The sequence below is a fragment of the Coturnix japonica genome, chromosome 2 (genome assembly GCF_001577835.2).
Source record: "Coturnix japonica isolate 7356 chromosome 2, Coturnix japonica 2.1, whole genome shotgun sequence".
NCBI lineage: Eukaryota > Metazoa > Chordata > Aves > Galliformes > Phasianidae > Coturnix > Coturnix japonica.
The window spans coordinates 25937404-26081582 of record NC_029517.1 but is presented as its reverse complement, the minus strand read 5'-3'; the positions used below and the strand labels follow the sequence as shown (position 1 = coordinate 26081582).

Below are 144179 nucleotides of genomic sequence, written 5' to 3'. Positions count from 1 at the left end.
CAGGACGAACTCCTGAACATACAACATTGAAGAAACACCTCTCAAATGAAAGGGAAAGTGAAACATTTCAAAACTAGTGTTCAGTAAGATTTGTTAGGGCAGGAGAGGTACAGAGTATCAGAACAGTCAGATTCACAGTCTTGGAGGAAAACTTTAAAGACATTCCAGAAGAGCCTAACATAATTGAAAGTGCTTTAGAAACATAAATAATTTAAAGGAATAACCAAATAGCACGTAAGAGGAAAGCATGTTACTGAATCACAGCAAAATATATTAACTTGATACAGCAGAAATAAGGTACTCCATCAAATCCTGGGCTCCATCAGGAGAGGGGTGGTCAGCAGGGATAGGGAGGTGATCGTCCCTCTCTACTCTGCTCTTGTGAGGCCCCATCTGGAGTACTGTGTCTAGGTGTGGAGCCCTCAGTACAAAAAAGATATGGAGATTTTGGAAAGGGTCCAGAGGAGGGCCACGAAGATGATCAGGGGGCTGGAGCACCTCCCCTATGAGGACAGGCTGAGGGAGTTGGGTTTGTTCAGCCTGGAGAAGAGAAGGCTGCGGGGTGACCTCATTGCAGCCTTTCAGTACCTGAAGGGATCTTAATCCCAGGAGGGGAGTAAACTCTTCGAAAGAACTGATAATAGCAGGACTAGGGGAAATGGTTTTAAGTTGAAGGAGGGAAGATTTAGGTTGGATGTTAGGGGAAAGTTCTTTACTAGAAGGGTGGTTAGGTCCTGGAACAGGCTGCCCAGGGAGGTTGTGGATGCCCCGTCCTTGGAGGTGTTCAAGACCAGGTTGGACGGGGCCCTGGGCAACCTGATCTAGTAAAGGTGTATGTTTGGTGGCCCTGCTAGGCAGGGGGGTTGGAACTACATGATCCTTGAGGTCCCTTCCAACCCGGGTCATTCTGTGATTCTGTGATTCTGTGATACTCCTCAAAATTTTAAATTTGGAGTTAATTAATAGCATTGAATATAAAATAATAGCTTGAAAATAGTAAAGAGAAAATCAAACTACATTGCTCAGTATAAACTTGAGTCAACCCTTATGGATAAGCAGTAGAGAAAAGTAACTTTTCTTACTGTAAAGCAAATATCACATTGATAATATGGAAATCATCACTATTCTATTCAGCAATATAACAATTGGATTCCAAAATATTCTGAAAAGTTCTCAAAAATATTAAAAATGCATTGGCACTCTGCATGGCAACGTACAGCTCTAGGGGCCACTGAAATGAATGTGGAATTGAGCTGCTATCTTCTGAGGAAGACTAAAAAATCTCGGACTCAGCAGGGAAAGAAGAAGGCTGGAGAGAAAAGAGATGGAAACACAAGATAAGGTGAAAGCAGAACTTTTGTTTACTGCATCCTGTAATACAAAACTTCGATGAAAGCAATGGAAGGGAGTTTAAAAGATAAAATTTAATTTTTTTAAACATCAGTTAGTGGGCTTCTGGAACTTGCTATCATATGAGACTGAAGAGTCAAACTGTAACAGCAGATTTTAAGTAGAAATAAATGGACATTGCCATAGGGTGGGAATGTACATCTTGCATCCCTAACACAGTAATGGAAAGTGATGAACAGACGACTGAAAAGCATGGGGCTTGTTATTCTCTGTGAATAAACTCCTGTATTTAGTACTGAAGACTGAAAACTGAGCTGACTAGACCATTGGACTGACCCAGTCAGGTCTTTCTTACACTCTTAATATAAAATTAAGAGCTAAATTGAAATGCAAGCACCAGTGTGATAGGCATTACTAATCCTAAAAGTGAATAAAGCTTGCATATTTCAATTCGTTCTTGAAGTAACTTTCTTAATAATTCCGTGTTATCTTGGCCTCATAAATGTCACAAATGGGTATGTCTAGTAAAACTATCCCAGTAAATGATGCTCCCTTTTACAGGAATACTGCTGATTTCTTAACTTTAAGAATTTGTGCTTACTTCATTTAAAATATATGGCCTGTAGATTTTAAGGTTCAATATTACATCACACAAGGTGAAATACTACATGATTACACACACAAATTTACAGCCAGCTTTAACCTAGTAACTTGCATACATTTATTACAGCACATCAGAAATATAGTTGGTGCAAATAATATTTACCATCAATAATACATCATTTTATTTTTATATTTATGCTCTAGAAAAGTCCAGGCTATAAAATATGTGGGTTTTTGGCATAAAAATGTTGTGATTGTGTGAGGTTTTGCTGAGATGAACTTAAAAATGATCAGTACACTTTTAGCACATCAGCCATCATAATTCACAGATGTGATTCTTTCTCTTTCTTCCTCTACCATTTTTACTCTTAGAAAAGACACCCTATCTTTTAGTTCGGTTGTTTCATGAGAAACGTTAAAAAATATACAAAAATATAAAGTTATAAAAAGAGTTTTTTTCAAGTGAATATGTAACATCTGTCAGTGATGTTGTCTTCCAAGTAATTAGAAATTCAGTAAAACAGCCCCAGATTCAAAGAAAATCTCTCAACAAATCCATCCTATTGCATCAGAAAACGAAAAAAGAAAAAAAAAAATCATGTTCTAAAATGTATTCTTTGACTAAGGAGAAAAGGTTTGATAGTGACTTTTAGCTCAGCTACTAAATTATGTGCCTTATAGCCATGGTATGAATCTTCAAGCACACAGAAGCTTGCCCCATCTCCATTCTGAAGTTCATTTTGCGATGGACTGAATTTTCTAGTCAGAACCACAATGCCCATCTATCTGGGCTCTGTTCTGTAAGTAGGTCCCAGTGAGTCATGTGAACAACATCTACATTAGCAAGTAGTGTGAGCTAATAAGGAAGGATCTGTGGCATGAAGGAGTTTGCGCTGAGAGCTCAGCATCCACATCACAAAAAGGCCTGGCCCTGTGGCTGGAAAGCATTAAGTGTACTTTTGGAGCATATCTTCTAGTTTAATCTCATACGAAAGGAATCTAGTTTCTCTGCTTTGGGAATGCTCCTTGATGTGAATAAAAGCACAGTAAATAACTCCAGAAGTATATGCTGCAATGCTGATGCCAAAATGTACCCATGGGTATCTCAACATTCAAAATGTGTCATAATAAAGTACTTGAAGCACAAAGATCCTTCATGGTCTGTGTTGCTTTTCGAAGATGCCATGCTGGTAAAGGATTTGCATCTGAATAGTTCTTTAACCTCCCTCTATTATGAGATTGGATAAGGCTAATGAAATTGCAGGGGATCTGAGAAAATATGAACTTCATAGTAGAAAAAAATCAACTTGTTTGCAATTACAAGTATTTGCTTTGGCTATATTTATCCACCAGATGGTGTCCCACAACATAACGTTCGGGAGCTGCATGAAATAATGAGGAATGGTTCTACAGTTACCACCAGTAGATTAGAGGTACTCATGAATATGTTTCAATACTTGAATGTTCAAGGCAAATATTAAATTCTACCCGAATGCCATATCTGTAAAAAATTACTCTTAAATGTTACAGTGCATTTTGATCATTTTTATCTTTCAATGAGCCACAGAGGCAGAAAGCTGTTAAGTACCCATATTTTATGGAAAGCATAGGAAAACTACGTGATTAAAAACCACTGACACTAAACTAATCCATGTTGGGCTGGTTTGGGAGAAGGTTGGGCACACATAAATAGAAAATATTCAACCGTCTACTATGTATCAAAATTTTGTAAGATGGAGACTATTAGAAAGTAGAAAAAATTGTTTTGATTAATGACTCTGTTGTTGAAAAAAATTGCCTGTGCCCATCTGTGTCCCAGACAAACTGAAAGAGATGCTTTATATCCTGCCAGGACAAAAGTCAGCAGAAAAGAAAGATCTTACAATGGAGAATTTTAGTGAATTTTCACTTATGGTATCCCATGGAGTCTGTAGTAACAATAGGGAAAGGAAACGCAACAGACTAAAAGAAATGGAAAGCCACAGAATTAGAAATATATGTACCCTTAGGTAGCTTAAAATGTCAACATTTTGCTACTTTTATTCTGTGGTATGCACCTGGGCTGTGGCACTCCACTGCAGTGTGGAGTATCCACATAATTTCTAATGCCTTCAGCAGATTCAAGGGTTTGCCCTGATGGAATATATAAGGAACATACCTCTAGGGAATGGAAATTTTGGTTTGTAATGCTGTACTCACCCAAACATTTAACCTCAGTTCATATCAAATGTCATTAGCCTTCAACCCAGAAGTTCAAGGAACACATTAGTTACACGTCCATGAAAGAACCAGCCTCCTGATTTATGTCTAGCTTTAGACTCATTTTTTTTCAAAGTCTTCTAAGAATCAAAGACAACATCAGTATTATTTATTCATAAACCACTACATTTCAACAAAACCAATGTAAAGACTCTTGGATTTCTGCTTTAAGATGTTTCTAGAGAGAATGCATAATTGGACTGAGCATACAAAAATGGCCAGTATCCAGTGCAAAATCATCAACCAGCCTGAAAAGGGCACATTTCTTGTTATATAAACTTTATTATAGATAACTTTCAAAAACAGGGGCAAGGGAGGTTGGGTTCCCCTTAATCGAGTAAGTAATTTTCCATCAGAATCTATCTGCATGATAAAGCAATGCTTGTAAAAGCTGGGGACACATATAACTGTTATTACTGAGCAGTGAATCACTTTGATATTGCTGATAAGTTGACAGCATTGTTCTTAAATTAGATTTTTGTCATGAATACCTTGATGTTTTATACTCCGTATACAGTAGGCCTTCTACCATATTCTGAGAGACAAAAATAACTCCTTTGTGTTCAGCTGAGTAGTTTGGGAACTCTTCGAGAGATTGAATGGTGATGAAGAAGAGAGAAGTAAAAGAAGACTTAGAGACTACTGAAATCTAGAACGCCTCTACATTTACAAGGGAAAATACTGAATAGGCCAAAAGATGAAAGCTTCAACCTTCCAAATATAGGTGATATATACATGTTCAGTGGCGGGAATAAATGTCCAAATGAACAGAAGAGAAGGATTTTGGATTTGTTGAAGTTTTCTTTTGAATTTCAGTGCCACAGTGAAGCAAATACTCGTCAATTACACCTTTAGGAAGTTCTGCAGAAAAGTACTTGGATGTGTTGCACATAATTACCTTAACATATTGCCCATAACAGTCTAACAGTCTCCTCTGGCCTTTCAATTTTTAAAAAATCTTTGGGAAATGCAAGAAAATCAGATCTATGCTCTGGTAATTATTCCTTTAAAATGAGTAATGAATTATGTTTTAAATACTTTTATCATGTACATAATTTTGCCTCATCTGAGCTTCCAGATGCCTGCACATTTTTGTGTGGCTTCCTTAGGCTCAGATTATTGGGATCTAACTAAAAATCGTACCTTGATTTAGTGGCTGTAATTTTTAGACAAGTGTAGGGCTGATAGAAACGAAACCATCCTGGTGAACCAGCTGGAGAAGAAACTAATTTTGTCTCTATTAAAGACTGTAGCAAAAATCAGTTTTTCTTTTCCTTTATGCTTCTTCTCCAACACAGTTCAAGGAACAAGAAAAGTTTGCATTCCTTCCACAGAAAAAGAAATGGAGTGCTTTCCTTCTGTTTTTCTAAACAGATATCTTTGAAACAAAGAAATTCTATATAAAAAACTTTATAGCCTGTGGCAGGGAACACACAGCTTGGCCAGTAGTCTTTGTGTGGGAGGAAAACAAAAAGATTTGTATGAACAACAGATCCCAAGAAACAGCATCAATTGTTATAATGCCATTTTAAAAATTAAAATAGTTTTATTTTAAGAGACTTCTAAAACCTCGTATACAAGAAATGGACAGACTGTAGATTATATTCAACTATTAGGAAGAAAAAAAGGAAACTGTATATTTGAAATATTTTATATTGCTTATATATGTAACTTATCAGTACCATATGAGTTATACTCTGTACATAAATGTTCCATTGATAATTTAGTTAAAATATTTGGACAAGGATTGACCATTTGGCAAGAATGAAGAAGCACGGATAACTTAAAAGAAGAATCTATAATCTATTTCTTCTGGTGAAACAAATTTTCATTTGTTGAGACTTCTTTCTCAGGGCAGTAAGCACAGTTTCAATTTGACTTAATATTTTTAATGCCATATACTGAATCCATTCTTTTTCCAGTCTCTAATAACTGCATTTTAGTGAATGGTGCATCTACTCTTCAACAGGCTTGATCCTGCCTCACATAGGCAAGTTCCAGTTGAACTCCATGAGCACTCTTTCTTTTAAAAAAGTAGGTATTTGAGTTCAAACTTGCATTGAGCATTTTTGGATCTTTCAACATGCCAGATGCCAAAATATAACACTATATGACAGTTTTGTAAGCTAACAAAATGATCATTTACTATACCCTCCATTTTCTTTCCACTGTAATGAAAAAGCCCATGTTCTTAATGTAAACATTCACCTAATACATTACTTGCCTTAGTTGCTTTCACACAGTTCTTTTCTTTCTAAATTACTTCTATGTGTAGTGTTCTCTATTTTTAAAGAAGCCTGCCAATCTGGGAAATGCTTGCTGGCAACTTTCAGTCTGTTGCCCTTTTGCAGGGAAGTGCTTTTGTTTGTCTTCAGCCTCATTACAGTTTTGTACCTGAAAACTAACTCATTTGCATGCAGCAATGTAAAGAGCTGGAACAAATATCCAGAGATATCCAACAAGGAAAGCCAAATGCAGTAGGTTTAAGACACCCTGTCTATAACTATTCCAGTCCCAACCAAAACACTTAAATGCTTTTACCTTCCCAACTACTTAGTGGACTGGTGAAGTTTACGGTCAGCTGAGTGATTTGAAGAATTCAGAGTCCTGCCCATTTCATGCAGATAAAGAAATGTAAGCTTTTCAACAGTGATGGGATTTTAGTACAGCATTTTCAGCCAAAACTTCCATAGCCCATGGTGTGCAGTGTACCTCCATGTCTGGCTGTTGTTCCCCATGCAATTCAGTCACATTTAGGTGATGGTGAATGAAAACAGACTGCAAAGCCTGTTGGGATTTTTCAGGATGAAAAGCACTTTATAAATATAAAATATTGTATTATTACAGCTGCCTCCAAGAGAGAAGTTGTGTTAAGCAGAATATTCAGGAAGAACATTTACAGAAATTTATTGCAAGTTTAATTTTGTTTCCAAACCACAGTCACTAGAGATTCAAACTATTTATCTTGAATTGTACCTGCCAAATTTTGATGAGATGAAACTCCCCCCTCCCCATTCAAAAGCGCAGGACTGACCACAGTCATACTTCAGACTTTAAAGTAACCTGCATTATTAGGCTTTCTCCACATTCCAGCTCATCTGCCTTAGGGTATCAAACCCTACTTTCATCTCTGTGAGGTTCAGTGTTTCCAAATCCAAGCCATAAGGCCATGTCTAGACTACCACCTGAAAAGTGGGTTTGACTGCAGACATGCGCACACACAGCCACAGGTCCCACAAAGTTTCCATCTGTACGTTTGTACGTAGCCCACTCACAGCTTGGTTTTAAATAATCTACACTCCTATAAGGAAAAACAACCTCCTAATACTAACTGATGAACCATTATTGTGATTGATTTTGCCTGGGTGAAGTCCAGGCAGCTTGCCTGAACAAAAGTCTGGCCCACACAAAACCACTGGGTGTAATCAGTGTTTCTGAGTATCGTAAGTGTTTTTCCACCTCCTGGCATTTAATGCTAAAATAAAGCCTTGCTATTAGTTTAAGAGTTTGTGGTGTGAATTATGAGAGAGTTAGGTCTTGAGAATATTCTGAGATCCACACATGCTTGACAGTACAAATGCAAATCCTAGACATAAAAAGCCACCGTAATGGTCCCAAAGTCACAAGATTAGATTAATGAGATGTTTTCAAGCACACCACCAACTTTTGATGCTGGGGCCCAAACCAATTAAGGTTTGGGATATGGCCTGAACTTTTACCATGCAAAGATTATGTGCACCACAAAGCTGAAAGCTGAATTTGAGGGACAAACTCCATGCTCCTTCTTCTCAGATGTTTTGCTAAGGGTAATAAAGCAAACTGTGAGTGACTTCAATCCTTTGCAAAATCCCTAGACAAAAAAAGACCTTAATAACCAAGAGTAAGCCTGAAGTATGGTTTCATTAAGCAGTGTCTGTATTTCTGGGACTGTCTTCCTTCCTTTAATCTTTGTGTGTGGGATAATTAAGATATTTTGAAGTTCTTTCAGGTATGGTAGTTTCACAAAGTAGTGTTAAGTCTTATGTGGTGCTGTGGTATCAAGTCACTGTTACATTACCTATTGTATCAAAATAAAGAATGGTTAGTGATAAAAAAAAAAAGGAATCAAATGGGGCTGGAGGATTCCCAAGTCTCCTTTTCAAGAAAGCCCTTGGATTTCTTACTTTGGTATTACTGTATGTCATGAGATTAAAAACAGTCTTGGTGCTGAATATCCATAGGAAGCAATGTACCTTGGAGAGGAAAGGTGCTTCTAGGAAAAAAGGGACTGCATTCACCAATAACATCTAAGCAGACTAACCTTTGTCAAGAGGAATGAGAAAAAGTCAGGATAGGATAGAATATGATAGGATAGGATAGGATAGGATAGGATAGGATAGGATAGGATAGGATAGGATAGGATATCACAAGAATCATGGAATCCAACTCTTGGCTCCACACAGGACCACTCAAAATTCAACCCTTATGTCTGAGAACACTGTCCAAACACTGCTTGAACTCTGGCAGGCTTTGAGCTACAACCACTGCTCTGGGGAGCCTGCTCCAGTCCTCCATTATAAGTCTGGAACAAAGATTTGGGAAGGGCTGCCACCATATTATTATAATTTAATAATAATAATGATAATTATTATTATTATGAGTGTTGACATTAGTAATAAACATTAAGTAATGGAGAAACTGAAAAATGTGAACTATTTCTAGCTAGATGGGTAAATCAAATATTTTATAACTGCAATTCATAAATGTGACAAGTTCTTTTTAACATGGAAATGTGAATCTAATAATGCAAATTAAATAAAAGCTAATAAAAAGACCACACTGGTTTCTGCACGAAGACTCTTAGAGTCTGTATTGGTCTTTTGGATGTAACTGATGAAATATCATTTCCCCGGGTTGGTGGTGACATACCATTCCTTTATTGCACTCCTGACTATGAGATCTCATATGCCACCTACTGGACAGATGTTTTAAGTTAAATTAATGTGCTCACTGTGAACAGAGATTACAGGCACACTGCCAGCAAGTCTCTGTGATTTTTTTACTGCATGAAGACTCAAAATCCAACTCCCTTTTAGACAACTGAAAGATTTTCACTGACTTCAGTGAGGTTTGAATTTGACCCTAAGTCAGTGCTGTAGGGAAAGAATGCATGTATGTATATATATAAAAGCTCTATCTTAATATATAATATTATATAGAGATGATATTGTATATATGATACATAGAAAATATATACATATAAAAGACCTATCTTAACAGTTTATTGTCAAACACTTCTTGACAGCAAGTCAACTAGAACACATAATGAAAAGAAGTATCTCATAGCCATATATGCCACTGCCCATCGTATCTACCATATTCATTTTTTTTAATGCTTGTTGAATAAATGACTAGTAATAAAGTAACCACTTTCCTCACTTCATTTAAGAACAGAAAACCTTATTAAATTAGTACCAGTAGTTTCATTCCTTTGCCTTTTTAACAGACCTCATAATAATGCTGACTGATGACAAAAATTATGTATTGGGTTGTCCAGGACAAATATCACATTCTGAGTATGATGCTTTTCTTTATCCATGCTATTTTTTAGAAGGAACACAAAATACCTATTCCATGCAACATTTATAATGTGATACATATGTAAATGCTGTACAGATCATGGAAGAAACATTGGGATGGGCACAACATAAATATTAATGTAGGTCTGAGATATAAGAGCATTCACCAACATTCTCTATGATAAAAATATATATATGTATACATATATATTAGAACTTCTGATTCATAGAAATAGAAATAGTTTCATTATTCTTTAAAGGAGAAAAAACCTCACAGGTCTCGTTCTTCAGTATTTTAAGGATCTCCACAGCAACGCTTAATTTGCATGTCATAAAGACAACTAAATTCTTTTCCACACATTTAACATAAATGGATGCAAAATGCATTGCTATCAACTAGCTAACAGAATCTCCTCAGAAACCAGTCTGAGAAAATCTGTCCCCAGATTGCCTCCTGAACCTGTTGGACCCAATAGTTCCTCATGATAATGCCCAAGTTCACATCCTTGGTGAGTATTTCAGATACTTCTCTCTTGAAATAATTTCCTGTCTCAAGTGTCAGCTGTACAAAAAAGGAATTAAATAATTTTTAAAAAGAATCTCAGAAGAGATATCCTCACAACACTGTTCATTTCTAAAGGTGTTTCCTGTGCAGAGCAGCCCAGCTGACAGACATAGAAATGCCCAGCGGTCACCACACCTCTTACATTCCAATAGCCTACAATGCACAGAGGACGGAGTCAGTACATGACATCCACAAAATGTGGATGGAGATGAGTATCTGTGATGCAAAACTCTGAGGGGAACCTGGATTTTATGGTGCTGTCCACCCAGCCATATACAAGAGCTGGCAGGGCAAGAGAAAAAACACAGATTATTCAAGTCAGAAGCAGATACCAAACGATCATCTAATACTGGATGTTTGATACAAAGCTGGATGTTACATCCAGCCTGAAAAAGGAAACATGCCTCCCCTGGACTTGCAGGATGCAACTCATGTACCCACCAGGGAAATGCCTGGGGATTTTCACCTGCAGGATCTGCCATCTACAGCAAAAGTTACTGTGTTGTTCTTATCAGGCAGGCATGAGTGTGTGAGATCAGGGCCACGTTTTAAATGAAAACTACCAGAAGGGAGGACATTACTCTGCTTCTCAGAGTGAAAATTTATTGGAAATAGTCCCCCTGGAAAACAAATTCAGATGTTGACAGTTATGAAGGCTTTATTTGTACACTGTTTCCATGAGAGGATACATTTTAGAATAGCGACCCTGCAAAACGCTTTGAGGAGTTGCAGAGAGGTCAAGTGAGCAAACAGAATGTTCTGACATTTCCTTTTTTGAACAATGTTAATATATTATTTAAACCAGCTTGTAATTCCAAATAGACTGAAGACTGAAATCCCCAAACAAATCTGCCTCACAACAACCATGTATTGCTTTGGAAAATTAATGTCTTAATTGCCTTAAGATTACAGGCGTAAACAGTGGCAAAGCTTTAAATGGGGGTAACACATGTTATGGAGCCTATTTGTCTTCTTGTTGTTGATGTCGTGCAATAATAGTGACAAGAGCTGCTGTTATGGTCAGCATGGACAAAGCTTAATCTTGGGAGAAGCAGCCATTTTAAATTTGTCACTGTTGATTATCTCTGCTGACAGGGACCTGTTGTTTTGTAACTTGATTGCTTTAACTGCACTTTAATTCTAAATGCTAATCTATTGTGACCATATAGATATATAAGGAGCATTGGCTGAAGACTGAACAACGCACTGCACTTCAGGCTAGAGGATGGTTTTGCTTAAAACTCTGTGATTAGGCAAGTACAGCTAATATCTGTTTATTACCAAAAAGATATACTGAGCGACTTCCAGGCTTAGATAAGATAAGATAAATAATCCTTTAAAACCTAATGTCATGCTTAAGGCAGGGATTATCTGGCTGCTGTTAAACTGCCATTATATTAAATTCAAAAGTCAAGATTAATCAAAGGAAAAAAGTCACCACTGAGCAGTAACATCTGGTAAGGTTTTCTTCTTGTCTTTGGAATTTCTTCTGTAAGGAGGCTCAGAAAGACAGGATGTTTTGGGTTTTTTTCTGACTTGGGTTAAAAAAAAACAAACCCAAACAATTCTGAAATCTTGTCACCCACTGCTGCAAAGAAATTCCACGCTTTCTCCTTCCCTAAAGAGTTCTGATATCAGATTTTATATACAACATAGAGGATGGGTGGAACGTATTGAAAATGCATTCCCATCTCTCAACTTTATGGCACTAGCATTTTCAATACTCCTAACCAAATGGAGTGCATGTGTCTTTCAGTACATTCTGTTTGTGTATGTGAGTCAAGGGCAACAACAATATGTTCTCACCATAACAAACAAACAAAAAAGCTTATAAAACTGTTAAGTTTTAAGTTTTAGCCCAAGATTTTGCAGTCTTCACTCTTGGTGTGGATTCTGCCATTAGCAAGGGCTGTGCAGCAGTCACACATCAGTAAAAATCTAATTTCAGATTCTAGAGCATTTCAGAGTACAGATCTTCTACTGGCAGGATTCTATTAGCTTTTTCCCTGCTAGATTTTCTTTTACTTGTGAACTGGGGCCCTTAAAATTGCTGGAAAGGAAATCTGGAATGGGTTGTAGTGTCTGTGTAGAAGAGGGATACTTAGTTCTGCGTCTTCATTTCATTCAGCCTGACCCATTCATTCATTGGATGGAACAGTTTGGGATTTAATGAGGTGACTGAAACCAACTTCAGGTAGGAAGGACACATCAGTAAAGGAGAATAAAAAACTAATGTGCTGTAATGACACTCTTATAGGTTCTTTGAGAGAGAGATACAAAGTGAAACCCTCGGTTAAAGCCAGTTTAACCTCAGGTTCCCAGTGTTTAATGTGTTTGGGGTGAAAACCAGGAAACATTCTCCAGATTGTGGAAGTTCTTACAAGTGCAACCAATAGACATTTTCAGTACTATACGAATGCACTGGGATAATGGATGGGCTCATTTTAATAAAATAAGCTGCATATACTCTATTCAATTATTTTCTGGTTTGTGTGTTATGAGTGAAACCCTGTTACCACATACGTGGTAAGTCTGTGAATGCACTGTGCAGGATGGGCCATTTCTGTCTCTTGGCAGAGAACGGATTACAGAGTATTACAATTATTAAAATTCTAATTTGGGGCCAGGTTTTGCCCTCAGGTACTTCCTTAATTTCAGGAGGAGTTGTGCATATTTATCTGATTGAAGAATTTGGACATTAACATTCTTTTATTCTTTCACAAGAATATGCACCAGCCAAATCTAAAATCTGAATACAACAGGGATAGGATTCCTACCAGGAGACAAATGTCAGTAACTGTTCTGTCTTGATAAGGTAAAGTGATCTCCTTGTAAGGGAGTGGGAGATGGAGCAGAAGGAAGGAAAGAGGGATCTTCTTCCAGATCCCTTGTAGGCTTGCTTTTAAATTACGGCTTCGGATCTAACAACAGGTTTGGCAAGTGTTTGCTTAGCGAATGCTGAAACTATGCCAGGTTTTCTTTGCTGGTTTGTTGTAGAGTGTGCATTTTTAAAATACACTGTAATCATTTCAGACCACGTAATTAGAAACACAAAGCAGTTTACTGAAACATAGTGATATATTAAGAGTTCAGTTAATTACATGTAAAGAAACAGGATAGACTTCAAAACCTTTATGCAGTTGCTATTTTATTTGCAACTGGGGCATGTCGATGGGACTTTGCCTGCTTAGCACTGAGTAGGAGTTTAGAATTTTAACCTGAGGGTAAAATTTTCAAAAGCATTTAAGTGAGTGGCTCAGTGAAAATCTATAGCACTTTTACTCCTTAGGGCGATGTTTTAGAAAGTATGTAGACACCAAAGTCCAGTTTACTTCAAGGTCTATGTGTACCAAAAATATCACCTTTCTGCCTCAAATATCTCTAAAGAAAAAAATAATAAATAAATAAAAGGAAGAAAAATAAAGCAGGACGTTTCAATGCCATCCGTATTACAACAATGTTACCCCAAATAAACAAGTTGTTGCTCTCATAGCTTTACACTTGTAAAACCCTCTTTTGTTTTTATTTCCTTCTCAGTGCAGGCAGAAAATTAAACAGCATGTTTTGGGGAACAGTAAGAACAGTAAGCCACACAGCCCTCAGTCTGGTATTAAGATCAACGTTACATTTTCTGATAATTTCCAAATAAACTCAAATATTTCCCCCTTTTCAGTCTATATTTAACCCCACCCACCCCCTACCCCCTACCCCCACTTTTTTTTTTGATGGAAGTGATGAATTGCTTCCTTTGAAGCCAAAGCCTGACCTAAATTATTCTGTCTACATTATGTGGAAATAAATAAAATTGAAATACAAAATCTTAGGGAGAGGAAAAAGACATAAATCAGAACTAATTAACCACTCTCATTAACAAAAATATACGTCGCGCCTTCTGTCGAATCTCTCAAATGTGATTTACTGAGAGAATTAAGAAAAGCAATTTAATTCTGAAAACAAAACAAAACAACAAAAAAGGTCAGTATTCAAAAAATCTCTGGTTTGGGAATTTGCGGGGGTTCTCCTCCTCCTCTAACATGTTTTCTGCGTGAGCTTTAGAAGCATGCTGACTTGTTGCACAACAGCTTACAAGCTCTCAACAGTTACATTTATTACAATTTTACCTCACTTTCAGACATGCTCTCTTATCATGCTCCAAATCACATTTTGCTTTGAAGTATGTTACTAATATGCTTATTGCTTAACAGAAAATAGCCTGACAGTTGTTTCTGTTTTAAGGTGCAAAATATAATAAATGTCAGTCTGTTTTTTAGCCCGTATTTTGGAAAAAAGTCAGAATTGCAATGTTCTAATTGTCTTCTATGTGGGTTTAAGGATAAAAATGCAAAAATGGATTTTATTCTTTATTTTTTTTCCCATGCAGCCTTCATTCTAATCCTGGCTATTTCAAGCCATTGTTATCACAAGGCAGATCCAAAAGAATGAAAAATTAGAAATTCCTTCTTTTGTGCATGTTCAGTGATCGCACGGGTTGCAAAGACAAGGCTCTCTGGTAGTCATTTGTCATGTCAGTGCATCCCCTGCTATTCCCTGTGGCTCTTCTATGCTGCCAGACAGGTGTGTGTGCTCTGCACAAAACTTTGCCCTTCGGACATCATTACAGTGCCTAGGAGACATGGAGGACAGCACCCTGTCAGGCTTACAAATGACCATGGAGTCATCTATGCAGAAGGGAGTTCTCTTCAGGTGTGTTAGTAGAACACATGTCTTGTATGTTATGTATTCTACATAAGTGGAGAGAAGTATGTGTTCTTCCATCACATAAGGTGACAAAAACAAGATTTAAGGTGCGGATAACTCTGGATATTATTCTCTGTGCAGAGTGATGAATGGTTTTACCACTATATTCAGGTCCATTAGAAGCAAGGCTGTTAAGATACAAGAGACAGTTAAGTAGGAAAAAGAAGAACAACCCACATATTTACGACGTACCTATTTATCCCTGGTATATGTACAAACATTTACATTAATCCAGTTAGCAGGTGGGAAGCCTTCCCCACAGCCACCTTACCAGGATCTGAGTAAACATCAGGCTTTACACCATGTCAAGCAGCAGAAGGGAGCTCTCATGGATCTTTAAGAGCTGTGAAATCCAGCCTTCTGTGCCCTTCACCCTGAGCATTCACCCTCCCAGATGCAGCTACAGCCACTGTGCCCTGGCTGATCTTAAGTGTCATAATGGCAGATAAAGAAGAGAGAATTTATTGCCTAGGACTCAAAGCATATAGGGTTTTATAGATCAATAAGAACATCCTGAGTTATGCCCAGAGGCAAAAAGGAAACCAGTACAGACTTCAAAGACCTTGTGTAATATATTCCTCATGGCCAATACTACAGATTAAGCACCCAGCAATGTTCTACACAAGTCACTTGAATAAGACTGAAATAGGACAGACTATGCATTGTATTAGTCTTTTCTTTTTTGGAGGTTACAAAGACACCAGTAACTCAGAGCCTTCACCTCATCAGAATTATCTAAACAAAGACAGCAAAAATTGCTTTAAGTCCAGGAAACATCAGCTGAGCGTTAAGAAGCACCTCCAAGTTCCCATACTTTTTTCCTGGAAGAAGATTATATACCTTATGTCAAAGAACACAACTATCAAGGAAACTTCTGACTTTCCCAAGTCCTGTGTAACATGGGAAAATCTTTCTAACTGAGAAGAGGTCCCCTGGCTGGTACCCACAGGTACTGCAGAAACTGGAAAATGGATTCCATGTTTTTAGTTATATTGGGTCAGTTAAGCACAGAGACTGTCCTACAGAGAAGGTGAGATATGGGAAGTGCTGTGAACATGAGAAAAAATGAAGTAGGATGTGAATATATGCGTAGCAGATCTTTGGTTAGCTGCTGCTTAAGATAAATAATGATTGAATATTAATGGTTCTGTAATGTAATTCTTTGACAATTTGTATAAGGAATCCTTCGTTTTCTACTTAATTTAGAGGGAAGGTAACATTTATGCCTTCATTTTTGTGGCTAAATAAGATGTTCCATGAGACCAGAGCGTTGCTGGGGGTTAGCACAGATCCCACTCCTCCTCACACTGCCCTGCTGAAGGATCTCTGCCTTGCAACATTCTTGTTATTCCAGAACTGGGTTGGGCTAGTCTTAATAGATGCAGGCAATCGACTCACTTCCCCACACACAGTTCCACCAGTAAAACTCACTTCACCATGCAACACTCCTCTTTTCCTTGTGCCTTCTAAGCAGAGGCTATCAATTTAGTTCTGACTAGATCTGTCCTTACTCCTGATGAAAGCCATGGTAACTTTCACAGTGACACGAGAGGAACATGGTGCTGATGCAGATGAATGTTTGCCTCTGACTAGGATGAAACAAACATGTCTCTGAATTTCTGGGATTTTGACCCTGGCAGTACAGGTAATTGATCCGTGTTTCAGTTCTGCTTTCATTACAGCTAATAAAATACAGGATGACTCCATAGATAGCAGTGAGATTAGTGGCTAATCTTTACATGATGTCAACTCCTGCACAGTTGAGTTGTGCCCTTTGCAAAGAAAAAAGTTTCTATTTATCTAGAACACTACAGCTTTCAGCGTTGATCACAGTTGTTTTATTTATAATGAAAGTCTATAGAGCATTTACCACTGATGCAAACAAGCAAACAAACACTGGTCTACTGACAGCATCTCAGCTTACACCAGTGTTTGGATTTGGGCCATGAAATTTGATGGAAAATGAAGTAAGTGTGTGACACAGTAAAATCATATGTCAAAATAAGGACTCTTCTTTCCTCTTTGTTTTCCTTTTTTTACATGAAATAATACATTTAAAATACAACAATGCTCTGGGCAATGTACAAAATGAAAAAAAGACGAGTTTGGTGAATGAGCATAGCACGAGGCTATGAATATGGATATGTTTGTACTAGAGCCTAGAGGAGAGGCTTTTTATGCGTGGTGATACAGAACTACATACTTGCAACTGTGCACACCAGGGAAAGAATATTCCCCTAAAACAAGGAGTTTCTCTAGCAGTGCTCCTTGTTGATCAAAGCTGCATAATTTAAAGCATCTTGAGGCAACTTTAAATTATTCACAGTGCATCTTTTTTTTGTGAGTGATCTCGGAATACAGCAGGCAGCTTTTGGGTTACCAGCAGTTTCCTGTAACTTCTGTAAACTTTGGCATCCTTACAGAACTGGTGAGTTTTCTGAAAGGCACTTTGGAAAAGAGGGGAAGTCGTTTTGCACGACAGTAGCCTAAGGGACCCATTCTGCCACTTCGTGTTAGTCACATCGCACAGCGATGCTGAGCATGCAGGGCGACGGGGAACGGCGGGGCAGAGACTCGGTCCCAGATCCAGAGCTGCCGTGCGGTTCGCGACAGCTTCCCGATACCCTCAAAAGCCCCAAGCAGGAATCCTGCAATTAGCGCATCTAACTCCTCCTTTACTGCAAGCCTCTCTCCCATTGGTAAAAGGTCTTCCAGGCTCATGCGGGGATCCCACCCCTTTTGTGGGTTTTCATTCTGAAGCTATCCACAACTTTACACCTGAATGAATGCCAAGCCTCTCTGAATATATAAAGGAAACCTTGAAGAGCAATTTCAGAGTTACCGAGAACAAGCAGAAGAAAAACATTTCATCCGGCTCCATCAGACAGAGACCGACAGAACCATGCTTCTCCCCGCCATTCACTTCTACGGCTTACTCCTAGCTTGCATCTTCACGAGAAGCTACTCGGCTTTCAAGAACGATGCCACTGAGATACTTTATTCCCACGTCGTTAAACCTGCCCCTGCGAGCCCGAGCAGCAACAGCACGTTGAATCAAGCCAGGAACGGAGGAAGGCACTACACCGGCACGGGCTCCGACCGTAACAGTGAGTATCCATCCCACCGGCGGCCCCACCACCGCGGCCTTTGGTCCTCAGCCCCGGAGACCCCCCAGCGCAGCGCCCCGGGGATGGGGCCGAGGGAAGATGCTGCTGCCGGTGGCTCTGCTCCTTCTCGCCCCCGAGCACACCGGCCCCTGCAAGTCCTGTAGGACCGGCTCTCTCGGGCAGGTTGCTTCCTGAGGGAAGTTCAGCCAGGTTTGGTGGGTTATCCGGCAGGGAAGAGAGATAAAGGGAGAGGAGCGGGAGGCACTTCCAAAGCGCTCGCTTTCTAAACTCGCCCTCCCGCTGCGGGCAGGGGAGGTGTCTGGGCTACTTCTCAAATGCAATAAAGGACTCTGAATTTTGTTCCCGCCGTTTAGTTTTACTTCCTGCTGTAGCACTCACTGCTTAACACCTCCAGCAAAAGTAAACAAATCAGCTCATCATTTACCTGTGAGCTCTGCTTTAACTTGCCTTTTTGTATCTGGCCTTTTCCCGGTGAGTTTTATGACTGTATGTTAGATACACGGGGATCTGGAAACATTCTGCTTTTTGTTCCCTTCCCTGCCCGCCTCCTTAAAATGAAACAAATCCAAGCACACACACACACACCCCAACCCACCCACAACGATTTGATTAAAAATAGCGTCATCCCTGGAAAGTGATGGTAAAAAGTGACACGGATACCTTTCAGCTAAGCCAGGTGTGTCAGCTTCTATGAATGCTAAGGGTTTAAGTGCACAGGAAACATCTCATCATTATGAGATTACTGGAGCAGCCCAGTAGGCATTCACTGTCAGTGAGCTGTCACTAGAGAAAAGCTGAGCCAGGAGAGACATAAAAAAAAGGAGAGACAAATTCAGATCTCTTACGGGCTGCTTCCAGGTACATTCCTGAGCGCAGCTGCAGGAAGGCAAGCGTGAATTTCTTCTGTGAGTCAGACAGGAGAGCACTGCTGCGAATGGCCCCTCAGCTCAGCCCGCAGTCTGCAGTCCCCACTGTCTGCCCATCCTGAGACACGGGCCAGGGTGAAGTAAACTCATAACCTCAGCTCTGTGTCTCAGTTCAGAACCTGCTTAAAAAATCCAAGTAGAAACAGAGGCAGCCTGTAGCAGTGATATGTAGATGTACCTTCAAAGCGTTTTGTGATTCACTCTGAAATGTTTCTAGTAATTACTCCCATTTTAAAGGCGTTAGTTAATTGCATTGTGTGTAGAATCTGTGCCGTAATTGTCCTTCAGAAAGAGGGAGAGCGTAGCCAGTAAAAATTGCTTATTACAATTAAGCACGCTGTGGGCGTTTATTTCAAAGTGTAATTACTGAAATAAACAGTTGTGTTTATTGCAGGGCACAGAGCTGCACATACAGACAGGTACAAACTTGCCTGTATTAGAAGCTCTGCATTTTGCTTCTCTGTCGATTGCCTGAGAGAATTTGCAGGATCCTCTATGTTACCTATAATAAAAAGACTACTCCAAATAGAAAGATGGTGTTGCCCTGAGGGCAAATTGCTGCTGCAATTGCAATCTGAAATTGCTGCTGCTAACCATTCAAACTGTATGCAAAACACTATTCCCTGCTTAAACTGTATGCAGTCTGGTAACTTCAGCTGTTGTCATTTTACTGTATCTGTGTTCAGAGCAGCAGTGCACATGAGAAGCTCAGTCTGCTGACTGTGGAAGAAACACTATTTAAAATTAATTTAAAAGCATATAAACAGTTTCCAAAGCACCGTTTCCCACTCGCTAATGATACAACATAATTGTTGTAAACATCACAGAGCAAGTTCCCTAGACTGAGAACAAGCAGGAAACATTTCTTCCCTTGGGGCATTTTTTCTCTTCCAAAAGGTATGTCCCTGAGAAGAAGAACAGAGAACAAAATTGCCTCTTCTACCACAACTGCTGAAGTGCATATCATTACCATTTCTTTATACTGTGGTAATAACCAGAGATACCATCAGCGCTCAAGGCCCTCGTGCTGGGGGTCACAACACTAAAAAGACATCCTAGCCTACTTTAACTACTGCAAAACATAGCTTGTTAGGGGGAAAATGACTGGTTAAGGAAATCTTTGTGTTCTGAATCTCATTATTTATTATTGTGTGCATTCTGCAGATCGTGTTCAAGTTGGCTGCCGGGAACTGCGATCCACCAAGTACATTTCAGATGGCCAGTGCACCAGCATCAACCCCCTAAAGGAGCTGGTGTGTGCTGGTGAATGTCTCCCTTTGCCACTTCTGCCCAACTGGATTGGAGGAGGTTATGGAACCAAGTACTGGAGCAGACGGAGCTCGCAAGAGTGGAGATGTGTCAATGACAAAACTCGCACCCAGAGGATCCAGCTGCAGTGCCAGGATGGAAGTATAAGAACCTACAAAATAACTGTGGTCACGGCCTGCAAGTGCAAGCGATACACCAGGCAGCACAATGAGTCCAGCCACAACTTTGAGGGGACCTCTCAAGCAAAGCCTGTCCAGCATCACAAAGAGAGAAAAAGAGCCAGTAAATCCAGCAAACATAGTACAAGTTAAAAATCAGATGTTCTCTCCTATTCTGCTCATCCTGCCAAAACTGAACTCACCTGTAACCATTTGCTTTACAGTCCTGACTGCTAAAAGACAAGTCTGCCATTGCTTTGTTCTCAGATGATACTGCACGCTATTTGTTTTGACCAAAATCAAAAGGGGCATTCTCAGCATATGGACCTTTTTGGGTGACTTTCCAAAAGCTCAAGATGGGCAGCAACACAAGTCTTCTAAACCCTCACTTCAAAGTTTTATGCTCCCTCCATCCATGGAGGCAAAGAAAAGTTGCCATGAATATTCATGGAAGTCTGTTTTGTAAAACGATGCTTTGTTGTGTGTCTTCATGAGAACGGTTTATCATCACGCCTATTGCCTTCTCTGTCATGTTTTATGAACTTCTGACAACAGCTTACAAATGCAACACCAAGTATCCGCTTTCAGATTCATTCTAAAACAGGAATGCCTTGCATGCTGATCTTTCTGCTGTCTCAGTATACCAAAAATGAAAATCTGCATGGCAGCAATCAAAAAGTAAAGCTGAACAAACTATTTATTTGTTGTTGTAATTATTTAATGAGCTTTTGTATGTGTTATTTCCCTCCAAAATGGTCTTATGTTTATAGCTTTTCTCACGTATCAAAGTATTCTGCTATGATTTGTGGCTGGATTAGAACATGCATTTTGTAGATAATGTAAAATAGACGTCCTAGCATTCTTGGTATATATATTTTCAGTTTGAACATTAATAGACTTAGGTGTTATTCTGAACTCCCAGTTTGAAAATTGCTTTTTTCATTCTCCACTTTGTATTATTTTTGTTTAAAAGTGTGCAATTGAAAGACAGATAGGACTTCCTATCAAATTCGTTTCTTATTTTTCCTTTTGTACAAAAATAAACACCGCTAAGAAACTGCATTGTCTGTCTCTATGTACAAAAACACACACATTTTAATCAGCCTCAACACTTAACCTGTATAAGTGGGAGAACAATCATTATCTGGTCTAAACTGCCTATCCATGAGATTTAACATAAAACAATATTTCTGTGGATTCTTTCAAGATGTACAAATCTTTTATGATGCCTTAACAGATGGTGCCTATTAACAGTCCAAGCTAGGTTCATATGAACCAATTCTTAAGTTGTATATTGAAGAAGTGTGTATTTGGGAAGTTTTACAGGCTAGTAAAACATCACTGTTTTCCTTACAATAAAGATGATGATCAGTTCAAACACAAATGGTAAAAATAACAGTCTGCTTAATCTTTCCAATAGAGCATATATAGCCCTGAGCATTATCTACAGATTACTGCAGGACATATTTGGAAACCGAAACAATACACCTCGCAGCACAAAGTCCACGAATCATGTGCTTATCTTTCAAACTATATTGAGATAATATGGATAAGATTTCACCAAGGGATGGAGCTGTTCATAAATTATTAACTTTTATACCCTATTTGCACCCAAAGATAAGACAAGAACAGTGGAACGGATATGTAATGTAATGTAATCTTGCCTAATAAGGTGTCACACAAGCTCTCTTAAACCTCCTCTTTTTCTCATTGCATCTTGCATTTTAATTTCAAAAGATTCATTATGAAGTTCTCAGCTGAGATCCTCCTTGGTTGTGTCAATAGAAACTGTTTGAAAACCATTGCTGCTGCTTAGCTTACTGAATCCTAACTTTTATGTACAAAATTTAATGTTTTTCCTCAAGATTTCTCTGTAGGGAAGCCAGCAGAAGCCTTATGCATGCGAGGTGATTTAGTTTCAAAGTGCCACCTGAGGTAGCCATGGTCTTTCTTTGGGCAGGACTTTGGCCTTTTGCATGGGAGATTAACAGGAAAGCAGAGTCAGAAAGAGGCTTGCCTTGATGAATTTTCTTAAGGTATTAAGAGCTGACACCTTGTTACTCATTTCCTACACAATGAGCTTTATGTTCCATCCTGTTATATGTGAATTCATATGGTCCTATACAAGGATCAAAAAAAAAGGCATTATTTAAGAATATCCAACTAGTTCTTTCTATGTTGATGGTCTCTAACACATAAAGTTGTCAGTAGTATGCAGACCATTGGTCTTGTGTGTACAGTGGAGAATCTTGCCAAGGCTTCAATGAGAAAAAACAGTACTGTTTAAACTGAAATAATAAAGCATATGATATTCTTATGTTTGTTTCAGAGTTAAAAAGGAAGACAAGCTATATTTTTCTTAGTTTTCATCTAAAATATTAAGCCATATAGATGTAATAAGCATATAAATGAAAAGTACATTGTAGAGGCAGATCTGGCAGGTAGTATTTGCACAGAGTAGACCAATAAATAATCCAGAGACACTTATTGCAGTGAGAGTATATAGAACCTGACTTTCTTGATAATATCCCATTTAAGAGCAGAACACTAAAGCTAGGGGATTCTTAAACAAGAATTCCTTAATAGAAATTGATTGTAACTTAGAACTTAATAGAAAGATTGTAACTTTATCCTGCATTGTAGGTTAAGCTCATTCATCTTACTGCCTCATCTTTAACAAGGAAACAAATATCTGTGACACCCTTCTTGGTATATGGACAGTCAGTCTCAAAACAAAGGAAGACAATCCCCACTTCCACAAAATGTGGATTTTCTCCAATTCAGCAATTGGAAAAGAGACTGATTTTTAAAAAATGTGTATTTAAAGTTAGACATCTTAAAAAGAACCAAGAAATAGTTCATTAGCCTGCAATCATTACTCCTTTCCATTTGATGAACATTGCCCCTAGCTAAGAGGTGAACTGTTTTATAATGAATAGAAACCAGTTTTCCACAGATATCACTAGATAGAAACTTGGATGATGCTGACAGTTTTGCAAGCATGGTAGCACTCAGAGGCACACTGTAAAGAGGCAATGGTAGACAGCAGGTGTCATTAAGGTATTATCAGTTGCGAAGGTCAAAACAGCTTGATGTTTGATGCTTAGACTAGAAAAGCCCTTTGAGAAGTTTATTCAATCAGTTTTTTAGCAGCAGTAAGAAACTGTTGCTCTCCTCTTTCCAGCAGCCTTAGAATCAAAACCACACAGTTGAATTCAGTCAACTGTTTGGAAATAAAGCAGACATTTGAATAACACCCCCTTCAAAATACCTAACAGATTTCTGCTAGTAAATCACTGCAGTCCTCCTAACCTTAACCTTCATATCCTTCCTTTAGAAGTGTAGCACTTACCAAGAAAGGACTGTTCAACATTCCAGTGTGGGAGTCTTGTTGCTACAATATTAACCTGGAGGTGTTCACTGGAAAATTATAAGGAATACTTAGTGTTGGAAAGTGTCCTATTCTCATGAAGCATTTCCTTTCCCTTAGGCCAGGCAAGGGGCTTTGATTCTAATTTTGTTGACATACATATAAACATAGCTCCAGGCTAAAACTGAATTTTCTCTAGAGATTTATGAGTTAAACAGACATTCTATCACTGGATTTGTTAACTTTGCCTGAGCGTTCCCCCCACAATAAAAAGCCAGGCCCTCCATCTTTCTGAATGTCCAGACTTTCAGTTCACTTGTCATAAGAGATATGTGGGCTGGCACACCAGAAAAGTGTGATTTACAAGTGATATTGCCTGAGTTAATATGCAAACAACTACCCTCCTCAGTACTTCTGTGACAAGTAAATACTTTTATTTCATAATAATGGTCAAGCTAGATGCCATGAAAATAATTAGTCTCGACTAATTGCTGGCAAATGTATCTACAAACACTGGATTGTAATTCCACTTTGGGGGTTTGTTTTTAGTTCCTTCACTTTGGTTTGACTACAGATTATAGTGAATGAAGTAATGTTACACCATGTAGCTGGAATTCAGGCCTTCCAAATGCCTCTATACAACAAAAAAGAAATACAGAAGACCTCTTAATATAAATGAAAATTAGGACCATTTGCTATGGTTGTTTGTTGAATATGGTGTTCCATGAACATAAAGGAACATTTAAAAACTCAGATCCCTGGAAGAGAGGCCTAAATCCGAATTTACTGTAAAAACAAAAAATAAAGTTCTATTCAGTCAAACTCAAAGACATGTTACTGAAAAGTGAAAGTTGTTACCACCTATTTAGTAGTAAATTAGAAAATAATAAGTCATCTAAAAATATTTTGTTGAACACTTTGTCAATTTCTTGTCCCTTGCTTTGTTTATAGTAGTCAAATTTAGAAACTAACACATCCAGGCATTCCAAAAAGAGATTGAAAATAGTTCTGCATCAAAAAGCAACTGTGCTGGTGCAAATATAGTTCAAAATAGCTAACAGTTTTAATAGTGAGACAATAGTACATCACTTTTGACTACTCAGAGGAAAATTCATGCTCTGACTTGATGTAGAACTTCCACATTTGATTTGTTTTGGTAGACTTGCTGAGAAGTTACTTAGCAGGGAAATTGCAAAACAAAAAATCCCAAACATAATAAAAGCACAGACCAGCTGGTAAAATCTGATGCTTTGGTGAAGCAAAGAAGAGCTAACCAGGCATATTCACTGAAGTTCTTTTATATAAAACAGAGGAGAGTCCAGGGAGGGGGCCTAAGAAGAAGAGGAAATACACATCATGCATGAACAGATTCTGAGAAATGGTGGGACTATGCAAAGTTTTAAAACAGATTGTGCAGCACAAAGACTATTTTAATTGCAGCTGAAGCAAGTTTAAACATCTGTTGCCTGTTAGATTATTATTTTATTTACTTACTTATTTATTCATTTATTTTTGGGATGGGTTGAAGAAAGCTCTTCTAGATTCCCTATGGCCATTAAACTGGGATGAAGAACAGAGGTCTGACTATTTCTAAAATCTAAAGCTGCAATTTATTTATTTATTTATTTATTTATTTTTGTTTTCCCCACTGGAAAAGCCTGCTGAAACCTTTGCTTTTGTACACCTTTATTGAAGTTTTTAGGATGGCAGCCAGAACAGCTTATAGCAGAGTGGAATAAATTGTTTTACTGCAGAACATCTTTTGTTTTTGGATACTGAAATCTCTGAATCTGAAGTGACTGAATCTGGGTATGTTGAAAAGAGGTGGAAGAAGAAGAAATGGCTCAAAAAAATGAAATAAAATGACATGGGCAAAATGTGCTGCTTGTCCTTCATTTTCTTCTGATCATCACAACTTTACAGGAGACCACAAATGACTTCTGCATTCAGATTGCCAGGCTCAGTGCTAGCCAATGCATATTCTACCCTTGACACTTAATAGACTGCAAGATCTAAATTCACTTGGTAGATAATTTCTGGCTGTGTGGACCGGTTTTCATTTGTTAAGTACAATCTTACAAAGATGGAATTCCTCCCACATGACCTCTTGTAAATGGAATAGTTTCACCTCATTTCTGTGTTTCACACATGGGACTAATGAAGAACACTCCTGACGTTCTAGAGGTTAGGATCATTATTAATATAATAAGAGACACAGAATCAATACTATGTATAGCAATAAATAGTAAAGCTTGCATTCCTGTTCACATCAAACCCACACATTTTCATTTGTGCTATTTGTGCTATTTGATTCTACTCGTTACTTTAAGCTCAGTGAACAGTTTCACGTCCCTTCATCAGAATTCCACCGAGATAACACAGAACATGATAAAAGCAATAAAACATAGTATTACACATCAAACGTAAAACAAAGAGAAATGAAAATCCCAACTCACTTCAGATCTTAAGTATTCTCAAATGTTTCTCTACTTCATTCTGTATTACTGGTATCTGTGGCTTAATATCATATATTTAAACCAGTTTCGCAGATTACTATGAACTGTTTTGCAAAAAAGACACTGCCATTAGTCTTACTTTAAAAGTACCCATTTCTTTGGTCATAGAATGACTTGGATTGGAAGTGACCTCAAAGATTATGTGGTTCCTACCCCCCTTTCATGAGCAGGGCTGCCAATCACAAAATCAAGCAGAAGATCAGGTTGCCCAGGACCCTATACAAGCTGCCCTTGAACATCTTGAACTCTACCTTGAAGCCTGTTGAAAAAGAACAAATAAAACTACTGTGTTTTTCTGTTTGTTTGTTTGTTTGTTTTTTAAACCAAGATGACTGGACACTGTTCTAGTGACAAGTAGCAGCCGATAAGTCACAGTGACAGTGGAAAACAGTCTCTGGATTTTCTGTCCCTCAACGTCCACATCTCCACCTTGGTTAGAGCCATCATACAATGCACTCAGATGGCCGGATGCCCCAGTACACAATTTCTATAAGTTAGTACAAGTGCAGTGCTGATGCTGAAGCTGAGAATTTAAGCCTACCCAACCTTGGCATTACTTAGTGTCTGACCAAAGCACCTAGAAGCCATGAAGATCATCCAGGAGCCAAGCGCTAAAGACTAGAGAGAATAATTTCAAATATAAAATTACATGAGGATTCCACCTCATCACCCACTTGCCACTGCACTCCCAAAGGCAGTAGAAGACTTGCTTGAAATCCTTCAATCGTTCTGAATTTCACAAAAACTTGCATTCCGGGACTCCCACCCTTGTGAATTATTGGATGAGATACTACAGAGTAATTCTCTTCTGTTTAAATTCTTTTACTTTGCATACACAATGTACTTGAGTTTAGCACTTGAATTAACTTTCCATATCCCAAAGAAAAAGCCTAAAGGATTATTCAGTAGAGAAGGGATAAACATGCCACTGGAAATACAATATCTTAGGCTGAAACTTTAGAAGTTGTGTCTAACATCATTTTTTTTTTTCTTAGCACTTGCTCAGAACATGCTTTTACGCTTTCTCTGTGCATCAAATATGCACAGGCTCTAGAAGAAATGTATTTACCAGAATCATGTAAAACAGTGCCGAAAGTGTGACATAAAACACACATAGTATAGCAGGTGAAACTCAAAATACACTTTTCAACAATTACTTACAACTAAGTGCAAGTATAGAAACACTCCACTGTCTGCAGAAACCACATTTTCTTTACATTCAAAGCAGTCATATTCACTACAAATGCTTCAATGATTAACTGTCTAAAGATCATGGAGCACTTTTACCTCATCAACTAAAACTTACAGCTCATTATACTAATCACCCTGTTTACAAGGATGGATAGTGATAGTAGAAGGCAGAATGATTTTAAACTGAGATGGGGGAGGTTTAGGTTAGATATTAGGAGGAAGTTTTTCACACACAGGGTGGTGACACACTTTGTACAGGTTGCCCAAGGAGGTTGTGGATGCCCCATCCCTGGAGACATTCAAGGCCAGATTGGATGTGGCTCTGGGCAGCCTGGTCTTGTGGTTGGCAACCCTGCACATAGCAGGGGGGGTGAAACTGGATGATCTGTAGACCTTTTCAACCCAGGCCATTCTGTGATTTGGTGACTCTATGATTTATACTGTTTTGTGAAAGATCAAGCCATATATCAAGAACACTTTGCAGACCTGTGCATGAAGGCAGCAGCACTTAAAATTTCATTTGCAGATCTGATGGCAATAGCACTTATAATTTTCTTTGCAGATCCGATCTATAGGTAATTCTATGTACAGAGTATATTAGGCATATAAGCACTCTTTGATATTTGATAGCCAACTATTTACATCATTCATGTTATGTACTTGTGTAACTCCCTTTCTGAATAGATGTTTTGATCTCAACTCTACACAGCAATAGAAGAAAAATTAATAGCATAAAGCTTATGCAAATATTCTGCATATCTATAGCATCTTTCACCAAAGAATCTGAGAGCAAAAAATAACTCTTTGCAATGGCATTTTAAAAAATACACATGTAGAAATATGCCAATACAAATAAGGTAAGAATTACAACTTAGCAATTATGATTTGGAGGGAAAATTGTTTTGCCTTTTTCAACATCTCCCTCACTGTTGCATTGCCTCAAGCAATGCTTCCTGTGACACTGTGACTTGGAAAGAACTGTCACCCCAGAAAAAACACTTTGAGATTGCTGTTAAGCAAGTAAGACTGAAACAGTGAAGTAGCAAGTCAGTTCAAAAGGATAAACTTGAGGGCTGACTAGGCCTTAGTTGCAGGCAGCAAACAGAAGGTTGTGGAGGACATAAAAGACAACTTTTACATGATTATTTTTATAGTGATCAAACAGAACTGAAGTAAAATATCTGGGAAAAAAAAAAAAAAAAAGTCTGCTCAGATGCCATATTTTCTCTCTCTCTCTCTTTTTTTTTTTTTTCCATATGCAAGTTATACAGATACTGAAAGGATGATGAAACTGTAACTCTTTGAGATGTGGTGTAAAGTGCTACAGATAGCAATAGGCAAGGTAAATTCACCCAACTTGGACTGCATTAAAAACAAAAGGCTTTAAGAGCTTAGAAATGACTTTTAAAAAGGGCGAGACAATTTCTTGGTTAATTTATACCACACCTACAGAGGATTCACTTGCAGCTTTTAATCAAGAAACTGAACTTCATTTCTTACAAGAAAAAATAAATCGTTCTATCAGTCCAATAATTTAATTCTCACTTAGCATCCCCCATAAACAGTACAATGAGTTTCAGTCACAGAAGCATTTTCACATTTTCAAGCTAATTTCTCCTCTGGCATTTCATCTCAATTTATACATATTTTCTTTCTTCAGTAGAAAAGGAAAAAAAAAAACCAAAAACCAACTTTTCAAACATATGGCAAATATACCGCATAATTGCAAACCAGCACTGTGGTTTCGGCTGTTATACCCCTGCACAGAAATGATGGATTAAATGCTCTTTATTTGCTGTAAGTCAAAAAGATTGCCTTTATTTCTCTTTATTATTAAAAAAAAACAGGTACAAAATTGTTCTCTCAGTATCCAGCAATTTACCTTTTATCCCACTTCAAATGTTTATATATGAGTCTCAATTGGACGCAGAAACCATATGATTAAATTAATAAAAACCATTATTCCAGTAAAATGGAATGGTACTGAAGCAAATTATGTAATCACAAAATACTATTGTGTTTCATTGCATGTTGCTATCAAAGTTTTACTGCTAAGGCAGTATAAATTGATTAGTATATCAAATAAACTCTTTCTTTCTTGTCTAAGAAAACAAAATTCATGGAGAAATAGCAGTAAATTCTTTGTCTAACCAAGACTATGGGAACCTGTGTACTGAAGGGTTTACTGAAGAAACTGTTCTAGGTTGCACTGTCAATCCAGAACAAGAGTACTGATTCCTGATTACAAAAACATCTGAGCTACCTCTCAGACCAGAATGTCAAAGCCAACATCCAAGGCACTAACTTATTTAGCATTTCTGTCTCCTACACTTATGACATCACATCTAAGGGACATGCCCTCTGTCACAACTGTTCCCGAGACAAGGCTGAGAAAAGGAGGGTTTTTTTTTTCCACTACTGGACTAGGTACATTGTGTGAAGTTTCGAAAGACAGAATGGGAGAAGTTTCATACTTTACAAACTACCTAGAGAAGTAAAAAAATACACGTTAGAAAATGAACATACAAACTCCTGCCCTACACAAGAGGTAAGTAATTTCTTCAGGACAAATCAAGCCTCATCCACCTAACATAATAAGGAAAATGGGCTTCGGAACAAGAACAAAACCAACTTTTCCATGCAAAATCAGAATGTCAAAATGGGGAAAATAATTCCAAAGGGATTCTGTGTTAGGGAAACTCCTACTTACTTACTCTTCAGAAGTACTGTACGGTGGGAGGAGTTGTGGGAACAAAAAAGAGCTTACTTTGCTGATGACAGCAATACAAACAAGAAAAAAAATCTGCCAGATATATACTTGTTTAGAGTGATGACTGTGCTCCTCATGAACTGATGTATGAAGACATGGGGCAGGGATTCAGAATGTCTGAAAAAAAAAAAAAAAAAAAGTGGGAATGTTGCATAAAGACTTGCCATAAGTGTGTTTGCATAGAATGGCTGCAAGAAAAGAACTCATAATAATGTGATCTATGTGATGAGCGTCAGTACTGGACGAGCCTACCTGAAGGAGAAAAGTTCATTTTGGCTACCCGGTAACAAAGAAGTGATGCTGAATGCATGGCAATCTGCATGGAGGAAAAGAGTCAAAACAAGTTCCAAAGTTCTGAAAAGAGAAAACATACAAACAGATATAAGCACTTTGAAATTAGCTGTAGGTAAGGACACTGTCAAAGATGAGAAAATATAAGACCCACCGAAAATGAAAAGCAGCAGATGATTATTGCTCCTCAGCTAAGGATTTTCTAAGAAAAATCCCCCGTGAGTAACAGCCCTGAAGATGAGAGCAGAAGCTGTCAGTTCGGCTTTCAGTTAATGTTTTCAGTGATGCAAGGGATCCATATTCCAAAGTTACTCAGCACACACATTCCTCCCCTTCTTTTATATGTCCATTTCCTTTGTTTGTCACCAGTCCCTCCCATGCTCCATTGCATGGTGCTAGTTGACGTGATTTCTGTTCATTGTCTTAACTGTCAAAACACCTCTGCATGCAAAGCACGTTATGTTTCCACTGCATCGTACAATTTCTCATGACCCTCCTACTACTGTAGGTACCAATAATGACAGCGAATTCTGCTCTTGCAAGCAGGCATAACTTCATTTCCATTGGATGACTACTGCTTACAGTGCCTCTACAATTCCTGGTGGATGAGAAACTTAACATGAACCAGCAGTGTGCTCTTGTAGCTAGGAAAGCAAATAGTATCCTGGGCTCCATCAGGAGAGGGATGGCCATTAGGGATAGGGAGGTGATTATCCCTCTCTACTCTGCTCTTGTGAGGCCCCATCTGGAATACTGTGTCCTGGTACGGAGCCCTCAGGACAAGAAAGACATAGAGCTGTTGAATAGGGTCCAGAGGAGGGCCACAAAGATGGTCAGGGGGCTGGAGCACCTGCCCTATGAAGACAGGCTGAGGGAGCTGAGCTTGTTCAGCCTGGAGAAAAGAAGGCTGCAGGGTGACCTCATTGCAGCCTTTCAGTGCCTGAAGGGAGCCTATAATCAGGAGGGGTGTAAACTCTTTGAAAGGGCCGATAATAGTAGGACAAGGGGAAACGGTTTTAAATTGAAAGAGGGAAGATTTAGGTTGGATGTTAGGGGGAAGTTCTTTACTAGGAGAGTGGTGAGGTCCTGGAACAGGCTGCCCAGGGATGTTGTGGATGCCCCATCCCTGGAGGTGTTCAAGGCCAGGTTGGATGGGGCCCTGGGCAACCTGATCTAGTAAACATGATAGTTTGGTGGCCCTGCCAGGCAGGGGGGTTGTAGCTTCATGATCCTTGAGGTCCCTTCCAACCCAGGTCATTCTGTGATTCTGTGAATCTCATACCATCATTTTATCCCAGCTCACATCCGACCCTGGCAAAGCAGCCCACCTGGCACCTAACAAGCTGCTTTTCATTCTGCTTTTTATTTATTTTATTTTATTCGTTATTTTCAGACTGTTCAGCCTGACTTTCCTCACAGAAGTCTCCACCTATGTTCCACTTAGGTCCCTCTTGACACAACTCAGAGAAACACAAAAAGCTCTAAGCAAGGAAACATCTCAAAAACATGAAGATTAGATCAAAACAGACCTACAAACTCTAAAACCTCTGGCTATTTTGGCACACTCTGGATGTAAGACTGACTTTTTCTTTTCCTATAACTCAGAGGTTAAGAGCGTGGTGCCCTGCACTCATCCCCTGCTGGAAGCGCCGTTGTGGATGTACAGGGCCGAGTCCTCCCCGCACCGCCCACTGCGCATTTAAAGGGGCAGCGTTCGCTATGTCTGCCCTGTGTTGTTTCCACCTTTTTAGCGAGCCCGGTACGAACGGGCGATTTTTCTCCTTTCCCCGCACCGAGCTCGCAGTGCGCGCTGTGGGGCAGCCTGGGCACACAGAGCCTGGCTTAGTGCGGGGTGGGCGAGGAGTACGGCCTGGTCGGCGCTGGAGGCGGGCGGGCGCACTAGATTCTTTGGATTGCGGGTGTCGCGAACAAATAAACGAGGCGGGCGGTTGCGCCGTGCCGGCCGAGATCGCGCTGCTGGGGGGCGGGCGGAGGGGCCACGAGCGGCGATGGAGCCCGGCGGCTGCGACATGGGGCCCGCGGTGAAGGCGGTGGCAGCCGTGCTGCCGGCGGGAGGGAGCGGTGAGCGCCTGGGCGGTGCCACCCCCAAGCAGTTCTGCGCCGTGCAGGGGAGGCCGCTCGTCAGCTACACGGTGCGGGCCATGGAGAGGTAATGAGGCAGGCGCTGGGCCGTCCTTTCCTGCGCCCTGCGGGCCTTCTCCTCCTTCCTTCCCCTGGCCGCTTCCCTTGAGGCCTGACTGCTGGCTTTTCTCGGCCTTCTGCAGACCGGTCTCCCTGGGATCTGCCCTTCGGAGGCTTTGCTTTTGCGTTTCGGTAGTATCTGCTTCCCTCCTTATCCTGCTAAAACGTGCAGTAAATTATAGAGTGTCTGAACGCACCCCGGCTCAGCAAAGGCCGGTGTGCATATGGCTGTTCTGAGCTGACAACGGGCAGGCTCGCCTGAGGAAAACTGTGTGCTTCCCCAGGCCCCTGAACAGAAGTACAGTATGCTGTATGGTGCCCTGCATTGTCACCTTGGAGCTGCACAGCATTCTTCAACTTCTGAAGAAGAGCATTCTTAAACTTCTGTTTAAGGCACTCAGACTTGAAGCTTGAGACCTGCAGCTGTATTGGCCGGCTTGATGGGTGATGAACCTGCCATTGCACTTGGAGATAGTCTCAGTGCTTTCCAGAGCCTCAACAAAAGGTGTCACCTGCTTCATCTATTGGAGGGTGGGATCAGTACAATCTGAAGGCTTTGAAAAAAAAAAAAGATCAGTTTTCCACATACAACCACTGCCTGTATCACCACACTTCACCATTACATTCCGAGATGCTGTGCCCTGACCAGCAGGAACTTAACTGCATCTTTGGCTTTAAGTTGCAGTTACCAGGTTAGAAGCTGGTACCCACAGGATGACACCACATGTGTGACTTTCCTCTGTTTACATTGGAGCAAAGATTTTAAGCAATAGGATATCTTAGCAGTCAGACTTTTCTTCTTTAGTAAGACTGAGTTCCAGGCATGGGGCTGACAGTTAATTTTAACATCATGTATCTTGAGTCATTTGAATCATTGCAGGTAGTGGAGTGTCAGATGTATTCTGGATGTTTTGCAGTAACTTATAGAAAAACAAACCTTCTGTTTTTAGAGAGAAGAAATAGGGAGGAGGGGAAGGTGGTGAAATGAAATGGAATTGCCGACTTCTTCCAAAGTTATGAACTTATGGAAACTTGTGGAACATCAAAACTGGGACTTTTTTCCCATTCCCACACAGGGAGGCTTCCCTCGGGTCACTTATTACTTTATGAAAGAAATATTGCTTGTTTTCTTTAATTTTCAATAGCACTCAGTCACAAAGCTAAACACATCAGAAAGCAAAACTTCCAGTCCAAAGCTTGTCACAGCTATAGCTTCTGCCAAGATGTCATGGAAATCTACAGAGAAGAAGAATACATTGTATACTGGAGACCTGGAAAAGAGAACAGAGTGTGGTGGTTTGGGAAGGAAACAATATTCATAGGAAGATAAAACATTCATTAAAAAAAAAAAAAAAATAGCAACAAAAACAAAACAAAAAAACCTTTTAGTTTTTGCTGCCAGTAAGCTCTGGGAAAATAGCAATTCTTTGAGCACCAGCGTTATATTTATGTCCTAAAGCTGCAAAAAATTAGAGTGCATTCAAGTTGTACCGTCCAAAGAAGGAGATCCAAACTTGATTATGAGTAGTAACCTGCTGCTTTCTCCTGGCTTTAGGAGTGTAGTAACTGTTGCCAGTCTTGTCTCAGGCAGAGCTTTCTTCCATCTCTGCACTGAATTACTGTTGCCTGGTATGCGTGTGTATGGGGAGCTGGGAACAGATACAATTTAAAGCTTGGAAAGACTCATTTTCTGCTCAGTTGTTTCTGACTGAAACTGCAAAGGAGGTACCTTTTCCATATTCTGTGACTGTGAGCACAAAAACATAACACTGAGGAACTGCAGTTTGTCACATAACCTGGAAGAGGCAGATTTTCTGTGTTTAGCTTGATGCTAATCTCCTGCTGTTGTTTACCTGCTGTCACTGAATAAATCATTTTCTCATGAACATATAATAACTTTTAATTGAACTTCTGGTTATCTCATCCTGTAGCTATTTTTAAGTTTTTTTGATTTGAAAAAATATACAGTGTACAGACAGAAATACATGAGCAAACCAAGAGTTTGCAGGTGATTTTTATGCCCCTTTTAAAAATGATGAGAAAAAAGAATTTTAGACAGCCAAAAGGAGAAAGCATCTTAAATATTGATGTAGAAAAACTGTCAGACAAGACAAGAGTAGACATGAATGAATAACTAAGTGTTGCTTCCTGTTGTATAGGATCGTGGAATGTAAAAGGTTGGCTTGCCAATAATAATCAAAGATAATGCCCTTAGGAAGAGGAGATGAGAAAAAAAACCAAAAAACCTATGTAAGTTGGAAGGATTGTTTTTATTAACCAATACAGTGGCATTGGTAGGAAGGTATGGTCCTACCCTGGGGATAAAAAGATTAAGTCTATTAGGGAAATGTCTGGTTTTTTTTCCCCCCATGTTGAATTTCTTTCTGCTTTTGTTGAACTATGCAAGGCTTTTGCATCAAGTCCAACAGGACTATAGTCCTCCTTTCTGCTTCTGTATAGATTCTTCCTTTGTATTAATTCTCTTGTGGATTTTTTTGGAGTAGAACATTCCCAGTTCCATTCCTATAGCAGGGAGGGATCTCAGCTCTGTGTGTGCTCTATTGAGGAATTTTACTAAAGCTACAGAGAAGAAATAGAAAGGGTGGGGTAAAGGTTGATATAAAACTGTGGGAGAAGTAAGCTGCTGTTATTCTTACCATGCTCATAATTCACCAGTGACTGGAAGTACAGTGAGAGAGAATTATGAAAGAGCAAAGCAGAGTTAACATATTTACTGGCAGAACACATTTTTTTTTTCCATAAGGGTTTCAGACAGCTTTGTTTGTTGCAGTGTAGTCTCATAAAACAGGTGGCTTGATGTCAAAAAAACATCACCCGAGGGAAGCTTCAAAATAATCACCTCTTCGGAAGTGTCTTCTATACTTTGTTTGCCAAGTATTTTTTTTTCTGCTTGCGTGGTGTGCACTCCCTGTCTCTCCAGGTCACACAACTGCATTTTTTGTTACATATATCTAGCTCAATAGAACTCTGTTCAAGTTACTCTTGAAACTGTTTATGATTAAAAAAAATAAATAAAAAAAAAAATGATAGCAAATAATCCAGTTATTCAAGCTCTATGAGCATGTCTTTATTTTCCTGGGCAATAAGGAGCACCAATTTAGTCCTCCAGGAAAAAAGTGGTTATCAACTTTATACAAGATGCTCAAAATTTTCTTATATCTGTGAAATTTCTCATGCTTTAAAGTTCTTCCTGCTTCCATTCTGGGCTGTAAAAATACATTTATTTTTCCTTTATGACTAAGGTTATAATAAAACTTAGGGAGATTTGGGGGAAAAAGGGAGAGAGCAAACAACTCCTCCCCCCAAAAAACATGCTTGCATTCTTCATGTGTGTTCTGCTCCTGAAAGTTCTTTTTCTTGTTGATGCTTAAATAGTAGAATCAGCAGCAGTAACGTAGTAATTGTCCTCTGTGTCTGAAGAGTTTTAATTGTAGTGAAAGATTGTATTCTAACTCCTAGAACCATCTGAGCAGTGGCTGCCTGGCTCCGGCCTTGTTTCTCTGACATAGCTGCCCATTTCAGGAATTTCAGTTTGAAGTGAGTAGCTACAGTTGCTACATTATTGCTAGAGTTGCAATAATGTTGAGAATTTAAGGCTCTCAGCATTGATTTGTATCTGATTAAGTTAATAAACGGTTAAACCTCAAAGTCACATTTGTACCTGAGGCTGCTGTTTATAGAATAACTTAGTGGTTATTTCTTCTGTGGACTGTTGCATTAACAAGTAATAGCTCAAACTGTTTCTGAGTTAAAGAGCTCCTTTGAGTTCCAGATCAGCCAGTATGGACACATGTCATTTGTAATTTACTGAAGCAATACATTTTCTCCCTTAGCAGTTGGTTTGCTTGATCTTTTAGACTTCAGTAGGTGATGACCAGAGGGACAGTCTCAGGAAACAAACTTAAGTCCTTCTTTGCTTCCTTTTTGTCTCATTGTGGTAATGTTGAGGTCCTGACAAGACAGTTGTAAAGTGGTTACAACCGAAGTTGTTGCTTTTGTTTCATTTGATGAGGTGCAGTTTTCCACTTAAAAAGTACAGCTTGTGCTGTATGGAAGCATTACAGTCCTGTATTTGTTGTTGGTTAATGGATACCTAATTCTGATCTCTTCCATGCCTTGTTCTGATTGTCTTTAAAGATTGTTTTATCAGGCTGCAGGTTTTCTTTCATACTTTAATATTACAGTTATAAGACAGAAAAGACATTTACTATTTTTAACCTTTTCAGTGGGTTTTGAGTTTGTTATTGTAGTATGTAGTCTTTCTGGAGAGAATGGTGTGAAATTAATGGGAAGAAAGATCTTTTTGCTGTCAGATTGGCTCTGGACTGTTGTCTTTCTACTTCATTAGATCGCTTTACAGCATTTCCATAAGCATATCTTGACGAGTGTAAACATCTTTGTGATACGCAGTAATCATTCATGTGGAATTTCTAGCTTGTCTTACTGTATTAGTCTGTTTCATCAGTTTTGTAAGTCAGTTTTGATGAGACACTTTAGGCTTCAAAGCACAAGTTTTGTCTAATCAATTCTGAGTATTCCTGTATACTTCTAGAGGAATATGTTGCATTACAAAATCCTAGCTCTAATGATAGGATATTAGTCCAGGATGAATTTGAGGACAGGCTTGAGTTTATAAATGTGTTTATGCAGACACAGGGTGGAGCTCTGACCGCATCCTGTCACTTCCCAGTGTACTGTACCAGTGAAGGCCTTGAGCCATTCCAGCTCCTCTGTGCACAGATCCATCTATCACAGGCTAGCCAGTACTTTGTAGCTCTCAGAAGATGCTGTGTACTACTCAGTTGCATTACAATCTGTTTTATTTGAGTCCAGAATGTAAATGCTGGTGTTCTTCCGCAGTCACTGGTGAATGTGCAGAATGCCTTCTCTACACTGCTGTTCTATGGCTGTTCTAAAAAGAGGAGCCCAGAGCTCTGATTTTTGGTTAATGTGAAATACATCTTCTTGAGTTTGCTGTATTTAAATGCCTGATTCTCAATATTCAAAAGACGAACTGGGATTAGTCTGCCTTAGTTTGGAGTTGAAGTCATGCAGAAGCGTTACATTCTGTGGCTCAGTGTAGGACTGTGCCAGTATTCATTTCAGAGAGTTGCAAACCTTTGATGAACCTGTGGTGAGTGACAAGTCGAAATGAAACTTGAAACCATCTGACATTGTGTTTTACATTTATACAACTTCAGTACTTAAGAAATGCTGAGGATACGTTGGTTTGGCTGTATTTTCTGCCTTTGTTGTAATAAAATGAATGTAAGAACAAATACTTTTCTTTTAAAGAAGTCTAACAACACTGCGATTTGTTTTATTTTTAGTAGTTATTTTAAAATCCATTAAAATAATTTTTCATGGAATTCTATTAGTCACAAAAAAGCCCCACAAAATGTACCAAAGGTTGAAGATACTGTGTTGTTTCACTAATCCCAGTGAAGTGGTTTGTATCACAGGTGACTTTGCTTTTGGAGTAAGGGTAGTTCCTAGGTATTGCCTTCTTAGGCTTTATTACCGAAAACAACAGATTGAGCATTTGTATTCACAGTATCACAGTCTCGTGCGGGTTGGAAGGGACCTTAGAGATCATCGAGTCCAGCCCCCGGGATTCGAGACTCCTGTGTAGCAGAGCGGCACTTCTACCACTTGCGCCACAGGGGGGATTCAAACCCGGGCCACTGGTGTTGCAACGCGGCATTCTTATCACTAATGAATAATACGTTTTTGTCTATTGTTAAATACTGCAAGTATTCAAGTACTTCAGTGCATCTTATATCTGCAAGATAATCTCAATAGCTTTGCTAGTTTTTCTTGTAAGAATGTACCATAACTGTTTCTCTTCAGAGCTGAATGTGTAGGCTCCCCGTAAGTGTGGTAAATAGTAAATTGTTGAAATCATTGTTTACCTGATGAATTTCTTGTCAGTCATGATAAAAACCAAACAAACAGAAAAACCAAAAACTTCTGCTGTTCTCTGTGGAGAAACAGAAATAATTTGAAATCCTTTTTTTTTGATGACTTCTACATAGCATTTAGTATATAAAAGAGTCAAGAAGCTGCATTTGAATGGCAATATTTGCGTTATATTGATGTACAATGCGATGCATGCAGCTTTACTTTGTATTCTTAGCTACACTTACACAAATGTGATTTCAGCCTAACTGCAGTTATGATTGCTTTTAATATTGTGGATTCTTTACTCCCCACACCTGTATTAAAGCTAGGCTGATGCTGTCATTAGAAGCTTGATTTAAAAACATGCTTTTATACTGTGGTAGCTGTTTTTGCATTTTGGTAGCTTTATAGAGTAGAAACCTTTGCACATATACATATTTTCAACCTATCAGTATGTTATAATTTTGACTATCTGCAATCTAGATAGATTGTGAATTGTTGGACATTCCTGTCTTTGTAGTGAACTTTGTTTCAGAGCTTTTCATGAACCTCTTTCTTCCTTCCTCTTATTCAATTGGTGCACAGTGTACTCAACATTAGAACTCAGAATATTCCAAATCCCAGGATGTACCAATTAATCAAGACTGCATTTTATAGGGAACTAATATAACAGACTGCAGGTGATTGATTTAGAAGTAAAAATGGAAGCTAGGAGTGAGGCTTGAATAAGAACTTTTTGAAGTCTTTTCAAAGAGTCTTGTCTTACGTTTTTATTTCTGCAGACTGCTTGTTGAAAGTAAGTTCCTCCACAGAATTCCACTTACTTTGACTGACATCTGTGTATCAGTAGAGATCCTCTCATGTAGCTTTGCTCTCTCTTTACGGGTAGCATGCTAATACATGAATACATATGCGCTTGAGAATATTGAGAGATTATTTAACCAGCTTCAATTTCTTTCAATATGAATTTATCTTATGGAGATGTCTTTAGTCATTAATTCCCTCTGCTTTTATTCTGTTTCTTCTAGGGTCAGCTGGATATCTGACATTATCGTGGTGGTCTCTCCTGAAAATATTGAAACAATGAAGTCTATCATCAAAAAATATGGCCACCAAAGAGTTACAGTAGCAGAAGGTGGAATAACTCGTCACCGATCAATTTTCAATGGACTGAAATTGTTTTCAGAGAATGAATTTTCCAACTGTCTGCTCCAAAAACCAGAAGTAGTGATTATCCATGATGCTGTGAGACCATTTGTTGAAGAAGATATTCTTCGAAAAGTGGTGATGGCTGCTAAAGAGTACGGGGTATGTACTATACAGCAAAGCAACTCTGAGAGACTTGTATGTAATATACAGCACAAACTCTTGATAGTAAAATAAGTATTTCTCTTGGAATTGCATTAGTGTATTATGTTGATTTTAGACTTGGAAGCCTTGTTATGCAGAGAAATAAGATGAGGGGTGGGGTGTGTGTGTGTGTGATGTTTTTTAATGCCTCAAAGATTACTTGTCATGGAAAAATAATTATTGTCATAGAGACTATCAGTAGGATACTGAATTAATCAGCAATTTATAGAAGTTGTTATGCAAGTAGAATGGTAAATTTGTTAAAGGCCCTACCAGCAAGAGGATCTAGTGAATTAACTGGCTGGTGAGAATGACACTGATAGTGGAACTGAGTGCTCGTTCAGGAAGTTTGTGTGTAACACCAAGCTGTGTGGTGAAGATGATGTGCCTGAAGTACAGGATGCCATCCAGAGAGATGTAGAAAGGCGTAGCAGAATGCTGAGACGCAGCCTGAACTGTGATTGAGCACCTGCTAGGAAAGCAGGGCCAACCCAAGGGAGGTCAGGTGCATGCAGTGCACTTGAGTGACTGGAAGGAATGGAGTGAGGATCCACTTCTTTCCAGACCTCACTTAAGAGGTGGCTGTGGGGGCAAGGTTGTCTTGCTGAAGAACCCTGCATGCCTAAGGCCTTCTGAAGGTAAGCAGCTTCTTCCATTTATTTCTGTGCCCCCTCATTTGCTGCAGCTTAGGACCTTGCTGCTCTGCTGTCATTGCTGCACTTTCCTTTTTGTTACAAAAGGCTTGAGCAGAGAACCTCATGAAGTTCAGCAAAACCTAGGTCTTACACCTGGGTTGTGTTAACACCTACTATCAGTACTAGCTGGAGAACAAAAGGGTGCAGCACAGCCCTGCCAAGAAGGACTTAGAGGTACTGGTGGATGGTAAACTGAACACGAGCTGGCAATATGTCCTTGCAGCAAAAAAAGCTGATCATATTCTGAGATGCATTAAAAGAGCATGGCCATCAGGTTGAAGGAGGTGATTCTGTCCCTCTACTCTGCGCTGGTGAGAGCTCACCTAGGGTACTGTGTCCAGATGTAGAGCCCTTGGTACAGAGGAGACATGGACCTGTTGGAGTGCATCCAGAGGAGGGCCAGAAAAATGATCCAAGGGATGGAACATCTCTCCTACAAAGACAGGCTGAGACTGGAGAAGAGAAGGCTTCAGGAAGACCTGATCATGACCTTTCAATATCTAAAAGGGGGGTGGAGTGGGGGAGGGGGCGTGTGAAAGATGGGGGTAGATACTTTCACAAGGTCTGTCGTGGTTGTGTTGTGACAAAGGGAAATGGTTTCAAACTAAAATGGGAGATTTAGATTGTATTTAAGGAAGAAGTTTTTTTACAGTAAGGATGGTGAAGCAGTGGAATAGATTGCCCAGAGGTGGTGGAAGTCCATCCATGGAGACATTCAAGGTCAGGCTCAACAGGGCACTGAGCAACCTAATCTAGCTGTAGGTGTCCGTGTGCGTTGCAGAGGAGTAGGACAAGATAACCATTAAATATCCCTTAGAATTGAAATGATTTATAGTAAATAAATGAGGTAAAAGTGTTTGAGTATTAGAAATATATGGAAATTACCACTGCTAGTCTCTTTCAGGAAATGGGGTAAAAGATAAGTAGACAGATGATTTGCAACATTGGCAGTAAGTTGTTTTTTTTTGTTTCTTCAAAGCTCACAGTGTTAAAGGGGAATGTACCACTTTTTAAAAAACTATTATGAAAATTAAATCATATAATGTCTCACAGAACATTGTTAGAAATCTAAATATATTTTGCTAGCAGTTGGTTTATATTTTTCTAAGTTATTAGAAATGTAAATAAAATAGAAACTCTAATTTATAGTTTTCAGTGATTTGGAGTGTAAGTTTCCAGTCATTAAAATTTTAATTCAGGTAGAATCTTAACAAGGATTTTGACCTTTCTCATTTAGCACAGAATAGCTTTCCAGAATTATCTGCCAAAGGCTGTATAATACATGGATCCCTGTTGTAAATCCGTTTTAAATGAGATTCTTGAGTTGTAGAAGAATGAGGTTAGTTTTACCGATGATGAGATGAAATGAGAATAACTGTTTTCTCAGTGTGTGTAGGTGTATTTAGGTGTCTATATGCATGTATGGTATATGATATCCCATTAAGCACTGTGTGTTGTTTTTTTTTTAAAGTTTTTAGTGAAAACTATAAAAATGTACTTGTTTGATTGTTCTTGAACTTGTAATTTAAATGTAATTTTTTTTCCTGTTTTTAATTGGATATAAGACATTTTTAGTAAAACAACAGGGAATCAAGGCAATCTCAATTGACATCCTCAAGGCAGTATATTTTAGTACATCTGAACTTCTGACTAATAAATTTTTCTTCACCTAAATTGCTGAGGCATCACTTATCTTATAAAAGTGTTCTTATGCATTTTTCTTAATCTTTCTTTTCCATTGTACAGTGTTAGAAATGTGTGTAGTATTTATTGGCTATGCTGGCTTACAGCCACTGAATTCAGCGAAGCTGGGCATTCAGAAAACTGGACTCCATAATCTGTTAGCTGCTGATGTTAGCCAATAGAGAAATTGAATCAGGGAGCATGAGGAGATCTTCATCTTATGTAAAAAATAGATTAATTTTAAAAAAATATTACAAAAACAAAAACCTACCTGAAGGGAGGTTGTTGTGAGCTGGGGGTTGGCCTCTTCTCTTGTGTAACTAACTGGTGACAGGACTAGAGGGAATGGCTTCAAGCTGTGCCAGGGGAGGTTCAGGCTGGACATTAGGAAATACTGCTTCTCTGAAGGAGTGGTCAGAGGTGGTGGAGTAACTGATCCTGGAGTTGTTCAAGGAATGTTTGGATGTTGTGTTGAGGGACATGGTTTAGTGAGAACTGTTGGTGATGGGTGGATGGTTGGACTGGATGATCTTGTAGGTCTTTCCCAACCTTGGTGATTCTGTGAAAAGGCAAAGCTTCCCATCAGAAAGGTGGAGTGGTTATCTTTTTTGACAAGTATGGAATTTTGAAGAATTACATGACTGGAAGGCTAAGATTCTTTCTCCGAACTTCCACGCATGGTTCTGAATATCAAAAAGATTTTGATGAAGGGAAGCTAGCATCTTTAGTTATTTTTATAATCAAATTCTTTGCATGTCTAGAAGAGGATAAATTCCTCAGTCTTTCAGTACAAAAAAGTAATTACTTCCTTTTGCTTTACGTAGGAAGGTACAAAACCTGGCAGAAGCATCGTATTTAGTCAGTAATGTAATAGAGATAATGCTGTATTGTTGTTCATCTGCATACCATATAGATAACATAATTATGAGAAGCTTTTATGTTCTTGAAAATGGCAATTGATCAAGTAAATTATTGCACTTCTAGTTGCCAATTGTCAGACAAATAAATTGCTTTATTACTCTTACTAATCAGTTCGTTATTTGCCTGTAGGAATTCAAAAGTGCAACCTCTCCAGAACTAATAAATTATACCTTAAATAGCCCAAACAACTCCTCCATTATTTGAAAATATTACTTTGTAACCAATTAAATTCCATTTACGTTTTTGGGTAATTTTGTCATTAAAATTAAATGCTTCTAGAAAAAAATTCTTTATTGCTAGTAAAAGTTGAGAAAAGTGGAAGCTTCCAAAGGCATCAGTCCAAAGCCTCTAGCAATATCTCTTTGCCAGCACTGCATTTTAAACAACATAACTTAAAAAAAGTGCTTACGAGAAAAAAAAAGCCAGGAAGGCAGAGACAAACAGGAACCTGTCAGTCATGCTATTGAGAGTTTTTTTAATATATGACTTAGTCAAAGACTGTATTTAAAAAACTATTTTTTAAAGTATAGAAGTATAGTTCACTTATTGGAGCGAAAGGACTGAATCAAAATAACATTCTGAAAAGGTGGATTGTGGAAACTGTGAAATGTCATTATTCATAGGTATAGCAAGGATCTGAACAAAGCATAATTGTCAATACAAATGTACAGTGCTCCTCAGTCTCATGGGCTCTCATTCACATACAGAATCAGGTAATGGAAATTATCTGTCTAGAGAATGCCACTTCTGTGCTCAGTGTCTTCTTGCCTCTGAGTTACATCAGAAGCGCCCTGTTGGAGTAGTTCTACTCTGTTCTTTCACTGTTCTTATTGAAGCAATCATCTTTTTGTTTTCTTGTTACCTACTCAGTTTTCATCCCATATGAAATATTTTAAACATTATTTGTCCTTGTTGTAATCAAAGACTAGTTTTATATACCTCTAAAGGCTGCACCCATATTTGGCGTACTGCATTTGAATCATATTTACATGCTAGGGCATCTGAAGTCATTGTCTATCTGTATTTTTCTGTTTTCTTTGTACTCTAGCATCTCTTTCTGTCCTGTCAGGAACTTGTGCGAAAGGAGAGTCAAGAACTGATGACATTATATTAACATTTTGATGTGGTTTATATTCCACTGGTGGAGTGAGTTTTGTAGTTTAGGAACCTCTGACTTATGCCAGTGTGAAAATGTGTTTTAATGAATATTAGATGTATTATATAAAAATGTTAGAAGAAAACAACTTTTGAAGAGCTTGGCTATTATGAAGACCAAAATATGCTCAGTAGACCTTGAACTCTTCTGAATGTACAAAAAATATCAAGGCATAGTCTGCTGGCAATTGCAAAGCTATTAGGTTTGACAGAGTCAGTTGTCTTTATTTCCCTCAAGTCAGGGACCTTTGGAAACCCCTTAGTGCAGGGCATTGTGACTCTTTTCATATTTGAGAATCATGAATTAGCTGTCTATGTATATGTAGTTCAATAAAGGACTTATGTCCTGTCTTGTCTATGGATGGTTCTTTTAGGCTAAATCAAATATGTAACAGCTTTCTTTCATATGTCCAAGTCTCTCTATTCAAGGAAAGATGGACATGTGTATGGATATAATCAATATGATAATAAAAGTGTGTTCTTACTAGTTGAAGAACTAAGATTTGATTATAGAATAGCTGTCTATTTCCAGATATAAGACTCTTAAGTATGAACTTGCTACTGAATCTGTGTGCATTAATCCTCATTTACTGTTCAAAAATAATAAAAGAATTTGAGATACAACTGCAGAATATAAAGGAAACCCTTCAGAGTGTATGTATCTTTTTCAAAAAAGATTTGGAAAGTTGTCTGTTCTTCAGAAACTAAAGGAAAATGAGAATAAAATTTTTCTCTGTGTTTAAGAGGATGAGTACTAGTAGTCAAAAGTGTTTCTGAGGGAAACTGGTGTACTTTTAGTTGAACACATAATGCTAAAGCTGCTGAAGATCTTTAAGGAGGAGGAACTCTACATCATCTTTGGGCAACCTGTACCAATTCTGAGGCACCCATACAGTACAGTTGTGCTTCCTAATGTTTGGAGAGAACCTCCTGCATTCCATTACGTGCCTGTTGCCTCTTGTCTTGACACTGGCACCACTGAAGAAAGTCTGGCTCTGTCTTCTGTACATCCTCCATTTGTTTATTTTTATCAATTGATGAGATCATCCTTGAGCCTTCCCTTCCTTAGGTAGTCCCAGCTTTCTCAGCTTTTCTATATAGGAAAGATACTTCAGTGTCTGTGTCCCTCTCCAGTATGCCCATTTCTCTCTTGTACTAGGGAGCAGAGAACTAACAGCACTCCAGGTGTGGATTCATCAGTCCTCAGTAGAAGGGAAGGATCACCTCTTGACCTGCTGGCCTAATATGTCCTAAGATACTGTTAGTCTTCTTTTCTGTCAGGGTGCATTCGTCATTTATATTCAACTTGATGACCAACTTGACCCACTTCTGGAAAGCTGTTTTCCAACTGTGTGGCCCCAGCATGGCCTGGTTTGTGGGTTTGTTCTTTCTCAAGGGCAGGGCTTTTCACTTCTCCTTGAAGGTGAATTTGCCCTCAGCAGATATGCAGGTGATCTAAATTTAACTTTGTTAAAAGGCAGAATGCTTGAATTCCAGTCTCATACACTAAAGTGATACAGTGATGTGTAGCCACAAGCTTACAGGTAGTCTTTATGAAATCACAGCAGCCTCATAAGGTTAATGTCTTCATCCTTGGCTTGAAATGATGATACAGTGTTTATGCTTAAGCTGTTTAGATTATTATTTTTTTTCTCTAGCTATTCTTAGTGTGGTCTTGCTGTTGTATGGGAAATAGTTCTACAATACATTCTTCTATTTACAAGTCTGTAGTAACAGATCACTATCAGAAACATACTAATGTTTCCATTGCTTTTGGCGTTATTGGCCCCATAGAAAGTTAGAGCCTTCTCAGTAAAGCCTTTATTTGTTTTCTCTGTTGAATGGAGACTAAAGTATTGTTAGAAAATTACTTCAAGTCTTTGTCCTAGCAGACTGTAGTGTTTGGCAGTGGGAAAGCACTAGTAAGGAGAGAAACAACTGTCATTTCACAGTTGCAATTTCAATGGCTTAGATGAGTCATTGCATTCATTAGGAAGAACCCAACTCAACCAACTGAAGTACATGAATCATAGTCAGGAACATAAATTGCAGCCTCCCTTTCTTTGTTACACTTCTGCATTGTGCTAACAGAGCCAGAATAACTGTGCCTAATACAACTAACATTTAATCTTTTTGAAGAGGTGATTTAATCCCACTGATTTTAGTTTCTGGAAGACTACAGTAATTTCAAATAACACGAGTTTCTGTAAAACTGAACAGAGTAGAAGGTGGAATATACACTACTTTTTAGGAGGGGCATGCTTAATCTCTGTATAGTGAGACTGTGAGAGATACATATAAGAGCAAATAGAAGAGGAGAAATAATCATTGCTCTGTATTCTTGCCTATGATTTGTGATCAGTTGAATTGGTTGTTTTATGTTATTCCTTGAGGTGACTTAAGCCTTATAGGTGGAATAATCTGACATCTAGAGGTTTGTATAGTGAAATCTTATACTAGGGTTGCCATTCAGATACAAGAATTATTTAAATCTGTGGTTGCCATATCATAGAATCATTAAGGTTGGAAAAGACCACTAAGGTCATCTAGTCCAAGCATCCTGATTAGTAAAAGGAAATACCAAATTTAGTGTGAGACTAGCCAAATGGTTATGTGATGTCAACCTTAAAGAAGGTAATTAAATAATGATGCTACTGTTTGAGGGGTTCTAAATCACTTCTGCTTTTATCTTTCATTGTGCATAAGCTAGATTAATGGATAGGAAATGTCAGGTATTTATTTTGTGATGGTTCTGGGAATTGTCTGCTAGGAAGGATTCTGACCGGAGCTTCTGTTTTATCAGCATATAAATTTGTCAATGTTTTGGGGCCTGTTTTACTTAAATGGTCTGTAATTGTCGTCTTCATATCATAAAAATAAACACTTTCAAAGAGATCATTCTGGCCACTTATATGTGCCACAAACTGAAAGAGATTCTCAGCTGTATTCCTCCTGATAAGGATTAGGCATGCACACCTCTCCAGATTTTTCTGTTTTTCACCAAATACTGAGATTTTATCCGGAAGCATCTCCAGCTGCATTTTTGGCCAAGCTCAATATCTGGATGGTTGATGCAAGGGCAAAATCTGCCCTGCATGTTAAATGAAGTTTTTTTTTTTTTTTCATGTGCTGTAATAGTTTCCTGGACTATATCTGTGGTTATCCTGTTTCCAAGGTGCTGTATAATTTCAGTAGGATATTCTCCATGTTCTGTCTTTTTGAAAGGAATCTCATTTATTTTCCTTCAGAAATCTTGCTTTTCACTCAGAGTAATTTTTGGAATTTAGCATGTTGTTGATAAAACCAGTATTTACTGACATTTGTAAAGGTAAATAAATATGAAAGAATGGAAATTAACATGTGGTATCTTTCTTTCTGTGGAATAGTTTCAGCTCTCAGCGATCTTCATTTTTTATAGCTAATTGTGGCTTGGACATGTCCTGCTATACATGTACTATCCCCAGTTGCTCAGATAATATGTACTGATAAAGGTGACCTCATTAGGAGAAATGTTTTCTTTTTCTTAAGGAGTGTCATAAATATACATTACATTTGTTTAAGGAATCCTGTCTCTTTGAAGTCAGTTCAATGTACAATATAGTGTCAGCTCATTAACATTGGTTCAAAGTATATATTAAATTTCTGATTAAACATCCCGTCTTTTGCAGCTAGGAATAAACACAGTTATAACTCCTTCCTTCCTGGTGTTGGTTTAAGATTAACGTGTCCAAATTTAGTGAGTTCTGCTGTTATTCCTAGCCAGCTGGGTAAACAGACTTTAAGGAAATTAAGTGAAGTTTAGCATACAAGCCTTTTTCGTAGTGTTTAACATACATGTTCAAATTAGCTTTCTTTTTGTCTGGTTGATGATAAAATTCAGTATCTGTGTTACACCAGGCTTGTTTAACATTTCAACCAGTGCTGTCCTGAGGCAATTAGAATCTGCCAGTACAAACATATTGAGGCAACTGGAATTGGTCTGTTTGGTGTTGAAGGAACTTCAGCCTACCTCTCCTTAAGGGGAGTCAAAGAGGTGGTGTGCTCGTGGTAACTTCAATATTGTTTTTTTGTTTTTTTTTTTTTCAATAAAATTCTAAATAAAGCAATTAAGTTTTACTCTTGCTCTTTAATAACCCAGCAAGCTTTGGCCTCTAATGGGTGGGCAACCTAAATTATAAATTGCACTAGTTGGTAGAATTCCTGTCCCAGCTGCAGAAGTGCCACGCAAATTATGTTCATGCTACATTGTAAAATCTGAGTGTGAGTGTATATGTAAGTGTGATAGACCCTGAACTTGAATTTGTGTTTCTTAATGATAATGAGAGTAGTTCTGTGTTTTTTGTGGCCTCCTTTTCTTTACTCAGTTACCTTGGATATACTACAGTCTTGTCTTCGTGCCACATCTAGTACTTAAGGGAAGAGTGTGCAGCTGAGGTACTGCTTTATGGGGATCTTTTGAATGTGATGTTAACAGGAGTGGGTTTTCTTTTGTTGTTGTTTGTTTTTTATTGAATTTGTGCAGCCAAACTGCTGCCTTGTCTTGCTATGCAGCAAGTAGGTGGGTTCTGGGTGCAGAATGAGGCTTAGAACTCTGGATACGGGGTGCAGACTTGTTAAGAAGTTTGGCTGGTTTGGGCTTGAACATGTTTTACAAAACTTGAACAAGTCTTCAAAAGCTGTATAGGTGTAGCTAAACCATAGTTTGCAGCTGTTCTTCCATATAGGACTCGTAGCTTATCATTTATGTCATTACTTTGTCCTGTCTTTGACATCCAAATAGAAATTGTTTTTGCCAGGTAGGATAAGTGGAGTGGATATGAAGAAATATTCTGTCTTCCATCTCTGCTGACTCAAAAGATTTCCTATAGATTACAACTTTTGGTAATAGAGAAGATGAAGTGTAGCCCTAGACAACAGCTGGATATAAACTGTAGAAAAGGAAAAGAAAAAAATGATGTAGTGTTTTATTTCTGTGAACTACTTTGAGTGGATATTGGAAAAAACTTTAGATAGTTCTATGACTTTGCTTTATTAGATATTCCCCACTTCAGTTCTACAATATAAAGAATGTGAAAAAAAGGTCCATTTAAATATGGCAATTGTCTTAATCTTTTAACCGAGTTTTTGTTTTATTTCTCTTTGAAGGTTTTGTTTGATAAATTTGAAATGGTAATATTTTTTTAGTAAAGGCAATTCTGCTGATTTAAGAGGCAATTACTGAGGATGGCTGAAGCCTGTTCATTATGATAGGTACAGTTAGCTTGAGTGCGGATGTCTGAATAGAAGAGCATGTTTCTACCTGTTTCTGATTATTTTTCATACTGTAGATGGCTGTGAATGCCCTTCATGGCAAGTAATTAGGTTAGTGTATAAGAATACTAACTCTGTAGTAACATGTGGAAATGGTTTGATGGAAGAAAGTGAGAGAAAATTAATCATAGTTGTTCTGAGCTTCTTTTGCTGGTTCACAGCCAGACCTAATTTAGACTGGAATTTGTAAGGAGGTGATCATGTTTGGTAACAAATAAATAATCTTTCACTTAATAAGGAACACTCCAGGATGTATTTTCTAACTATTTAGATGCCTAGTTAGTATAAGTTTGCATAGATTGTTATTTGTTGTCGTTATTGTGTAACTGAACAGTGTTTTAATCCTAACCTTGTCTTTGTTAAGGAGTAAGATAGAATTGTGTGTTTACCAAATTGACTTTAATGAAGTTCCAGAATGCATGTGTTTGTCTTAATACGTGTGACTAACCCTGCAATCTCCAGCATAAAGTTTCAAAGATATCAGCTACCTTGAAATGATGAAACGTATTTCTCAGTCCAGTGTATATATATACAAGACTCATTTATTTTTAGTAAGGCAGTGCAATTAAGTCTTGCTTTGGTGCCATTTTGTTTGCCATGACAACAACTTTGATTAAAGAATTAGAATTAAGAAATACAGACATTGAGAAACCATGTAAAAACATCAGGATAGGATACTCTTTTAAAGATGGTGCTTGTAAGCTTTGTAGGTATTTGATATCAGGTCTATGTGTAATTAGTTTTAAAACATGAAATCTAGTGATATCTAGGATGTACATTTCCTTTATAGTACTAGACAGCTTGGGGGGGGGGGGGAGTGGAAAGCATAAATAAAAATGAACTTCAATGTAGACGGAAACTATGAATGGAGAAGTTGTGGTAGTGTAATTAGAAGGGAATCATACTGAAGGATTGGGAGAGTCATTTTGGACCAACTTCTGGAGGCCTAAGGCTGTGATTCCTTCTCACTTAAAGTTTAGAGTTGTGAATTGGCCATGTAAGTGAACTCTATGAGTCTGCATTAAAATTTGGGGTCGGTTGGTGGCAGGGGTGTGCAGAGGCATAGCATTCTTCTGAGTATGTCAGCCTGCAGTACCTGTGGTCTGACTTTAATTGCTACTGTGTTGTTTTTTTTTTGTTGTTTTCTTTTTGGTAAGGATTTTGTGCCTTTGTTTTCCCCCCCACTTCCTAGTTCACATAATTAACTTAATGAGTTTTGCAATTGTTTTGTCTTGTTCTATTTCATCTCTTGTTACTGAAAAGGAATAGAACAGTGGTACAAAGTGTGTTGCTTTGTGTGCTGTTTTGGAGCTTCTGACTCTGATATCTTGTCCTCTGCAAGTCGTATTCTGGATGTGGAGTGTTGCTATTGGTTGAATGCAGTATATCAGGAATATTTGTAACTTGGACGATTTCTTGCTTGTCAAATAAGCTTCACCTGCACCATCCCAAGCAGACCTTTTTGAAATTTTAGTGGGTTCTGATTTTTTTAATTGAATGAGAATTGTCAGTTGTTATGATTATTCAAGAAGAAGTTGTGCTGTGTTAGCCAAATTGCAGTTATGTGTGTAGGCTTCTATGGCCTGAAACTTCATAGTTTATTTTGTAAGGTATCATGAGTACTGCTTGGATTTTACTGTCCTTTAATTGTCTGATCCCTAATCTCACTGTGGGTAAATAGTCAATGGTTGCATCCATCTAAATTATCTTTGTTCAAAATAAAGGTGTGATAAAGACGAGAATGATACAGTGCTGCAGTAAAGTGGAAAGATGGACAACTATGCCTTGAATCTACTGGAAGTCCTTAAAGTACTGTGCTACTGACTGATGTGGTGCCCTTCATTCTATATCTTTTTTTTCAGTCACCATGAATTCTTTACATCTTGACTGTATTTTATTCTGTATGTAGTTGAGCAAAGAGCTGGATACAAAATGGATTTAAAATAAGTTGAGACACCTCTTGTTTCTAAAATTATCTGAAAATGGGTTCATTTTTTCAGCAGGTGCAAGAAAGAGCTTCCTTCTAAGAGACATTGCTCTATCAATTCCACTGAAGTTGATAGAATTGTATGTTGTGGCATTTTAAGGTAGTTTTAAAGAAATAATTGAGTTTAAATGGATGTGGATTTTTTTTTTTTTCTCCCAGTATTTTGTCTGAAAGAAAATTAACCATTAGCAGTATTTGTTTTAGCATCTCAATATTTGTTTCAATGTCTCTTATGCTCAAAAGGATACTTTAGCGGCTTACTCAGATATTTTGGTACTTTGACAAATAAAATACACGGAGGAAGGAAGAAGTATATGAATTTCCTGTTTATGGCAGATCTAGTACTTGACTTGTCTTTGAAGTGGAGTGGCTTGAAGGCTGTAAAATGGATGCTTAAATAAATTGTTTAGTTGTCCATTAGCTATCCACTTCATATTTAGGAACTGTGTATTATGCATTTTATGGATGATCCTCTTGAAGTCTGGCTCAAAATGATTAAAAACTGGAAGATGGGATCTCTGCATAGGGTTATGTTAGTGTTAAGACTCAGGCACTTCCTTCAGATTCAGAGGATTTTGTGGTTGACTAATTCTAAGTTTAAAAAAGATATGTAAAACTATCATGAAATTTTAAGAAATATTTATAATTTCAAATAAGACCAGGTGTTTTGGGTTATGTTTGGGGTTTTTTAATTGTTCTTCAAATTCATGTCTGAGCCCCTTACCTGAGAGCTTTACCAAGTACCTGTACGTTCCTGACATAAATAGCAAGTCAAAGCCTCTCACATGAGAACAAACAGAATTCACATTTGGTGTAATTACTCTTTTTGCTAGCATAGAAAGTGTTCTGCTGTTATGGATTTATAATTGAAAAATCCACATGGAAGGTCATCAGGATAAAATAATCGGTGTTGTAACTGAATGGACATAGGCTTCTGAATGATTGTGCTTCACTTGAATCCCACAGTTATAAAGGGCAAAAGGTCCTTAGAGTACAAAAATACTTAGCTATGTTATACTCTAATGTTCAGATTTCTGAACTGAAAAATGTTATCTATGGGCCTATTCCAAGTACCTGAATTCCCTGTTCCATTCACTGAAGGACTGCTAGGAGTACAATTCAGAAAAGGCTTTGTGCTGAGTAGGGAGGACCCTTGATTTGACCAGAAAAAAATACCTCATATATTTAATTTTTGTTCTTTGGCCTGTATATGGAAAAAAAAAAATAAAAAAAAATCCTCTGTTTGTAGTGCCAAATATTATGTTTACACCATGAGTGAAGATACCTAAGAGCCAGTTTTGGAACCAGAAATGTGTGGTGAGTTCTGTGTAAGCCAACATGGGTTTGGCAGCTGTGTCAGCATATTCCAGCTGGTGAATGTTGCCAGAAGTATTGCAGATGATGCAGTTGCTGTGCTACAGACTCAACTCTCATGTCCCATATGAAAATGGTGTGGTGCATACATAAGCCCTTGCTTTGTTCATGTTTCTCCTATTCTGAAAATGGCCTTTGGGACAATTACAGTCTGTGTGTCACTGAAATGATAAACTCAGTGGTGTAGGGTCACAGTGTCTGGTTGAGGGACCATGTGCCTGTGTGATAAGGAAGAAGAAGGACCTGCAAGTAGGTGAGCCAGTACTGAAAACAAAGTTAGTCATAAATGTTATTCTTCATATTAAACTTCATGTTCTCAGTCAGTTCAGGGATAGTTTGAGAGGACCTGTGTCAGAAAACAAGTGGAAGGCAGCTGAGAAACCCTTATCCTGACGCATCAGATTCAGTCATGGAGTAACACAAAGAAAAACTGCAATTATTAGGAAATTCCATTTGTTAAAATTTAAGTTCTGTAAAGCATCTCAAGTATTTGAAAGTTAATTGAGGGCTTTAAAAAATGGCATGTTTGGATTTATTAGAAATGAGATCTTCCTGAATCTTCTGGAAGAGCTAGGCCTAAGCAAAGCAGGAGATGTGGTTCATTGTTGTCACAGAGATAGAGGCATTGATGAATTGTTATTGTGCAATAAACCAGATGTCAAGAAAACAATACATCTCAGAGTTCTTTTAAGAATATCGTTTTGAGCATTTCAATTTCATTTAGAATTACAGTTTGGTTTTTTTGTTCCTCAGAGTGCATGTTTCACTTGTGAGATTTAGTTACGCAAGTCATATTGTATTCTGTTGGCCTGTTTAATGCTTAAAATGCAACATGACATGATTGTTAAAAACTGTAATAAAATATTGGATTGGCCTAAGAAATCCTTTTTCTAACTGGTTTTCTGGTATGGTAACTGTTTCAGGAAAAGGGGGAAAAAAAAGACGCAACTAATTAGAGAAAAGCTGTGGCTGGCATGCTGCTCTGTCTCTTTTCCCATGACCTTCTAATTTTATAACTTTTTTTTCCTGTGTGACCAATTAAAACATGATGGCAGAGCAAAATAACTTCATCCAAATGCCCAGCAGCTGAGATGAGGAAGTAATAATCCACATTCTGGAATTATACAACAATAGAGAGGGGACAGGTTACAGATAGTCTAGTCCTTCTATTCCTACTTGCACACAGATTTTACATGAAGTACATGTGCCAGGTTTTACTTTTCGTTTAAATCATTGCTTTGTTACTCAAACTAAAATAGTATTAGTTTTGTCAAGTTGTCTCTTCTATGACAAATAAAATTGATCCTGTCTGGGTGGCTGCTTAAAATCCTTTACAGTTTCTCAATGATTTTGTGTTTTTTTGCTTTTTTGGATTTTATCTTTTTGCCTTTGGATGATGTAAGATAGTGTCATTTCCTCCATGCAGTGTTAATATAGATCTCTCTTTTATTAGAAAGAAAAAGTACTTTGGAGATTTTGAGGTATTTCTGTCACATGAATCTTTTGAATGTTTTCTTCCTTTTCCTTGCCCCATACCCACGTAGCTCTTGCATATCTCCACGCTTAGGGCATGGGAAGTTGATTAACATCTCTGTCCTCATTATACAAAACAACAAACTCAGAAGCTGTTCTTTAGAACTAGTAATCTGCTCAACACACTGACTGCAGTCAGTTTTATTGTTCAGTAGTGTGGAATAAGGAGGGAAGACCAATGGTAGTTATTTCTCTCCAAAGAGGAAAAAAACTTAAGGTTATCCATTTGCCATTGTATGCTTATTTGCGATCAGAAATGCTGTGAAAAATGATGGAACTGACCAGTGTGCGGTCATGATTTGCAAAAAAGTATATGGATAACATTGTTTTTATTTTTTTTGTTCTAAGATTCCTAGTTCCATTTATGACAAAGCTCACCATGCCTCTGAAGATCTGCGGTTGTAGTGAAGTGCCAGAATTCAACCTGAATTCAATGTCATTTTCTATGTATACTGGTTGAAGATGCTTGGTAATTTGAAATATTTTGGAACAACATCATTTATTTTTAAAGTTATTCTTCAAAATAGATAATAAACACACTGTTGTCAGTGCTTGGCATTGTTGGAAAGCATCCTTTTCTTCCTGTGTCTTGATAAGCAGTGCTCTGCCCTTGTATCTTTCTCTTATTGAACAAATTGTATGGATATCTCTTGTTCCGGTTGCTTAAGTGACTGATGAAGTGTATATATATATATATATATATATTTGGTTTCAGCATCTTCCAAAACTGCTGCAAGAACTCTGTTTCAGAAATACCAGGGATCTTTAGTATTATATGTTGATAAAAACACTGATGGAGTAAGTTTAGTTGGTTTCAAATCTAAGCAAGTCCAAAACTGAAATATAAACCTTCAGTGTCTAGTTTGAGGCACAGTGCTGCTGGATGTTGAATTCTTTCTGATTATGCCATGTTCTCAGTGGCTTTGCTGGTAAGTGTGATACTCAGTATTTCACAGAATGAATTCAATGTGGAGGAACAAGCTCAATCTTTTGAATTTTTTCTTGTAGCCTATTTCTGAGCAGTTTGGCCAAACTTAAACTTTTTAAAACGATAGGTGTTGTGGATTGTTCAGGCCTTCCATGTGTGTCTCCTGCTGTCTTGAATCTGAATCAGATTAGGTGCATGCTCACAGAAACCACCTGATACCTTTTTAGAAGTAGGTCTGAAAAAAAGGACATCTTAGATATACACATGCTTACAGCAGATGTTTATGAAGGATGTATAGTTTTTTTTTTGTGTGCGTTTCTACATTGGCCCTCATTATGTACTTAATACAGTCCTCCATGGCTGTACTGATATGAAACATCTCTTAAAGAATAAATAGTATGACTTACATATTATGAGAAATATGAATAAGTAGAAAACATTCTTTAAAACTCTAATTATTTTTTTTTTTTCCTTTGACAGAGATGATCTGATATACATTAGTGTTAACAGTTAGTTTTCTTTGTGTGTTGTACCATAGGCAGCAGGAGCAATTCGTCCTCTGGTTTCTACTGTTATTGCCTCTGCTGCAGATGGATGCTTAGACCACTCATTGGAACGTGCCAGGTACAGAGCAAGTGAAATGCCTCAGGCTTTCTTGTTTGACGTAATCTATCAAGCATACCAACAGGTAAGATTTTGAGTTTTCTTATTAGACTATTTTATCTTTATTTTAGTGTTTAAAAACAAAACAATCAGAATTATTGATTCAGCATCTATTTTGGATCACATCAAATTGTATTTGTATTGTTACTCTGTGGTATTTTGATGACAGTGCTTTATCATTCTTATATATTTAAGTGTTTTGCAGTATCAAACTGACAAATACAAGGTGGTATGTGAGGGCTCTGAACTACTTGAAAGACCGATTCAATTTTTGTTGCACATTTAATTGATTACTTAAATGAGGTGACTAATATGCTTAAAGTTGGGTTATGTTTTGTTGAAAGAGTTTCAAATAGATTTTTGCATGTGGACTGTAGTGATGGCATTATGTAAGAATATGATAATATCCAAGCTATTTTAAAATGTTTTGGATAATATTACCTTTGTATATCCAGGTGTTTGAAGAGCTTTGTATTGCTTATATTATAATAAATGACCACATTGCACATAGTTAAATTAGTGAAAATAATATTTTACATTGTGTCTTGTAATTATTCATTATTTTTCTAATATGGTGTGTTAACTTCATCTTCATTTAAGAAAAATGTTGTGGGTAATATAATAAACTCTGGCTTTTTTTTTTTTTTTTTTTTGCCTTTATTCCTCCTGAAGAGTGCTTTCATTTGCCACACCTTGTATTCACAGTTTACTGGAAACACTCCAGGCTTTCGTCTCAGCATTCTACTTCCTTTTCATTCATCACCTTGTGGAAATTGCCTGTCCTCCAGGTATTTTGCAGATTGACTGGAAGCAGAGCATTTCTTCATTTGTCTCTTGGAAGGAATTATTTTTCACTCTGCTAATGCTGACAGTTATGGTTCCCATCAGTCTTTCATTTTTAGAGTAAACATGACCAAATTATTGATAGTCAGCTTCAGAAAGTACACAGCTTTGAAGTCACCAAGAATAGAATGAATGCATGGACAAGCAATGAAAAATACTTTAAAATATTGGCAGAACTTCCGTGTCGTACCCTGTTTGTGACACCTGAAGCTATTCTTAGGAGCTGAAGGTGGAGTGTTGTCCAAGATGAAGAACTACTCAAATTATTGGACTACCTCCAGCCATTTTGCTTCTAATGTGAGGCAGGGAGATATTCTTGGGGTACATGGCTTCTAAATGAAAGTCTCCAGCTTGAAAGCAGCAAGCAGTGTTATACATAAATAGAACACATATCAGGAGGCAACAGTGAATGCTGGTTATGCAACGATTTCTTCTTCATGTTTTCTCAATTTAAAAAAAAAAAAATCCCCTCTGTTTTCTCCTACTGTGTTTGCTCTTAGCTTACAGATACAGTAGAGCTGGCAAAAACATAAGAAGCTTTTGCTTCTCAATGCCTTACTCAAAAGGCAAATGTATTTGCAGTCCCTATGCTCCTCTGAACAGTGCTGTCTTCTCACACATTCATTCCATCAGTTGTCTTTTTTGTATCCCTGTTCTTTTAAGGACAAGCCACCAAAGTTATTAGCAAGTAACCAAGGCTATGGTTCCTTGTCCCCGGTTCCCTTTGCATTGGCTAAATTCTGGTCATTAAAATGCTCTGTGCCTTGGAGCTCTGCGAAGGATAACACTTTGCTAAACCTCTCAACTCATATTGTTTGCTAATTATTTATGTTTCAATGGTGCCTAGCTGTCCAAGTCAAGGATTAAACCCTATTGTTCTGCTACTAACAAATAAAAAAAAGATAATCACTGTCCTTAAGAACTTAGTAAAGCTACTATAGGACAGATTTTTATAAGAATGGGTGCAGCTTATGGTGCTTCATAGATGTTAGTATATCCATAATTAGTTCCTACAACAACATAGTAAATTAGGCAAGTGTCGTGTAGATGAATAAAAAGTAAAGTATTGCTGTCCTTATTGGAAGTCCCTCACAAAGCTGGGAATGGAATAATTGTTTGGCTCATTTAAATTGTGATCACAATCCCATGCATTTTATGCAGTTGTGCTCTTTATGCAACAGCAGCAGGGAAAGCATGCAGCAAACATTGCATTTCTTAGAAAGACATCCATCTGAATTTTTGCTTCGAGTAACATTGCATTGAGGGTGATATGGAATACAAATTAAATGCTTTCTATTTAAATACATCATCTGGTATGAATAAGTCAATTTTGAGAATTTGCTTCCAGATTTGTTCTTTTTTCATTAATTTACGATCTCTGGGAGTCTTAACCACTAAGTTACAACATTCAATTAAATGTTAGTTCTCTCATCTTTACAGGCTGCCCGTTTACAGTCCTTTTGATTTTCTTGTTTGGCACAGATCTGAGCAGAGCAGACTGGTATATCTTTTTACTTTTGTATGTTCTTATCTTTCTTAAATTAAAAATCACAACTTTAGAATATTTTTTCCATTTCTTACCTGATTAAAGAGCTTATTAAAATGTGCCTTCTTCATGTCTGATATGTAGGTGGTGCACTAAAAAATGTTTAAAGCCAGTATTGAAACTGAGGAGATCCCATAATAAACAGTGGAGCTAAAATGGCATCTTGATCTTAAAAAGTCTCATTACTGTGACTTTTGTGTCATTAGACTGAGCACTTAGATATAATAACTTAATAGATTTAATGGGATTTTGGCAGATGCAGGCAACTACTGTTTTATTTAATGTTGCCTAACACTTTCTGTTACAAGTTTCTGTTCTGTTGGTTACATGAATCATGGAAAAGCAGCTGTTTACTTCTGGTACAGCAAAGTCTTCTGATGCTTCTGCATTGTAATAAGACTTTAGATTTTGACACTGAAATGGTTCTGAAGAGAGAAATCAATGGATTACTTATGCTTATGATGTTATTTATCGTGTATGTGCTTCTTCAGCTCATATCCTTATGAAGTACGGCACTACCTCTTAAGGTTATGTAGGTTTTTATTTGGTATAATGTGTGGTTGGCAAAAGGTGGACAAATGTCAGATGCAAAGAATCGCTGGAGGAGTAAAAACTTTACTTATAATGTGTGTGATATCACGCAGGCAGATATGATGCTTTACCTTAATCAGGGCTTTTGCCCACGATGTTGGGTAAAAGGCCATTTATATATATTAAGGGGATAAACTTCCTGTGCTGTGTGGTCCTAGTTCTGGTATAACTTAATTTGTGATTTCTTCTTTCTTGTAAGATGTAATGAACTTTATTGCTAACCTTCAGTGAATATTAGCAGAGAATTAGTTAAGGTATTCTGAATAAAAAAATATGCAAGTCCCTAATAACTAGTGAAACTTGTATAGTTTAAGTACTATTTTCCAAATAAAGCAAATAAAGGCTAAATTCCTAAGGCCAGACTTTTTGTTTTTTGTTTTTTGCTTAATGTAGTTTCATGTTTCAGTTCATCTTTTTATATCAAATATGAGTCAATGCAGAGTTGAATCTTGTAAGCCTGGAAAGAGGAGGAAGGTGGGGGGAAGTCTTCCTAGAAGTCAAGTGTTTCCCTGGAGCAGTATCATATGAGGAATTAGAGTATCAGGAAGTCTGGTAGACAACCTCTTTTTACTTTAGACAGCGTGGGCTAAGAGTGATTTCTCTAATACCTATTTCTGACATATTGTGGAATGCACAGGTATCCTTTGTCTTTAATACAAAACATCTTGTTATGTCATGTCCCATTAGTGTATGAAAGCAGCCATGATATAGAGTAGCTGACATTTTTAAGAAATCACAATGTATCTTAAATGCTTCTTGCCAGTGTTAGGAAGGTGGGAGGAACAATTTCCTGATCTGGCAGAGGAACAATTGAAAATGGAAGCAAAAGACGGGTACATAGAGGACTCTGAATAGCTTCTGTATTGGAGATGTTACCAAAAGCCTGGGGAGGATGATATATTGTTAGAGAACTGTCAGCATCAGTGATGGGCATGTGTAGTTAGTTTATGAATCTATTAATAATAGACCTGTAGATTATAAACTTTATATCCAGCTAGTCAAGGCAGTGAAGCAGTAATAATAAAAAAGAAGAGAAACGGGAATATTCATTTAAAGAGGCTAAACTTCAGGGTGTTAAGTGATTTTTCTTTGCTTACCTAAAGTACTTTACAAAACATACCACAAGAAAGCTGCAAACCTTAGAGTTTCTAGCTAAATTCTGCAGAGACTAGGTAGAGTATAGTACTTTTTTGGGGATGATGCTGCATTAATTTGTAGCCAGCTTTACCCACTTCTTGGATAATAAGCAGTCACACATGCTTATGAAGGGTTATAGCATCTGCCCGCATAGGAGAGAGCTGCAAAGTATAAGCATAGTAATGTCAAGATACAAAATAATAGTGTGTCAGGGAGAAGCATGGAAATACTTTGATGCTAAATTCTGGGAGGCAGATGTTCTTCCACTCCCAACAAATAGTTTCAAGATGGGACTGAGATGGTAAGAAGAAATGTTCTGCAAAATGTCACAGATTCTTAGTAGAACTAAAAGACCTCATTTTTTTCAGAAGTCATGAAATCCCCAGATTTTTCTTGTCTAACAAACCTCTGAGAATGTTCAAGGAGCATTCTGTCAGAATAAGAAACAAAGTTGGCTATTGTTAGGCCCATTGTAGAAGTACTTGCTCAAAGCATTGTCTTCTCTGTATGTAAATAACAGGGAGTGTATTCCATGAGGATTCTGTAAACTTCTCAAGTGCTTTTTGAAAGAGTGCAGGATTACTGGAATTCTTCTTCCAACATGTGTGAAACATTTCAGCATCCTCTGAAGCGGGGAAGTGGAGTCAGCTGTAGCAGTTTAGTAAAATTTTGGCATAGGTCAGGCGAGTCCTTCGAGGCAAAATGTCTAGACTGATTTGGGGATTTTCCTGTGGGTTCATTCTTTGTTAAAGAAATCAGTGTCATTCAAATTAACATTGCCAGAAGCAACACACGATTAAATTAACAGTAGCAGACAAATTGTTAACTAAAGCCTTGGTAACTCTGAGAGAATGGGTCAGACTCAGCAGAAGGACTAAGAGGTCAAAATGCATGTGAGGCAGAATTTAGCCATTTCAGTCGAACACTGAAATCGTTAAATTAGAAAAATAAATAAATAAATAAAATAATAGTAATAAACAAAACAAATCACATCTCTCTCTGGAGACTTTAGATACTTGAATCTTCAGGGCATCAGAACTTTCTTAACATTGAGCGGATATTAAACTTTGTGTTTACCAAGGTGTTGAAGTTGTTGACCACTCTGAGGAAAAAATATTTATAAATCTTTTCCTGATGTGACATCTGAAATCTCTTTACCAGTATGTAGGTTAGAAGCATTTTGCTTTTGTAGGATATTGACACTGAAAAATAGATCATGATTATGTTTAACAAATATCATTATATTTTTGCATTTTTTTCTACTTCCATGTTTCAGTTTCTGTCTAAAGGTTTCCTTCCTTCCCATCAGCTGTGTACTGAAATACTGAAGCAGAATGTGATATGTGATTTAGAGGAGCTAGGTAAAACAAACAATAGTAATCTGCTACCGTTGTTAATTGTATGAGGACAGTACTGTAAGCCAGATCCTTTCTTCATATGGAGTCGTAAATATATCATTCTTCTATCTGCCTATAAAATGCAATAGAAAATTATACTTTTAATATAGTCACCTACTTGATTGGTCCCAGTCAATGTACTGGGCTGAAGTAGCATGGGTTATTTCAGCTTGTTAAAATTCATTTCTTTGATGATATAATAATATAGATTTTAATTAGCTGTGTAATACTGTAAAGACGGAGAATATCTCTAAGTTTTTCAGTTTGCAGTTTAAGCAAAAGACCCCTTGAACATTAGTAGTATCTCAGTTCTGTTCCATTTAGGTCTTGATGAAAATTGATACTATATATATATATATTTAGTTTTAATACAAAATTTTAGTGGAACCAATTTATCCTGATAAATATACTGTGTCCATAAGAATCATCCATTTGGTACAGACTCAGAAAATGCTGAATACTGAATGAGTGTCACTGTATCCAGCAGACAGAAGACCACCCATCTGAGTTGTGATCTACTCTTCAGAGAGCTAAGAAGAATACAATGTAGTGGTGTTAGAACTTTTCATCTCAGCTACTAACAATTTAGTGTATCCAAAGGCAAGGAAATGGACTATTTATTATCATGCATAACTTCAAGATGTGATTCTCTAAGTAAATTCACTCTTTAAGTGAATTTTCTTCTCTCTTCCAGTTATTTAATAATAAAGGATGCACTTTACTTTAGTTGGAGTTTGACTCACTTTGGTTTTTAAGCCTGATCAAATTCTGTTGTTGATTACTTAATTTTAGAATTTGATATCTATTTAAAAATTCCTTAATTGTGAGACTGTGAATCATCATGTCTTTACATTTTCTTTGAGTAACCTAAATAATCTGTAACTCTACATCTAAACATCATTCTCCGCCCAACTCTCCAGCCTGTCCAGGTCTCATTGCAAGGCAGCACAGCCTTCTGGTGTGTCCGCCATTCCTCCCAGCTTTGTATCATCAGCAAACATGCTGAGGTGGACACCACCCCCTCATCATGTTCACTGAAGATGTTGAACAAGACCAGACCCAGCACCAACCCCTGGAGTGCACCACTAGATACTGTCATGCCTACCATCCTTACTGCTATCACTACAGATGTATTTCAGCTAGTGTCCTTGTGCACGATTTCACTTTGGAAATCATGATGTGTATGGAGATGGTGCTTGCAGTTACTGCAGTGTCGAGTACTGGGATGTAGGTTACAGATCTATACTAAAACAGGCTTGCATAATTCTGCACTGCTGTATATTACTGTATTGTTTTCTTGTCACTATGAACCACTGATTCTTCTGGATGTGTGGAGCAGCAATTCTAATAATTAACATCAGTAGAAAATGTTTCATGGATGAACTTATTGCAACTCAGCTGTATTACACTTTTTTCTTATCCACCTGTTTATTTATGTTTGCTCCTTCCATTCTTGTTTAGTTCTTGTGTATAGTAAATGAAGTTGGCTGTTTAAATTCAACAATTTCTGAATTCTATGGTAATGAACATAGCAAGTGTGATCAAAAAAGAAACATCAATTCAGATTCAATGAGTAAACTTACTAAGACGAGCTTGATGTTGAGTAAACTTAGCAAAATGAGCTTGATGTTGAGTAGCAGTCAATCTATAATGAAGTGTAGGGACACCAGCTGCTGTTGAAAAGCGAAAATGTAACAAAAATGCAGCCACTGCTTACAGAAGTAAGGCTAATTTTGTACACACTTTAAAGGCATGTATGTATAGGAGCAAGTCTGAAGATGTCCTTTCTGTTAATACATGAAGATTATTAATTTTGTTCCTTATTTTGTAAGCATATAATAATTCAAGAATAATGAAATCATAAGAAAATGTCAAGGCTGTAATGATAAATTGTATTACATCTGTTTTAGTTCTGCTTTATGGTTGTCAGATCTCATGTATCCAAAGTCTTTCATCAGTTAAGTACTCAGTAAAATAATTATAATTTAAACAGTTAAATACATTTTTATTGTAAATACTGCTTTTTTATGATTGTAACAAAGTCTCATATTAAAAACAAGTTAGTTTGTGGACCTTCAGTGTGTCCCAGGGAGGTACTGCCTACATTGCTGTTCTTTTTTCTTCCATCTTTTATGATCAGCAACCACAGTGTAGCTTCCTTCTTAGGAAGTCATACGATTTATCAGAATATTTTGGAACTGATTTGAGGAGTGGAGGTAAGAAAAACTGATGTAATGTGAAAACCTGGATTTCAGTCCCTGTGTAGCACTTTATTCAAACATCCTCCCATGGAAAAAAAGCACCCACAAAAAGTCTGTTCCCCAAACTACCTATTAGAATGCCTTTGAATATTCAACAGATCAAAAGCATTTTTAAACAACATATTTCCTTCTGTGTCATTTGCAGAGCTCAGTGAATGGTTGTTTTATTTTTTCCTTTGTGTATGTTTTGTGTCAATATTTCTAGCTGTTTTCACCATTTCAAATTTGTGTTCTGAAGCTTAAACTGTCCACTGTTTCACAAAGCTGTGTGTACATGGCAAGTATGATTAACTGCACTGTGTCTTAGTTAAAAGGTTATTCAGTTAAAATGACATTTTAGGACTAGTAGTATTTTCAGAGGTGATTGCACTATAAGTTAGCTCTGGATGTAAATGAAATAAATACAGAAGATTTAGGTTGTTAATTTTTTGCACGTCTGAGTCAGTAAAAATGTTTGTCTTAGGTATTTTACCATTCTTCAGTATTGACACTCCCTGGCAATGCTTAAATTCAGTCCCTGAATTTCTTAGAGCAATATAGAAACTTTTAAGTTTCATGTGTGGAAAACAAGCATATGGATAAAATAGAAATTAAGCTGGTCTTGAGTTGATAGTTGTACTTCATTGTTCTCCTCTGACATCAGTACATTAGCTTGCAGGAGAGTATATTACTGTTAATTAGAGTGGTAAATGTCACGAGGTACAAGTGTTAGTGAAATATGTTTTAATTATTACTTTGCTTTATGTAGGATTTCATTCCTTGAAGTCAGCAATATCCTCACGATGCTTAATCTCATTTATGGAAATTTTCCACTCCCAACTAATTATGTGTAATTAATACTTTGCTAATAAGTTGGAATTGCTTAGTCTAGTCGTGGTAATTAATATAATGTTAAAAATATAACTTAATTTTAATTAACACTAATTTGTTTCAAAGATAAACAGTTTTTCTGAAAATTTCTTCAATTATAAGGCAAAGGACTTTAAAATTTTTCTTATAAATAAAAAAAGTACATGGGAAAAAACCCTTGAGTATTTAAAGAATATAAATAATTTCTGCATAATTTAGAAATCTTCTTTTTGTTGCACTTTTTCTGTCAGTGTTCTAAAATAAATTTCCTTTTCAAAATCACTTCATGTTTTTTTTTTTTTGTTTTTTTTTTTTAATTATAATCTTTATTTGGTACTGAAATCTCTTATAAACTCTAATAGAGGATTATAACAGCTAATCACTTTTCTTTCAAAATGTATTGTATAAAAGGATCCTCATTTGATTGCAGTCATGCCAGTGTTCTAAAATGTCAGGGATTACTAATTTAAATAATACAGAACTGGCAACTAGGAGTTTTCTAAGACTTCTCTGCATAATAATGATAAGATCTAGATGTACAATGTTGGTTAATTCCTTGAATTTCACTGGTACTTTAAAAAACAAGAACAGAAACTAAGTTGTTGTGGTGTTTTTTTTTTTTTTTTTTGTCTTGCATTTTTATTAAACATATAGAGCAAATTAAATATATATATACATATATATATAGTATTTGTTGCACTCTTATTTTAGTCTTCTTTAACTCACTTATTACTGTTTCATTCTTAATGACTTTGAATCCTGGAGGGCACTCTGAATTATGGATGGTGCTTATGTATTAAGATGTTTTACCAAGGGCTCGATAATGAAGCTGAATGTACGTGGAGGAACAGGGAAGGATTCATTTGAGTAAATGGTTTGTTAAGATAAGAAACAAGACAGTGTGCATGGCCAAGTTCCATAGCAAGAAATAGCCACTGAATTTTTGAGAAGTTGAGCTGGGCCCTGTGTCGTTCATCTCATTCATAAATAATTTGGAAAAGGTAGTACTACTTAAAGGGCCTGGAGCATCTCTCATGTGAGGAAAGGCTGAGTAACCTGGGCCTATCTACTCAGCCTGGGGAAAGAAGAACGAGAAGGATCTGATAAATGCACTGGACTGCTGAGAAAAATGTTTTATTATTTCTATTGCTTAAAAGCACAATTTCTTTAAGACTAATAAAATGTTCTTTTTAATTATAACAGTGTACAGACTATGATCTGGATTATGGAACAGAATGTTTGCATCTGGCTCTGAAATACTGTAAAACAAATGCTAAACTTGTTGAAGGGACGGCTGACCTCTGGAAGGTAAGCAGTGTAAACATTTCTGTTTTGTTATAAATTTCTGAAATTAATAAAGTCAACATTTTAAGTAGATTTCCTATAACTGTGAAAATGCAAATGTGTATGAAATGCTTTTTCTCCCAAATTTCAGAATTTTGAAAATAAAGGAATGTTCTCTGTCAATTAAAAGGTCAGTTTTCTTTTTGTACATATTCAAGGAAATAAAACTTATACTTTCAAAAGCTGGTGAAAGTAAAGGCTCCTCTTGTGTTATCCATTGATAAGCGTTCTTCATGCAGACTGGTAGCATTCTTACTGTCTTGGATTACAGAAACCAATTTAAAAACATCAGAGCATTGATTAAGGTCAGATGAATGGAGATTCTCAAACTTTGCGACATTCAGTGCAAAACCAGGTAATAAGAAATATAAACATGGTTCTCTGGTTGTAATCTGCTGATTCTCAAAGCTGAACTGATTGAAATGCTCTTTATTTTGTGTTATGACAGCTGTGTATGGCTGTTTGGAATGTGGCTGGTCTTTCACATTTTCAAATATAGCATATATCAATGGATTCCATATAATAGAATACCTTTAGTAGATAGATACAATAGGTTGTTTGTAATACAAAATAGTTGAGAGGTGTTTATTAATGAAGACTATTCTGCCTTTCATGAATAAACAGATGTTGTTTTCATATTCTGCACTGGTGAGTTATTTGTGTTAATATTTGATACAGTAATTTTCTGTATTACAACTGCATTAAAAATGTCTTGAAATGCTGGATGTTTGAGTGGACTAAATGAAAATTAATGTTTTCACATGAAAATGTAGTACCAGAGTGCTTAGAAGTATATAAATTTGATGTTGATCAGCAGTATAAGGAGTACGCTACTATGGGCAGAATTTGATTATCAAAGAGTTAGTGGACAAATGTAATTAATATAACCAATGTGGAATGTATTTATATTGTGAAATGGGCTCCAAGCCTGTTTTATCAGATAATAGTCTTGGCTGATAAGATGTTAGCATTGATGTAGTATTTGCTTGGCAGCAGTTTCACTTCTGCTACGTGGCATCTTAATTTAAAAAAAAAAAAAAAAAAAGAAAGAAAAAAAGAAAGGAAAAAGATGGTTATAACTGTTCTAGTCATTAAATAGATTACAAATTAAATAACTGATATTTTTTAAAAGATAATTTTCACCACATGCAGAAGCTGTTGTACTCTCTAACGCTGATTTTTAGCAATGAAGTTTGAAAGGGACACAAAGTTTATAGAGGTACAAGTAAAAAGGTAATTGATCAGAAGCAAACAGTATGAAAAGTAAGAATTATTTGGTAAACTAATGGAAGCAAAAGACATGCATTTCATTGCAGCCAAACACAAAAACCCACACACATTTAAAAAAACCCCAAACCTTAGACCACACCAGTAGAATTGTTCTAGGAAGGCAGAGACTTACAAAGTGCTGTATGGTTAACAGTAGCTAGCAAGCTTTTATTGTGGGAAAAAATGCCTTGTGTCAGCCATGGATATGGAATCGAGAAACAAGACTCTCGTTAGAAGTAGTGATGTTACAGTACAGAAAAATTTGCCTATGTCAGTAAGAGAAATAACTAGGCTTCTACCTGGCTGCTTTCTAATCTTCACAAGTCCTTTCAAAATGAATCTATTTCATGGTGAAATTGCAGATTAGAAATACAGTTTTTTCAGGAATTATGAAGAATGTATGAAAATTGGTGCAATGTAATAGTTTAATGATTCTTTAAAGGGTTAAAAGTAGGTGTATTTTGAAATGATTTCTAAGCAGATCTGAGTATTTAAAAAAAAAAATTCAGGTCTCCAATAGTTTCTGCAACTTTTGTTCTCATGACTTGCCAGTGATATTTTATCATAATTAAGAGATTGACTATATCATTTCTTTACATTTGGTATTTCAAATGTAAAGAATTGCCTTCAAGGCATTGTTTTATTGGTTTTGCATTCCTTCCTGCTGTGTTAAATCTAATGAGGTTTATCTGTCCTTTAGGTGACCTATAAGCGGGATCTGTATGCAGCTGAATCAATTATTAAGGGTATGTATTTGTCCTTATGGCTGCATATTCCTGGGTCTATTGTTTTATGATGAGCAAAATGTGCCTATGCAGCTTGTTTTAACTAGTTTTCTGGGATATTTTATATTATGCATTTTTGACCTTTATTATTTACTATTAGAACAGAGAATCTTGGAAAAAGCTACGTACGCAGGAAATAGAGATTAATTTGGGAAGACCTTATAAGCAATAAATATTTGTTTTCTAGTTCTATTTCAATTCTGAATATATTTCATATTTCTAAGTAGTAGACCAAGAAACATCTGGCCCAAAACTGAGTGCAGTACTTGAGGTGCAACCTCCCTGAGCTGAGTACAGAAGGACAGTTACTATTCCTGCTCATAACACAGTTTCTCATAAAAACCAAGATACCATTGGCCTTCTTGGCTACCTGAGCACGCCGCTGTCTCATGTTTAGCTGAGCACTGATCAACACTCCCAGATCCGTTTCTTCCACAGACTCTTCCAGTCAGTCTGCCTTGAGCCTGTAGTATCGCCTGGGGTTGTTGTGGCCAAAGTGCAGGACCTAGCATTTGTTCTTGTTGAACTTCATCCCATTGGCCTCAGCCCAGAATTCCAGCCTGTTCAGATCATCAGCTCTTATTGTGTTAGATAAATTACTTAATATTTTCCAAGCAGTATTTTTGACTTATGGGAAGCTTTGAAAATGGGGATGTGATCTGACTTATAATAGAAAATATTCTCAAAATATGCTGTTTCTGCAATTTATCTCCCTCCTTTTTTTAAAATATATCTACAGATGGTATTAGATATTTACAAATATTATCCAATCAGAATTATTTCTGCCAGTAAGAGATTTTTGCAAATAAAATATAGAAGTTCTTGGCTTGACTTAGTGATTATCAAAGCATGATTTAATGTTCTGAATCAGTGTGCTCTTGGGATACTATGTAGTAGTTTTCACTTAATTTTAATTGATCTTCCCTTGATAAAACAGTTCCGCTTGATTATAAATTTTGAAAGCTTGCATACTGTTACTATGCCTGTGACATAAGTGAAATTAGTTGCAAGAAAAAAACAGTTAATAGGACAAATCAATGTGGAAAACAGAAATTTTGTGGTGTAGTATGATATAGAGTCAAGAAATGATTTTTATCTCATTGGTGAATGGGAATTAGAAGTGATACTTTAATAATGGTTCAGTGGAACATAGGGAAGGTTCCAGTCTTTGACAATTGCAAAAGTAATTATGTTAAAAAAAGACTTCTTTTTTTTCCAGTCTAAATATAGGTCCCATTCCACAAGTCAATATGCTTGTCCATAACTAACTAATGACCTGATTTGTTCCACTGACTTAACTTCAGTTAAATCATAAGCTTTTGTAGTCAGTACTAAGCTAGAATAGTAGTGAAATATGAAGACCCTATTTTTACCAGCAGCATCCAGTTTATTTTATCTAGCAGTATACTGATTTGTCTATACCTGTATGATAATTCTCAATGAATTCCTACTCAGATACTTTATATATGCATTTGCAGTACAAATATTTTTAAAATTTGAAATATTATCTATATTCTTAAATTTTTTACCTATATAGGTTATTAGCAAGGAAATTAGAGTCTGGTGCAGTTGCTTGAACTTACTGTTTGATTATAGTATTTGAAAATATTTTTCAAGAATTGTGCTTTTTGTTATTCAAGCCTGCTGAAGCTAATCATGTCAGCATAAAATGATGCAAGTAATAAGTCAACTGAACACGTGTAAAATGTTGATCATATCTTGGCAAAAGTTCAGTCTTCAACTTGGTGTAAATCTCTGCAAACTCATATTTCTGTGTTAATTTTGATCTCATCTTCCTTTTCCTATGTATCTTTCATATTTACTTTGCTGTTGAATACTGAGACTCAGTTATTACTGGATCAAGTAGAACCATATTCATCTGTTGTAGTTTCCATACAAATAAACAGGAGGTGTTACTTTTGGCAGGACCTATGCATTTATAATTGGGACAAGAATGCTGTGAATGACTGCTCATTTTTTTTCATACTGTTCATAAGTGTATATTTTACATGTGTATTTCATCATGTTATCACATTTTTTACTTTCACAAAAGGTGGTACAATCTTTTTCAGCTGTTGGTTATGATAAAAGATTTATGTGGTTTTAAGTAGAAGTAAAGACCTGCACAGTGGTAAATCGGGTTAATCTCTTGCTTGATCTTCACTTGTATGTTTTGTTACTGTGGCACTATTTAATATATTTGCTTCAGCAACCGCAATAGTCTTTTATTGTGCCTGGTCTATATGAAAAAACTAATTTCCTTCAAGTTTAGATTTGCTTTTGCAGTAGGAGTTAAGGAAGGGGAAACCTCATGTTCTTTTTATGCAAATATCATAATAAGAGCCCTTAGCTACTGAGAACACTCTACAATGGATTTATCTTACATAATTAAATATCTTTAATGAGGTTTTGTGTAGACACTGTTAGTGCCCATATCTGCATTTTGAGAGCTCTACCTTATCTTTTCCTTGCCCTTGGAAATGCTCTGAATACCGCATCTTCAGCTGATATAATAAGACTTTATAGCAGAGAATTGAGCTATACAATTTTAATTGTAGATTAAAATTAGGTAAGCATTTCATTCATAGTTCATGCAAAATGTAAGTGAAAGTGTATTTAAGGGAAGATTTTAGTTTTAGAGCTAGTGAGCGTTATTTTGTTGTTCTTATGTTTTGCATCCCATGGTCACATATTTACTGAAGAAACTTTAATTTTACACAAGAAGTTAGTATTTTGCTCTGTTGTGTTACATCGGTGGGAAACCTTCAAGGAGAGGTCACCTTCCAGAATGTCAGCCATCCTGCAAGCCAAGGAAAGTTGTTAGGCCTCTCCTACTAGCTGGATAGGTGGATGTATGACTGCGTTTCTCATGACTGCAAGACCCACTGCTCAACTCATTATGAAGTGTTTCAACTTGTCATTATCCTTTTGTGTAGCTTAGGTAGCTTTCTGCTGTGTGTTGGCTACTCACCCCTATTTATGAGCTTCTGTATTAGGGAACTGTAAGTGTCTTGGAGACTGATGGGAAAGCGACAGCTGCAAGAAAGGAGCAGTTGCAATATTGTATCAGAAACAGTCCCTTGGGAAAGGAAGGGCCTTCTGCTAACTCTAGCCTGTGTAGAAATATAAATCTGGCTAGTAGAAGTCAGAAGTACACTAAGTATACTACTGTGTTAGCAAGAGGCCTACATGCTTGTGGGTGTCTAGATACTCCTTAGAGACATCCTCATGGATGGATTTTTTTGGAAACATGCTGCTTCTTTTTCTGTTTCTGTTTTTTTCCTTCTTAGGGATGATGATAGCAACTTTCTGGATGAATATTTACAGAAGGATTACCTATCTTCTCTTAACTATCCTTTGCCTTGCTAAAAGCTTTTGCTTGACATTGGCTCCTGTTTTTTTCTGTAACCTTGCTGAGCACAGTTGGCAGAACCTTTGTGTTTCTTTTGGTAGGCCTCAGAGGCACTGTACTACTAGGATGTCCTGTTTGAATGGGTGTCAGTTCCTGATACTAAATATCACTTTGGGTGTGAATGGTGTTACTTGTAGGGTGGTGATCTACATGATGGCTGTTCTTTCAGTTGAGTTTTAAATGAGAATGTGGTCCTGAATCACATACTTGGGTGGATTCAGGCTCCAGGTTCAGGCTGAGTAGAATGCCTAAAGGAACAGTTTTGTATGATCCTGTCAGGTTGGGTTGCAAAGCATTAAATCTCAGTGTGCAACATAGCATGATGGTAAGTTCCATTGAAGGTGTCCCTAAAGCTGAATGTGTGGACTTGTGGGATGGAGGGCACTAAGTGCGTACTGGCTTCCCACTGCTTGGGATTCTTCACAGCTCATTTCCTTAGTGATAAGTGATCTAATTTACTTTGCTGGATGCACATTTTGTCACAGGAGGAATTTAGGAATGATGAAGAGTGTGTATATACAAATGTAACTTTGGTATTAGTGCTCCAAATTTTGTATGGTTTACATTCATACTTAATAGGGACTTGAAACTACTATTTCTTTCAACTTAAGAGAATGCATTATCTTTTTTGCTAACATGATTGTTTTATTTAGAAAATCCTTTTAAGCTCTATTTAAAGTACTTATTTGGGAATTCTTCAGCCAACTCTTCACTTTTCTGGTAGTGACTTGTTTCGAATTTTAAACTTAGATCAACCGATCTTCAAATGTTTCAATTTTTATGTTAGAATATTAAGGTTGCACTTGTGCCTGTGGACAGTTTTGCTAAGGAAAATGTTATTTGCGGTTCAGTTTGAACTACTAGTTGCTATTCTTTTTCCTCTGAGGTACTTTTGCATTTCTTTGTCCATATATTAAATTATAATTATTTAATAAACCAAATACAGGAAATATGATTACGAAACCAACCCATGGCAAATGGTTGGGCTTACACAGCTACGAAAAGATAACACTCCCCTAACGAAGCTCTTTAAGAGTAAAGAGAGAGTTGTTCTAAAAGCTAAAAAGCTCTATGCCCGCATTCTCCACCAAAAATCTGTCACGGGTTACTTAGATTTACCTATGCCCGTGACAGGGGAAGCCACCCCGTGGGCCCCCCTCCCGGGGCCCGGAAAGGAGGGGGAAAAAGGGAGTGGGATAAAACAGCGACAATCTAAGGAGGAAAAACTTATTTTACTAAATATGATACCGAAATACAAGATAACACAATATAATATAATTGAGGCTAACAAATTGAACGAAACAGAGAGAGAGAGAGTCCCCGAAAACCGAGAGGCCTACTGTGAACTCTAGGCGACACGGCTGGAACGCTTCCCACTCTCCGAGAAGTTCGAGAGAAGAAGGAGGGCACTCCAGCCTGGAAACGAGATTATACAGCGTCCTGGTCCCGTGACTTATCATTAACCCTGTTGTTCTCTGGGATATGTAGTCTTCTTCTGTGGACTGCACATTCAATAGAAGTATCCATACTTTACATGATGTTATGATGTGGAATACTGATACTGATAGCAAAATTACAAAACCATGACACTCATGTAGAAGTAAGAACAATGTACATGCATTCATACATTGGACTTTGCAGATTTATAAGAGAATATATCATTTCTGTTCAAGGTAATACAGTGAAATACTTCAGTAATATAAAAGGACTGTTATTTATCTTTTGAGACTTTTTCATAAAATATATTAGTAACTTGCTTATTTCCCCTAGTTTCTTTTACAACCACATTATGGAAATCTCTGAGTCCTAACAATTTTTTAAAATATTAGACTTAGTGCTCTTCTTAAGTAAGCAGGTATGAACTTGTAGAGTATGCAGACAAGGTGGCACATGCCTACTTTTAATAGTCTTGAAGTAAGGAAACATCATCTTACAATAAGGGTGACTCATCTAGAAATGCAGTTAAGATCAGGGTAATACAAAACATCCTAAAAATATTTCCATTATGACTACTGCCCTCAGGGCAAGTATCTTTGAACTCTAGTTCCAACATGTAAACTTGAAGTGTTTCTTCTCAGTAAAACTGAAAAGTAATTTAGAGGTTGACTCTTTCCCTCTCTTCCTTGTTTTTCTTAAGGGCCTTTATTCTGCGGTGACTTTTCAATAGATGTGTACTTGCAGACTGTATACTTTGCCTTCCTATTTGGCATTGAATGAATATTTGCTTTCATGGATGTACACACAATTAAATTTGCAAGTTGGAAAAAAGAATAAGTCACTCTGCAAGTAATGCTTCTTATTTATTTCTGTGGAAAATACTACAGATATAAAAAGCACAATAACGCTATTTCCCAGTGCAGATTTGCAGCTACAAAACACTATTTTTCAGCATAGTCGCCGCCCTTATCTATGTGCTTTTGCCAGCAATGAATAAGAGCCTGCATACTGCACTTGTAAAAATCTACACCAGAGGAGGTGACTCACTGTTTCACAGCTGCTATGATGGCATCATTGCTAGGAAAATGTTGCCCACACATACCAAATTTCACTGCGCTTACATCCACCATGTTTCCATAAACATTCAGCAAGCTTCAGTGAATGTCAGTGGGTGCCATTTTTCCTACATGGAGGAATTCAGTGACACACCTTTGCTTCATATGCACTTCCATGTCACATGCCACTTGGTCAGGCTGCCCCTCTGCTGCCATCTGCCAAACGGCAACAAAATGTAAAGGAATATCATCAGGAAAGTGCCATACAACCACCAACATCTGCCTCTGACACTGTGGGCCAGCATTATAAAATAGGAGACATTACTTTCAGAGCAGCCCTCATACATTTGAACTTTTTATAATTGTTAGAGCTACATACAACATTTTGTGTTATATCAAGAACCCCTTTGACTAAAAAAAACAAACAACAACAACAACAAAAAACACAGAAAACACCCCCACATTTTTAAAATTATTATTATTATTATTATTATTTTGTCAAAGAAAAGATCATTCTAAAGATTGCAATCCCATGACTACACTGTAGTGTCCTTTAGCCTGTGGCTGTACTTCACAGTGCAGCAAAGAAATAGACTAGCAGGTGAAGAGCTATTCCTCAGAATCAGAATAGTTACTGCTGGATGAAAACAGCCCTCTTCCTCATTTTCTACCTTTTTGTATGTTAATATTGGTAGGTGCAGTATCAAGTTTGCTTTTGGTTTTTGTGGCTATAAAGAAATGTGGAATGGGTAAACAAAAAATATTAGTTATTTTTGGTTACTTGTGTTGTACAAATAACTATTTCAACTCATAATAAATGTGAATGAACTAGATAATTACTAGCAACACTTAATTCTTTTTTCTTCTGTTCATGGTGGTAGGTACAAATCTGTTTTGACAGACTGGAGATGTCAGGGAGAACTTCCAGAGCAGTCAAGCCATTTTTGTGTAGGAAGTGAAAATTGAGTTCTGATAAACTGATTTCTTATTTTGAATTCATTGCAAAATTAAAAACTATTTGGTGAACAGGGTATAATTCCAAAGCAGTGGCAATGACAGACAACACTGTTAGCTGAATGTTAATATTATGGATGATGTGGCTTTAACATGGCTCTCCAGAACAAAATGATTTGATTCATCTAGACAGACTTCTAAAATCCAGGAGTGAAATACTGCATGTAGTTGGTTTGTCCTCGGCCAGCTGACTTCCTGAAGTCAGAAGGAGATGTAGCCAGTGCTGCTGCCTTCCTGCACTCAGTGTGGTTATGCTGTACAACATAAGGATCAGCTTACCATAGCTGGCATGCAGGCGGTCTTGAACGGAAAGACCGTGCTCAGCCTTTTTTCCCACAAAGCAGCAAAGGTGCAGACCATCTCAGTTTTCATACAGAATTTTTTTCTGACCACTTGACAGAGTTGATGTTTAAATTGAAAGTGAGTTTTAAACTTCAGCTAGAGGAGAACTGCTGCTTTTCTCGATTGATTTTGTAAACAAAGAAATATTTCCTAGACTTCCTTCATGTTCCTCTTGATCATTCAGTATTTTTCTGATGTGTACATTTTCATTGCTTTCATTTTTTCATACTCCAGCATTGCATTCCTCCTCCAATTTAAAAATGTTTTCATCCTTCATTGTGTTTTCTTCTTTATTACATTCAAGCTGCAGCTCTCTCTTACCCTTTTTGCGCTCTTTGTAAGTTACAGGAAGTTAGGGGTTTAGGGGGGATGGGAGTAAGATGGACTTTTATAGTTGCAGACATTCAGCAGCCTCTTGCTGGATACATTTGACGCTGCTTGTTGATAGCCAACTTTTTTAAAAGAACTGTCAGTGGTAAGTTATGGTGCCTTTCTGGATTCCACAGCCTTCTTCCACATGTGGATTTTTGTAGTAGCTCCAATCTTACTTTCTTTATTAAATTAGTTCCAAAGAATCTGAGTTTTAGAAATCTGAAATGCCACTCTGTTTTATTATGTACATCCATCTTTTATCTGCTTTCCTTGTACATTACTAAATTCAAGTGGCTCCTGCTCTTTGATTTCAATCTACCCACTTGTTGCTTTCTACTGATAAGAAATTAATTCAATATGGTTTTCCCACTGACCTGTTTTTTAGACTACACAGTTATTCTGTGTTAAGTAAAAGCCAACTTTGTGTTATCTTCAGTATATATTTTTTGCCCATTGAATCCATAGGAAGCTTTCTCTCACAGAAATGTGGCATCCTGTGATCTCCTGTACTGTGAGAGCTGGTCATGAATTTTTGTTTTCTCATTTTCATCTGGTTGTGGTGTTTTATACACAGATGTTATTGGTCTCTATTTTTATTACTTCCAGCCCTATTCTTGCTAACATAATACATGGGAGCTGCTACCATTATTTTTGTAAAAAATTTATTAATATTGGCCACAGAAAGTGTCCATGATTCATGGAATCATTCTAGTTACATTTTGGGATCCTCAGTGGTTAATTCACTGTTCCTGCTCACAACAATCATTTAAAAAGTACAAATAATTTTCCACTAACACTAACTCTGCATCAGTTTTAAAATTAACTCTTAGGCCTATGTATCTATTTTGTTTTGTTTTTTTTCTTAAGGTCTTTGAGTTTACAATAAAATGTGAGGTTTGCTTAAATAATCTTTGATGCATTTAATTTAATTTTATGGAGACTTGTTTCTAAGACTGTAGTTTCATAATTTCTTTTATGTCTTTCACTACTAGTTAATTTTGTGGAGGTATTCACTATTTGTTTGCCACTGAAGTCTTACTGAAGTCTGCTTTAAATATAATTAGACTTCAATCACAGTTTTTACATTTTTAGCTAATTGCAGAACAGCTACCCTAGACAAAGATTTATTCTGTCTGGTGTCTACTGGACCTTTTTTGTTTATTTTCTAATAGCAACTTCTTGGCAAAGGTGCTAACACTACATTCATTGGCAATGAATTGAGAAGCAGCATAAATATTTCAAGAAGTTACTTTGTTGGTGGTAATCTCTGGGCAGTAATGTGGATCTGAGCAAATATTCATGGAAATTCATTATTTAAATGTGATATTTATAAATGGTAAAAAAAAATAAATTAAAATATGCAGAAAGAATTTTAAGTTTCATATATATATTAATTATGTTAATTGTACCTTGAGATAGGTCTTAAAATTAAATCTACAGCTGTTGAAAAGATTCTACCAGGAAACAGCAGTATATGTATTGAAGGTAACACTGAACAGATAAATAATTGATTTATTTTTTTGCATGAAATAAATGTGGGCTTTTTATTTCTTGGTTGCAGACAGCTTATCACAACAAATTTGTATTATTACTGATGCAAAGGAAGCTGTTGTTCAAGTAGGTTTTCTTCTTCACGAATCTCTAAGAAGTCAAATAAAAGTAAGTATAATTTCTTGTTACATAACAAATTATCTAAATTCTGAATACAGACTCTGAGACCTGCATCACTTGAGTATTTAATAAAAAGGATTAACACCAGGTGTGGAAGTTACCGAGAATCATCTCCTGCGTTATTATGCTGTAGAGAGGGATCTTACCACTGCTTTTTAAAATATATTTATTGGATTAGAGGAGAAATTGTATCCAGACAGCAGAAAGGCCACGTTCTTTAGATTTTGTGAATTCATCGAGCCCAAATTGTTACAAATACATTTGAGAAGAAATGCTTCTGTTACTTTGAAGTCTGAATTAAAGTCTCAAAAAACTAAGGAACAAGCTGTATTCCTGTATAACTGTGAATGTAAAGTTCAGCCTTTTGGCAGCGAAATATGGAGGTGCAATTCTTTCACAGTGAATGCTAATTGAAGCATTGCTGACTACTGACAGACATTTCCACTGACATTTAACTACATTTTCCTTGTTAATTATTACCACTAATGGAACTATTACATATTTTCATTTCCCAAATATGATTAACTTTTGGTTATTAGTGATATCTTGACTGATAATAGAGTAATTCATAATTATGTATTATATGATGGGATCACATCTTTCTTTTACACAGAGAAACAGAGAAGGAATAACTTTTCAAGAGTATAGATTTCCCAGTTTGTGTAATTGTAGTTTTATAATGTATTTGGTTCATATCTGTTGATCTGCTTTTTGTGCTCAGTTATTATGGGATGTTATTGTATATTGAATTGGCTGATCTACATTTTGAAATGAAACTTAACTTTGCACTTTCAGCTTTTATTTGAAAGCAATTGTATTAGGGAACATCATTCTTTTAATCAATTGCATATCCACATTCTAAAACACAAAACATTAGTAGAGTTGAATAAGATTTTTTTTCCTTGTCTGAGTAGCTGCATGATGGAACAGAAGTCTTTTTCCACTTTGTTGATACTACATCCATTACTAGTTTCCCTTTTTTTTCTCTTTAAACTATTCTGCAATTGGAAGGAAGACATCACTTTCCCACGTTAAGAAAAAAATCCAGTCATTATAAAGATTGACTTAAACACACACACTGTGTATCTCTGTTTTTTAATTTTAAACACAAAAATACCGTAAGAAGTAGTTTCAAGCCAGAAAGAAAAAGGGAAGAACTTGTTTGAACAGTCACCTTTATGAAGCTAAATTTAATAACTTCAAGTCACATCTGTGTCAGAATTAATTAAAATCTGCAACATCTTTGGATCTTTTCATTGCAGAAACGACTAGCTGTTGGGTGGGTCAAGCATCTGATCCTACGGGGCATTTGAATAATCCGTACATAAAATTACCACAAACAAGGTAATGAAAGAGTAAAATGAAAGGATTCCTACTGAAATGAGACTGAATCTTTTTTGATGGCTCTATTAAATCAGTCTAAGTGATGACATCTAGAACTTTAGGAGGAAGAGACAAGGAAGGAGAGACTCTCTGTGTTAGAGAGATTTTATTGACTCCGTAGAGCTCAGAACTGGGAATGATAATATTGAGTTGCTACTGGAGAGGATCAGGGGGAAGACCAGTGTGGTTAACATCGCATTGAAAGTCTGTTATAGACTGCTCAACCAGGATGAAGAATCAAAGTGTTCTATAGGCAGCTGGCAGAATTCACTTGGTCAGTAGCCCTCGTTCTTCTGGTGGGAACTTCCACTTACCTGGCATCTGCTGGTATAGCTGAGAGGAGGCAGTCTAGGAGGTTCCTGGAGTGTGTGAAAGATAATTCCTAACAAATATGGTAAGAGAGCCTACCAGGGTAAGCATCTCATTAGGTCTGCTGATTACAAACAGAGGGGGAATGGTCAGAGCGATCTGAAGTTGCCTTGAAATGACTGAGTTTTCTTCCTCGGTGAAGTCAGGAATAGGGTCAGCAAAACTGCTACCCTGGACTTCTGGAGGACAGACTTTGACTGTTTAGACTGCTGGTCGAGAGGATCTCTTGGGAATCAGTCCTGAAGGGCAAAGGAGTCCAGGAAAGCTGGACATTGCTCAAGAAGGAAATCTTAAAGGCTCACGAACAGGCAACAGGCTATCCCCTGTGTCAGAAGATGAGCTGTCAGGGAAGAAGATAGGCCCAGGGAGCTTTTGCTGAGACTCTGGGGAAAAAAAAATAGTTTACGGTCTTTTAAGAAGGGTCACTGCAAATACATTAAGAACAAGAGGAGGGCCACAGAAAATCTCCTGCCTTGCTGCAGGGAATGTTACTACTGAGGACAAGGAAAAGGCTGAGGTTCTCAATGCCTTCTTTGCTTCTGTTTTTAATAGTCAGACCAATTGCCCTCAGGTTACTCAGCCCCCAGAGCTGGAAGCCCTGGGGGGGAAGCAGAATAAAATGCCTTCAATCGTCTGGACTACAATAATGTAGCATTCATGGGACAACCAAGGAATCAAGTCTAGCCACTATGCATTCATGAAAGGCAGGTCCTGCTTGACCAACCTACTGGCCTTCTATGACCAGGTGACCTGCTTGCCTAGTGGATGGTGCAAAGACTGTGGGTATAATCTACCCATACTTTAGTATAGCCTTTGATATTTTCTCCCACAATGTCCTCCTAGAGAAGCTGGAAGCCCATGGCATGGACATGTGTAATCTTTGTTAAGTACTGACTGGAGGGCTGGGCCCAGAGAGTGGTGGTGAATGAAGTTAAATTCAACCCGTTACTAGTGGGATTCCTCAGGGGTCAGTACTGGGGGTGACTCTGTTTAATATTATGGACTATCTGGATGAGGGGATTAAGTGTACCCTCACTAAGTTTGCATATGATACTAAATTCAGAGGAACTGTTGATCTACCTAATGGTATGAAGGCCCTACAGGGTTATCTGGATACACTGAATCAATGGGCTCAGTGCAGTTGTACGAGTTTTAACAAAGATCAAGTGCTGAGTTCTACATTTTGGTTACAGAAACCCCATTACTTGCTATAGGCCTGAGGCAAAGTGGCTGAAAAGCTGCCTTAGATATCAGTTTGGAGAACTATTTTATCAGGAATTGAGTCATTGCTTAATGATATTAATGTTATTATTGGAATGAGGAGAATAAAAGCATGGGTTATCATAACTGATAATATGTCTTCTGTTGCTTGAAATCATTAAATAAGAAACCTGGGATAAAACTAGAAAAGACAGAAATGATCTGTGAATCTTTAAAAACACTGCATGAGAAATACTAAGTCTACACATCATTGGAAAAAGTGTTCCTGTGTTTGGAAATGATCTGAGAAATAAAAATAGTAGCATACGTGTTATGATCATTTGATTTTCCGTAACTTTTCATAACTTTGGAAAGGCACTGTGTAGAACAACCCCATCTGTTCTAGAGTCTGCTTTTTAACAAAGAAATTGATTTGTAACTCCACTGATAGCCTTGTCAGAGACATACATACAAAAAAATGTCTTTTTAGTTGAGTGTAAAAATTTTTGTTTAAGAATTATTATTCTTATTTGTTTGCGTAGTGGCATGTTCAACTATTTTATTTTTTTTTAATGGTATTCTAATAGAATGAAGTAAAAAATGATGACATAAAGAGATACTGGTTGTTTGGTTCATAGAATTCAAACTGAATTTACTAGTTTGGAATGTGCCTAGTTTACCAAAACAATTACACATGTTCAGTGATATGTAAAATGAGGATTTTCTCATCAAACATGCGTATAGCTACTTATGTTCTTGTTTGCATGTTACTAGAGTAATATGTGTGCTGTGTGAGCCTGTGCTTATTTGAGAACACATGTGTGATTTCAATGAACTCATACAAGGGAAGGAGTACAGTTTGGCATCTCATGTGCAGGAAGGATTCTTTTAGAAGCTAACAGGCCTGGTACATTTACAAAGATTTAAGAAGCTCTTCGGTTGGACAACCCACCAGTGGGAGATGTGTGTATATGCCTATACTGCTCATATATGTTTGTCTTGGTACCATTTTGTGATTCTTCCTCTTACAGAATGCAGTCCTAGCTATGCTTACTTTTCCAAGAGAGGAATCTGGTTATTTGTCCTGAATAATGTAGCTGTAAAACAAAATCTTGATGTACAACCTTATCAAATTGTTCAACTGAAAAATAGTGAGTTAATTATTTTTGAATGTTGTGGAATGCTTAAGCATTGTACATCCCTCTATGTTAGGGAAAAAGGAATACTTCTTTGGGTCGGTCTTGTTCCTTTTACCTTCTGAAAAGTCTTGCAGAGTTTGCTCCTGTTCATTTCATTACATGGAAGGTTGTGAAGACATCTGGAATTTCTGATTTTACTGCAGCAGAAGTTCAATTTCTTAGTTGGTGTTACAAAATAAATGTTTGTGATTATTCATCACAGAAATGCTTTTCAGGAGAATTTCTGAATTATTCTTGTAAACAAAGTAATAATATACATGTGCAACAGTTTGTTCATATATACTTAATCATTTATGCTATTTTTAGTTGCATGAAGACAATATATATGTATTTATTGAACTTTATAAAGATTTGCTCAGAATCAGAGATCTGAAATAATTTGGTTGTCTTGACTGCCTTTCATCTCTCGTAACAGTTGAACATCCTAATCCAAGCAGTAGTTGTAGGGTGTATGATATTTCCAGGGCTCATTTTGGAGTGGTTCCCTCTAGCAGCAAATGTCAGGAAAAATATCGTAAACCTCTGCAGGGTGTTGGACTCTGTGCTTCACTGTTGTGTTGTCTAAAAATTTGAGTATTTAATTCCTATATTGGAAATAGTATTTGCCAGTTTTGTGCTATTTGAATTAACAACCTCTTTGATGACTGTAGAAACTTTCACAAATTTAAGTGTAATTCATGAAGTAATAATATGTATTTTTTAATCAGGTTGAGGCTGTATCAGTATCTCTAAGCAAATGTGATAGCCATCTACAGAACACCTTTTCAGGACAGTGCTACAATTTTGTTTGCATAAATGTAAGTAGGAAGGATAAATGCTTTTATTGTATGCACTTAAGCCTACTAGCAATAGCAAATAAGAATTACATATTTGAATAGTATGTTTTTTTTCTAACCTCTTGATGTATCTGTACTGATCTTTGTTTTTTCTGATACACATCAAAATCAACTGTTGACTTACTGTTCCATTCTTTTTCTCTGGGTTTTGTACTTCCTTCAGTGTGTTCTTAAACAGTCTGTAAACAAGAGAGATGCAACTGAAATTGGTTTAATATTTCCTTTCGTAGAGATTACAGTGCAGTGAATTGTCTCATGAAGAATACCTCATATGTGTAGTCATCTAACTGTGCATTGCCAGTATGGTCAAAATAAGTGTTTGGGCCTTTGTATGGCAACAGAGATGATTTAGTTCAACTTTATATGAGATCCATCAAGATCCTTAAATTTGTTGCATCTATTTCTTGCAGGTAATCTTAGTCTCCAGTTTTTTCAAACAATCATAATTTGTCTGTTTAAGGCATAAAAATATATAAAACAAATGAAAAGCTATGGATCTTTTATGGTAAATAATGGACCTTTGAGTTCCATTTGAATGAAATAGTGCTTTGATATTTTCAGTAATTCTAAACATTTTTATTTACTTAGGATAATAAGTACGCCATTGAAGAAATCCAGCAGCTAGTGGATATGTTAGAAGAATCAAATGTTCCTCTCTTACATCCAGTTATTCTTATTTCGGTATGTAACTCCTATAATTTCCTATGGAAAGCATCTAATGAAGTGTTTTTAACAATTACTTTCTGTTTAGACTATTTTGAGAGACGCTGATATATCTGAATAAAATTTAAGTTTAGAACTGTAGATTAAGCTTTGAAGGGTGTCATTTGCACTTCAGCAAAAGTAGTGCATTCTGGCAGAAAACAAACCAACACAAGAAAAAGGTGAATTATTGTATAGTTCTGTAAGAGGTCTGCTATGGCTGTACATATTGACTTGCTAACTCCTGCTGTTGTTGTTTTGCTCCATCTTTTCTGAGGATGCCGCAAATGATGTCATCTGCTGGAATGTTCAATAGAAGGAAAATTGAGTGGCTTTATTTTTCTGTGTTCCGTAGATTCTTAAATTTTTTTAAAATGATTATTACATCATTCTTCAATTGCTCTTAACAAGTACTTGAAATTTCCCAAAACTTGGCAGTGGGAGAAAAGTCTTAGAACTAGGTGGAAACAGTTGGATACTTCTAAAACACAAATGTATGTATTTGTGAATATAAGCTGTAAACAGTGAAGTATCATAACTATAAAAAGATATTTTGTTTTCCCATTTGGTACAGTAACACGCTATGCTATCTTTTTGAAAGAAAAGATTGAAGCTGCAGTGAAAAGTATGTTTTAAATAACTAAAATATTAGCTAAACAAATCATTGTCTCTTATTAATCACTGGGAACTATTCAAGTCCTTTAAACTTCCGATCCCTGAAAATCATTACAGATGTTATGTCCGAGAGATAGAAACTTCTTTCAGCAGTCTTTAATTAAAGTTGGGTGACCTCTTCAATAAAGCTTAAAAGTGCGATTTTCAGCTTTATTTTTTGTCACATACTTCATTTAATCTAGAAACTGAGTGTACTGTTAGTGACTTACGGTTCACTTTTGTTGTGGAAGAGCACATAAATGTTTCTCAGACAAAGTGACTCAGAAGTTTAAGCGATATAATGACATTTATATATGTATGTTTTAGGTACTGTCTGTACTGGAAGCACTCTTCTCATATACTCTTGAAACTAAAACTGTTCCTTTTGGTGAAGAATTGAAAAGATAAACAAAGAAAGCAGCTCACTGCTTCCATCCTGTTCTTGTAATCAGCAACGTTTTGTTTGCAGCCTGAAGAAATGTTTAGTTTTGCATTATCAGAAAGTTCTTGTCTATTTTTGATTTTAGAATACATGCAGGTTTTTTTTGTAACATTCTGATAATTGAGAACCAGTTTTATTTTTCCTTTCAGTGTTTGACTTTTTTCGATATAAAAATGACAGGTGTTACTATTGTGTTAAATTATCTGTTTAACTAGCTTGGGAAGAATAATCCCAGTATAAGGATGATCTTTCACTAAACATAATACTTTGTTCCGTATTCCCTCATTTGAACTGATTGCAGTCTATCCTTTGTACTGGTTCTTAAGGGAGCTTTTTGTCCCTCTGTGTTTTATTGAAGCAAAACCAATTTAGACAACAAATACACTACACTGAGAAATTAGTAAGTTTGAAATAAACCTTTGAAGAATGGAATTCCATTTGGAAGACCTTTAAGATGCTTGAGAAAAGCAGCTTTATTTCTCCATTATCCTGATAGTAAAAATCTGTGAAAGTTAGATTAGAACTTAGAAAAGAATGTTTGTTTTCTAATTTAGTTATTATTTAATTACAGTGTTGTGTTCTGCTTTGTTCTGGAATATTGATCTCATGGTTCTTTGAAAAGAAATACTTGTCACTAAATATGTGAGTGATGGAACTCAACCTGAATAGAACGTAACTAAGAGAAACACATGCCTGTGTTCTTGTGTGTGTTTACAATGGTATTAAAATGGTATATTAAAAATGGCTAGTCTAAAAAAACAATTGAAAAACACACTTGAAAAAGTGTATTTTTTTTTTCAATTTTGTTCTTTTGCAGGTTCACTTGAATAGTTCGGAAAATACTTCTTTCAGCATTGATTTGGAAGAACTAACTAGAATGAAGAAATTTGCAAGGGAAGTGAAGAGGAAAAATATTTTGGTTTATGGTCTCCTTATCCAACATAAGGTATGTAATTCTTTTTCTTCCTGCAAAGTATCTACTTTTGTGACTTATATGATTAATGATATAATCTTCATCTAAAACAAAATCAAAGGGGATTAATTAGGACATGAAAAGATTTATAGGAAAGATTCTTGCCTGTTCTTGATCAAAATTGAGAAAGGCCTGTAGTTACAGACAAAAATTTTGCATTTTGATTAGAGAACAACAAATGGCAAACATGTTTAAAAACACATGAAATTGTTACAGGTCTTTTTTCTTTTTCCTTTCCTGCTTTGAAGCCTGTAAAAAGTAGTGAAAGCATTTTTAATCAGTGTTTCTGATGAATTTTACTCTCCACATCGAGGCAGTGTTTGGAATTCAAGTGACAGAAAGGGCACAGCAAAGAGGTGGTGAAACAAACACTATCCATGTCTTCAATAACAGCCAATTGCTTCAGCTGCTGGTAAAATGAAACGGCACCTGGGCATATTTTCTACTCATAGAAACTATTAGAAGTAAACCATTTAGACTGAGAAATGCATTCTGCCAACCAGAAAGGTAGACTTCCTTGCATCCAGTGTGGATATCCCTTTTGCTGCTTGTGTAGAGATTTTTACAACTTAGTCAACAAAAAACAAGGAAATAAGTCAAATGTTCAATGGAAATTTTAGTATAGAAGGACAAATGTTGTCTTACCTGATTTTTTTTTTTTTTTAATTGAGAGGTGTTTTTGATTTTGTATGTAATTGAAGAAAATTTTCCATCAGTATAACTGACAAAAATATGTCTTAAAAAGTTTTCCCCCAGATTCTGTTCACTTTTTTAAGAGGTGTGTGTATCAATATCTGTTAATTTATGCTTTTACAGACTTATGGTGTCAACATGAATATTTTGTATGGGACTGATGTCAGTACATGATAGTAGTTCCTTTCTTGTTTGTTTAACATTAAAGAGCATACATCTCTTTTCAGACTTCTTTTGGGTGCTCTCAAAATTCACTTTTTCCAGGGTGAATTCTGTCTTCTTATGACAAAAGTCATTGAATAACTGTTGAAATGTAGCTTTAAGAGATCAAAAAACCACTTTATCATGGCCATAATTTAACATTACATATATGACTTGAGTGTAAGTATATTTGTTTCCTCTTAAACTTAATTGAGTGTATTGTGTATTATATGGAGACAGACTACATGCACATAAGCTCGCAACAGCAGTTAATAAAGCTGATTGAATGGAAAACCTTTTATAATCAGAGAGTTATAGGATGACTTAGGTTTGAAGATGATCTAGTTCCAACCCCCTGCCATAGACAGGGTTGCCACCTGCTAGACCAGGCCACCCAGATATATGTTTAGCTCAATCAAATGTGCAGTCAAGAAAAAAAAAAGAAAAATCACAAATTATTTTATATGTTTTTGACCTTTTTGAGAAGTTGAAAATTTCAATATTTGTAAGTATCACATGTGTTCTGGCTATTTCTTATGTTACTTCTGTTAATTCTGTGTTAATTTATTACATTACTTTATTAAATAACACAAGCACAAGTTTAATAATTAAATAAGAAAACTTACATGTCTAGCTAATAAAAAAGCGTGTATCTTCGCAGGCAAGAACATGTGTAAGTAGGCTGAACTATCATTATTGGCAATCACTGCATCTTACTTGTCAAAGAGCAAAAACATGTAATGTGCAATGTGAGTTTCAATTCAACTGAGTATGTGTGGCAACTGTGGGAGACAGTGTTAGCGTTTCACTTTTCCCTCCCCTACACAACATTCTATATTCATCTATACAGCCTGGGCTTGAGCTACATGCAGCTGAGCCATGAAAAATATCACTAAAAATCACATCAAATGTTAAAAGTTTATGGTCTTATGTGGTCACATTACAAGCCCTCCGGGGCCACTTGTTGCCTGATGGCTGAAGGTTGGACATGCCTGCTTTAAAATCTGTCCTACTCACAAAGACTTCAAATAATACTTCATAGCATGATTTGAGAAGTCACCGAAGTATTTTACTTCAAGTGCAACCCACCATGTAATAGGTCAGTCCTCTCTTTGTTTTTACTGAAGCGAAAGTTCATGCATGACACATTTTGATAAGAATTTGACTCTCCAACAAACTTGTAAGTATCTATCCTTTTAGATATGGTATCTATTCACTGCTTGCTAGCTAGAGTGTCTGCTGTCACACTTATAGGAGCTGCTTGCTTGAGAATGGAACAGTGAATTTAGTATTGGCATGACGGGGAGTCTATAGGAAGTGGAACCACAGAAAGCATCATCTGTTGTAATTCAGGATGCTTGGGCTGTTGTTGCAATTTCTGTCAGTATCCACTATCTGGAAGTCCCTGAGAAGCATGGATTATTTTGGAAGAAGAATGATGACAGATTTCTTCATGGAACTTCCCTCTAGCTGACAGTTTATTTCATTACTATCCACAACATGCACAGTTGATATGTGCTTTTATTAGTTCTTAAATATGAGTAAAATATAATGGACAAATAATTTACTGAGACATATTACTACTGAAATACTGAGGTGAAATTATTTTACATTTGTAAGGTATATATATAAAGTAGGTGTGATGACATGTTGATATGAGAGAAATAAAAGAATATATGGGCACTAGTTAAGTTCTACATTAGAAAAGTAGACTTGTTGAAGTAAATCCTTTCTGAGATATATATATCCTTCTGAGATTTGTAGATACATTTAATGTAGTTGTATATATAGATAATGTCTTGGGAATGGAAGTGAAATGCTTTTGGAACCAAGGAGTACATTTTTGACAGTATTGGAAGTAATATGACAGCCTAAGATAACGCATGCCTTCATTTGTTAAATGCAGTGGTTATTTGATATTTAGAAAAATATATTTAATAATTCTATGAATATTTTGTACTCCAAGCAGTTAGTCAGGAAAATTAAAGGAAAAGGTTTTAATATGCTATTTGAAAGAACTGCTTTCTACTTTCCAGTTGATCAAACCGAATGCATGTTCACAGTCCGTACACAAGCAGTTATTTCTCTCACAAACATTATGCATGGAATACCAAAATACTCACACTGATACAAACTTTGGATCCACTTCATAACAGCTCTAGATTGCATGATGAAAAGAGCTTTGTTTAAATTTCCTTTAAGAAAGTATTTTTAAAGAAAGTTCTCTAAAGAAATTCAATGAAGTTTAAAAATGATTTACATTTTTAAAAGGCAGAGGTAGAAGTCAATATTCACAAAAAATTCCGCTCTGAACTCATGGAGTATAATTTTGAGGATTTTTCACCTGAGTTAAAGGAAACAGCTGATAAACAAAGTGAGCTAAAACGAGAGAGAGAGATCCAGTTTTAATAGAAGATATTAGTAGTCTGTGGTGGTGACAAGGTTGACAAAGCACCAAGTGAGTTTAGTACAAGTACCTTAGTCTGAAAAGTATGTTGATTGGTATGGTATCACTACATATCACATTGGAGTATTCTTTTGTATTATCAGTCTAATGTGAAATAGTTTATTCTGCAAACTAGGAGAAAAAACTATAAAAAAAGAAGCCAAGTTAGTCTTGAGTAAACATGGTTTACTTAGAAGAATTCTAATGAACGAGAGAATACAGTAGATAATGTCACAGTATTGTATCCATGTCTGATTTATGTCATCCAAACTGCAGGATTTCAGAGGGAACCTCAACTGCATGTGATGGTCCTGTGTTCTGAACAGTAGAATAATATTGAAATGGAGCCTTGATATCAGAAAAGCTTAAGTGTGTTATTATTCTATGTATACATTTTATAATATTTCATGTGGCTGAATAATTTATATTCAAGTATGTCAGTTAAATTTTGAAAAATTCTAGTTAGTCCATATACTACTATTTTTATTAAAGTAATAATGACTCTCATGACTGGATAACAGTCAACTGATCTTTGTGTCAAAAAACAAATAGATAAACAGTGTTTCGTCAGTACAGATTTTTAAGGTTGCAATAAGTAAGAGTTTTGGTCTATAAGTTTCAGTAATGCTTTTGTTACTTTTCACACAGAATAAAAGAAAAAATACAATCTGGGAAAAAAAAAAAGAGCTTTAATAATGTGAAAGTTGATTATAGTCTGTGTTAATCTTACTTCAGAGAGACACTGACAGAGCATCTTGTCAGTACAGCAGTTGCATGCTAAGACTTGCTTGGGGTAGGCAAGGTGGCCTCAAATACTTTTGTCTCTGAAATAGATGTTTGATTAAGCCAAAGAAACTATTCACTGAGATAGCCAGAAAAATCACAGGCCACACCCTACAGAAAGACAAATGGTGTAATAGAATAGTTGTTATGAATTTGTTTGAGACCAAAATAAACTGAAGTGTGAGTAATTTCTTTTGCAAACATGCTGCACTTTTGTTGTAGTCTTTGAACTATTTGTTGAAGACTTCTGAAAACAAGAGGTCCCTCCACAGTGTGTTTGGTACCTGAGGAAGCACTTTGCCTACAAAATGTGGGGGCTTCATCTGGTTTGGTAAAACTGTAAAGGAAAAAAAAAGATCCCTTAAAAACAATATTATATGTAGCCATTAGGGCTGTGGTTCCCAAAATAGGAAGCACGAACACAAATGAGACCATCAAAATGTCATAGCAGAAGATGCTTTGGCAACTGGAAGTGAAGTAATGAACCTGAAGGGCAAATTAAGTAAAAATCACCAGCAAGTTGCTGATACCTCACTCAAGTAGAATAATCTTGCAGACTGTTCATTCTTTTGTCAAGGGGTGAGCGAGTGATGAACATGAGTGCCAGCATGATCTGCATTTTTAAGTGTGTGGGACTGAGAGGGAAACCAAATGCAGCTTGAAACTGTCCATGTGAATAACCTTACTGAAATTTATAAGCTTATTAATACAAAGGCCAAGAAAGTCATACACCGGTACCGATGGATATTTATGGAAACTAGACACCATTTGATCCTTCATAATTAATTGTTATGTACTACAATCTGAGATTAGTCATGACTCCATATTTGCAAGAGGTAGAACTGATATGATGAAAAAGTTTGCAAGCAGACCATTAAATAAAACTACAGGTAACTCTTGATGTAAATTTCAGTGAATAGAAGATGCAGAACTATTCAATGGAACTGTATTAAGGTAATACCCAAGAAATCAAACAGAACTACTCATTTTCCTTGGGAGTGGCAGACACAGGAATAGTTAACATCTGTAATGTTCATCTTACCTTCAAATCAGAATTTTTTTTAGTTCAGTGGAGGAGATTTTTTGAAAAGGATTCATTTGCTTTGATGAAGAAGAAACTTGGTAGACAATCATTGCACTCCATAAGTATTTTTACACACATGAGAAATTACAGATGACTTTCTGACCCAACTTGGTGAAGACAAAAGTCTTTGCTTTTTTTTTTCTCCAGGATCAGCATTCATTCTTAGATCTTGCTGTGTGAACGTGTGTAAATCTGGATGGACTTTGTTCAGAAAATCTATGGTCAGAAACAGTAGTCAGTTTTATTGATTTGATCATCAGAATTCTTTTGTCTGTCAAGCTTGCTCATGTATAAACAAATTTAAAAGAACCCCCAGAAATAGCACAGTTTTAAAATGTAGTCTTACTATTTGTTACAGATGTGCATTATCACATTTCTATATTTTTTTTCCATCAGATGATAATTTGTTTTTGTCAGTGAAATATTTATAGTTATTTACAGAAAATGAGTTCAAAGTTTAATGCTTGCAAAACAGAAGGTTGTATAGTTCCAAATAAATACTTTGAGTCAGGAAAGAACATAAACACTTGTGTTAAATTATTTAACACAAAGTCTGGAAGTCTTACTTTTGCTTTAAGTGTTCTTATGTGTACTATTTCAGGAACCAGAAGTGCATGCTGCTGATTTTAGTAGGTACTTGAAGCCTGGTGCACGATCATATTTGTCAACAAATTGTCATTGTGATTTTTAGCATATTAAAAAGTCTATCCACCTTGAACTGGTGCATAGGTGCTCTTATATTTGCTTGCTCAGCTTCTCTTACTACCTTTCTCTGTCATTTCTCTCACTTTCTTTCCCTTGTTTCCCCTTAAGTCTTCATCCTCCCTTAGGAAAAGTAGGTGATAAATTAATGGATTTAGTACAACTGTGAAGCTTTATTAAAGGCACTCAAAACGTTTCCACAAGCTAACTTTGCAGTGCAGTACTAAATTCCCAATCTGAAGAAGCAGAGTTTTTTGTAAAAAGAATTGGCTTTTGGGATTTCATTAAATAATTGTCTAGATTTTTATCAAGGGAAGATTGGAAACGCTTAATTTGTCTCTGCTCTTACAACTTCTAGAATTTTAACAAGCCGCATAGATTATGACAAGATCTGTCATATGACCCTTTTAGACTCATTTCACTACTGAACTTTTAATAGGAAATCACCATGTCAGCCAAAGTGATTAGGGCACTTTTGCTTCAAAATCTAGCCTTTGTAAAAAGTGGTCTTTAAACTTCCTTGATTTCGTAGCCCATTTCAACCATTCTGGGAATGTTAGTCAGTAATGGCTCTTGACTGTTTCTTCTGTGGACATTTTAGTTGTATAAAATAATACTATTCTATAGTACTTTAAAGGCATGGAGTAGAATTTTGGGGATCAAATGGGTTCGAAAGGGAAAATGACAAATTCTCTTGGGGGAGGGGAGGTAGCGCACTTTTCTATCTTGTTACTTTGCGTGGTTTAATTACGTTAGATAGTTCAGTGTGTTAGGGAATAAACACTGAATTGGAACCATTTGCAAAAGCAAATATTATGAATATCAAATCTGAGTTTGATCTTCAAATCTGTTCTTAGTTATCTGTTATCTGACATTTTTTCCATATTAAGAAAACTTTGATGTTGACCTACTATCTTTTATTGGAAACATATAAACATTTAGAAAGAAAGAATATTGATATAAAGCTGTGTTTGCAAACAAACTGCTTTTAACTTATTTTTTCCATTGCTAACCTGCTTAATAAAAATATGTGACGTCCATTGTATTTGTTTGCGAACAGTGCTGTGATGCCTGGCTTAAAACAGTGCTTATATTTTTACTCCTGGAGTAAGCTGGGCATCAGACCAACAGCATCAAAAGTTGTTCTTCTCACCTTTCTTACATGCGTTCCCCCAGAGGCATCATTTAGCAGGTACCCAAAATAGTCACCTATGGAGATGAATGCATCTCATTTTTTTGGCTTTAGCTCTGAATATATGGAAGAGCAAAACAAGAAAAGAAGCTTATTAAAATTGCTAGGTATGCTTAAGAGGTATTTTGAAAGTATAACAAGCTTGCTATTGTGTTCATTTCCTCGTGTTTTTTGTATTTGTACACACTTCTCTAAGGAAAAACAGAAAAAAAGTGGCAGAAATTTTTCATATGACTCTTTTTTTCCCCCACAGTTTTGTGGAATGGCTTGGTTTGGAAGGGACCTTAAAAATCATCTTATTCAAACCCCCTGCTGTGGGCAGGCTTATCACCTACATAATCAGAAAGCCCAGGACCCCATCCAACCAGGCCTTGAATGCCTTCAGGGATGGGGCATCCAAAGCTTCTCTGGGCAACCTGATCTCACCATTTCTCTGAATGTCCTATTTCTATACTCCCTGATAAAGAGTCACTTTTAATCTTTATTGGATGGTCACTATATTGTTTCTCGGTGAACTTATTATCCCTCTCAGGGATATGATTTAGCAGAGGGTTGTTAGGGTACTATGGTTAGGCTGTGGTTGGACTTGATGATCTTCAAGGTCTTTTCCAACCTGTGTAATTCTATGATTCTATGATTCTATATCAATGCAAATTTAGTTTTTATAGCTGAACTATAAAACAAATAGGATTTTATGGAGTTAATGCTAGCTCGGCTACTAACACCGATACTGTTTCAGTATTTTACTGTAGTCATCTTCTCTCACAGATGTGTTCTCTTCCAGGTTTTGTATTTAATTGTATGGCAAAGATGATGAGCAATGCCACATTTTCTGCAGGCAAAGATATCTGTTCTGCTTCAGAATTTTTTACTGTTCCATGTAAACTTCCACTATATAACTTTCTCGGTGTAGTTGATCTGGTTGGGATGGAGTTAAGTTTCTTCAGAGCAGCTCACATAGTTCTGTTTTAGATTTGCGACAAAAACAATGCTGATAACACACCTGTGTTTTAGTTATTGCTGAACAGTGTTTGCACAGTGTCCCACCAGCAAGTAGGCTCAAGGGGGTGCAGGAATCTGGGAAGGAACAAGGTCAGGACGGCTGACCTCAGCTAACCAAAGAGGTATTGCATGCCACTTAATCTCATGCTTAGCAAAAAAAAAGGAGAGAGAAAGGAGTTTGGGGTGGTGAGATATCTTTCTCTTGGGAACTGGCTGGACATCTGTCTACCCATGGGAGATGGTGAGTAATTGCCTTTGCATCATTTGCTTCTCTTTTCTTTCACTTCTCTTTTGCTTATTAAGCATTTTTTATCTCAAACCACAGCTTTTTTTTTTTTTTCTTTTAAGCTTCTTTTCCTCTTCCTCTGTCCCATAGGTTTAGGTCCTGGAGGGGAGCAAGTGAACAGCTGTGTGATGCTTGTTTGCTTACTGGGGATTAACCCACAACACAATCTGTAGCATTAGCATTTTTGTTACAATATTTGACCAGGAAAGCTTTTGAAATTCTTCAGCCATTTAAACCCCAAAAGAAATTCCCACAAAATGGTACATTGTTAGTAATTGAATCTACTCTGTATTTTTTTGCTGCAGTTGTCAAGGTATGGTAGCTCTTAAAATTTGTACAGTGGAGGCAATGGCCATCAAGTCTATATTGGACTGTTAATTTCCTCTTTAACCCTCTCCCTCTACTTACAAGCAGGAATCAAGAAATCCAGTCCCAGGCTGAATTTTGGGTATTTCTTTACAATGGTTGGAAGCAGCACTTGAGATTTCTATTTGTGTTTGAGTTATTAAGCCACAGGTCATGTTTTTTGCTTAAATCACATTGGTCATATGGGAGTCAACTTACTGGGTGCTGAACTTTGTAAAAAAATGACATGTGATAGTAATAATCTTGGTGGCAAATTGTGCAGGAATTTGGTAGGGTTAGCAGAAGTAGAATGAGGTATGGTTGTATCTCATTAAAAATCTCTGTTGTTCAAAGACATCACAGGAAAATATCTATGTATATTCTTTTTCATTTCAGATTTCTTTTTTTTATCTTTTTTTCTTTTTTACAAAGTATGTTCTGAAACTTATTTTCCTATCCTTTTCTTGGACTAAAAACATGTGGAAAATGTCACCGTTATGTATAATCTCCAGCATTTGCAGTCTGAGCTAATTAAATTTGATTTTGAAACATTATTTGAACTGTTATTTTCCTGATCTAATTTTTATTTATCCTTCTAAATAGTATTTTAACTATATTCTAAACCGTACAGGTGTAATTTCCAACCAGCTCAGAAAAGTCATATTTTCTTTTAGGAGAAGGAGGCCCATTACTTCACAACGCACTAAATAAATCTGCTTGATTTATAACTGTTTTAATCTCTGAAGATTCCACCAAGGAGAATCTTTTAAAAAAATGTGACTATGTATGTTTGAGTTTCGTTCAACCTCTGTGGTGCTGGCAGCAATGTGAATGTTTGCTTTTAGCAGACCCGCTGCCTTCAGCTTTGTCACCGACTCAGTTTTTTCATTCCAGGGGTGACATGTGCTAAGTATCTCTGTCTTGTGTTGTTAATTCCAGTGTTCAGTGCTTATACTTATCAGTCCAGGTGTTGAATTATGTAGGCAAAAATTTTAGCAAAACATTTGAGAGAGAAATAATGTATGATCCCTACATAAAAAGCAGTAAGTTGAAGTATGCTTTTTAAGCCTGATTGTACTAGAACTTTTATGTCCCCAAGTTGTGCAGTCTGAGAAGCTTGTTCCTGTTCTGCAAGATCTTTCATTATCCAAAATGAGAGAAACTGACTTTAGAGCTGGGTCACATTCTAGTGCTATAGTTCAGTTTTTGATTTTTCTCATCAAAGCCTACTTTGTGCTTGCAGTGTTTAAAGCACAAAGATTACTCTGTGGAATTGTGTCAGGGCTCTCTTTAGAAGCTCATGAAGTTTGTGAATTACAATTGTTGCTCTTGTCAGAAGGGACATCATTTGCATTTTTCCCTCTGATGTTGTGAGTAATCTTCCTCCCTCTTTTGATACTGCTGCTGAAAGAAAAGACGTCAGTTTCCTCTGCATGAAGTGAATTATTTCTTTTCAGGACCACCCTGTCAAAATAGCAGTGAAGATACTGTTCTTGGGCACTTTTTCCTAATTCTGTTGGTAAGAAATTTTAATGGAAAGGTTTTCCCTCCTTTACCAGTTGTATATGTTGCATAGTAATATAACTCATGAAGGTTTAAGACGTTGTTATGTAAGACATGGGATAACTGGAAAAAGCATGATGTAGTATCCCAGAGTAGAGATGAAATTTCCTGAATCTGTTTCTAAGATAGAAGGCAGAGAAGTTTGCCATTTGTACTTGATGTTTGGGCAGAAGGAAACTTGAAGCAAATGTGACATTTCAGAGTCTGCATTCATTTCTTGAATTTTCAAAGCCATCCATAAAATGCTCCAGATGCTTTCATTCAGCTGGAGTTTAACTCTTGTTTTCCTTCCTGAAAAAATAGTTGGCATGCTGCAATGATTATGGCCTAAAAGAATTACATTCATTCAAAGAGATTGTAATATAGAGGTTCAAATAAATGCATACAAATACAAATAAACCTTGCTGATTTTGTTATTTTGGGATCTGTTTGACAGTAATTGATGTGAAGGGATTAATTATCTGAAATTTTGAGTAGAAAAAGATTCCAGTGAAAAGTTTGAATTCCAACTATTTTATAGTTATATTGGCATGGTGTAGTGTATTTCTTCCAGATGAAATATTTCACTATGAAAACATTATTTAAGCATTCGTTATCTGGGTGAGTATTACATCATCCCACAGGAAAGATTCTAACTGTAGAATTCTATTACAGAATATAAGGTCTAAGAGGGGAGATGCATTTAGGCAAGAATGTTGGTGCACATCTTCTTCAAACAACTTGTTTGTTTTGCTATGCAGTCTTGAAAGCACATTTTTAGGAGAAATTGAATGTACCAGATGCTAATTTATTGTGTGCACATTTTAAAGAATACAACGTTAAATAAAATTGATTATTAATGCAATACTTATATTCTGGTAAATTTGTACGTAGATGTTTAATCCCTCAGGAGAGCCTGAACTAAATGTGACTGTAACAGAGCATGGTTTTAGGTCAGGCACTGTGGGAGGCTGTAGGTCACTTCTAAGTTTCTATACTTATCTCTGGCAGGGAAAGTTTGGTCTGATAGAAACTTCTCCTGTGTGCATAAAATAAGTAGATAACCTGTAATGACTTTGATACTGTGGTAGATGTGCAGTACAGAAGCTCTTTTAGGGAACAACGATGAAGTTTCTGTGAGAATCACCAGTTTGTAATTCTTGAACATGTTCAGAAAGTTGCAGTCTGTAACTGCTTAGTTTTGAACTAAGAATTAACATTTAGCAAATTTACAACAGTGATCAGTAGACATAAATTGAAAGAAACACATCTTTCTGTCACATGCGTAAAGCCATTTTACCAGCTGATATAATCTCTTTGCTGAAATGGTTGATTGCAAGAATGAGAAAGGGGATAAAATTCAGTGAACACAGGAAAGTAACTGCTGAAAATTCCTAATTATTTTAACAGTTTTTCACAGGTTATGACAGAAAGAGAAATATCAGAGGTGTGCCTGTTCTAGTTAGTTATTAGTTCTGTCGGTGGTACTTATTTTGTTACTAGGGCTTGTGTATATAGTAGAAGAGCAGATGTGATTTTATGTGCCAACAGCTTCTTGTTATTCTGTCTATAAGAGCCTGGAAGTGGTCTGTTCTAAAAGGGCTTGATTTGCTATTTCATTGCTGAACAAAGTCAGTGGCTAACATGTACAGTACTTCAGAAAATGGAGTGCGAAAAAATGTGATTCACCATCCACACTCTACACTCAGGACTGTTAGTCTAAGTGAATATTCCCATCTTTGCCCTCCTTCTGTCTTGGTTTTGGTACTGTTGTCCATCTCACGTAAGTTGACAAGATACAGCTCATCTAAAACACATTTTTTGGTGTACTGACCCCTTTCTGATTTTTTGTCTTTGGCAAAGAAATATTATATAATTAACTCTGGACATTTTTTCTCATCTAACTCTGCTACAAACTAGGCCATTCTCCCTTTTTATTCAGCAAGTGCGTATGTTCTGTACTAATTAATATTACAAAGTTAAGATAAACTGCTTGGAGGCCGAGTGGATCAGTGCTTAGTTATCACTTATGCATTTCCAGTTAATACGGATGTGAACAGTATATTTCCAAGTACATACTGAGATATACTGAGATGTTCAGGGTTTTTATTCAAAAGCAGCCTATCATTTTTCCTCCAGTTGTCTGTCTGAATCACACTAATGTTCAATTACATATTTCATAAATCAAGATCTTTCTTTATGTTGCCTTTTGAAAATGACACTCTCACTTGCTTCAGGTCAAAGTCCATCACAGGCTAAAGTGCTGCAATGTAGCACAGTTAAGACAGCTTTTTATTTACAGAAAAAGAATTAAGAGGACATTTATTTTAAAACAGAGTTTTTCCTAAATGTGTGTAGTAGCACTGATGAACCCATCAAAGTGGTGTAACCACAGCTGTAACCCACATGCTGTAGATATGTAAGTGATATGCAAGTATGAACTGTTTTCTAGAAGCAGAATAGCTGTGTTTTAGATAGTACTTGCCAGCATAATTAGGGATGTGAAAGATCAAATTCACTTGGGATAGGAATGTTGGACAAAATAGCTCTGAGGGTGCTAATTTATAGCATAAGCTTTCGCATTGACTACTTTGGTGTTAATTAGTCTTGGCTAGTACAGTCCTATGATGTTGATCCAATGTGCTCTATTTTTACTGTGATTTTATCATTAGTAGCAGCATGTTTATTATTTCTGTAAGCTTTAGGGTGCTCAGTAAGCAAGCTGATATCCTTATATGTTTTGTTTAGTTTCAATTTATGTCATCTCTACCTTTCAACTTTGTTTGGTAACTAAATTAAATACAAGAGACTTATAAAATTGACCCAAACTCTAACTTATATGTAGAATGGTCATCTTGGGTAAGATGAGGAAAACTCCCTTAGGTCAAAATAACCACTGCTTTTTTAAAGAGCAAGAATGGACTATAGGTGTGAATGACCTAAGTGGCTAATGGAACAAAGGTAATAAGGACTGCATTATGGATTTTCTAAACTACCCCGCTGGGCATCTCTTGGTGAGACTGTTGAGATGCATCCTTGAGCTTGAAGAAATAAGAACCTTGCTACTGATAACTTCCTGTTAGTTCAAAGAGCTAACTTCTCATTAGTTCATTATTGATCTCTTTGGCTTAGTAATGAATTTATTTGACTTTTCCTAACATTTTCTTTTCTTTTTTTTTTTCTTTTCCATAAAACATCATCTGCTGTATCCAAAGTAATTTTTTGATTGTATGCAGTCCTATTGAAAACTAATTCTGTCAGACTTGTGATCAAGAATTCCCTGTGTACAAGAAATTATATGCAGTTATGCAATTGTCATGAGTCTAAATAATTGCCTGTCTTTGAGGATGTATACCAACAGCAGTATGCTCCAAAAGCTTCGTGAAATAGGAGGCAGAAAGTAGCATTGATGGTATGTATTCTGAAATGCTTTCTAGCTGAAGAAAGAACATAGACAATTAAATAACACTTTCGAATACATGAGCAAAATTCTCTCTTCTAAATCAAATTTGAATTTACACTTTTCTCACTCCAGTAAATTCTTTTTGACAGAAAAAAAAATAAAATGTATACATATTTAGAAATTTAGGAGAAATTCATAAGGCTCACAGATACAAAAGATACTCAGCTTCAGGTATGCACTTCAAAATGTAGTTGGTTACTTAAGTTTTGAGGAGAAAGACTGAATTCCTACCCTGTGTTCAGCGCTTTTTACTGACTTGCTTTGGTGGCTTTTTGGTTAGAGAGCTGTTCTTTGAACTCCAGCCCTGCTGTCTCGTTCTCAACATTCACTTTACCTGAAACATAAAGATTTTCCTACTGATATCAGTGCTTATTCTGTTTGTGTGCTTACCTTGTTACAGTTCATTTCAGAATGATAGAGGGAGGCACCAGCGTGACCATATCTGCTTGTTTTTTTGGGGGGAAATTCTGAAACTGAAACTATTGCTTCTGCTTAGTAAATCTTCGAGGTTCCCAACAGCATCTTACTAAAATAGCAACTGTCCAAAACAGACTGATAAACTTTACCTTTTGGAAAAGCACTCAAGCTAAGCATAACGACAGCTCTATGATTAAGAAAGGAATATTCTTACTTGCATGGTTCTTATAGAGATGAGAGTAAATCTAAACTATGGAGTGCTTTCGGCTGTGTGACTTGTTCGTGACATAGTAAATGCCTGTAATCTTTCCTAACTCTGTGTTTAATGGAAAATGACCAAAATCCTGTTTTTACATTCATTATGGATATTAAGTGTCATTTCTTATGTGTTGGATTATCACTGTCACTGTTGCAGCCACTCTGAAGTATCCCAGCTTCCTAACTTATGGCCTTTCACAGGGATCTTTAATAGTGTCCATGCCCTCACGTCTGACCCATGAGGTTGGAAATGGATTGGAAGATACAGTAAATGCAGAAAACTTGTAATCATGAGGTGGCTCAATCAAATATAGACTAAAGCCCAGAGGTTTTTCAGTAAGAATAGAAAAGATACTGTGGTATCCTCACAATCTCTGAATGTGAGAGGGGCACTTCTACCCCTACTGAGAGAACCTGGAAACTTTATCAATAAGTACTTCATAAATATAGATGAAAACCCATCATTTTAATCTTTCTGAAACATCTAAAGCATTTAAATTTAAATATGCAGTTCAGATGATGTATTCACTTGGCAATTGTAAAATAGACCTTCTTTTTAATATTTACTCCAGGGGTTTATGAGCAAAATAAGATTAAACATGTAATTTGAAAAAATAAGATAGGATATTTCTGAGAGTGGCGCTTTGTAGACATGTTTAGAAATATTTGCTTTAATCTACTGAGATAATATTTTGGTAGATATAAAATATATTTCAAGAAAATATTATTTAGGACAGTGGGCGTGCATTTTATGTAAACATGTTTTATCCAGTAGACATCAAGTGCTGTATTGAACTGATGAATTTATTATCATGACAATATTATAAATCATGGAAGAAAGATAAGAAGAAGAAAGCCAGAAGAGATCTATTATTTTATATATCAGTGAAGTTTTGTAATGAAGACAGCATTTTTTTAAGTGGCTGGGTATAAAAAAAGTGTTGATTTGCAATCCCTGCAGCATAAATAGTACATTTCTTCATCAGTCAGCAATATTTTTATTACTGTAATTATACTCAGAGGCAATAGAATTTAAGGCATCTGATTTTATCCAGATGATAATTATGTATTTATTACCCAAGTTTCTATTGTTTATTTTGAAACAAGACATTCCTACGCATGCTCGTGCGTGCAGACGCACTTGGGGCCTTCCAAGAGCTAGAAATGCATACAGTATCGAGGAAACACTGTGTGTTCAAACTGCTTGTTAAATTCATTGAGCTTCTCACTTTTCAGCTATGGCTATATCCTGGGTGGATTAAATATTTAATTATTGTTAATGGTGTCTGTTCATTATGACATTTTCAAGGGTAAAGTGGAAGCAACTAGGAAACTGTTCTTTTTTGCTGCAGCTGTCAGATATGAAGAGAAGTAGCAGTGATGCAGGTTATGTTCTAGTTGTGCTATTTTTTCTCCCACTAGCTGAAGATTATCAGCATCTTTCTGTAGAGAAGAAAACTAGGATGCAGTATTTTTAGTACAATCAAATAGAGAGAAAGAGCTCTAATAAAAAAATCAAGTGGCAGAAAGGAGTTTTAAAAGTCAGAAAGAAAACAGTTTTCAGAATTCTCATGAAATTGGCCTACCATAGTCTGTAATTTTTGGTCGTTTCTCCACCCTGGAATCAACATCAGTGTCAAGTTAGCAAATATGTAGAGTCTTCAGATGAAACATTTAAAGTTTTTTGACTGTCCTCATTGAAAACAGGATACAATGATGAGTAGCAGTTCTTGAAACTCAAGTGAAGTTAATTTGTAAATCTTTACACAGGCGCTCTCTCAGAAATATAGTAGCCTAGGGCAAGTGTCTGCAGGAGTGAAATGCATGCAGATTCCCAGCTTTAGTTCACAAGATCTTAGTGTGATTCTGCATTTTTCTCCAACAGTGTTTTATAGCTTTTAAGTTTATTTTGCCTATCTACTAATCTTGTTCCTCTCAGAGGTTTTTAACTGCTGATTCTGTTGTTATTCTGCTCATAATCTGTGATAGATAAATAGCCTATTATTTAGCCTTTTATATACACTATTGGAACTATTACTGCTTTCATTGCAAGTGAATGATATTTTTGAGATACTCGCAGAGTGATTTATCTCTTTTCAAGTATCATCAAGCTATTAGGTTTAGAAAGTATTCATATTCCTTTTCCTTCATTGGTGATTGATGACAGGACCACTGAAGCTGTGCTCTGTGTGGGGGAATGCTGTGTCTGGCCAGATATGAAGATACAGATCTTGGCCTCTATTATCTTTTGTTAAAAGACGTAGGAGGAGTGAACACAGATGATCAGATTTGGAAGAAAGAAAAAGTGGTGGGGAATTCTTCATCTTGGGCTTGAAATAGAGGAAATGTTCTATATATTGCTGTATCTTTAGTCTTAGAAGTATGTTTTTAAAGGTTTCCTTATTTGTTTTAAATATATTAATTAGGTATATTGCATAATTTTGATATGTTGCAATCATAATCTTTAAAGAAAATGTTTATTTGAAAATGTATTCTCTTCCACAGCATGCAGAGTAATTGTGTGGCATTTCAGAATTGATTTTGGTACTTCATTTAGTACATTCTAGTGTGCACGAGTGTATGTAAACCATGCGACTTTTGGTTAATTATGTGGAAGAAAGCTAAATTTAAATTAGGCTGGAAGCTTGGAACATTGGAGAGTGAAGATTTGTCTTTGTGTGTGGCTGGGAGAAGCTGTGTGCTTAGTCAGTGTCCATGTTGCTGTAGTAGTTGTTCCTTAGTATTTCAAGAAGCCTGTTTGTGCATAGCTCTAGTAAAACCGTGCTGTGGTAGAGCTTATTTTAAGGAGTTTGATTCATTTAGTGAAGAAACAATAAAAGCTGAGTGCAAAAGTAATGAGTTTTGAGAAGAATTATGTGAGTAACTGATGAAACAGAACTAAAAATGTCTAATTTCAGTGCTATGCTAAAACACAAGGATGAAAGGTAACAAACCAACCTGTGGTCTCATTTTCACTATCAGAATGACAGGATTGATGTACTGAAACATTCTGCCAATTGGAAGGTAAAGGGAAGAAGTTCAATTAACATTTTAAAAGCTTTATCAATTTGTGAACAGTGGTGAGCGTTGTCATATCCATTCTTTCAGCAGCAAGAGTTTAGAATAGAGGACCATAGAGATTTCCTCTACTTGTTTCTGTTGAAGAAAATGAATTCCTAACAGCTACTTGCCAGACTGCTCATCAGACTTCACAGCGTATGCATGTTAAAAAGTGTTTCTCAATTACTGATTAAGATGTTCAGTGGAGACCTAATTATTTGTCCGAGATGCTAAGGGAAAAAAATTCAGTGCCAGCTAATGAAATTCTGGAGTGATGCTGATATATTCTATTCAGAAGGAAGACTTCCTGTGCTTTTGAACACAGGTTGATGATGCTGCAAAAATGAAATTAGCTAAGTAAAACTCTTAATTTGGAAGACAATACAGAGTCTGTTAGTAACAACATTTTGCTAGATTATAGAAATGAAATAAAGCAATGATGGGACTTTTCTTTCCTTTAAAACTGTGGAGATGATAAAACTCCAACTGTATTGAGCTAAATGTGTATGTTTGCTGAAAAGTATGAGCAGCACATATTCCTGTAGGAATTCCCTAGTTATTTTTTTACTGCAAACTTTTAGTTTTATAACAAGATAAGCAGTATGGTTTATCATAGAGAGTCAGTCATAATGGTTTATAGTAGTGTGGTGAAGTCATGAAGCAAACTCAAGGCAGAAGGCTTTGACTGTCTCTCTGCCTCAAAGGTTCTGTGCACACCGTATCTGCCATCTTGTGTCCAAAGATATTTCTGGCACCTCCAGATGGTGACAAAGCAGCAGTGCTGGTAGAGACTACTAGAAAGTTGTATTACGTATTTCTCACTCACCAGACTGAAGTGTCTCCAAGAAGCCTGAAGTCAGTTAATCTGCAATTCCTTCTGTATTGGCCTTTGACAAAACGATATTGCAAATGAGTCTGTGAGAGGAGGCTCCTGAAAGCATCATGGTGACACTTCTATGCAGCCAGAGAAGGAAAGATGCAGAGCAGAAGTAGGAAGCAAACAACAATAAGGCTTTGTCTCCAGATACATCCCTCTGTACTCAGCATTGGTGAGGCTGCACCTCGAGTACTGTGTTTGGTTTCGGCCTCCTCGCTAAAAGAAAAACACTGATGCCCTGGAACGTGTCCAGAGGAGGGCAATGAAAATGGTGAGTGGTCTGGAGCACAAGTCATACTAAGAGTGTCTGAGGGAGTTGGGACTGTTTAGTCTGGCGGAGGCTCAGAGGAGATCTCATTGCACTCCACAGCTTCCTGAAGAGAGGTTGTGATGAGGAGGAGCTTGGCCTCTTCTCCCCGGCAACAAACAGGACCCAAGGAAATGGCCGCAAGTTGTACCAGAAGAGGTTTAGACTAGACATAAGAAAAAACTTTTTCTCTCAGACAGTGGCCAGCCAATGGAATAGCTGCCCAGGGAGGTGGTGGAGTCACTGTCCCTGGCAGTGTTCAAGATGCGTCTGGATAGGGAGTTACAAGATATGGTTAAGTATGGTAGCAATAGTAATGGGAGAATGGTTGGACTAAATGATCCTGTAGGTCCTTTCCAACCTTGTGATTCTATGATTCTATACAAGACCTATAAGGGAAACACATGTCACTGCCTAGCATTATTGTATGTAACAGAAAAGAGTATGATGTGGTTCCTCTGAGAGTATCTGGGTGAAATACTTGCTGTCTGGAAATCAAAGATTTGTGAGATAGCTTCCTTCTGAACTGCTGAAGTAACAGTGCTTGATCTGGGGCTCAGATTTGAAGTGGTCTGAATTATAATCCCCAAATGTGCAATGTGTGATTGCGAAGTCAGCAGCAACTGCATTTTTCTATTGATCTGTTCTTATTGTGGTGGCCTACTTAGTGAAGAAATCTGGCTTCAGGAAAGTGCAAGAGGTATTCTTTTTCTGTCAAAAAATCCATTCAAGTCTTCCAGTACATGGGTTTCATGAACACATGAGCTTCATGTACCTGTTGATCTCCTGCCTTGAAAGACAGCGGCATTGTCCTTCTGATAGGAAAATGGACCATTTCCATCAATCCATTCAGCAGTGGAACCACCTGTTGCCTTCTATTATTTACTCTGAATTATACTCATTTCCTTTTCTGTCTCATCCCCACTCAGAAATTCCTGCTGAATTGCTGTGCCTCTGGGCTACTGGTACCAAGTAGAGGAGGGCTAGAATGAGTGGTGTCTATCTAAATAAGTGAAAATTAAAAGCTTTGATCCTGCCGGTACAGAGGTTGCTCCTGGGAGAAAACATCTCCCAGTCCAGTAAAAATCATCACATTTTAGAATGGCTTCTGTTGGAAGGGACCTTAAAGATCATAGAGGTCCAACTCCCCTGCTGTGGTCAGGGTTGCCACCTACTAGGTCAGTCTGCCCAGGGTCCCATCCAGTCCTGACTTTGAGTACCACAAGCACCTCCAGGGATGGGGCATCCATAGCATGGGGCAATCTGTTCCAGTGCTTCACCAGTAAACTCCACATCTGGTAGTTCTTTTGCCCTCCATGCCCCTCACAGATGTAGTCTCTCTCCCTTGAAAGTGTTTGGTGTTTGAACAGTTACTCTTCCAAGGAATGCTGTGCCAGATAGAAGGATTTGTGAAATGGATCCTTCTCTCTGTTGCTAGTAGCTATTTTGGAATGAAAAGCAAAACACACTGAAAAAGAAAACAGGATTAAACACTTTGCAGAGTGTATCTTTTAGCTAATTTACTATTTTGCTAATTGGATGAACTGTTTGAATCAAGATTTTTATAATGTAAGAAATAACTTCCAGCTCTTCTTTTTTTTTCTTTTTCTTCTATTTTTTTTTTTTTTCATTGCTTCAGGTAAATATATTATTTTGATATCTAAATAATTGGCAACAGAAAGTTGCCAGTTACTAGAAAATTTGCAGCAGTGAATCATCAACTCAGACATTCATTTATTAGGAGGTGGGGGGGAATTGTTAAATATCTCCAGATGTTCTTTTGTTCATGTCCTTCATCAAAATAGAATATCAGCAGTGCTAAATTCTGATCAGGCTGGCCTGAACAGGTAGCATTGCTCAGATACTGATAATTAGAAATACTTCCCAACATTTCCCAAGTGCTCTCTGCTGTGCACATGTGCTACCTGGAGACAATGTACAGCATACCCAGTAGTAGTGTGATCCAAAGCAGAGCTGGGGGCTGTTTCAGTACTGCTCATATTCTTGTACACAGAGCCAAGCAGCCAGGGCAGACCCAAGCTGCCTTTTGGGTATCTATGGTGCGGCTGCTATGACAGGAGGGCAGCAATTTTGCAGTGTTTTTCATTCTGATGATCAGCTTTCTTTTAATTTTCTTTTAATTTTAAATACCTATCTCACAATATATACGAGTTAAGTGATTGTTGCCTTTCTATTTGAATGAGTATTCATAAGCCACATCTGTGAATAGTCTGATCAATCAGGCATTTATTAAACAGCCTCCTAATTTGTTAAAAAGCCTCCTAAACTTTCTTTCAGTCTATCACACTGAAAATTTAGCTAAAACTTCATTATAATGGGAACTGCATGCCACGGACAAGTCTATAACAAGTTTGTCAATGTCTACCTTAACTTCAGTAGCAAAGCTGAGTCTTATGTATGCCACTGCTTAGAGAGCACTGCTCAGAGTGTTAAAATGCATCAAGTAGTAACTGCAGTTTTGAGCTTGATCCCATACCTTCAGCAGTGCATGATTGAAAACTGTATGAGTAAGTGGTATAATACTTGTTTTAAATCTAGCCAGGACAAGATTTACTTCTGGAATATTAAGTTACTACCACAATGTTGTGTGCAAATACCTCACAAAGTATTCCCATGCCCAGGTTAAGCACACTGCCAACTATTTCAGGAAAGCTAAAATGTTATTTTTGTGTTGAATGCCAGCTTGCAGAGGGAGCTGCTAGCTACAAAACCTTTGGCACTTATTGCTCTACCCCAACAGCATCTGAATCAACATTATTGGGAGTATGTGGTGTTTACATGATCATAGATAGAAAAAACTAATTGGGACAACATTAACATCTCTGTGTGGTGCTACAGAATGAGATTATCAAAGGCTGATTGTTCAGTGACATACCATATTTCCAATGATTTACACTGAACCTATCATGTTTAATTAACATATGTGCTTCAATTTAAACAAGTAGGACTGTGCTTCATATGAAATGTCAGAGTTTAAGAAATTTCTGCATATTTTTTTGTCTATAGATTTTGCGACTATAATACAATAGAATGTCATTGTAAAAATTGAAGACAATTGAAGACTGTAAGAAAAGTCTCTAAGAAAACATGTTACTTACCTGTAGCACCTTTGCCCTAAGTAAGTAAAGACACTTACATAGAAGTAAATTGCTAACAAACCTGCAAGACATAAAGTGAGTTGAGGAAAATAAACTTCCTTCTGTGAGTCTTGATCTCTTCAGAAGTAAAATAACCCCCCCTCTTTTTTAGGTATAATTTGTAACAATTTAAATATCTCTAATCTAATTCTCAGTGCATGGGGAGACAGCCAATGCAAGTACAGAGTTACGTAGTTTATTAATGGAATACTATACTTTTGCAATACATTTTTTCAATGACAATTTAAGTAATAATTTCACAAATTATCTTTCATTACCAAAATCAGATCAGGTGGTGATTTAAGAAAAAGAGAAATCCATGAAACTTCATATGGTGTCTTTCTGCTTATATTATCACATCAAGTTATTTTCTCCTTTAGGGAGATTTTTTTAAATGCCTGTCTCCCACACAAGAATTTTTCTCAGGTAAATAAACTTATGCAGCAGATGCAAAATGCTGTATGGAATGTGAAGTGAAACAAAACACATTCCTTTCCATGCTATATTCACCTGATTGGGACATCCAACTGTAATGCTCAAACAAGTTGTTGGCTCCTGATCTAAATCACTTCATAGGAAAGAAGAGGTCCCTTTATGCCTGTAAAAGGAATGAAGGAGAAACAGAAATCCTGATTTAGTTAAAATTTTTGCATGTGTTTTTCAGTTGGAGTAAGCCAGATGGCTTCGAGAAAGCACATAGAGAGATTTAGCAGGTTTTAGGCCTAGAGATTCTACTTTTTATCAGTCTGGTGGCTAACTAGAACGTCTGAGGCCCATCGTGTCAAAAATGCATGTACCCCTTGTCAGTTTCTTTGAATATTGAAAGTTATGCTTGTGGGCTGGGGCACTATTTTCATTTTCAAGATTGACATCAAGCCAGTTAAGATTGAAGTCAAGCCAGTCTATAAGTCAGTGTCCAGATCTCAACTGGTTTTGGAACCTGTCAACTGATTTTAGGGTAGATTTTTGTATCTCCATAAAGAATTTCTCTCATTGCTTGGTCTTGCAATTCTTCTTTTCCTGTGGATTATATCAATCTGGCTTTCCATGTTTTAGTACATAACAGAATGTGCATTTCTCTGTATACAGCTTGTGGTAGAAAAACTGAGGATGCTTTTCATCTTTCATAATGAAATCAGATAGAAGTTAGCCTTTATTTATGAGTACTCGATTCAATTAGCTATCAAAAAGCCATCTGTGTTAGAACAGAGACATGTAACATCAGGACAGGGAAGCTGGAGGCTGAAGAAATGTGCAACTGAATGCTGAGAGAACACGGTCGTAGCCAGAAGGCTTGTGCTCACATGGCTCTGTTTTCTCTCATTCCTGATCGTTTATTCAGATAGAAGTTTCACTGGCCCTCATTGCCTGTAGTTAAAACTCAGAACCTCAAAGCCAAAATGGCAAAAATATGCTAGACAATGTTGTTTTCTGTTCAGTCTTACATGAGGAGTGAATCAAAATCACCTGCTAATTTTTTGCTCAGGTTGAGTTTTTCTTAGAAGCTGGAGCTCACCTGAAGTATCATTCTTTGCAAATTATTCATTTCCCAACTCAATAGCAAAGAGAAGACAAAGCCTTGTCTTCCCTGACCTCTCCTTTGACGTCTGTGTTCCAAAAACCTACTTGAAATACCCAGTTGTGAGATAGACTGCAAGCAAAGTGAAAGATTAATGAATTTTATTCATTCTTAGCTTGTCTTTTCTTTTACTCTGCTTTGCACTTAGTCTTTGTGATTTTGCCTTTCCTGCATTCAGGATTCCTGTCAGCTCTGTGCCAGTCGTAAGAGTTTGTGTTCTTTATGAAAGGTAATCCATATAGTAAATGAAGCAACTTTACTTGTGTGCTGTGAAGTGGGATTGCAGGTGTGCCGCCACTTTCTAGAAAGTCCACTTTGTCTTACTGATGGGAGAAAAGAATTTAAAAGCTGATAAAATCCTGAGGATTTGTTCAAAAAAATATTCAAGCCAAAAGCAGCAAGTGACTGCTGGGGTTTATAGTTCACTGAGCCAGATTGTTAGAAGGCATGCAGAAATAGCAAAAAGTTATTTCTATCTGTTAATATCCATATTTTTTATGGCTACCACCGGGCACTTCTTAAACATAAAGCTATTATCTGCTTAAGTACTTTCAGGTATAATAACCCAAGTTAATTCATTCTGTTGAATGTTTAGCATCACTGAGTGTTTCAGTTACACAACTAAAATAGCCTATGCAGCAATTAGAGGTATTTGGAGAAAAACTAAACAAATAAACATTAAAAATAATAGCAAGCAATGAGTTCTGCTCCAAAAGTAATGCTTCCCAGCAGATGGTGGTGGTATGAAAGTAGAGTTTGAACATTCACACCAGTATTCCTTTATGTTTTGTTGCTGTGTGACAGATGGCAGCAGAGGGGTAGTCCTACAGAATGGTGTCTGACAGGGAAGTGCATATGAAGCAAAGGTGTGCAACTGAAATCCTTAATGTGGAACAATTTGTACCCTCTGATAGTCACTGACACTTGAACACTTATGGAGACCAAACAGTGGATGTGAGCATAGTGAAAGCCAGCTGGACTGCATGGACAACATTTTTGTAGCAGTGATGCCATCATAGCTGATGTGAAACTGTGGGTCACCTCTGCTGGTGCAGATGTATATGAGTGCAGCATGCAGGCTCTTGCTGGCAAGAATGCAGAGCTCATGGTGGTGATTATGTTGAAAAAGAATGTTTTGTAGCTGAGGATTTCTTCTATCAAATGGTGTTATTATGCTGTTTGTATCTGTTTTAGTTTCCATGGAAATAAATAGGAGGCATTACTTTCAGAGCAACCTATGCACACAATATTTGGTAGTACACTGCAAAATCTTCTTTAGATTTTAAGATTCAGAGACTGGCTTTTTAATGAGTCTACATTGTGGATTTTGATCTTCTGATCATGAAGTAGCACTGTTTTGAAACTGCAAACTTTTTGAAATGTTAGTTTCAAACACAATTGAGATCATACAGATGCATGATATATATAAATCATGGGTGCCATCAGAATCTCATAATTATGCAGCAATTTTGCTTTTTAATGTTTATGAGAATCATAGCTGTTTTTATCTGAGCTGTGCTTTTGTTTGTCTAATAGGTTAAGAAATTGAAAGCAAACTGATAGCAATTGCCATTACAAATAGCTTCAGGGTTCATGATAAAATTAGTGTGCTGGAGTTGGTGTGCAATGAGATCATTCACAAATAAATATGTAGCCTTTTTTTCTTTATTTCTGAGGTTTTTTTTTTGTTTTTTTTTTTGTTTTAAATCCGTAATATAATCCAGGCATTTTTCTTCAAAACAATACTTCTTGTGTGGTAAAACTCAGTAGGTATTTTGTCTCATGCCTACTAGAGGCAATTTTTAATTGTCTTGAAATACAATGCTTGTCATAACCTATTAAAGTTTATGTATTATCCATTGTGTAAATACAGTATTTGTTCCTTTAAACACACACTGAAGCAACAGTAGAAAGTAACATTACAGCGGTCAACTCAGGCTTGGAAAATCATATGATCCATGGCAACTTTCTCAGAACGTTATCGATTAAACACATCAAAGGATTGCCTTACTAACTTGGCTTTAGAGCTCCTGGTATTTACTGATGGCAGAACATGAATTACACAGCTGTTTTGGCTGCTGCATGTATTCACTCAATATATTTACTTCAACAACTGAAGAAATAAGGATTCTTATATAAAGCTCTTTAAATTAATTAATTCCCTAAATTAATTCTGTTTTCACAAAGTGATCTAGAAATGTTTTTGGGCAGATGATTTTGGCCTCCTTGCATTTTTTTCTCATGAATCAGCCTGCATTTTAAAATATGTTCTTCCATATAGTTCATTGGAATTTTTAAAGAAAAAGTCTTCCTGATTAATTGTAAATGCTAATGCAAAATTATTAATATTGCCCTTAATTTATATTTATGATATACAAATGGAAACCACAATTTTTTTTGACCATTTTATGCAACCACATTTATTCTTTTGAGTTTATTTTAACAAATTCTAGTGAATGTTGATCTTATTTAGTCATAGAATCAATTGAGTTGGAAGGGGCATTTAAAGGCCATCTAGTCCAGTGGCCTTACAGTGAGCAAGGACACCTACAACTAGATCAGGTTGCACGGAGCCCCAACCAGCCTGACTTTGAAAGTCTCCAGGGATGGCGCATTCACCACTTATCTAGGCAGTCTGTTTCAGTGCCTCACCATCTTTATTGTAAAATACTTCTTCTTTATATCCAATCTAAAGCTCCCCTGTTTTCGTTTGAAATCTTTTCCCCTAGTCCTGTCACAAAAGACTTTGTGAAAAAGTCCGTCCCTTTCTTTCTTTAGATATTGAAAGGCCACTATCAGATCTCCCCAGTGCTTTCTTTTTTCCAGGCTGTACAGCCCCAGGTCTCTCTGATGTTGTGTTTCTAACTTATGTTTCTATTGCAGTTTATGTAAAAATATGTGCTGCTGCATCAAGATTGTAAGACAAAGGAAATAACTGAGGCTTGAAGATGAGAATACTTTATCACATGAAGATTAGATTTAAAAAAATCAGGAAATCTTTTCTGCTAGTGTCAGACTTGGTTAAAGGAAAAGATGTATAGAAACCAGTGGGAAACAATCAAAGGGCAGTAACTGAGAGAATGAGAGTTTTTAAGTCCCATCATTGGACTGAAGCTGGTCCATAGATGGTCTCATGTGAAAGACAGCTTGTGTTTTGTTAATGAACCTTGAAGTGAATGCATAGCTCTCTTACAGTTGTTGGACTGGAACGCAATTTGAGCCTTTGAAAGGGTACTCAGTAGCAAAAGTTCTCACAAAAGTTCCTAAAGGGTAAACTTCAAGACAATAATAGGAGGTTAATCTTTGCAGTTAATGTGATGGAGACGCTGTGACTCAGGACACCAGGAGTATTAAGAGACAAGGCTGTGGCATGTACATAACACTGTAGATACAGTTCTGCTTACTGAATAGACAGTGGGTTTATGGAACTGGAGCATACAGAGTAAAAGCGGAGGCCAAGAGTAGCCACAAGGGAATTCAGTTTGTTGAAGACAAAAGAGATATTGAGTAAAAAAAGGAATTAGTGGAAATGGAGTTTGAGATTGCTCCTTTTGTTCAGAGAAAACTTTTAAAGCATGGCCACAAAGAGCCAAACCACACATTCATCTGATCAATACAGGCTGAGAAGATGAACAATGTGAAATAATTGCTTGTGTATGAAGATACATGAAGTTAAAATGCAGCTGTGAAAGTGGAAGCAAATGCTGAAGCTGGAAGGAAAAAAGTGAGGAAAAGAGAAAAAGTAAAAGTTGTGCTTTCTAGCTGAAGCTCCCAGAAGTTTGTTCTTACCAAATGCCTAATTTACTTGAGCGGCTAAACTAGTTTTTAAATATGGATAAGACTTAAAGAAAGCTGCATTCCTTTTCCCTTTTAACACAGCTGTGTCATTGCAGTTCCATAACCTGCAAGAGCTGAGCTCGTACAATGCTTGTTCAGAATCATGTTGGGGAAGCTATCTGTGCCTTGAACCCAACGAAATTAAGCTTTTATATCTCCCTTAAACATCAATGATATTACAATACTTTATTATTATTATTATTATTATTATTACTATTATTATGAAAGCGCTGACTTTTAAAACCAAATAAAAAATCTTCCATAGCCTTGAATCTTAGATTTAAGATCTATAATGATTAACTGCAGTCAAAATTACTACTGGGATGAAAACGAATATTCTACTTGTTTTCATTTTTGACTCTTATATTTAGAAAATGGTTCAGAAAACTTTGTTGAGCTCTCTAAACTATTCCTGAGACTGTTTTTAATGTTATTACCAGCTCATATTTTAAAAATGCTTTGGAGATCCTGCGAGTGAATTATATAGATATACATTTAATGTACCATATAATAATTCTTGCTTCACTCATAAATAATGACAATAGTATTATTTAGCTTTTAAGGAATGCCAAAAAATAAAAGCACTCCACATGCAGGCAGTCTACAAGCCACTGACACTGCCTCTTCTAGTCTTCTGTCTTGAAGTATGGCAACCTCCTTTTTTTTTACGAGGAAGATTAGTGCCCTTCACTGTGGAAGTAGCACAGATGATCCAGATTTTAATGTGAGTGATGCTTTAACATCATGTTTGGTCATGCCCATAGAAACTTTAATAAAGTTCCTTAATCAAATGCCTATCACGAGAAAGTGTGAGAGAGATCTGAACTTATCTTTACAAACAGTCAGGTACATATTTGAAGCTGCAAGTATGCACAGGATGTCTTAGGATGTTTTGAAAGGAAGCTTTGGTAATAATTTAACTGAAAGTCTTGAAGGTGGTAAAACAGCCTGTTCTGTTACGCTGCTCAGGATGCCAGATACCTGAAGGACAGCCTTGAGTGCTTATCTCATAAAAAGAGACATGCTCATAGCTACCAAAGTATTTCATCTCTTTAGTTTTTAATAAAGATCTTATTTATGGAGTACCATTAATCCTTATGCTAAAGCAACACAGGTTGTGTTCCTTTATGTCTTAAAGCAAGAGATAAGGAATTGTGAGACTGGCTTAAAAATAGCTTTTTTTTCTTTTTTTCTTTTTAAAAGCACAAAACCAAATTTTTGTTACTTCACAAGACTTTTATCACTTGAATATATTTTCATTTTGAGTGCCTTTATCTGTGTATAGGGAGGCTATTGTGTTACATACTTTGCACTTCTATTACCAGGCAAAAAGAAAGAGAAGCCTGTGTTGATATACCCCAAATTTATGTAAGAGAACATCTGTAAGATCTACATTTTTGTGTAGCTTGACTCACATAGCCTAAAAGGAAACAAGAATCATAAAGTAAGCACATCTTCCCCATTAACATTGTATTTTTTTAGTGAACCCTAAGGAATGGTACTAAGTGCATTATCTGTTTGCTGTGCTTAATCTACAAGGCATGTTATGGGCCCCCTTCTGCCTTCCTGTCACTAGGCTTGTACTCAAGAGCAAGTTTCTTCTGGAACTTGGCTATTAGCCCCTCCAGCTGTGTGACTGTTTAGTCAGCAGCCATGCACAGGGGGGTTCCTGCCATGGCACTCAAGCTATGGAGATGTGATCAGGTTGAGGCCATCACAGCATGGGCTACCTATAGACTACAGAAACCACATGAGAAAAGTGAGGAAGTGCATGTGGTCAATCTGTGTTGACATTTTGCGCTGTTCCAGTCTATCCTGCAGTAAGCAGCTAACTTGAGGACTCTCTAGTTGTATTGTAAAGAGTCATGGTATTTCCCTGAGCCCTGCCCATCTTTATTTATTGTTCATTGCTCCGTGAAAAGATGCCCTGTGTCCTGGACTCTCCAGTCTTCCCATCAGCACTTTTGCCACAGTGGTCTCCCAGTGTGCTTTTATGATTCTTCTCTGATCTGTCTGCTGGATTTGACTCTGAATATTTGCAGCTGCTTCTTGATCCTGGTGTTCATGCCAGACTCCAAATAGCATCTTTACTTCAGGATTACTTTTTCAAAATGTATGTGCTTGGCACATTGCTTAGCTGTACACTCTAACACAGACACATGTTCTTTATTTACTAGCTTTAGGCTATGAGCAATGGAAGACAGATAAAGAACTAGAGAATGGAAAAATGGAGAGTTTAGAGCACGTACTGTATTTTAGAATTATTGTTATTTCCTTCTACATTCCACATTGGGATTCAATTCATATCCCTATTCCTTAGCAGTAGTCAGGAAGAGAAAATAGAGATTAATCACAGAATTCCCTGGGTTGGAAGAGACATCAAGGATCATGAATGTCCAACACCCTGACCACAGGCAGGGCCACCAACTTCCACATTTAATTCTAGACCAGGCTGCCCATGGCCCTGTCCAACCTGGCCTTGAACACCTCCATCCACAGCTTCTCTGGGCAGCCTGTTCCAGCATTTCACCAGTCTCGTAGTAAGGAATTTCCCCCTGACATCCAACCTAAATCTTCCCTCCTTCAACTTAAAATCATTTCCCCTTGTTCTGCTTTTATCTACCCATTCAAAGAGTTTACTCCCCTCCTGTCTATAAGCTTCCTTTAGGTGCTGAAAGGCAATGAGGTCACCCTTCAGCCTTCTTTCCTCCAGGGTGAACAAGCCCAACTCCTTCAGCCTGTCTTCATAGGGGAATACAGGCTGCTCCAGCCCCCTGATCATCTTTGTGGCCCTCCTCTGTACCCTCTCCAACAGCTCTATGTCTTTCTTGTACTGGGGGCTCCAGACCTGGACACAGTTCTCCAGATGGGGCCTCACAAGGGCAGGGTAGAGAGGGACAATCACCTCCCCAAGTGAGATGAGACATGAGCAATATCTAAAGGTCACTTGAATGTTCTCAAAGAAGTAGAATTTGAGTGCTCAGCTGAAATACATGGGGATGGATATTCAATTCTGTGTGTTAATATATAATTGATGAATGTTTTCAAATTTCAGTGTGTAACTTAAAAATGAAGTTTTTTAAGTCCCTCAAATAATGAGGAGATGATGCAGCTTGAGTACCTTGTGCAAGCAACTTGCTGGATTCGATGATGGACATCACATTAGAGAAATCTGCTATCAGCGAACTTCTGGACAGCCAGTCCTTCACACTGTCTCACTACTAAACACTGTCATTTGAATTACTTTAAAGCTGCTTTTGAAGTGATCTCACAGATTTTCAAAAGGCATTATATATTAGGATATCTGGAGCAAAACGTGGAGTCTAAAGTTGAGTTTCAGTCTCTGTAAAGTTGCTGGGCTGCTAGTGCTGTCTTCCTTTGGTTTATTTCTCTGTAACCAAAAAATGGAATGTGGCCTTTACCCCACTGAACTGATATTATCATCTGAAAAGTTTGGAAGCCACAAGGCTGAGATGTGAACAATAGCTCAGCACATGTGTACACATATTTTGAACATCAGAATCTCTTGGTTTTTATTTCTTCCCCCAAGGAAAAGTTTTAATTTTGTTTTTTAATAGGCTATAGAGTTTTTCTTCTGAATCATCTCAAATTAATTATCTGTAGTCAAGAGAAATGTTTCTAATCAATAGTTACCGCAGCCATCAGCTTGCATTGCAGATTATTCACACTCTGTAGGAGTTGTAGAATGAAGATTTTAATGACTGAACAGAACACTTACTCTGAAATGGATCTAATCACACCCCTGCTTCTTTTGGAGGCAGGATATCTATTATGCATAATTTTCTGTATGAAGTTAGCAGCTAGAAGAGGAGGAAAAATGTGCTTTCAACTGAGTAAATGGAAAAATGCTTTGGTTTTTTTCTGTGCTGATTTTCAGCACTCTCTAGGGATTCAACTGCATCACCCATTCTTTCTGAGGACCTTCCCATTTTGTTGCAGTCACAGCAATTAAAAGTTCCCCAGTCTTCCTTTATATCTCTGTTAACCACACTCCCAAATTGCATGTCAAACAGTATGTTACAAATTATGTAATTCCCCATCCTGCTTATTTGTAGGCAGAAGTTTATTATCTGTGATAGCTAAAACATTTACTGTGTTGTGCTGCATATTAGCAACTTAGATGTTTGTAAACTACTGTGTTCATTTTTTTGTTCTTGAAATAAGGTACAAACAGTCTGTGTTTTCAATATTATATGGGGTAAAAAGGAAAAGCCTATAATTTTGAAATATACTGTGTTAAATTAACCATGAAAAATGTACTTTTTGTTCTTATCAGAAATCAATATGAAGAAGTGTTGTATTGCTTTCTCTCTCCCTAGTAGGTGTTTTCTGGCAGTAAGGATAGCGTAGTGCTCCTAACAGTAAAGAGAAGCATTCAGATGTGTGATGTTTACTTTTGTTCTGTCCCTGGAGGCATTCAAGGTTAGGCTAGACCAGGCTCTGGGCAATGTAATCTAGCTGTACATTACCTTGTTCATTGCAGGTGAGTTGGACTAGATGACCTTTAAATGTCCTTTAGAACTGAGATGATTCTAAGATTCTGTGATTACAATTTTATGACTACGCTATAATCTCTGATCTCACTGGGTAGAAATGTGCTACTGGGTTCTTTGAAGACTATTTTTTTTTCTTTCCTTCATTTTTTCCTTTCATTTGTGTATGACACAATTTTCCTTTCAGGTAGAGCCTCTGGCATTGGTAGTAATATCTCCTTATCTTTAGCAAAGGCATTCTCTTTGAGAAATGAGAGTTGTGTTCTTAATCTGAAGGAACTGCTATACAACTTTGGGTGAAATGTACTGGGTTATCCTAACAGAAGGTCAAGAGGAAGAGTCAGGGAGTGGAGACCACTGACCTACAGAATTGTAAATCATCTGAAATCAGAAATTATCTATAGGTATTTTCTTTCTTTCTAGTATTATGGTATACTAATTACTGTGTCATTCCTGTAATAGTACATGTTTCTTTTCTCTCAGTGGTAGCATAACTACTGAGGAAAAGGTGAGGGATCATAGAATCATAGAATGGCCTGGGTTGAAAAGAACCACAATGATCATCTAGTTTCAACCCCTTGCTATGTGCACCAGACCAGGCTGCCCAGAGCCACATCCAGCCTGGCCTTGAGTGTCTCCAGGGATGGGGCATCCACAACCTCCTTGGGCAACCTGCTCCAGTGTGCCACCACACTCTGTGGAAAGCTTCCTAAATTATTAATAATTAAAGAATGATGAGTATGAAAATGAATCATGCATTAGAAAATGGAACATTTTTTGTAGTTTAATTCAAGTAATATAATATCATTCTGTGCCTTCAAAAGTACATAAGAAAAAGAAGAATTTTCTATGGAATTGACTTAGGTTTGTTAGGAAGAAAGGGAAAAATATTTTAATGTGGACTACGGAAGTATCAAAATAAAAGCATTGCTCAACTTAAAGGAAAAATTCTCCAAAGAATGAAGTGTCAAGACACTTGTTTTCACCTCTGCTGTTTCTTCTTCTCCCTTTTCTCCTAGCTTGTTCCCTGCCACTTCTCTCAGCTTATTCTACACCTTTATTTCTGCCTTCCTACATACTGCTGATTTCCTGTAGCTTCCCTAGGGCTGCTCATCAAGTGACATTGTGATCAGAAGTGCTGTATTTCTCAGCTTATAATAGGGTAAAAATGGCTTAAAGTCTGCTTAAACTCTGCTTTTGCTCTATAAAATCCATTCATACATGATGCACTTCATTCTCAGTTGGTGGCTGGTGCACTCCAACAGTCTGCAAGTGACTTGCATGACTAGAATATTATAGTTTGCAGAAGGCCAGCACTACTCAACCTGTTTCTCTGCACTCATGTGTGGTGGGTCTACTATATATTCCTGGCCACCTGCAGGACTGATTGCTGCAGCCTATCAAAATATATATTTACAGACACTCACAGTGCAATAGGCAGCAGAAGGTCTGCCACATATACACAGAGATAAGTGCTATCATATGTTGCTGCTGTGAGGAAGAAGACTTGCATCCCACTCCCACATTAATTTCTCAGTGCTATTGGATTGTTCCAGAGCTTACTGGAAACCAGAGGAAAGACTTGGCCAGTCAGTGTCACTCAGCTTTTCAGCAGCTTGCAATGGTGATTTTGAGAGGAGAATGCCAGTTTTCTGTGTGCTAGGAGCATTTCATTTTTCCTGTGATTATAGCAAGAAGCAATTATCCCTTCCCCCTAAAAACTGTTATGTTGTGCTTCTCAAGGTTACCAGAATGATATCTCATAGGACCTGTTAGGTAGAAGACTAACATTCTTTAACATTAATACATTTCATATTATAATCTTATTTGCTGTCACACTGTGTTAAGAGACCACCTCTACGAAACCTCAGACACATAATATACTTCCAAATTTGCAGACAACCACATATGCTAAATGACTTATTCTCTCCCAGTCATATACAGGTGGAAGAATTGGCTGCTATTTCAAGCATCAGGTAGCTTTCTGAACAGTGTAGACAGTAGGTGGTTGTTAGCTGGCTGTGTTACCACTGCTGGCATGCTCACCATTGCCAACAGCTCAGATCAGGTAGTGTTAAGTGCTGAACAAAGACTTGCTCAAGCTGCAAGAACTGAATATTCTGAAACTGCTTTTCATAGCAAGCTTTTCAAAGAATTTTTGGTCCAGGAATTTTATGAATTATTTATCATAATCCTGTTAACAGTTTTTCTTGCAGGAAAAAAATGTTCTTGGAGAAACCAAGAACAAGGAAATACAGTGCCTAGGTTGGCAAATGACAGAGACATTGGCACCTTGTGTCTGCTCCAAACATGATCCTCTCTTTTATATGAAATGAATAAAACCAAGCAAGGGTTACAGAAAGCAGCTTGCAGTTGCCCCTCAGGCACCTGGACTAGCATCTAGGCTAGAATTTTGTCACCTTTCTCTTGAGGCATACTCTATCTACCTCAAATGGGTCTCTCTCCATAGGAATTTTAACCTTAATATATGTGATAGCACTGGAGATGGACTTCTTAGAGACTCCAGAAGATTTAAAACATTTGTCTATCCTCAGTGTAACTATACAGTCATTTTATGCATTGATGGCTTTCTATTTTCTTGTGGTAAAATATAGGAGGTATGGTTAATGAGCAGTGCAGTACAGACTGGGAGATACGGTGAAGTCCTACACATCTATGTACAATTTGTCTGGATTTGGCTAAGCTGTAGTACACATATGCAACTGCTAAACTGCAGCAAACTAACTCAGACATATCAGAGTTTATACTATAAGGTTCACTATTCACTTGGCTCCTTTAGCACACAGCTTGATTTTTCTACTGCTACTCACTTCTCAGTTCTCCACTGCACGCAGTGCGCTTGGATTTCTGAACTATTCCTGTTTCTATCCAATGATGGCAAAGAATCCATTGCATTTTCTTAGTTGAGAAAAGAAGGAAGACTGTAGATGCAAAGGCTGAGTTGTGAACCTGCTGCAGTAAGTTTGAACCCAGCTACCTATCTGAACTCAAATGCTAGCTTTTTTATGTGTTACTTGAAAGGAAAGCTTAAAATATTCAGAGAAATAGTTTTCTTATCTTTTAGGATGATCTGCATAGCTGTCTGCTTATTGAGGTAAATTGTTGCATTGATATTATATATGAGATTGCACTTATCAATAGATCCTTTGGCACATGGACTAAAAAATCTAATGTGGGAGCATTTGAAAAAGAAGGGGATTAATTTGTACTATTACACAAATGGAAATTGCCTTAATTTGTGGATGCATGCCACTACATATCTTGAGTAGAAAAAAATGCTTCTTCGTGAATCTCTGCTGAGATTTGAATAAACACCAAACTGTTTTATATTGTGAAAAATGCCATAAATCCTCTCTGACCATATTTTAGATTAAAAAGAAGATGCCAAATAATGAGTTATTTGAGGCTGGTCTTTCTTCTTGGTTTCTCTGCACGTAAAACAGCATTGGTCTGTGGTGTGAGGAAAGTTTTTGGACACACCTGGTTTGGCCTAAGTTTGACTTGCAGCACTGAGTAGAGATTTACACTATGGGCAGCTCCTCTTGCACTGCCAGAGTATTGCAATGCACTTGCCAGAACACAGGCCTTTTCAATCATTTTCTTTTCCACCTATGCCCTGTGGTGTGCCTGCTGTACACACAGGCCCACCCCGTGAAGGGAAGAAGAGGGCATTCTTCATCAAGCTGTCCTCTGCTGGATTCCAGCATTTTCCATACAATGGCAGAGATGTGAGATACAGCAGGAGTGCCAAGTGCTGTCTTGCAGTGTGGTTTGTCTCTCTCTTTCCCTTTGTTATGCTGAAGTTGTTGAGAGGGAAAGATTTCTGTAGAGCAGTTCATTTTTTTGTTTGTACATTGTTGTTTATAAATTTAAATGAGTGTGTTTATGTGGTAGCTACGTGGTGTTTGCACTGTGTTCTGGGGGGTAGATTTCTTTGTAGGTTTATGTATTCTTGATGCATTTCAGTTGACAGAGAAAGGCACAGCTGTTACTTTAGAGTGCTGCCTAGGACAGATCTGTAATGGCAGGCCAGGGATGGTTGTCGTGTCCTAGGGCTAAGAGGCGCAGCATGTCTCATGCCCACATGGCGAAGCTCTCTTTTTCCCAAAAGAGGGTGGCCTCATTCAGCCTGCCTCTTGGGAGCAGTTCCTGGCCTGTTTTGTCCCCTGAACCATGCCCAGCCATTGTCTGGGAACATGCTAGCAGGCAGGAGCCAAAACTGTGCCAGGGAGCTGTCTCACAATGGAACAGCAAGGGTGAGGGCACGCCAGCACCAGCAATGCTCTGGCCCTGTGCCTCTCCCAATGTAGATGCAGCTGTATTCACATTGATGTGCCTTCAGTTTAGCCCAATCTTTAAATCGTGTTTTCAGGTTTCCTATCAGCTCAGTGATCAGGGTTAACATTGCAGTCCTATCCATTTGAAAAAACTGTTTTAACAGTAAAGTCAAACAACGTTAAAGCAAAACGGAGTGCAAGTAATGGAATACAGCTGTTTTATTCTTTGGAAGCAGTACAGTAAAAGGCAGAGGTAATATCTACAGAGATATTTTTGGAGCTAAAAAGGGGGCTGTGTGTTTTTTGAGCTATGCTTAAATTGAACTACTACATATGTAAATGGAAATGTGTGTATATGGAGTTACAGCTGGAAAAAAATATCCTAAACAGATTGAAGCAAGGAAATGAATCGTGAGGAGAATGTCAATAAATACGCAGATACCCTCACAGTTTCTTAAATAAATGCACATTTGTAAAGTATCACGTTGCGTGTTCCAAACACAACTTTAACTCTGTCCCCATATCCATTTCCAGTCATATTCTGTGGACCAGAAAACCCCTACTGTACATCAAATAAATTCTGAATGTGAGTTACAACCATCCTACAATATGGTTATGTTGGAATACTTTTACTATTTAATAACAGACAAAGTGGATATTTTATTTTGGAATCAAAGTGCTGTGCTGTTATGTGGATTTATGGTTTATAAGGTTGGCAGTGTTTCTGAGTACTTTCCATTCCAAAGTACATAAATATAAAGTGGTAAAAGTTTTGTTTTTAGCTTATAAATGTAGTTAATCATCTGTTCAAACAATAAAAAAATTCTATTTATTAATGGCCAAGAAACGTTAGGGGTTTTTGGTTTTCCTTTTTTTACGAGAGACTCATTTAAGTCAAATGGATGAAATGAATAGGCAGTGAATATCACAATGGTTTAAGGGGGGATCATAGCACATTAGTTGATCATGTGGAACTTCAGTCATCAAAATCGTTGCTGCCTCTGAGTCTTATTTAAAGGTCACACTCTTTTCTTTAAAGATTTCCTTGATGAGTGAAAGAACTATTTGTGTTTGATCCATCCAGTGCGTGCATGGATATGCACTTGCTGAGTAGTGCACTGAAGTATGCTCTCTTTTTGGAGTTCGCCAAACTGAGCAGTGGGTGGGCAATAATGTGAGCGCTCTTGTGGGCTACATGAGCATCTGTATTGCTCCTTCTTTTCTCACATCCTGCTTTTTATCATGGTTACAATATATCTGAACATGTCAGGCAATTAGACATGTGAGGACCTGGTTCTGCTTGATTATTTGACTTCCTGCAACTAATAATGAGGTTTTTGAAAGATTTAGTACTATGCCATTGAATATAAAAGAGGCTTGGAGGCCTGTATGTGCAATGGAGGTAGGTGTGGTAGATTAGATTTGTCCTGGCATCCTTGTTGAAGCCTCCCTGTAGGCTCCATCAGGTGTAATCAGCACCATTGCCAGAAATAACACTGCAGTGTCAAAAACATGGGTGTTTTAAGGGTATAGTCAGGAGACTTGAAGTATTCACATATTTGTTTAAGTGTAGATTAATAAAGATTCACAACATTCTTTTTTCTTTCCTGCGTTGTTTAATCCTGTCATCTAAAGGCTCTTTGTATTCTTTACAAACACTGTTGGCTTCTGAATTACCTACAGCTACTTAGGAAAAAGTGAAATATCATTGCAAATATGTGCTGAAATGCACAGTATAGGCCTAAAAATGAAATAAATTCTTTGTAGGATTTAGAGGAGGGGAAAGAATAGTGAAGATGCAACTTAACTTTTCCCTCAGGAGGTCTTTCCCCCTTTACTTTGAACAACATGTTCTCTTTCAGTTGCTAAAATTTCCTTTCCTGTTTACTTTCTGATAGATTGTACAGAATAGAAATGGTCATCAAAAGTTAAATAATACTGCATGACAGACACTACCACAGTGAGTCCTAATGTGAGAGCAACTTCTGATTCTCAGAAGGAAAGAGCTTATACAACTATTTGGAAATTCCTGGAAGATTCCACTTTTTCAGGCTATTTTCTGCCTCTTTCCATTAACACGATGGCTGTGAGAATAAAGCAAGTTCAGATCAGCTTGTGCTTGAACTCTGCATGACCAAACAGTGTACCTCTGTGCCAGCGCTGTCCGGGAGGCCTGGCACTGCACCCCAGTCCTTGCTGGCCCTGAGGCCTGTGTGGTGTGTGGGTCTGTGTTATTGGGAAGGAGAGACAGTATAAATATAAATGGTAGTAACCCCTCCGATGATCTCTCAGCCTTCTGAAAGCATCAGTACATCATATGTTATAAAATTTAACCATCAGTTGTAACTGTAAAAAGTTAAGGATATATTTCTTCTTATGTTTGTTATCTTCAGATGGATAACTGGAGGGTTATTCCAAAAGTATTGCTGCCTTCTTTTGTTGTTGTTGTTGTTGGCCCATGACATTAGGGGCAGATATTGATGGAATGGCAGCAAAGGTTGAACCTTCCTGATGGTATTCCTTTACATTTTGTTGCTGTGTGACAGATGGCAGCAGAGGGGCAGCCCTCTTTGGGATGTGACATGGAAGTGCATATGAGGCACAGGTGTGTCACTGAATTCTTCCCTGTAGGAAAAATGGCACTGACATTCACTGAAGATTGCCGAATGTTTATGGAGACAAAATGGTGGATGTGAGCACAGTAAAACAGTGAAGTAGCAGAGGGGCAGTCTGACAGAATAGCATGGAAACAGAATCCTTGAACTTGGAAAGGACCTTTAAAGTTCATCCAGTCCAGCTCCCCTGCAGTGAACAGGGACATCCACAGCTAGATCACTTTGCCTGCCTTTCCTTGAAAGTCTCCAGGGATGGGGCATTCATTACATCTCTAGGCAGTTTGTTCCAGTGCTTCACCACCAGCATCTGGCATAGATGTGCAAACATAGCAAGGATGTAGAATTGAATTCCTCCACGCAGGAAAAATGGCACCCATTGGCATTCACCAAGTCTTGCTTAAAGTTTATAGAGAACAAACAGTGGATGCGTGAGCACAGTGAAAGTTGAACTGTGTGGGCAGCATTTTCCTAACAGCAATGCATCATAGCAGCTGTGAAACAGTGGTTCATCTCCACAGGTATAGATTTTTATGTGTGTGAAGTGCAGGCTCTTATTCATCACTGGTGAAAACGCAGAGCTCATGGTGATACCTATGCTGAAAAATAGTGATCTGTGGACTTTGCTCTAACAGATGGTGTTATTGTATCCATTGTTGCACTGTATTGCAGGGTTTACAAATACTATTCATAGTTCTTTGCATGTCTTTCCTTCAGAACATAGAAGTTAGCAGTAAAGCCTTAGTTTTATGTTTAGATTTTTAAAAAGCTTTTTTTTTTTTTTTTTTTTTTGTCAGCTTAAAGTAATCTTATGGTGTCACTTTCAGTCTCTCTTGTGGAAGCTAAATTTCTCTCTCTTGCTTCCTTTTATGTTCAAAAACTTAAATAATTTATTACTGCAAAGGAATGCATACTGAACCCAGTAACCAATGGAGGATGTGGAAAGATTTATTGGGAGAAACATTAAGAGCATTCCTGGCCAGGTGCATTTTTTTTCTTTTCCTTTTTTCTTTTTTGTGAAATGGAAAAGAAGATGCACACCTCCCGCCAACTTCAGAGATGGCTGACGGCCCATTTGGAAAGCAGAGAACGTGTAGTTGTGCACTCCTTCTCAACACAAGCTGAAGAAAAGGTGATGAGGGGTGCGAAGGGGCTGGCACTGCTGGACAGTGAGAAATATGGTGCTAGATCTTGACAGCGACTGCAGTGTTTGTGGTCTGAATATGCACATGGTTTCCACTCTCCTTGTGCATAATAGAACAACATCTATCCGTGGGAAAAGAGGATGGGGAAACCCCTACCAAACGTGAATAGTGGATTCAGAGTTCCTCAGTTTTTCCTTCAGCCCCAACTTCTAAGAGTGCTGCTCCCCTTTTGTATTAGCTGAAAGAGTAGCTCCTTCCAGCAGCAGCCTTATTCCTTAAAAAGCAGTGATTGACATTATGTTTTTGCATAAGCTGTTGAAGACATTTATTCTTTCTCTACTAAGCCAAACTTCTTGAAAATGTCATCTGCAATTTCTTCCTCCATACAACATCTTAGAGAAGAAGTGGTGGAGACGTTTGGAATGAAACTATTCCATCTGTACCCACTTTATATGTATCCAAGTTGTTTTACAAGACCCCAGTGATGTAGCTTCTTGCTCTGACCAGTAATCTGTTCTTTTGTATTCCCCTCCTGACTTCTAATTTATATCCCAGTTCAAGTTCCCCTAAGCCTGATACTTCCAGTATTATCCACTGTGGATACGGCGAACAGCTCGTTTTCTCTTTGTGGTTCACTTTCTGTATTTGAAACTCTTCTAGATTTTCCCTAGAGTTTTGTAGACCTTTCTTTTTGTCTGTTGCTTCACTCTAATTGTTCCCTGCTTTTTTTCAGTCCAAGAATGTGTCTGTGCCTGACTACACCTATCAGTATTTTCCCAGTGTGCAAATGAAAAATGATACTGGTTGCAAGAGGCCAACTTATTATTGTCAGTACAATTAAGAAAACGTGCCAATTAGACAAAGGACTTTTGTGAAATGTCATCTGGAGTGCTCAATGGAAGCCTATCATCAAAGTGGCATTTTATGTTTTCTTCCTGCGTTAATCTCTTTACTTGCCTATCAAAACGAGGCTACTTATTAAGGTTATGGGGTACGAAGTTCAGTGTAAGCTGCTGAAGTCCCAATGCTTTGAATCTGTGAGTTCTAAGTAGGTTGTAAAATTGAGGTGAGATTCAGTATGTACTGAAAATTATGTGTCTTAATTAAATCATACATTGTGTTTCAACGCTCTTCAGCCCAAAATGTTGACTGCTTTTTAGATCTTAAAAATCAGTTACGTAGGAAGTGATAGAATCAAGCTTCTGTTTTCCTTTTCTCTGGATATTCTGCATTAATTCCAACAATTAGAATATGTTCCTTATTTTCAGTTCTTAAGTTATTGTGGAGATTGGAAAGTTGGAATTGCTACATAGTTGTGTTTCCTTGGGGAAAAAAAAAAAAAAAAAAAAAAAAAGTTATACAAGTTTTCCAACTAATAAGTGCAAATAAATGTTCTGATTTTATTTTATTTTTAATGGCACGCTTGTAAATTGTTGTTTAATATTTACCTTCTCCAAGTTTTTTAATGTATTTCTTCCCCTGCTCTCTTCTTATTTTATTTTTTTCCAGGACAATTTGCCACTCCAGGAGACAGTAAATTCTGCTGCTGCTCTTATCATGGCACTAATAAAGGACAGGAACCCTGAGCTGATTGGCCAGCTTTTGGTAGCATAAGGCTGTAAATCATTCATAGCTTTTGGAAATGTTTCTTTGTCATCATTCATTCACCAGAGGTCTTCAATCATTTAATTTTTGATGAAAACTCTGGATTTATGGCATTTACTGTTAAGATCTTCTAACAACGTATTTTTGATACCTAAAACGCAAGTCTGATATTATGTAGAAAATGTAAAATGAAAGTAATTCTGAGATACACTGGATACGCGCTTTGAAGGAAGATACTGAACCATTTTTTCTGAGGTAATACTCATTTAAAAAGGTTCACAGAGGACACCAAAGTATTCAGTCTTCATGTAGAACTGTCTTTAACCCATCCATGTGTATTATTTTGCATTAAGGAATTAATCGTAAAGCATAGCTTTTGTTCTTTGGATGAAATTAGTTAACATTTGTTGTTATGTGTATTAATGAATATTTTATGTACCGTATGACCTTACTAACATCAGCGGAAATGCATGTTGCAAAAAGTGTTTGTTAGGGCAGATTTTCGTCTTCCATGGAATAAAAGGTAACACTGACACGCACACAAAAAAAGATACGCATGGGAACATTGAAGTGCTATAGCCCAGTTTTCTAGATAGGTGTGCTGTGGCTGCAGCACTCCTTAGTACTAATACTACTTCCAGAACCCATGTGCTATCATTCAGAACTAGCCTCAATAGCTTTTCTGAATACAGTATTATCCACACTAGAAGCATCCAGGGAACTTCCCCTTCCATCTGTCTTGAGTCCATCAAGTTTCCCTCTGTCATCAGGTGTATCAGCTACCTGCTTACTGCTGTGCTTTCATGAGGACAGTCTCATATCTAGGTACAAGGAAACTATAAAGAATTTGCAGAATCCTCATGGATCCTAGATGTAGAACATAATTTAGCCAGGAAAAGGAAAAGGGTAGGTCAGGTAAAGTGGAGGGTGTCAGTCTGGGTGGCATTTAGGATTGATCCCAAGTTAGGTAAACCTTTGAAAAAACGTCTCAAACAAGTCTTCTGATTTCAACTCAGGAATTTGCCTGTCCATTGTCCAGCAGTGGGTGTGGAAAGTTCTTTCCTGTAGCTCAACAATTCAAGAGGATAGTAGGAGAAAAGCTCTGACTGTTGTTCAGCAACAGTTCAGTGATATTTTTACCCTACGTTGTAATAGGCAAGTGCATTTATAAAGCCCCTTTCATTTTCCATCCACTCATTGAGGTATACACATTGAGATAAAGTCTTTGCACTGGATTTTGGGTAAATTGTCATTTGCTTAAACAGAACCTTTTACTTTGTTGTGTTGTTTTTCTTAACTCAAAAGGATTTAAATCCATTTTAAAATGTCATTGCAATGAACTGCTGTAAAGAAAAATGATATTGTGATTGTTTATGAACTTCTTGTGAAAAGAGAACAAATGATGCTCAATAAAAAGTGTATTTCAGGTCCTCGAACATATTTAGTACTCAACTCATTGAAACTCAAAGAAAATTAATGTACTGTTAATCGTCACATTATGTATTATTATTATTATTATTTAACCATCATTTTAAATGATCTACGAACACTGAAAAATCCATTTTGCAGGAAGCCAAACACTACCAGCAGAACTACTGGAACACATCACAGAATAGTAGAGCTGCAGTATAAAAAAAAGAAACTGGACTGTGATTAATGCTATTGTATATCCAAACCAAAGTTAAATGCTGATTTGGATAACTGTTAATACTTACAATGGGAAATAAAGATATAAAATGAAATTAAGAAACTGTTTTTTTTTTGTCTGCACATAGCCTCTTACAAATAGCTGTATACACAAGAAACTTGGCAGCCTTTTGTACCCACATGCTGTTTTGAATTTAGCTAGTGAATCAGTCACCACCCGTATTGCTTTGAACATTTGGACAGAGATAACATGGAGTAAATGAAGGCTCCAGCCCTGCCATCCTTGCTTACCTTACTCCATGAGCACTCTAATTAATATTCTGTTAGTAAAAGTGTTCATCAGGAAAGAGGATACGAACCTGGCCCTAAGAATGTTTTTCATAGTTGTAAGTGAATTAGATTAGTATATTGAAACTGACTCACTTTGAGCGGTGTGTGACATTATATTACTTCATTTGTCTTACATCAGTTGATGGAAGAGTTTCTAGCTACAATCTGTTTTTCTTTAGTTTTCCAGGCTACCTAGCTTGAAAAGATGGTCTGATGGTTCTGTGAAAACTGCTGAAATAATGAAGAGGATTGAATACAGTGGAATTAAAAAAGACAACATAAAGTAATGAAGTGGAATGTGACCCTATTGTGATCAGTGGTATAAATCTAGTTGACTTCAGAATATGAGGACTTCAGTTTGTCTTGGTAACTAACACAGGCTGTGGAACAAAAGCCTTACAGCCTCTAGTGCATTCAGATTTGCATTTGTATACAACACCAATGTCTCCTCACCTTCCCGGTACTGTTCTGTGTGCTCCCCAAACAAAGGCTTCCAAAGAAATGTCTGGTTCTTGATTACTGCCTAGCACTTTCCAGTGAAATATGGCAATTTTTCCTGTCTGTAGGTCACTGAAAATAGAAGGGTCATAGTTTGTTATCTCTGTTCTCTCCATTTTGAGCTTTCTGTTCAGGTTTTATTTCAGAAGGAAAGCATATTTACTTCCAGGTACATGAAAACATTTGTTGTCTCATTTCTCCTTCCTCTTCATCCATAACTTTGAGACTTGCTGGTACATCTTTTCAAGTTACCACCAGGACATCAGGTCAAGCATGTCCATGTAGCTCTTTGTAGGGATAAGGTAACCATGGTGCCCCATTCGCATTTCATCTCTGCCATCTCTGCTTTCCCCTCATTCCTGTTAAGGAAAGTTGTAGGATTCAGGGATGGCTCCAGTTATGTGTTCCTGTAGGAGTACTAATAATATTTTTAAGGTCTCTCATTGTGAAAATTGGTTATGAAACACTAACATATAAAAATCTTTCTCATCTATAATTTATGGAAATATATAATTTTAATACAAAATGCTTGTTTAATGGCAATCTTGAAGAGTTGAATTCTGTGTAATGTGAAAGAAAAATGAAAGAAAAAATGTGACCCTCTTTTCATTGTTCCTGTCCAAATCACTCAATCAATCTGATCTTTTGCACCTGGTTTATAATAATTTGTGATTGCACCCAGTTAGATGACTAATGCCCTTCTCTGTATGCCACAGTAAGATACCTACACAAAGCATCCAAATGATTTCCAGGTGCCCGCCCCTTCATCTTTAGGGTGGTAAGTTTTTAGGGTGTTTGCCTTCCTTGTCCCATTTCTCCACCCACTTTTTATCACAATTCAATTTGTCTTGTGTTTCTGGCTTTACCATGGAAAAAAAAAAAAAAACCAAAAAAAAAAAACAACAAAAAATCCAAACACTAAAACCACATTTTTTTCCACAATGTGAATTGATTTTAATTGACAGGTCTTAAAAAACACTTGTCTATTATACATTTTCCTTGGTTATTTCTTCCAGGAGTATGCAACTGATTTTGAGATCTGAAAAACATGATTTCAGTGCCTGTGCTGAGGAAGGAGACCCAGCTGTGAAAATACTTCTATGATAGAATATACTTGGCTGCCTACACCAACCTGAGAATGAAAGTGACATTTTTTAATCTGCTTACCTACATATTCATTTAAGTATATTTCTCACTCTTTAGACAAAACCAGATCTTGTCCTTAGTCCTGCACTCAAAAACTGAAATTGTAACTCAGTTAAAATCTTACAACACTGAGTTATAACGCTGTTACAAAGATAGATGAGAGAAAGGATTTGGACAAATTACTGGTAGCATGATTTTACATAAGATGGAGAAGCGAAGAAGCAAGGGAGAATATACCAAAGCACCTCCAGATGGCTAAGTCTGCAGGGGAGACCCTTGAATGCACAAAACACGAAGGACTGTGGGCAGGAAAAGCCTCCCAGGCGTGGTAGTGCCTGGGATATGAGCTTAATAAAGCACTTCCCTATTCAGCAGTCATTTCAGACAATTGCTTCTCATGGGTAATTATTTGTTGCTAGCTCTGAATCTTTTTCATTACACTGCTTCTTTCCTGTCATTTTCTTGCCTCAGACTAGCCCTGTCATTTCAAATTTCATGTTTCCTTTTCATTTCGTCCATTCTCCTGTATTCTCCCATGCCGTTCTCCCATCCTTTCCCCTACTTCTGTTACTTGTTCTTGCTCTCTCTATCTGTCACTCCCTTTCCATTCCTCCCAGCCCACCCTCGTTGAAGATGTTACCCCTCCCTTCTCTTGAAAGCTGGGCCGTGGTCTGGCATGAGAAACCCTTCCTTGCTCCTGGATCAAGAACTGAGGCACTGGGGCTTTGGCACCTCTGTGCTTCTCACAGCTGGGACCAAGAACAGATGTCACTTCCGCTGCCATTTGCAGGCAGATGAGCAGCAGCTGCCAGTGGGGACAGACCTCCTTCATGGCAGCTGCTGGGCTGACACCCAGTGCTGCTCATTAACCGGTGTCAAGCTGCAAGCAGCCCTGTCCCACCTGAAGGGGAAATGATCCGCTCCAAGGTCAGAGCCCCCACTGGCTCAGGGAGCCCCTCTTGGATTTCTAAAGTCAGCACCAAGTTAAGGAGCCAGATTTGCAATCTATCAGAATCTCAGAAACAGCAAAAAGTGAAAGAAAAGAAGCCAAATTCAGGTAGAGCTTGACGTCCTGGTGTCTGGAAAAAGTATGTTTTCACTTACAAATCAGTGGCTTTGCCAGGAGTTGCTCAGAGACAAAAACCAAGGCACCCTACGATGCTGTGCTAAGCAGTTCCTTTCCACAGCAAAAACACAGCCTGTCTGAAAACCCATTGAAGTCAATGGGACTGAAAGTTCCTCCCAGTGCTTCCAAGAATGTGTGGCATCTCCTCCCTCTGGCCATCTCCAGCTAACTTCACACATAACCATGCTGGTTGTGCTTGTTTCTTCTTTATTATTATTTTTATTGTGCTACAGTTGAAAGTGTGTATTTATGCTGTGCTGAACTCCCTCACCATTTGGTGGGGGAACATTATGGTCTCATTTAAACCCAAATATGTTTTGTAGTTTAGTTGCGACCTCCAACCTAAGCACTCACAGGCCTATAGTTAAGTGGATCACAGGGGCACTTCTAAGGAGTATTTCAGAGTTTAAGATCTCTTTTTGAGGACTCACTGGTCTGCAAGGCTAGGAAAAGTCCTAGTATCTTCTTGACAGCGTTTTGTCCCACTTTCTGTGCTTTAACACTGAAGTTTGTGCTTCTGTACAGCAGGTTGCTAGATAAAGAAGGAAAACTAAGCATTTTCTGTCAGGAAATATCTGTGTGAGAAGTGATTAGCTTTCCTCACAGTCATAAGGTGGGATGGATTTGGGGTAGGAGGAATGTCACGAGTCCTTTTGGGAAGCACTGGGCCAGGAGCACAGCCACGCAGACACAGCTCAGCACAAGTCCTGAGCTGCACACCTGGGGCACTGGTTTCTTAGCTCTGCAGCCTCAGGTCCTCCCTGTGTTCAGAGCAAAGTGAATATTTGTTGTTCTGTCACTGTTATGCCCCTTCTGCAACAAGGGCATGTAGGCAGGTGAAGTACAAGAGGTTCAGATACTACGTGTGGCTCCTCTGTTTGATGATCATGTAATTGGGGAAGTGGCTGTGTGCCCTGATATGCAAGCCACTCTGAATACGATACATCTGAAAATGCTCAGAGATGCACTATATTTCACAGGGGTAGGTCAGGGTTAGACCAGGAAGGAAGGAAACAAAGTGTCTCTCACCTCTTCTGAGAGTGGCTGCTAACAGCAGATAGAAGAGGTAAGAATGTTTCAAGAAAAGCTGCAAAATGGCTTGGAGCGTTTAGCAGGTGAGGTATTGTTCACTATTTTTAAATTTATTTTCCTTTTTAAGCAACTGATTTCTGTATTTAATCCTGCCTTCCATTGTATACATTTGTCTAGGCAACTCCACGTCAGTGGGAGATACACGATTTGTCCAAAGCTTTGTAATAATAGCATAACTTTGTGTAAGAATAAGGATTAAAGCGGCGGCAATGTACCCTCTGCTGGCGACGAGAGGTTTTGTATCAAGAATCTCCCAGTGAAGAGACAAGCCGAGGGAGAACTGGTGTTCTGCTTTCCATCTTCACTGATTCCCATACACAGAATGCTGCAGCCACCAGCCCCACATGAGCCCCAGTGACTACTAAGAGAATAAGATGCAACTGGCTTAAACGGCAGGCTGAGAACATACTTGGAGTGTGGGCTAATGGAGATGGGGAATCATGCTAATCAGATTGCGTGGGTGGAGGATGGCAAAGCACTTATGTGCTGGGACTACTCCTGCCAACAGGTGCTTGCCTTAGGCTGGGTACTTGGGAGCTCATGCTGGCTTCTACAGGCAATCCTCATTCCTCTTAAAACATGCCTTTAATATCATTTGTTTCCTGTCATAAGGAAACACTAAAATACAAACAAGTTCTGGCCAGTTTGAAAGGCTATTTGTCCTTCTCTGTGTTGGATATGGCAGTGACCCCAGCGAGTGCTAGTGAATGGTTAAAATAAATTGGGGAATTTTAAACTGTAATTAAAGGAGAAACTGACAACTGCCAGCCCACACTAAAATAGGAGCTTTGTATGTAAGTATAATAATAATAATAATAATAATAATAATAATAATAATAATAATAATAATAATAATAATAAAAGATTTTAAGCAAGAGGTAGAATGAGAAATAAAATCTCAGTAAGAAGTGATGGGCATTAGACTCAGTGAGCACAACAGAATGAATTGTAGTCCTTGATTATCACAAAGAGATTTCCAGGAGAATGAGTCTGATGATCCTTGTTCTTTAGGTTTGTGTTCTTCCCCAAGAAAACAAGAATTGTGCCAGATGGATCATTAGAGGATCTATCAAGACTAAAAAGCAGTCTGATAAATATTCAATGTGGATCAAACTAACTGCAGAAAATCATACTGCAAATTGTGATACCCTGTAAGTAAAGCACCAGGCTGCCCTCTGCAGTTAAAACACTGCTTTGTATCTGTGCACTGAAACCACGTTTTTCCTTGGCTTGCACTGTACATCTTAGTGTAAATGATGAACAGCAAAGCAGTAATCATAGAATCATAGAACTGCACAGGTTGGAAAGGACTTTAAAGATCTTTGAGTACAATACCACTGGAAGTATTTTTGGGGGTTGTCTGCAGGCTACACTGTGGCTTTTATTACTCACTCAACTATCAAGCAATGCTACAAAGCAGATGAGCCTTTGTGTTTACTGTACAACTCAGCAATATTTGAGAGCACAGAATAAGCAGAGGAGCACTCCAGTGTGAGAGCTTTGCTGGCACACACACAGTTTCACTACATGTATGCAAACATGCATATGCAGACTTAAGTTCTCATACGTATTTGCTGTAGAAATGTGTAGATGACCACATGAAGTACTTTAAAGCAACAATGAGTTTCATCAGTTATTTGCAGCTTTTTTTTTTTTTTTTTTTTCATTAATTTAGGGACTGCTGATTACATTTATGCACAGAAACACACAAAGATCAAAAGAGTTATAAGAACAGGTGAGGAAATGTGTCACTTCAACTGACTGTAACTGGATGGCAGTATGGATTTCAAGGAGATGTCTGAGTTTCAGACCTAGAGTTATATATAATGAATCATATCCCTTCTGTTTATGTTTGAAGGCAAACATGTGAGTCTGTATTAAAAAATTAATGAAATGAAAGAACAAATGGTCACTTAGATTAAAAAGAGGACTGAAAACTCCTTTCTTGCAGGTCCTACTCTAGCAAAGCACTTTAGCATATATATAGCAAAGCATGTGATATTCATTATCCATAGAAGTACATAAGGTGCATGAAAATGAGTTACATTGTAGGGCAGTGTGAGCAACATATTCCTACAGTATCAGAGAAGGTTAGTCCTGAAATTTAATTAAGCCAATAAAATAAAACAACAACATGAATAATAATAACAAATAGACAAAATAAATGACCATTGGTGCTAAGAGAATGATCTGCTCTTTAAAGCACCAAAGGTACACAATTGTTTTTGCTAACAATGATGCTTTTTGTGATTTTTGAGGACTGACATCTGCTTACTGGTACTGGCATGGACTTGCAGCATGAAAGTGCATTGATCTGAAAGTAATGCCTCCTATTGATCTCCATGGAAATTACGAGTTATGCTCCAAAAATAATGCCTCCTGTTTTATTATGTCAGCCCAAGATGTTGGAGGCAGATGCTGGTGGTATGGCAGTACCCACCATGCCCAGAGCAGACTCCTCTGCTGGTAGCTGGGGCTCATTGGAGGCCAAGTTTACCCCTTTGTGAAAGGAGTGCTGTGAGACATTATCCCTGAGCAACTTGGGAGACATGCCCAGGCCAAGGTTCTCTCTTGATCCCCAGCCTGATGTGATGAACCACTGGTTCAGACAGTTGCTGAGCTCAGGACTCCAGATGCCAGAGGTGGCATTTCTTTGAGCTTCCCAAGATGAACTTTGTGAAACAGCTCCTTTTTACCTGCTCTGTTTGAGAATAGGGAGGCTGATGTTTGGCGGATCAAGGAGAAGGAAATACATAGGAATCTTCTACCTGAATGAATTTTTGTGAAGAAAACATATTATGTATGAAGCTGAAATCATGATGGAACCAGATAGGAGGGTTTTTTGTTGTTGTTTGTTTGTTTGTTTGTTTTTTCCTTTTCTTTAAACCAGCATAGAACACATAGGTTCACCAAAACCAGTGTCTAGCATTTCTTCATCACAGAACTGACTTCAGAGGAAACTGGCTCAGATCCTTGTCCCCATTCTGGGGCTGTCCTCTGGCCAGGCTCCTAGTGGGATGACATCTCTCAGCAAGGTAGCATAAGTTTTCCTCTAGCTAATGTCAGAGCTAAGTACCCAAGTCACATAACTCTCTGTGAAAGATGCTTGGCCAATGAGAAAAATCCATAGGGAAAGATATGGTGTTAAATGTCCAAATATTCCTTCCATAAGGCAATATGCTGGTATAGGAAAAATGCAATTTAAATAATAATTTTAATGCTTTTCAAAAAGCATTTGGAACCAGCTGCATAATTGCAAGCAAAGCACTTAGATGCTGAACTGTGTTTTACTTTGATCGAAAATACTAAACCAGATGTTTGAAAATTTCCTTTTTCTCTCAGTATTCATACTAAGGAAAAAATGAAAATGTCACTTTCTGGCTTCGCATTATGTTGAAATGATTCAAATGCCAGAATTCACAGAGGGATAAAAAATGCCCTGCGTGTCCTGCATTTCTTACCTCACCTCTTACCACAGGGCTGCAGTGAGGGGGGGTGTGTGCGCTTGGCGATGGGGCTTCTGGACCTCAAAAGAAGGGACTCTCCTGAGGACATGCAGAAAACAGGATCCCTATAAGGCTCGTGTTATGTGAAGTGATGGGGAGAACCTCTAAAATACTGGGAAAGAGGAAAGAGAGTAAATAATGGAGATTAAGGCTGTTTCTGCAGTAAACATAATGGTTCTACTTATTCCTTAACAGCCCTTTCTGTGGGATACTCCTCTGAGTAACTTGCCTCTGGATAATTGCAGGGTGTAGAGAGAGATTTTCCCTGGAAGAGAGGAACAGGAGGAGGAGAGGCCTTTAGAGGGCTGCGGAGCGGCTGTGCCCTGCAGAGGGAGTATAACACCAGGAATAGGCTCCTGCAGGCAGCTCCTCTGAGCCCTGCCATTTGCAGAGCACAGTTTTCCTCCGGTGAGCTACTTTGCCACTTAACCTTATTAGGGGTAATATGAACGTGCTAAAGGTTAGCTAATGGGCTTAGCTAATGAAATGCAATTTATGGTATTATGAAGTGAAAGTGTAGGAGCAGAAAAAAGAAAAAAAGAAAAAGAAGGCCTCCTGGTTTGTGCCAAGGTTAAGTTTGTGGGCTTCCAGCTGAGGTGTGTGAGCACAAGACCTCCACCTGCTGAGGTAATCAGCCAGCCTGGGCCCACAGGTAGCTGCGTAAGGTTAATGTGTGGAGAAACAAGTGAGTAAGTTCTTCAGCCAATCTGGCGCTGAACTTTTAAAAGTAAAATTTATTGTAACAAATTATCATAAAGTCATACAGTCACGGGTTAACAGCGAGGGAGAGAGCCAGCAAAGATTTCTTACACGTATTTGCTTAGTGTTAAATCACTTGTTACCTGGATGTGTGAGCTTTTCTCAAGTGGGTGCAGAGTAGTATTGTGAATGGCAGTGCTGAGCCAGGGGAGCTGCATCTGGGGTGTGATCCTGGGGAACAATGAGCAGATCTCCCACTGCCAGGGCTAACCAGAGAATGAGGAGCTTGGCCAGACACTGTACATGTGCACAGGGGCACGTTCAGAGTTGCATCTGCACACACATTCGGTCCTGTAGTATCTCGTGTGGCACACACAAGACTGGTTGGTGTTATTCTCAGTTGTCCCCTACCCATTCATTTTTTGATGCTGTTAGTTGCAGCCACTTGCCTCTTGGTTTAAGCAGCGGTACTAGTAGTGTGGATAATGGGTGTCTCACCCTAATTTATAGAAGAGTTGTAACTCCCAATAAGGGAATTGGACTTCTTTGCTAATGTTAAAATGGTCAAATGACCACTGACGTGTAATGTGTTTGATTATCATTTAGATGCTAAATCCTTTTGATTCTGTATCCTGTTTAAGTGCTGCCTGCTGTCAGTGCAACTTACACAGAAAACATTCTGGCTCTACATCAGCTTGCTGTGTTCTTGTTCTATCATATTAGATTTAATACAACTGTTGATAAATGAAAAAGAATCCTTTCTCCACCCATTAGTGAGAACACATTACACTCTTCAGACAGGCTTTTTTTTTCAGATTTCACACATTTCACCCAGACAGTCATCTCTTTCCAATTATTCTGACCTTTTTGAGTCACAGAAGTGAAGTTTTCCATTAGTAACTGTTAGCATTGGCTTAAACAAGTACAACATAAAACATTTAATTACCAGTGGCTCGTGCATAGCACTTTGTATGTAAATGTCCCCAAGTACTTTCTAAACATTCATTAAAGGTGACAGCATACAACGTGTTGTAGCTAGGGAGAGCTGTTCCCTCTCTGCAGAGACATCATTTCTTAGTCTCCATTTACCCACAGGCTTGACAGTGAATTCATATGATATGTCCTGCAGGACAGAAGCACATGCTCAAAAACTGCTACCACTTCTGACCCAACCTTTCCTTATAACTTGCTCCTGTGAGCCCCCTCTCAGTGATGCCCATCCAAGTGATGTCTGTATCCATCAATATCTCACTGGCAGCTTTATACAGAAGACTGTGACAATCTACCTGGTTTAAGGATTTGGCTAGATGCGTGACTAAGTTTGGATCACAGATACCCCAACTACAGTTCATACTGTTCACACTAAATATGGAAAAGTAACTGTAGATATTAAAATGTTAATCAGTGCACTGCATACCTTTCTCTTTGTATTTAACTATTCATAGAAAACCATTGCTGGGCTGCTACTTCTTTGGTTTCTTCCAATTCTTAATTTATTGACAACACAGTGAGACTCTCCAGAGTTGGGCAGGTTTGACAGGTTGGCTTCAGTTAAAAAACATCTTTCATGTATTATCACTGATTTCTGCATTAAAACAAATATGTATTGAAAGCAACTGGAGGATCTTAATACTTTGGGTGAAAAGATGTAGAGTGTTACTTGAATTAATGACTGAATGCACAAGAGAAATAAATGGAGGGAAAAAAAAGAATACATGTCCAAATATTCCCGAGCCAACAGTAACCCAGCGTGGTCCAGTCATTCTGTTTAAGGTGTTGGCTTCTGGAGATAGTAAAAGATATCCCCCAAATAAAACAACTTCCCGTGTACTGCACTGGGCTTGCACTTATAAGCCCTACCTTTTTCAAATTTTATTAGATCATCGCAACACAGGTCTGATGTAACTCTGCTAGTTTGGTTTTCCTATTAGCCCAGTATTATTATTATTAGCCCACTATTTGTGATGTCTCTGCCATGTGTTCCTCTATGTGGTATGGAAGGAAAAGGAGGAGAACTGAAAAAATACACTTGAACAACAGCTGGTTGCACAACCCTGAAAAGCCTTGAAAGAGTCCTCATGGGGAGATAACTTAGAAGGACATTGATGTGGTGAATAGCTGTGGTTTTTCTCCTCAGGAAAAGAGGGTCAATCCATTCCTTGTAAATATATAAAATTATTTGAAAGAAGTATTGATTCCTGTGCCAGCTTTTCCTCCCCTTTGAAGCAATCCCAAAACCTTGAACTTTGGCCAGTTTCTCAGGTCCAAAAGAATAACAAGAGCAGAAGTTTTGACCAATCATCTAAGATACTTTATAAGATTTCTCCTGAGGGATGGAGATCAAAAAAGTACACAGCTTAGTAAAAACATTACACTCTTGTCTTCTGAAATAGAATAGGTCTGAAGTCTCACATACAACCTATAGCAATCTTCAAGTAGTTTAGCATAAGAAAAGCAAAAAGTCCTAAGACAAAGGCTTATGGTTTGTTTTGGTTGACACGTCATATGGTAGGGGTTTGCATATTCTATGTATTTGATCAAATTTCAGGGGAAAAATCTAACAGTAGCTCCTAGGAAACTTCCCAAGGAGAGAGAGAATGCAGAACCCACTGGCAGCACTCACCTCTGCACACGCTTCTCAAAATGGTAAAAGCTTTTGACATTCCAGATAGTATCTCAGCCCCTGCTGCAGGTCCTGCTGGCCAGAATCCCTTCTGCTACACCAGCTGCAAAGTTTTTCTTTGTATAGGTGTTGTTGTCAGCTGCAAATCCATCCTCTTCTTCTCCATTCTTTTGTGATTTTCAGGAGTGCATTTCCCATTCCAGGACTTTTTCCTACCCCCCATTAACATTTTCTTATCTTCTCTGGACTGAAATTCTCACTGACCCATTTTCCAGATGAGACTGGAAACCTCCTCTGGAAACTCCCTCTTCTATTTCCTAGGGCAATGCCTTCTACACACTTCATTTTTATTTTTTTATCCTTGCTCTATAAAATCAGGTACAAATATTTTCTTCTCTTAAAGTAATCCTCTTCCACCTGATACAGCTTTCTTACCACACCCGCATGTGGAACGTGTGCTTAAATACAAGCTGTCCTGAGCCTCTGGGCTACTTTGATGCTCTGATTAAGATTGTTAAGTGATCTTGCAGAGACATTAATAGGTGCTATTTTAATATAAATGCATAGATTGCATTTATTACATGTAGTGGGCATTCTATTTGTATATAAAATGTATGTCAAGTGAGTGCAAATTTACACATGCATATGTTGCTCTGAAAGTAATGCCTCCTGTTTATTCACATGGAAACTACAACAAAGAGCAAAATTACACTATTTGGTAGGGCAAATTCTCAGCTACAGAACACTACTTTCTCAGCATAGGCAGCACCATTAGTTGTGCATTTTCACATGTGATGAATAAGAGCTTGCATAGTGCACTCATAAAAATCTGTACTAGTGGAGATGAACCACTGGTGTTGTCCAAACTGCTGAAATGAACCACCAATTATCTCACTGTGCTCACTTTAACTGTTTGGTCTCCATAAACATTTGATAGGTATTCATGATTGTCAGTGGATAAAATTTTTTTCTGCATGAGGAAATTAATCATACGTTTTTGCTTCATACACACTTCCATGTCAGACGCCATACTGTTGGACTGCCTGTCTGCTGTCACGTGTCTTGTGGCAACATTATACATCTGAATGCCGGCAGGGAGGTTCAGCCTCTACTGCCATATCACCTACATACACCCTTGGTGTCATGGGGCAATATAAAAAAATAGGAAGCATTACTTTTGGAGTAGCCCTTATATGAGTGTGTGTTTGCATTTTAATATATATGCCTAGAAGGAACATGTGTAAATAATATGCAGCTTGGAGAACAAGAAAAAAAAACTATCAACATTTAAGATGGTAACATTTAAAACCAGACTTCAGGTGAGCAATAAAGAGGCACCTTCATAAGACTTGTTCACAAATATTATGATAACCTAAATCTGATTAACCATATGTTAAACATGAAAGAGCAGGCAGCAAGGTTCAGAAGGCTGAGCACAAACATGAAGAGATGAGAATCTGAAAGGTCATGAAGAATGAACTATCTTGAAAATGAGATAGTTAAACCTGAGTTACGCTGAATAAGCTCTAGTTCCTTATTTGAATGTTTTGTGGGAGGATCAACACAAAGTGTTTACCCTCTAGACTTGGCAGGCTGTTATCTTTCACCTAATGACAACGTGCTGAGGCAATTAAAATCTGTGTTGACAACACTGAACAAAGTCAGCAAACATTCTTTTCCTATTTTTTTCTCTAAATAGCCTGTAATGCCATCAGAGTAGTTGTGAAGTGAGAAGGCATGGCACAATACTGTAGGACTGATTCCTTGTCTTAAGCTCAGTGAAACCTAGAAAGCCATACACCAGGCACAGTAGAAGATAGTTGTCATGGCTTAGTGCATGGTCTGAAGAATTCTGTTTTTGTACCCCTGTTTGGTAAAATAACCTATTCATTATGCAGGAATCTGTGTCCTGCACATTCTCTTCCTTTATATCGTTGTCCCTCTCTTTATGTGACCCTATAGAATGGCTAAGATTTGAATTGTTATTAGATGTATTATAGTAGAAATACAAAGTATAGAATGGTTTGATTTCTCAAAGCTTTATTTGTTTGGTTAGGGGCATTCTAACAAAGGGTCCCAATCTCTAAATCCACCTGAACTAACAGGAAGAATCTTCCAGTCTTAAAGGGCAGTAGGTCAGTTCCCAAGGTGGGAGAGAATGTTGGCCTCAAATTCAGTCTTTTTTTTTATAGGCAATCACTAGTTTTCTCTTCTTTTCTTACAAGGAGAAGAAGTACTGAAGTTCAGGACAAAGGTGCCAATAAGGAAAGTCTCAAAAAAGGTACATCCTCTGCTCAAACCAACACTGTATTTCTCATGTACACTTCCAAACAACCCTTGGCCTCTTTCCCCCATCACAGGTTCAGTTTGCAGAGGTGTCACAGGCCCCTGGTAGCACAGGTAGAGTGAGCAGGTCCACTCACAGCCACAGCTGTAGCTGCCACAAGATGCCATTGTCACTAATGATAGGGCTGCGCTACTGGGAAATGTAAGTACATCAGGAAAAGGGCAGAGGGCTGAGTGACGGTTGGGACTCAGAAAAGCAAGAAGAAAACCAGAAAACACTGAAAACCTCTAACTGAACATAACCAAACTTCAGAATTAATTCAGTTTAAGTGCTGGGCTCTGAGAGACATCACCAAAATGGCTTTACCTTTTCACTACTTACTAGCCTGCTACTGTGATTTGGATAATGACTGAAAGGTTTTACTGATGGTTCCCCTGTACCATTTCAGCTTAATATTTATGAAGTCATCTTTTTGCACACAGTAACTGATCACGATAGGATCTGTATTTGAAAGGCTTTATATTACTCAAGTAGAGTTTTCTTGCAAGTAGGATTTCCTTGAATGGATTCTGTTTTATTCTGAACCTAATCCAGTCTGGCTAAAGTGTTTAATTCTGCTCCTTAGCCATCTCCAGCTCCAAAACTGTAAAACCTTCCCTCAGTTTTAGGAGTTCAGCTTTTTTACATAGCATTATCTAATCACATGAATTAGTTAATAAACAGTTCACTGCTTTCTTTCCTACCTTATGCTTCTTCAGCTAATTTCGATCAGAAATGATCTAATAGAAACTGTCAATGAAATGAAGTTGGTTCACTGATTCCAAAATGCTGAACATGAAACCTCAAGCTGTGGAAAGTCAAGGTTGCTAGGGCAGAGCTCTGGAGATCTGTGATGGAAGCTGCTGGCTTGACCAGTTTGGGCACCAGAGTTTATTCCCAGCTGGCTAGAAGCCCTTTGGTCTCAGCCTCAACTCCTACTCTCTGCACCTGGCTCCCTGGGGCTGAGCCTGGAAGTGTTGGGCTCAGTCAAAACTGCTCCTGGGACTGCAAGTGAACATTCCTGACAGACTGTAGCTTCATGTGGGGAAGCCCGGAAAATACAAGTTAAACAAAAGGCTTTCCTTGGAATACCTGCTGTGACCCAACAGAGCCAATATTAGCTGTTAGTGAAACTGGTGTTTTTCTCTGTTTTTGTAGTTGCTAAAATAACAGCTACAGGAGCCAAAGGACAGTCATTTCTTTAGGATATGCTCTATGCCATTGTTTCCAAAGCAATTTTTTTTTGAAAGTCTTGCTCAAGATAAATTAAAAATAATGATAATAAATTTGAATTTGAACTGAATTAAAGTTCTTGAACAGTCCTCCAAAGGCAAAATCATGACTTTGAGTCATTTTTCTGTTGGGTGGTAAGCAATAATCAAATTAATTATTTCATATTAATTAAAAAATCATCCTGAAGCCAGCATAATTACAAGCAGATGGATGAACAGGAACAATAGGAGGTCACAGTATAACCAACAGCAGAAGATATTTTAAAACACCTTTGGAAAAAAGAAAGAAAGCAACAGAGAAAAAAAAACAAAATATTTGTAGGGTTGTTTCACAGGGGGGAGTGATTGCATTAGCTAGAGGCAGTGAGACCCACCCTATCCATCACCCAACAGCTTCCAGGGCAGTTGCAGAAACAAAATCCTGTTAAGTGGTATCTGCAGAAAGAAGTCCTGAAAATAACTTCAGCGTTTCGTAACTTGGGCTTGTTTACAAAGAAAATGGTCTCCCCAGGCAGAAAGAAATTTCTACCTCAAGAATTGGTAGACTCTGCCTTTGCTTAAAATAAAGTCATGCTGGCAAGTGTTGTCTGGGGCTATGGGCTTCTGAGACATTCTCAGTGTTCCCAGGAACCAAGGCCAACAGGAGAGGAGCAGCCAGCTTGGCTCTAGTAAATACTCTTAAACTTCAGAACTGGTGTCTACTTGCAAATTGCCAATTGGGAACGGTACTGGAAATCCCCTGCTTCTGATTTGTGCCTGGGAGTGGTTTGGAGGTACTTGGCAACAGCCCTGCGGGTGCTAGGGACTTGCCTGACTGTTTAACATCATAGATGATCATAATCCATTGCCCAGGAATGTTCCCAGGCCCTGTCTAATTCACCAGGATAGATTCAGACTGAGAAAAAAAGTGAAAGATTTTGTTAGTTCAGAAAGAAATGGTCATGTTCCTTTGTTAGCAGGACATCCATAACAGGGATGGATTTATCCAGTGTGATTTGTTTGTCTGGTTGCAGACTTAACTGATAAACAA

The 144179-nt window shown here is 37.4% G+C and overlaps 2 protein-coding genes across 6 annotated transcripts; both read left to right on the top strand.

Moving 5' to 3' along the window:
• Positions 1-17555: 17555 nt before the first annotated feature.
• SOSTDC1 (sclerostin domain containing 1) lies at positions 17556-21636 on the top strand. The gene is made up of 2 exons (XM_015853889.2): positions 17556-18200; positions 20312-21636. Exons 1-2 carry the CDS (start codon positions 17996-17998, stop codon positions 20725-20727), a joined length of 621 nt encoding a protein of 206 aa, XP_015709375.1. The 5' UTR covers positions 17556-17995; the 3' UTR covers positions 20728-21636.
• A 10832-nt stretch (positions 21637-32468) lies between these two features.
• On the top strand, positions 32469-128666 carry CRPPA (CDP-L-ribitol pyrophosphorylase A). 5 transcript variants are annotated; one of them, XM_015853853.2, is made up of 10 exons: positions 32469-32882; positions 39865-40144; positions 56311-56460; positions 66263-66367; positions 68373-68418; positions 77651-77748; positions 82619-82708; positions 83336-83428; positions 85363-85491; positions 87667-92334. In XM_015853853.2, exons 1-10 carry the CDS (start codon positions 32722-32724, stop codon positions 87679-87681), a joined length of 1167 nt encoding a protein of 388 aa, XP_015709339.1. In that variant the 5' UTR covers positions 32469-32721; the 3' UTR covers positions 87682-92334. The 5 variants fall into 5 exon arrangements, with proteins under 5 accessions (XP_015709339.1, XP_015709340.1, XP_015709338.1 ...); XM_015853852.2 differs by lacking the exon at positions 87667-92334 and adding an exon at positions 126829-128666 and having other exon boundaries at positions 32632-32882; XM_015853856.1 differs by lacking the exon at positions 87667-92334 and adding an exon at positions 126829-128666 and having other exon boundaries at positions 32752-32865.
• Positions 128667-144179: the final 15513 nt, after the last annotated feature.

What these genes read in the sequence shown, in the direction of transcription:
- SOSTDC1 (XM_015853889.2), top strand. Translation starts at nt 17,996, where the DNA reads ATGCTTCTCCCCGCCATTCACTTCTACGGCTTACTCCTAGCTTGCATC. An exon ending in CACGGGCTCCGACCGTAACA is followed by an intron (nt 18,201 to 20,311) that starts GTGAGTATCCAT and finishes TGCATTCTGCAG; the next exon opens with ATCGTGTTCAAGTTGGCTGC.
- CRPPA (XM_015853852.2), top strand. Translation starts at nt 32,722, where the DNA reads ATGGAGCCCGGCGGCTGCGACATGGGGCCCGCGGTGAAGGCGGTGGCA. An exon ending in ACAATTTTGTTTGCATAAAT is followed by an intron (nt 82,709 to 83,335) that starts GTAAGTAGGAAG and finishes TTATTTACTTAG; the next exon opens with GATAATAAGTACGCCATTGA. An exon ending in GTCTCCTTATCCAACATAAG is followed by an intron (nt 85,492 to 126,828) that starts GTATGTAATTCT and finishes ATTTTTTTCCAG; the next exon opens with GACAATTTGCCACTCCAGGA.